Source organism: Dermacentor andersoni, chromosome 6 (genome assembly GCF_023375885.2).
Source record: "Dermacentor andersoni chromosome 6, qqDerAnde1_hic_scaffold, whole genome shotgun sequence".
In the NCBI taxonomy this organism is placed as follows: domain Eukaryota; kingdom Metazoa; phylum Arthropoda; class Arachnida; order Ixodida; family Ixodidae; genus Dermacentor; species Dermacentor andersoni.
Genome location: NC_092819.1, coordinates 101608986 through 101753164, shown reverse-complemented (window position 1 = coordinate 101753164; position 144179 = coordinate 101608986). Strand labels below are relative to the sequence as shown.

The 144179-nt window shown below is 46.0% G+C and overlaps 2 protein-coding genes and 1 long non-coding RNA gene across 4 annotated transcripts in view; 2 read left to right on the top strand and 1 right to left on the bottom strand.

The window, feature by feature from the left end:
• LOC126522655 (uncharacterized) overlaps nucleotides 1-3571 on the bottom strand; it is a 4147-nt gene extending 576 nt beyond the window's left edge. The window contains exons 1-2 of the mRNA XM_050171418.3: nucleotides 3498-3571; nucleotides 857-1091 (exon numbers count right to left, since the gene is read on the bottom strand). Of these exons, the coding sequence (XP_050027375.1) occupies nucleotides 857-1091; nucleotides 3498-3501 (239 nt within the window). The 5' untranslated portion in view covers nucleotides 3502-3571. The remainder of the gene's footprint in view (nucleotides 1-856; nucleotides 1092-3497) is intronic.
• Nucleotides 3572-59841: 56270 nt separating this feature from the next.
• Nucleotides 59842-94038, top strand: Tbc1d22 (TBC1 domain family member 22). Of its 2 annotated transcripts, none has more exons than XM_050171405.3 (12): nucleotides 59842-60051; nucleotides 61889-61936; nucleotides 64283-64416; nucleotides 68164-68337; nucleotides 69085-69285; nucleotides 73548-73618; nucleotides 73697-73825; nucleotides 75818-75883; nucleotides 81782-81902; nucleotides 90129-90311; nucleotides 91499-91722; nucleotides 92999-94038. In XM_050171405.3, the coding sequence occupies exons 1-12, from the start codon at nucleotides 59972-59974 to the stop codon at nucleotides 93131-93133; spliced, it is 1566 nt and encodes a 521-aa protein (XP_050027362.1). In that variant the 5' UTR covers nucleotides 59842-59971; the 3' UTR covers nucleotides 93134-94038. The 2 variants fall into 2 exon arrangements, with proteins under 2 accessions (XP_050027362.1, XP_050027364.1); XM_050171407.3 differs by lacking the exon at nucleotides 59842-60051 and adding an exon at nucleotides 60803-60930.
• Nucleotides 94039-96736: 2698 nt separating this feature from the next.
• Nucleotides 96737-114070, top strand: LOC126522656 (uncharacterized). The gene is made up of 3 exons (XR_011895247.1): nucleotides 96737-96775; nucleotides 97285-97335; nucleotides 113986-114070. It is a non-coding gene; the product is annotated as an uncharacterized lncRNA (long non-coding RNA).
• The last annotated feature ends 30109 nt before the right edge of the window (nucleotides 114071-144179 follow it).

The following is a 144179-nucleotide window of genomic DNA, read 5'->3' as shown; positions in this document are numbered from 1 at the left end:
GTTAAAAAAATTCACAGTGAGCTATGAGATGCACCGTAGTCAAGCGCTTCCGATTAATTTTGACCACCTCGTGTGCTTTAACGTGCACCTAAAGCTAAGCACATGAGCGTTTTCTTTTTTTTTTCACATCTGTCGAAATACAGCCTCAGGGGAGCGGCAAATGAACCCACGACCTCGTTATCAGCAGCAGAGGGCCATAGCCACGGAGGCAGCACGGCGGATACGACTTAAAGAAAAGTAACGAAAATTGAGTCAGCCGTCCTGAGGTTTTCTTGCTGGCACAGGACAGCATGCTGAGCCCAAGTATCCAGTGCCGATGCTATTTCACAACAAACGCAACATTTAGCCGTGCTTCGCACGCTACGAGCAAGACGATCTCAAAGAAAATTTATTGCGCATGTGTGTATAGGAAAGACAGTCCAATTTTCACTGTGTGATATTTCCATCGCGCTTTCTGCACAATTACTCAAGACGCTGAAATTTACTTCGGCAAAGGGCCCCCTTAACCCCCCCCCCCCCTCCTTCCCCCCTAAAGAATGTGGATACGCCACTGTACTTGTTACCGAAATACTGAACTCCTCTGTTCATTGCGTTCATTGCATAAGGAAAGTCTTCATTCTGGCAACCTTAACGCCTTGAGGAGTGCGACGATAGCGGCTTGTCGACAACGGCAACGACAATAATGCGGCACGACTTCGTTGACATGACGGTGGCCAATTCCAAAAACAGTGCACTGGGGATGTACGTAGGACAGATGTCCAACTAACCTGCCACAATGTCGCTGAAGAAAACGAGACATTATTGCCACAAAAAAAAAAAAAAAAAAAAGAAGAAGAAGAAGCGTGCCGGTTCATACTTGTCGCAGTTTTTGCAGTTGACGCGATTCATGGTGCGGAACTGCCCCAGCATCTTGCGGGAGGCGCAGCTTCCGCTGGGCGTCGCCAGCACTGGGCCCGCGCGCCTGGTGATGCAGTACGTGAAACGCGGCCACTGCATCTTACTACTGCGAGCTTCCACGGCCATCGCAAGCAGCAGCAACACGAGGGACGTCACAGCGAGCAGCAACGACGGCCTCAAAGGAAGACCTCGCACTGCATGAGTTAGGAAGAGCATCCTCAAAAAGACATCAAAGTAAACCTTAAAGTTATACTAAAATTAAATATGTGTTCTATTCGTAAAGTACGTTTTATGTAATCTGGAGTGATCAATAGTGGTTGAACGATGGAATGTATCTTCCTGGAGACGACGTTTGGAAAATGGCACTGGTCTTAGTAGTGACGCGGACAAGTCTCCTTGTCGAAACATTGGCTCCGCGCCAGCGTGAGACACTCCCTCCAAAATAACTTGTTCTCGGTCAAATTTGTCGACTCTCGCTCAAGTAATTGTAGCTCAATTAAAACAAACACAAGGAAAAGAAGACAACACACAAGAGCACCTGTGGTGTTCTGTTCCCTGTAGTTTGTGTTTTATTTTGTGCCCCACAACAACTTCACCTAGACAGTTTCTTGTTCAATCACTGTTGGTCACTTCAAGTCGTTACATTTCCGTGGGCTTTTGTTTTGTTTGGGATTTTGTAATCCATCACACCGAATCGTTGCAGTGCAGTGAAACATGTGGATCGTGTCAGACAACCAAAATGGAGAACCAGAGAACGCGATCTTTCCTTGTCCACCGCAGACAACGCAGAAGCGACGCCAACTGTGCGACGCCAAGTCAATAGAAGCTACACGAAATAATCAAACCTGCAAAATGGGTAAGCCGGCCTCCGTTCTTTGAAACGCGCCGCCACCTCTCCTTGCTAATTGACTGAGGCGAGCCTTATGGGTTCTAACGTCTCCAATCTGGACTATATAGAACCGAGACAAAAGTAGTTTGCCAACCGCAGCTTCTTGGGGTTGCTTTCAATAAATTCTTTGGTTTCAGCATTGAAATGCTCGGCAGTGCTGCTTGTGACGGCAGCGGCAGTGAGAGAGCAGTGGCAGTTGTCCTTGCTGCCGATGACACAGGCGGTCGCTTGCGACTACGTGAGACCATGTCGGCCGGAGCTTAATGCATGAGCCGGAACAGGCAATCTTGGAGCGCCAGTCTACACCATCGTCACACCAGAAGTCTCTCAAGGCACTATTAAGGTTCCTGTACATATTCCGGATAACATATTGGAGCTACTTTGTTACTCTCGATTATTTAGAGGCTAAGAAGCCAAAATTCACTGTCACTAAGGTTCCTAGATTTGAAATTCCCGCGATGACAATAACAGTGACTCCGGTCATCGTTTTCGAATAATCAAGGGGTAGCTCACATAAGGAAAGCTAAAGTTCTCGACGACTGCTATGTCGAGCATCGACTTGCCACTTAACAGCGCCGACGATGAGGCAAAGTGCTCCTCGTTAGTCCTAATGTCACGTAGAACAGACAGTTTTGTAAGAGACAGTAACTCTTTATAGCTATTACAACGGCTTAGTTTAAGCTGAGACAAATTAAATTATGGGCATTTACGCGATAAAACCACGACCTGATTATGAGGCACGCCGTAGTGAGGGGCTCCAGAATAATTTGGACCACAAGGGGTTCTTTAACGGGCACGTAAATCTAAGTACACGGGTGTTTGCGCATTTCGCCCCCCTTCGAAATGCGCCCACCGTGGCCGGGATTTTATCCCACGACCTCGTGCTTAGCAACCCAATTAATCTGAGACGCTTGTTGAGCATTTCGCCTGCGGCTGCAGTCAATACCAATTTTAGAGCAAGAACCTAAGACTATGTACCACCTTTGTAAATAATAAATGTTATTTTGATTGACTGATTTATTTATTTATTGCTTGATTGACTGAACCATAATCAAACTGTAGCCAGTTGATCTGGTATCACATGCTTTAAGCACGACGCCTCAGTATAGCGACCTAAGATGGCTGCGCTGTACACTGCTCCAGGTATGCGTGCTTGAAGCTGTATATTGTAACGCCAAGCTCGTCTTCCAACGTGCGAAATCAGGGATTGCCAGCAAGGATTAAAATGCGCTAGGTTAGGTTATCAAACTGGATTCAGACCCCCTTGTTCCTACAAGCCATAGATCCTCGATCAGTAGTGAGAACTCCTTGTCACCGAATTTGCGAACCTGTTTCATCTGACACTCCTCTGAAACTATATAGCTGATTGCCGCAGAATGAAGGGCCGCGACTCGGAGAGACTGAAACACGCATTGTCTTCAAAGTAAAGTATAAGTTAATTCAATAAATACTAGGCAGATGCAGTGTGCACATGCGGTGTCGCTCAGAACATCTGATCGATATCTGGATCGGATATCTGATAGCTCTGGATCAACCGAAGAACGTCACTTAGGAGCAGTGACATCGCCAGCGGAGCGGTGGCGTAGCTCACCCTTTGGCAAAATCAATTTTATACTCGCAGTTTTAATGCCGGCTAATTAATTAAGGCATCACCCTGTCTCAAGCTTCAACATGCATGCTAGAAATGAAAGCCTGTAAGTTGAAAACTCACGCATTTGGCCAGTTTAGGGAGACTGCACACGTTGTAGAATGATAACGTGAAAGCAGTCCTCCGTTTCTTTATTGCTACTTACAATGAGGGTAGGGCTAGGTTGGAGGGCTACCTTTTGAGCATTGTGGTGAGACTCGGACGACCCCGGCACGTGTACTATGAAGGCTCTATCGGTAACGGGCAAAACAATGGCGCTTGCTTGTCGTCTTATTTCTCTGACACTGCAGTGCTACGCCTGCAGATATTACAGCAATGCATTGTTACTCCACGTGAAACTAAGATGCCTTTGGCCACCTTTACCATGCAGGCGGTCATTTCTGCCGAGCAGGTGGAATCTTCAGGCTCCTTGTGCAATTATGCACACTATATTTTTTAACGTGTCTTGCATTTCCTTTTATTTTTGCATATGTCCCTCCTCTTTGTCGTATACTATTAAGCTTATTGAGGGCACTCCAAATAAATAAGAGAGACGCTCACGCTATGCGATTTCCCCATTGTTTCTCGACAACGTACTGCGGAGTATTTTGCCTCTGGGTGGGCTATACTCATTGGTAGCACGCTTCGCAAGTGGCTCCTGACCAAGACCGCTACCTTACCTTCTTTCTTCCTCTAACCAGGTTCATAATTGCAAAGCAGCTTTGTTTTGTTGAACGTGGTTGCACACATGCTGCCGTGTTTAGTAGCGCGCCGCTGATCGAACATAACCACTCAGACAACGAAACACTTGGGGCTTTTTCTCAAACCGGGCGCGCGTCCGGTTAACCTCCCTGCCTTTCCTCGCTTCTCTGACTCTCAGTCGAGTGATGGCAAAGTGCTGTTTCTGTGGTGTACCCTTTATTATTCTTTCTTTCCTGCAATAAGGGTCCGTAATACCAGTCCCGTCTATCTGGCTCTGCCAAGGCGTACATACATCCCAAGTTTAGTAAGATTTCCTTGTCACGCTTGTTTCTTTTCTGGCTAATATTGTATTGTTAGTTACTATTTTGTAACATTTCTGTCGCGCTCTTATCTTGTTCTAGCTAACAGTGTACAATCAGGAACACGTCTATGCTTTGTTTAAAAAAATTCGATATGCTGTTTCTGTATCATAACTAATCACTCCCCTTTGTAATGTCTGTTCACCCTTAAGGTAAAATAAACAAAACAAATAAAGTGGCACATGGCATGCCGCGTCAACATTCGCTGTTGCCAGACGCTGTACCTCGCAATTACTTTGATAGCACTGTTCATCTTCCGTCATCAGAAGAAAACTAACGTATTTATTGTGACGTTAGTAATGCCCTCTTCTTACTGTAAACAAATAAAGAGAGAAGAACGAGCAAGTTTAAAGAGGTCTTCGTTGCAAGTTAACTAAATTTCATGGGCTGGTCATAATTTTCGAGCTATTTGTTCTTCGAAATTTATACCGCAGCGCAGACTTGCCGTCAGATTGTTTCATAGTAATTCCGGTGCGTGACTATACTTAAGTATGACGCACCATTCTCCTGAATTTCTTACGTCTCTGCACCTGCTTGGAGAAAAAAATACGTTGACTCCTGACTGCGTTCTATTGGAGCCGAATAAGCTTTTCTGTGCTTTCTCGCGAACACGCCACCTGTTGTTGAACAAAGGAAATAAAAAAAAAGCACAATGCCTGTAACCTAAGCACAGCAAACAGTCACACCGGGCAGTCAATGCCAATTGACTTCGCGGTGTGCATTGTGATCTCGGTGCATGGTTTGCTTTGCGCGGGGAACAATGGTATTGAGCAATCGTGTATTCACCAAAAATGCAATAGGAGGAAGAAACATCCTCGATGAGATTACCGCAATGTATTGCGCAAAAATAATTTATTTGCCCACACATTTACTAAGAGAGAGAGAGAGAGAAAGAGAAAATTCATCTATTTTTAATGAGTTGAGTCGTCTTCCTCGTAGGGCGGAAGTACAGAGAACCCTTGACTCACGCCACTCCGCCTGCCCGCTGGATCAGCCTTCGTTGCACCTGCGAGTCTGAGCTGGCCAGCGCGTTCTCCCAAGGCGAAGGTGGGGGCGAACGAATAGGGGGGTAGCGCTGAGGGTGTGAACATTCCCAAGTACAGTGATATACGCTCCTGACAGAGGAGTTTGCCGGCGAGGGCCGCGCTATACGTCGCAGCAGAAGCCCAACTATGGAGCAGACGGAGAATAGGCGCCATGTATGACACACGCAGTTCGCGGCATTGAAACAGGTCGGGGCACAGCATGGCATTGGTGTGCTCTGTGGCATAATGAACCTTTCTGAATTTCGAAACACGTGAGCCGGCACTTACGCTTTCCGTTTCGCGTCGTGGGCCTTGTTTAGTCGGCGATCCTCAAATCACCGGCGACTGTGTTTGCGGTACTCGTGCGTTGATATTATTACTGGCATCGCCGGAAGTTCGCGTCATTATTTTGCCTGTCCGTAGAGAGAGAGAGAGAGCAAAAAGAGGAAAGACAGGGAGGTCAACCGGGCAGCCATTCGGTTTGCTACCCTACTCTGGGGGTAAGGGGAGGAGCAATAGAAAGAAGAAAATATGAAGGAAGTGATCACTGTGTGTGCAGTGAAGCGCCACACCAAATACAATTTCTATAGCTGGTGATCTGCATTGGTGACACCTGGGCCGACCAAAGGGCCAGTGGTCGTTGCTCGAATAGGAGGCTGCGGGTGGGCCACGAGGCTCACTCGAGACTTGCAAGCAATGGATTAAGGGTATCCAGCACTTGCACTGCACTTCGCACTGACGGAGTATGAAACTCGCTGAAAAGTACGCAATTTATGGAGGGAGAGAAGGGCATCACAACCACTTGCTGGTCTTCTTCGGACAATTTATCGGGAGTCGGCGCTGTGGACTCTACGGAGGTGCGCTGTATCCTTTGATGTGACTGTGGCTCCGACTGTGGCATCCTCTGAAACATCTGCTATGGCATCGGCCTTGGCTTTGACTGTGACTTCGGCTGTGGCTTTAGCTATGCCACTATGCCATCGGCTGTGGCCCCGGCAGTTGCCTCGGCTGTGGCTTTGGCTGTGGCGGTGGCTGTAGCTTTGGTAGCGCGGGCCAAGCTTCAGTATTGCTGTTGTTCGGCTCGACTCCACCAGGCCTTGGGGGCAGAGGAGGAGGAGTTGTGAGATGTGGCGCGCTCTTCATGGAAGCATCTGTGTTCTTTGAAGCCCGACGGCGTCAGGAGCCTCGCTTTCGAAGCGCCGCAACAGCTTCCCGACGAGACGAACAGTCTATCGCCATCTGCTTCAAGACCTCCCTTTCTTTCTTCATTTTGGGGCAGTTCTTTGAGGTAGCATCATGGGACCCGATCCAACTGGGGAATTTGAGAACCGTGGCTGCACGCGAGTCGGCAGCGTGGGGCACTGCGCAGCGCGTGCAAAATCTCGTGTTTTCGCACAGACCGCTCACGTGTCCCAGCCTCATGCAGTTGCGGCATTGGAGCGGGCTTCGGATAAATGGCCGCACGTGGTGTTTAAAGTGACTTGACGTGTGAGGGAAGAGATTCGCCCTTAAAAATTACTTTCACCCAGCGGGATGCGCCGACTCGAGACACGTGAGTTATGGCGAAGCCATCAACGGCTGTCTTCTCTAGAATAGGCAAGTCAGCGCTGGAGATGGAGACGTCCACATCGTAGATGACGCCAGTAGTCACTGTCACCTTCATTCCGTTAAGTTCCGTAAGTTTGCTTAAAGTGCTCAGCGCAGTCTCATGTACAACGTAAATAGCCGATGCATTTTAGCGGGAGAACACATTTAGCGGGAAACACCGATGCACAGGTAGTCCTCGGTGTTTCTTCGTTTCGTCTTGCGGCTCCTCACAAGCTGAAAGTTGTCATCGGAGCAGTCCTCACTGCTGAGCTAGTAGACGCTACTATCGACGCTGTCGGTGTCACGCTGGAAGCAGGTCCGCTTCCTAGACGCAGTCACCACTTAAGTCACCATCTCCAGCAGAGGCGCGAGGATCTCAACATGCATCCGTGCCATAAGCTACTGCGGCTCCCCTAAGACATACACAGAAATCAGGGAAAAATAGCTGAGCTAGGGAAATAGCGTTGTGGCTCGCAGTCGCTTCATCTTCGTCTATCTGCCTGACCGTAGAGGTTTGGTTAAGATGTCCTCGTCGCCAAGTTATGGTGAGAAAATTGCTGAGTAAATCGAGTTTAGCGTAAAATGCACGTTTTCTCTAGCTCGTAGCTCCGGGAAATCTGATGCCGCTCGATTCTCTCGGCCATGGTTCGTATATAGGCTTCTGCTCTCGCGCTGTCGGCCAGGACAGTCTCCTGTTACTTTAGCATCCGGTGAAGGTATGCGCCTGTGAGTTGCTCTTCACATGAAATAGCGGTGCCTGGCTAACCGGACCGATTAAATCACAGTTGCGACTCAAGACGAGTTAATTCCATTCATATTTCCCAGTTACCTTTGTTAACATGATGCCTCTGACCGGCTTGCGATAGCGGTGCAATGCATAATAATAATACGCCAGAAGGACAACAAAAATCTGGATTTATGCCTACCTTAACGTGCCCTTATATCTTAATTTTCCATATCGCTTCCTTCAAAGTGCGGCATCAGTAGCAGTGATCCATCAAAATTGACATCTCAGTGGCATGAATATAGTGGGCAGCTAATCACTTTGAGGACGCTAAAGTAAGCGAAAATTGAGAGCACTTAAGAGCGTCGAAGCAGTGCCACGAAAGAGCGAGCTACTCGAATACCGAGCAGAGTCGTGCACGCAGACTCTATGGAATTGCTACGTCAACTGCATATCATATTGACCGCAAATAAAGACGGGGCAGCGGGAGAGAACACATAAACAACACGGGCGGTGTTACCGCCCGTGTTGTTTATGTGTTGTTTATGATATGCAGTAAACACCAACTGGGCCAAGCTGAAGTTCATTTGCTATGTCAACACATACCTTCATACACGACGTGTCGATGTCCGAAGATGTCCGAAACTTCACACACACACGCACACGCGCACGCGCACACACACGCGCACACAAACACACACAAACACACGCACGCACGCACGCACGCACGCACGCACGCACGCACGCACGCACGCACGCACGCGTGTTTGCATAGACATATAAGTGAAGAGGACTAGCCAATGGCAAAGAGCACTAAGAACGAAAATATTTCTGAATTCGGCCCCTTATTTTTTTCATGAAATTTACAATTGTTTCGCTAATTTTAATAAACTGCTGTATTCTCAAGAACCACTAGAGGTTTTTTCTTCCTCTCTCTCTTCCCCTTTTCAGATGCGAGATATGTAAATTAAGTTGGTTCAGTAATTTTCTAACGAGGTCATGTGTACGTTTCTTGAGTCTTTGAATAAGAGAATCTGGGGGAAAATTCTCCTTTAGCTAAAGTCAAAGTAAAATACAAGTTTATTACAGGCGAAATTTCATTTTTACCAAAAACTAAGCGTAAACAAAAAGACTACGAAACAGTTTGACAGTGTGCATATACTGTCTCAGGGACGACAAATATAAATTAAGTCTTAACGCATATGGATATATGTTAAGAACAAACAGGCCAGGTTCTAGCGTATAAAAAATTGTCACCTGCTTTAGCAAACAACGTATATCGTAGAGTAGCAAACTAGACCGCGTGCTTTATTGCGAAAGAAGTTTGTTTCCTTTGACCTTTATTGTTGGTCCGTCCTTTAGCGTATATATATGAGCTGACTTTAAATTCCAGTGTGTTTCATGTGACCTTACTTTCGTGTTGTCTATCGACAACACGAAAGTAAGCATTTAGCTGCATTTAGGTTCCAGTCTGTTTTATTTGATTCTTCACTGCATCTGTTTCATATTGCCTCGTCATAATTTTTTCTTTTATCTTACCTTTCCCTTATTCAATGCCGGATTGTTCTTTCATTTTGAATGCGTATCTGTTGTATATGAAAATGAGTATTTTATCGCGTATAAAAAAGAAAGCAAAAACAAAATCTGACACACTCGTGAGCAGTTGTCTTACAAGAGGAATAATAACAAAAAGAGGAAGCAAACATTCGTGCGCTTAACTCACTCTTATACATAGAATATTGGAAAGGTTTGACTAAAGTTTGTTTGGTCAGCTTACATGATGATGAAGTAGTGTCAGACCAAGGAACCCGTACGGACACTGAAACGTCTCTGTGTTTTTCCGCCTTGACTTGGTCAGTGACCGCAACTTCTCCATCAAAGAATGATTGAGTACTTGAGAGAAAACCATACTTTTTCTCTTTCCCGCACCAAAAAAAAAGAGAGAGGAGGTGTTAGCTTCGCCGCAGGCACAGTATGCTGCAAAGCACGAAAGGTCGAGTTTGCGAATCCAGACAAGAGATACCAACAACGTGCTGCTGCGCGTGTAGCGAAACATGCTATATTGTTTGTTCTAACTTTCGTTCTAACATGTTTTCTAACATAACATAACCTTTGTTCTAACGCACGTTTAATACAACCCGATTAAGAGCGGGCAGTGTAGGAGCCTTTTCTCTTGTGTTGACGGAACCCCGTAGCTTTCACTGCACTGCATGGAGCTGGTAAGAGTACGCAGCAAGTAGGTGAGAGCGCAAGTGGAAAGGATAGCGAAGCTGAGCGGGAAACCGCGGCTGCCGCATGGTCGTCCATCAAATTCCTGTAACCTAACCACTTTCTTTTTTCCTTCATCGTCTGCCCCACCACTTGACCGGGGCGGGGCAGGCGGGTGTTTTCGCACGTCGTCTCATGTCGGCCCCACCTGTTAAACAGTGTCCCCTTACTCTCCGCCTCCTATCGCCCCAACCCCCCACCTCTTCCTCGGATAGGCCTCTGCACCGGAACAAACTTCGACCACGCAATAGTAACGATCACCAATGGATAAACAGGGGATTTGGACGGAGCTAACGGGTCGACGAGGGGACTTGACGAAGACAAATGCCTTATCCAAACGTTGGTTCCAGAGAGGAGGAGGAGGAGGAGGAGGAGGAGGAGGAGGAACTTTATTATTGTAGAAACCGTCGCGCGGTTTATTCCTGGGTGGTTCCCTCTGACAGGGCTCCACTGGCGATCGCAGCTCGTCGGGCCTGGTCGAGGGTCGCCAGTTGGCTTCCCAGGTCCAGTTCGGAGAGTCTCGTTCCAGAGACATTAGTTGTTTTACCACTGTTCATCGCTTCGAGCCTCCATCTCCCTGTGAACTTTTGTCTCGTTATGATGGTAATGAGTACGTTTGTTTGACGCTGAAGCTGGAGCATCAAATATTATCTGTAATCGATGGTTACAAACATTCAAAGTAAAGTTTGATTCCTCTTTCCTGGCGTCATGATTGTAAAGATGCGCAGGCTCTCAAATCATTAGCCGGCGATCAACGGCAACGGGCAGTTTCCCATAAGTTTTCGCGCTAAACAGCTAGCATATGTTATGCAAAACGAGGGCATGGTCGTAGTCAGCGATGGTTCACTCACCTTTCTCCGCAATGTGTTACATAGCAGCTGTAGTTAGATCGTGCTTTTGTGCCGTGTTTTTGTGTGTGTGGGCACCGGCGGGAAAATGTACGGAAGAGACGGTCTTCCTACTTAAATACAGCTCAACTTACACCCTAACACCCCATCTCGCGCCCTATTCTTTGATTGACCTACTTTCGAAACGTCCATCGAGCATATGTGCAAAGACAGCACACCATGGGAGCTCGATTTTATGGTATCTTCTGTACAGAACACGAACACTTTTCCTAGGATGATGCTAATGTCAAGATTACCCATGGACTGTCATGAATTACTTGAATCTGCCACATCGTGGAGAGAAAGTACGGAAGAATCAAATACTGTTCAAGTCTTACGTTTAGTCACTGAGCACAAATGCCACGTCTAAAAAAAAAGTTAGGAAGGAAATGCGGAACGACGTTTTCTTCGTCTTTGGATACACGAAAGCCATTGTCTAGGCTTTGGGAAATTCGTGCGGAGTACTCGTTTAACTCTCGTGCGAAGTCAGCTTTTTGAGGTTGTTGCCCTTCACCAGTGCCGAAATGTTTTGAAACTTGCGGAAAATTTTCGTGAGTTGGTGTCAGGTTTATCAACACTCCGCCCCGGAAATCGGACAGATATTTGTCGCCAACTTTTGATTATAGTCTTGACGGCTGTTTCGCGATATCGAAACTGGAAGCTGCGCTCGCTCCTTGATAATGCTCATCTGCATCTGAGTCGGCTTTCGCAAATGCTGTTACGCTATATAGAATTGTTCGTAATAGCAAATTCGAGCCAATTCTGATGCTGAACACGTTATAGCGGAGGCGGCAGATCAATGGTAAAGACCACTCGTGTGCTAAAATTTTTGTTAACTCTGCCCCCGACGGTATCTCTCAAGCCGCGTTGTCTTATCTTGGTGCAGGAGCTCGGCAGGTTCTACTGTCGCTTTACGATGCTACGTGAACCGCAGGTCTTATTCCTGAACATTGAAATTCAACCATTTGGTAGCTTTCTCTGAAAGCTGCAATAACGCTCTACGAGCTCTTATTCTACCGGTCAGTTGCCTTGGTGGGGTATACGTTGAAAATGCGCAGGAGTGGATGGTTCTGGACAGACTGGAGTGCTCGCTCAAAAAGAATGTCCGACATCCAGATATTATGGCTGGTTTTTGGCATAGACAAGAAGAAAACTGATGTCTGCGAGCTGCAAGGGATGGTAGTTTTACACATCAAGTATGTTACATATCGTAACATGCTTCACGAAGCTGAACTCGACGCCCTTGATGAATTGGATGTCTGCAGCCGTCTTTGTGCCGGAATTGTAAGCTACCTCTGCGGTCGTTCAATTTTAATGGCTGCAAGTCGTGATACCAGCCGTCATCACGTTGTTCATGGTATCCCACAAGGTAGGGTGCGCAGCCCTACAATATTCAATGCTACCGTAATCGGCGTCGCTTATGAGCTCCTGGATGCTATGCACATAAGAAATTACGCGGCCCACACCAATGCTTGGGCTGCCGTGACCTCGAGCCCGCAGCTGCGTGACAGATTACAAATTGAGATATCTTCTACGTCTGAGCACCTACGCCGTCAGGAACTACAATTTGAAATAACAAAGGATACTGACATCGCCTTCAGACTTACCAACTTACTTTAATGCGATTTTTACGGAATACGGCACGGGTTCCCGAGAGTTGTGGTTGACCATGTAAGTAAAATGGGATTGTATTGGCGCAGTGCCGATCCGGCTGTATTGCTACGAACCAGTTATTTCCATTGACCAAGAGAGCATCTATCATGTTTGAAAAGGTGACGATGACGACGATATGATAATGCGTAAGCTGTTCGCTCTGTGCAATGCTTCATGTATTGCACATGTAAATACACATGTATATACACTTGCATATAATCGTTCCCGTGTATTTTTCTGCCTAACAATATTTCCCCATCAACCATGGTTTGATCTCTTCAAAGCACATCGCAATGATAAAATCACGGTTAAGCTGCTATGCACAAGTTCTTTGGCTCGTTGGAAGCATAAAATGAAATCCCGCTTAACACTCCCTAAATCAACTTTTCCAGGCTATCTTCATCGGCTATTAAAGGCACGGCCTGCCAGTTTTTTCAAACATGAGCCACTCCCGTCTAAGAATACTGCAAAACAGGAACTACATTGAAAGAACTCAAGCACTGCGTACATCTACTTGGACGGCTCCATGACTTTGTCCGCCTCAATTGCAGCCGTGGTTATACAAAATATAATCATCAGTCACAGCTGTCGCATGGATCACAAACGACGTCTGCCGCTACAGAACTAGTCGCGATCCAAACCGTCATTCAATACATATATCTATTTCAAACATGGGCCATACATTTTGCGACTCAAGACCAGTTGCCTATACTTATGCGTGATAAGCAATAACTCTTCTTATTCTTTGGCTTCTGACGTGGCAGAGCTAAACTCTCTTGCGAGAGTAAAATGACATCGCATTCGGTACTTTTGAGCGTGAACACTGTGGACTTCATGGAAACAGATTTGCAGAGGAAGCAGCCAGAAACGTCTTAAAGATTGAACACTTACTACTTTGCTGTTCTCTACACCCTACGCCAGCTGTCTCGTTACAATCGGAGAGTCGCCATATTAGCCACCTTGACAGGCTTGACCCCATACAATCTCTTTTCAAAAGCTGAATAGCCTGCTGCGCAGTTGGAGGCATAAAATGGAATTGGTGTGCTGTCCACAGACAACAACTATGTGTGGCACTTGCGAAAAAATATGCGCATTTACTTCAGGTGCCCTCCGTGCGCATGCGTGAACTCACCGGGTCTTTCCTTTCTCTCTCATATTTCCAGTCCCCTGTGGAAGTACCTGGAAGTACCCGCCAGATCAGCAGAACAAGAGCACGTATGGCTCTTCTGGACTAAAATACTAAATTAAAATTAAATTGGGTATTAATGTCGAGAGAGAGAGAGAGAGAGAGAGAGAGAGAGAGAGAGAGAGAGATGAAGAGGAAAGGCAGGGAGGTTAACTAGATAGTAGTCTCCGGTTTGCTACCCTAAACTGTGGTTGGGAGATAGGGGTTAGAAAGAGGACAGAGAGGTAAACGCAAGAAGAGAGAGAGAGAGAGTAATATAGGAAAGCAAGGATGTTAAGCAGTCAATAGTCTGGTTGGCTACCCCACGCTGGTGGAAGGGAGAAGGGGAAGCGAGAGAAGGGAGAGAAAACGCACACACAGGGACACACACACAAATGGCGTTCCAGTTAGAGACGTTCAAGAAGGCCGGAGATCGCAAGAAGCGCAGTAGTTCTTGCACGGCCTCCTTCTGTGACGTTAGGTCCTGTCGATGGTGTAGAATTCCTTCTTCCGATAGTGGCCGGTCGTCCAGCTGGTTAGGTTCGTCGCGAAGGGATTTCCTCTGTGGTCTGCACTGCGGGCAGTCGCACAAAACATGGCCAATCGATTCTTCATGGCCACAGTAGCCACAGGTGGCGGTGTCGGCCATCTCTATGCGGAACGCGTAGGCTTTGGTAAAAGCAACGCCCAACCACAGTCGATACAAAAGCGTGTCGCCTCCACGGCGAAGCTTTGATGGTACTCGGAGGCTTAATGTGGGATCAAGGGAGTACAGTCGGGAATTCCTGAAATGTGGCTCATTCCATTGCGACGTGGTGCACTGGCAATCAAGCAGGCTGGGCTTCCGTTCTGCGTCAGTTCTAGAAAGTGGTATTGGTACGTGGTTGTCCACAGTATGGACTGAATAGGTTAATCGGCCCGTTCATTGCCGATAATCCCGCAGTGACTTGGAAGCCATTGGAAAGTTATTTCATGGCCCGCATCACTTATATTGCGCATCGTCTCTATAATCTCAAATACTAGCTGTTTGTGCGTTCCGCGTCGTAAAAGTGACAGTAGAGACTGCAGTGCCGCCTTTGAATCGCAGAAGGTCGTCCTTAACATCCATAGGAAGGAAAAAGTGGGAAAGGAAAGGCAAGGAGGTTAACCACTTTAGCTTAACCGGTTTGCTACCCTACACATGGGAGCGGGATGGGGGGATGAAAGATGGGGAAAGGAGAGAGAGAGTGAGCACATAGCACAGTACACACATCGTCCGTTAGAGTCCATCACTCTTGCGCGGTACGTGATATCACTGTCACAGCCGCTTGTCCAATACCATCCATAAGTACCATCCATAAATGTCACATCCATAACACCCATACACATCCATAAATAGCACAGTGAGCTATGAGGTACGCCGTAGTGGAGCGCTTCCGATTAATTTTGGCCTCATGCAGTTCTCTAACGTGCACCTAAAGCTAAGCCACATGAGCGCTTCTGCTTTTCACATCTATCGAAATACGGCCACCGGGAGTGGGAAACGAACCGGCGACCTCGCTCTTCGCTGGCACAGAACAGTATTCTGAGCCCAAGTATTCAGTGCCTCTGCTACTATACAACAGACACAACATATACTGGCGCTTGGCACATTTGGCGCTTTTTGCTAATACCAAAGGAAGGTTACTGCGCATGTGTGTACAGCAAAGGCAGTTCCATTTTCACTGGCTGGTATTTACTTCGCCTTCTGCACAGTACGTCGGGAGGCTGAAATTTACGATGGTAAAGAGCGTACTGCTGCTGTAACAACCCGACGCCAAAATTATCTACTTAGCCGACCCGCACATAGGAACCTCAGCAAAGTGAACGTGAATGGCGATCGTGGACGGCGGATTGCAACTTCAGCGCGCACACATTTGCGACGCTAAGCGATGCGAGAGCCTATATTTATAACGAAAGAAAAAGAACTGTGTGAAGCCAAGGAAAGCATAGGCGAGCTCATGTTTCTTTTTCTCTCTCTTTTTTTTTTAGATTTAAGTGTAGAAACAGTTATGAGGGAGAGTAATTGTGCCATGAGCTGCATAGCAAAATGGAGTTGAAAGTGAACGAAACATAAACTTGGTTGCGTTGCATGCCAAACCCACAACATTTGTATGACGCCTTCGTTGCGCGTGTATACTGTTTGCGCTACGGCGGCGGCTTCTCGTCCGTGGATTATCTTGCGTTTCTGTTGCACATGTATTGAACCTAGCCCTCGCATTGTTGTCTTCATGCTCTTGTTACCGAAATATCGAGCTCCCCTGCTCACCTGGTTATTCGCGCTTATTGCCTAAAAAAGCTCTCGTCTCAGGCAGCCTTGATGCCTTGAGGTTGGGTATGCATACATATAAAGTGGTTTATGGGTCTGTTGTCTGCTTTTTCACGTGCCACGTGATGCACGTCCGCCATCGTGGTCTGAAGTAATGCTGGCTGCCACACGCACGGCAAAGGTTAATACACGTATAAAAATACCCAAGAAAATGGGCAGACGGACAGACGCGTCTCCGTATACGCGCTGGTAGAGCGCCGAAGACTTCGTACGATTGTGGTTTCGGCCCCCATGGGTGCTAAATTGCCTTTTACTTCATATCGCTGTTCTTTTATTAGGCATACGAATCTTAACAAAATTGTAACCCTCATAAATAAACAACTGGACATTTCAGTTAACGTGCTGTTCATTTTCCCTGCATATTTTTAACCATCGTTGTCTGTCGGCTTCCGATAGTTCTCTCCCAATTGGAATACGAATGGGAGAACGAGAATTGCAGGAACAACCGGGCAAAACTCTATGCGCGTCTCTATTTCGTCGTTCCGTGCACTGGGAACGGTAAAGTGGAAAGGAGGAATCGGAGTCCCTTGCGAGCAGGCTCCATGTTTCGCGCGAATTCGTAGCAAGCAGGAGACGCGCGGGGGCGTCCGCATGCGTGGGACGCGCCAGCTCGTAGCAGCAGCGCGCTGCGCCGTTCCCTAGCATGATGAGAGGCTGTCACACCGTGCATTTTGTGTTCAGAAGGGCACCGAAAAGGGATTCAAGAATAATAAAAATTGCGCCGGTTCGTACTTGTCGCAATTCTTGCAGCTGACGCGCCTCGTGGTGTGGAACTGACCGTATACGTCTTGCAGTGGGCGGCGCAGCTTCCGCTGGGCATGCATATATATCACCGGACCAGCACGCTTTCTGACGCACTTTTATGAAGCGTGGCCGCTGCATCGAACCGCTGTGTCCTTCCACGCACGTCCCCAACGTCAGCGCCAAGAGTGCCGCCACCGCGAGCGGCAGCGATGAACACATATCTCGCACTGCACGAAGAGAAAATACATTCGCAGGGAGGCACAGAAGAAAAAAATAAAACGCCAGAAGGATGCTAAATAGACACACTAAATGGACACACTATAGATCATTGTATACAGTTGGCGTAGTCTTGCAAAACTGTAGTTTCGTTATTGCGCGTTGATAGACTGATTATTAAAAGAGTGAATGAGGGCCAAAGTTATATATACTGAATGACCGATACATCAGCGTCCCGTCGTGTTTGGGAGTATTTTCGCGTGTTTTGCCGTCGTTTGGCTTCAATAAATGGCTATTGAAAGTCAGTCTCTAGCTCTTTTGGAGTACGTTGCAATTGATCACTACCGATAAAAAAATTAGACGCCATCGAAATCTGTGACGTCATGGCGAGCTGGCGCAGGAATTTCAAGACGACGACGCCAGGTGTCTCCCGTTTTTGTGTCTTTTCTGGCTTACCAGGCTTTTTTTTTTTTCACACTATAAGAACGATTTTCTTGGTATTGTAAATGCTTAATTTACTAAAACAGGTCAAATAGCTTTAATTCTCTTTAGGGTCATTTAAAAGGGCTATCAGGGATAAATATTACTCAAGTATTATTGCGCAACGAAAAAGACACGGACGTAAGAGAAGAAGACACACCAAGCAAGAAGACACGTCCATGTCTTTTTTTGTCGCGCAGTAATACTTGAGTAATGGATTACCAACTTGCCCGGAATGCTGCTTTCATAAATATTAGGTTCAGGGACAAATATAAGCAAACGCGCTGTATCCGTATACAGTACAGCAGTGTACATGTGGGGGCGAATATTATTCTGCTGCGTGCAGCGGGGAACCTGTAAAATCTCGCATAATGGATTTCTCGCTCTCCCCTCCAACTTTGGAGGCCCCCCGCATTTTTCCACATTTTTTTCTTTTAGCGCTGTGTGGCGTAAGCGACGACGCTATACAGAGCACGCGAAGGCCCGTAAACGCCGGCAATGGGCGATCGTTTACGACCGTGAAATGCTCGCGCGTTCCCGGAAAGCAGGGAAACGGTGGTTAACGCGTCTCGCCCGCGTTTTCACAGCTCCTTTGTTAAACGCCAACCATGGAAGATTACACCGTAAGCGCGTCGCAGAAAGAAGAAAAGGAAAAAGAGAGCGATTGGTATAGGCTTTAAAAGGAATCAACATCAAAGGGCACTAAAGTTGCTATCAGCACCGCGCTCCAGCTGAGAACAACCCATGAGTCGAAGGTGAACGGAGAAAGAAAAAAGCTGCATTATTTATATCTCTCATATTATCTCTGTTCATATTATGTCCCTTTAAAAAAAGTTATTCTGGAATATGCTCATTGAAAGGCATCGTACTCTGTTTCAGGAAAAGGAGTTTTGAGACCCCACTGAGACGTATTAGCAAACTGCAAAATAATTTGTTCTTTAAGGAAAGCTACTGTTTAGGTTTGCTATGCATTCTTCTATACTTGCCGCAACGTAAGCAACGTGAAACAGAGATAGAATAGATACTGGAACACGGCGAACCACTAACTGGGTCGTGCGTCATGTAGCGCATGTCCGTGTTGCTCGTCCCGTATTCTCTGTTCACTTCGTGTGTCAGGCGCAAATATTTTTTTTTTTAACACAGCTTTCGTGATAAATTTATAGTATGTCATGATGCTACAGCGCGGTGTGTATTCCCTATACCAACAAAGGATTTTCCACTGTGCTTGCGGAAAACATCAAGTTTTCCGGAACAGTCAACTCGTCAAGCAGCATCACCAGCGGAAGTTTCCAGCCCTCCGAACACCGATGTTGGAAGGGAGAAAACTGCCAGATCTCTCTCCACAAAGGAATGGCCGCCACTTCCACGTACACGACCGCCAGAAGAGCCGCAGAAGAAGCCGCCCCCAGTACAGCAAGGTGCTGTATCCGAGGAGTCACGGAAAACAGATGAGCAAGTGATAGCACTTATTAGGCCTTTAATGAATGCCATTCGCGTGTTGCTAAGCAACATGCACACACCGTCTGCCAGAAGTGCGCTTCAAGTACTGGACGCTCTGAGTCCGGTGCTTGCAACCCTTGAGTAGATCATGGCTCCACAGCCACGGTCTTTTAGGGAAGAGGTCCGACAAGCAGCTATTTTTCAGTGGAATGCGCGCGGACTCAGAGCGCGCCTTTCGGATTTCCGTCGCTTCGTGTACGCCAATATGTTTCCCATTATCGTCATTTGCGAGTCGAGCTTATCGAACACAATCAGGCTTTCTGGATATGAATTATTTATGTCGTCAACTGTTTATGAAAACAGTAAGGTTTTGGTGTGTATTCGCCGTGACCTCACCTACACTCATCAGCCTGTACCACCTAATGACAATAATCAATATATATGCCTAAACGTAAGGAAAAAGAATTTGGCCTTTACTTTTGTCGGCGCCTACCTATCTCCGTCAAGTCGATTTGATTACAAAACACTGCAAGACATCCTTTCCTCAACCTCCAATCCCTGGGTCATCACTGGAGATTTCAACGCCCATCATACACTCTGGGGAACTTCAAAGGTCAACGCAAGAGGCAGAGCTCTGGTATCTTTCGCCTCCAGTAATGAACTTTGGCTGCTGAATGATGGAAGTCCTACCTTCTTACGTGGCTCCACCTACAGCAGCTGTCTTGACTTGGCTTTCGTCTCACGAAGCCTTGTCAGACGTGCAGGGTGGTTTGCGGACATAGAGACGCACGGAAGCGACCATATCCCCACGTACATCAAGATCAGAGGATTGTCCCCTTCCAAAATACGGGATACGATCCAAAGAGTGGACTGGCCTAAATTTCAGTCTATTATGGAAGAACACTGCGACGCCAATCCATCTTTCGACTTGGAAGAGGCAATCAAGAGCGCGGTGCAAGACACTATGCGCACTCTCACATGCTTTTCGAAACTGAACGAATTTGATGTGGAACTAGAACGACTTCGAGCAATCCGACGACGTGCTGAACGAAGATACCGACGTACGAAAACAATGGACGATTTACAGACCGCCAGGTGCACGCAAAAGAAGATACAGCGCCGGTTAGACAAGCTCGAATCGCAACGTTGGGCTGCCTTCTGTGAGTCGCTAGATCCGCGCAAGCCTTTATCGCAACTATGGAGAACGGTGCGCGGTCTCCGGACACTCCCCGTACAGCGATTCCCATTCAAGGCGCTTGCCCTCTCTCAAAAGAGATCGGAGATTGACGTGGCAGAGGATTTCTGCGCCAGATTATCCGGCCAACTCACAGCTACCAACATTCCATCGCCTTCGAGTAACTGTCCGCCACCACGTGATCACCGGATGGATCTACCATTCTCAATCCACGAACTTAAGGCAGCATTAGCTTTGTGTAGCCGCACATCAGCGCCAGGACCTGACGGAATTTCCTACCGAGCTCTGTGTCACCTGGGGGAGCGAGCGAGAGGAGTTCTCCTTGAGGTGTACAATGAATATTGGAGAGATGGCACACTACCAACAACCTGGAAGACAAGTCGCCTTGTTCCACTGCTGAAGCCTGGCAAGTCGCCGTTGGAACTCTCATCATATCGCCCGATCGCGTTGGCGAGCTGTGTGGGCAAAGTAATGGAGAGGATGGTCCTAGGACGCCTGGAGTGGTACTTGGAGTACCACAACACCTACCCAGATGCCATGGCGGGCTTCCGACGTGGTCGATCATCGATCGATAACGTCGTCGACCTGGTCACCTACATTCAACATGAGAAATGCCGTAAGCGTCTCTGCGCTTCCTTATTCCTCGACGTTAAAGGGGCGTATGACAACGTTACGCATGAAGCCATCCTCTCTGCTCTCGCAGAGGTAGGAGTGGGTGGTCGGATGTTTAAATGGATACGGAGTTATTTATCCATGCGATCATTTTTTGTAAGCACCGAAGAAGGCCATACTTGTCTACATTATAGCTACCGCGGCGTCCCCCAGGGCGGTGTACTTAGCCCTGTGTTATTTAATCTAACACTAATTGCTCTCCTTGAGCACGTGCCAACTACAATCAGGCTATCAATGTACGCGGATGACATGTGCATATGGACGTCTGCAGTAACACGCCTACAGTTGCGAGCGAGAATTCAGAGCCGCCACACAAACTGTTCTCTACCTTCGTAATCGAGGCCTGGAAATTTCCTCAGAGAAATGCGCACTAGTGCCATTTACGCGCAAACCCATGGCCAACTACAATGTAATGATAAATGGCCAAATAATACGACGGGTCCGATCGTACAAGTTCCTAGGTGTCATAATCGACAGGGACTTGTCATGGAGCCCACACGTATCATACATGAAAAAACGGTTGACAGGCATCTGTCACCTCTTCAAGTTTTTCGCTGGCAAGACCTGGGGAATGTCGCCAAGTGCGATGTTGCAACTGTACAGGGTGCTTTTCCTAGGATTTCTGCGATACAGCTTGCCAGCAATAAACAACACAGGTAAAACAAATCTACGCACAATACAAAGTCTTCAGGGTCAAGTGCTCCGGATCTGTCTAGGCCTGCCTCAGAGTGCTTCAACAGTGGCTACGATAGCAATCGCTGGAGATCACCTTGTCAGGACCGACATTGAAATTGAAGTACTCAGGACCCATATAAGGCATCTGACCAGGACTCCTCGTTACCACTTGGCCTCCCTAACAGCGGACAGACCACACACATCTTTCAGCCGGACGATAACCGCACATGATGAATCATTGCCAGCTTGTTTCACCCCGGCTGCGAGACCTTCGATTCCTCCATGGTGCCTCGCTCAGCCAAAAATCAACCTTACAATACCTGGCATCTCGAAAAAAGCTGATCTATCATCGCCAGCCCTTAGACAGCTCACGCTACTACATTTGTACGAGAATTACCGTGATTCTACGCATATTTACACTGGTGGATCTGTCCTTCCAAGTAGCTCCGCGGCGGCAATCGTCATACCAGCGAAAGCTACAACAATCAAATTTAAGACGACCCACGCGACAACATCGACGGCAGCAGAGCTCGCAGCGCTCTTTACTGCCCTTCATCACATTGGTGATGAACCACCACATAAATGGACAATATTCTGCGATTCGAAGGCGGCACTGCAGTCTCTACTGTCACCTTTACGACGCGGACCACACGAACAACTAATATTCCATATTACAGAGACGTTGCAACATATAAGTGAAGCAGGCCATGAGATAACCTTTCAGTGGCTTCCAAGTCACTGCGGGATTATCGGCAATGAACGGGCGGATCACGCTGCCCGCTCAGCCCATACTGAGGAACGCCACGTCCCAATTCCTCATTCTAGAACTGACGCAGCACGGAAGCTCCGCCTACTTGCTCGGCAGTGCACCGCGTCGCAATGGAATGAGCCACATTTAAGAAACACGCGACTGTACTCACTTGATCCAACACTACGCCATCACAGCTTCGCCGTAGAGACGCCACGCTTTTATATCGACTTTGGTTGGGCGTTGCCTTTACTAAAGCCTATGCATTCCGCATAGGGATGACCGACAGCCCAACCTGTGACCACTGCGGCCATGAAGAATCAATTGGCCATATTTTGTGTGCCTGCCCGCAGTACAGTACACAGAGGGCATGCCTTCGCCACGAACTTGACCAACTGGACGACCAAGCGCTATCCGAAAAAAGAATTCTACAACATCGAAAGGGCCTACCGTCACAGAAGAAGGCCGTGCAAGCGCTATTGCGCTTTTTGCGATCTACCGGCCTGTGTGAACGACTTTAACTGGAACGCCTTTTGTGTGTGTGTGCCTCCATGTGTGCGTGTTTTTTTTTTCCTTTTTTTTGCATTTTCCTCCCTGTCATCTTTCCAACCCCTATCCCCCATCCCCAGTGTAAGGTAGCAAACCGGAGACTCATATCTGGTTAACCTCCCTGCCTTTCCTCTTCATTCTCTCTCTCTCTCTCCACTGTGCTTGGAACAGTCATTAAACAGATGGTATAGTTGGCACTTGTCTGGATTTGGTTCTTTCTCTGTTTGTTGTTTACGCGGAGCCAAGTATAATATAATGCACAGCTAAGGATAAGCTACATTAAAAAAAAAAAGAAATACTCTTTCCTTGAGACTTGTTTGAGTTAATGAGCCTTGGATACATGGTAAGCCCGAAAAATATGCAAAAGTGGCAGCAGCTTACTGTAGTGTGACGAAGTTTGACAGTGTCTCCTTCGGTATAGCATTCGCGCATCGGTAAAGAAGGATGGCATTACCTTCTAAATAAACCAGACTCAACCGAATAAGAATTATGAACTTTCTTCTGTGGCAAAAAAAAGTGCCTAGATTCGAGAAAGTACTTTAAAATGTAGCGGTGCTGTGTTTTGGACGAAAATTAAAGAAAAGGAAATTTAAAATGATTTGGTCGCCTTGCATAGATAGTTGATCTTGAGGTGTGACGTCCAAAGGCAACACTGGGGCTATGTGACATGCCGCAGTAGAGGGCTTCGGATTAATTTTAGGCCTCCCCCGATGCTCTTTAACCTGTATCTAAATCTAAGCACAAACAGGTTTTCTTTTTCGTGTTTTTTTCTTTCTACTCTTGCGCACTCTGGCATTGTTGACACGTGTTTACAAATCTGTTTTGCTAATGCCTGTTGTAGGCTTTTACGAATCCTTCTTGGGCTGATTTTTGTTGTAATCGGTTACTTTCGGTGCTGTTCTGTTTCGAGCTTTACAGCTGTTAAGTCGTGCTGTTTCGTATCAAATATGACACTGTTCATCGATATTTTACTGCTTTCCCGCGCCGGTCGGCCGAGTCACTTATACACTGCGTTACTTCGAATAAAGAATCAATTGATAGTCATCGAATTCGCCTGTCTGTTTTTCACCCGCCTCGTCGTCTGCGCTGTTTCGCCCCCCACAGAGTTATGACAGGATAACCCACCCGTCAAAACAGATTTAGTTTTCGTTTTCTCCAGTCTCCGATTAAGTTAATCAAGGTTGTTTCGTTGCACCTACCACGAATTCCGGACGTTTTTGTTCAGTTTCGCCGCAGTACTACCACGCGGAGGTGCTTCGTCACTCAGCCACGTACTGCAAACTAGAAACTCCCGCAATGACAAAAACAGTCACGCAGATCACTGTTTCAACCAATCAGTGGCGCGGCGAAAAAAAGAAATTCTAGATTTATCCTTACATATGTGCGTCGGAAATGTAGTGTCAGCTGGTGCTTCTAATGATCTACTTCAACTTCATTCTGCTCAGCTGTCTAGTCACCTATCGGCCTTTCCTCAAACGAGTTTTCCATTATCTAGTTACAGAGTACCCGATACTTACTCAGTATATGATTGTCACCGCACATAAGCTTACCTCAATGCAGCTGCAGTTACAGCAAGCTTTTCATAAGTACGACCGGGCGACTCAGTGCACCCAACTTCATCTTCTGGCTGTGCCTCCCAAGACTACATGCGATTGTGTCACCGCCGATCGGATCGCTCGGTGGTCGCTGAACAAGTGGGCAGCTCGCTTCGCAGTCATCAAGGTTTTATAAGTCACGACTACGCTGGACATCGGGTCGCCGCTTCGCAACATCGATGAAGAGGTCAAACACTCCTCGCCGGTCCCAATGTGGAATGACCCCCTCGATGAGAGCAGACTCACTACCGCTTTATTGCTCCGACGATCACTCAGGCTCGCGTGGGCGTCCTTGATCAAAGGCAGTCGTCAAAGCCATTTGCAGAATGAGAAACGTCTGCAGCTTTGGGAAGCTCGTCTGTCAGTGAATGCTCCAAGCGAGTACTCTCGAGCCAGCAGCTTATGGCAGAAAGCAATAGCGCGCTTATGTGATGCACAGATCCAGCGCTCCAGGCAAGTGGTGGGTGCCGGCGGGGGGGAGGAGGGGGGCGCAATGCATTACCGTAGAGTATAGCTTGTCTGCAGACGTGGGAGTTCAGGTGCCGCTAGAAAGGCTTCAAAAGCACTATAGCTTACCATAGTAATCTGAACTCGAGCACCTCTGTTTCTAGAAGCTTACGACCATATGTAGAAGTAGTGGATGGTGCTTGTACCGCCACATGGGCTCCTCATAAGTCAACCGATCGCCGGATACTCGAGAGCAACGCTTCCCCCTGCAGCTTGAAGTATGCCTGCCACGCATTCTTCAAGTCTTGTGCCCTAGAGTAATAAGTAAGGATTGGAAGTGTCTGATTACGAAACTGCAGCGCTGGAGTTACCGAGTACCGTTATTCTACCGTAGTGACGTGATCGGTATTGTACAGCCCTCCACAAGGTAAAGTTGAGAAGGAACACGTATGAATAAAGTTTGTCTCTCTCTTCTCTCTTTCTTTCTCTCTCTCTCTCAAAGCAACATGGAGTCGAGGCAGATCTGTGATTACGGCCAGTAGACTATAATTGTCTTTGCATAGAGAGAGATCCAGAGAAAAGCTAAATCGGATAAGAAAGGCAGAGAGGTCGACTTGAGACATGTCCCTCTTGCTAGCTACAGTTATGCACTTTTCTTTCGGAAATAGGCTGTAAAACGAAAGCTCGGTTGGAATGGACGGGGGTGTCGCATGGAACCACGAGTTCTCTGAGTTCAAGCTAATGCAGGCAAATTATTAAAGGTCTAGTCCGGACTCCTGTTCCCACGCGGAGGTAAGAGACGAAGGCTCGTAAGGTGACATCTCACGCATTTTGCCAGCCTCCGGCGACTGCACAAGGTACAGGATGGTGTCGTGTAAGCCCGCACCCGTATACGATTCTAGTTGTTGTGCAATGTCGGGTGCCTGTGACGTCATGGGCTTGCGTATCATAAAGGCTCTATCGCTAACATACCAAACAATAGGGCGCGTTTTTTTTTTCCTGACGGTGTGCTGCTGAGTGCAGATACCGCTGTAAAATAGCTGCTAGTCCAGATGCTATCATATTTGGCTATCATGACCGTGTACGAGGTGATCGCTGCTGGGCACGTGTAATACTGGGACACCTTGCGGGAAGCCTCTTGCTCGGAGTAAGTTTGCCAGTGAGTGGCAAGCTTCACGCGAGGGGCATAAATTATTATTATTATTATTATTATTATTATTATTATTATTATTATTATTATTATTATTATTATTATTATTATTATTATTATTATTATTATTATTATTATTATTATTATTGGTGATGATAAAAAGCTTCACACGTGTGGCTGTAAGTTGCCTTACAGTAAGTTGTCGAGTGTCCAATATTGTGTTCCTGATTAACATTATATACTTTCCTCAATTGCACCTCTGCTCTGCTATGTACTGTTCTGTTAGATACCTCGAACATAATAAATATACATAAATCAAAAGGCGAATTAAACTTGGACCGTTTTTTTTTTATCCCTCGACAACTTACTGTGCAAGTTCTTGCCCCGGAATGAGTGTGGCGGCTCGTAGTACGCTGAGCGGCCCCCGGTACAATTCCGTGCTTTCCTTCTCGTAGCTTTGTAGAAAAACCTCACAACAGAACAGTTTTCTTCTGGTGGACAAGCTGGCAGCTGACGTATACTGCCATGTTCCCAAATGCGCCTCGACTGCATGGTCTATAGCACGCCTCCAACAGCGGGTCCTGGTGGCCTGACGGTGACGCCATCAGTGTGCTCCTGTCCTTCGCATCTCCAGTTGAAATGTGTATGCTGCCGGTCAAATGCACGTGACATTACGACTCCGAGTCTTACAATAAGTCTTATGTTGTTTAGAAGGCATTACTGATTAGTGACTACACGCTCATTTTATACTCCGCCGACTGGAGATCAGCACTGCTCCTTGTTGGAGGCAGAAACAGTATTAACAGTCAAGCTGCATGTTTGCAAACAAAGAGCCACGTTCTGCAGGCATAAAGAGAGACGATTACATTGACACTTCTGTTTACTTTTTTCGTAGCGTTGAACAAGGGTATTTCTTGCCGAGTAATTTTCTAGAACAGGGCCCACGACATTGCGGCGGAGCTTCATCTCCCGGTCCCATCGTGGGTGGCGCCACCGACTTGATCTTCGGGAGCCTTCGGTTTTAGCTCCCCAAGATCTCAGTCCCTCAGGACTCAAATAAAGTTCTTGTCATGTCATGTCATTCCCACGTGTATTCATTTACTTTCTTCCGAGAAAATTCACGTCAGTAGAATTTGCCCAATTCTTTTTTTTACTCCATGAAATCTTGCGGCTGCGCGCCACATCTTCGTGACGTCATCCTCGATGGCTGTTGTGGTTAGGTCCGCGCACGACGTGACGTCCCTAGACATCAACGATGGCTTCTCAGGCCTCTGTTTTCATTGCTTATGCACAGTGTGTCTGTAAAGCCATGGGGCACTTTTGACCGGTAACAGGAAAGCAACAAAACAGGATAGAAAGGCGAAATCTTCATCAAATAAAAGGAAAATTCTCCAAGTTTCCGTAGTATGATGTGCAAAGGTGTGAGAGCACAGAGGTGATGACGCAGCACCGAAAACTTCGCAGCAGCTGATCAGCCCACACCCACGTCAGTCACGATGTGGAGGGCACACAGAGGATAGTTCATTGTGTTCTGTGGCTTGCTAAAGTCGAATACGCCACCAAAGTGCAACGTGAATTTGGAGAGTTTTCCTTTCATTTGGTGAAGACTTCCCATTTCTATCTTGTTTCGTTTATTTCCTCTTCTGTGAAGTTTTTGCTAGCGCGAATGGTTTGCTCGGTGCAAACAGCAATGGATGTTTAGGGTTCATTAGTACTTGGTCACAACTTGTGCCAAAATTTTACGCGCCGCAATGAACATTAGTTCTGCTAAATGTTTCAACTTGCGAACAAGGTGTTCCATTTCACCTGGAACGAGTGATGACGGCCGTAGTATGTCAAACACCTTCGCCTCCGACATAATGTAGAATCGTTTGATGCACACACAATAGCGGGCCGCAGCCTCGCAGGCCATGCAGAAGTGTTGCACGGTACTTCTTAGAGGAAGAAGCGCTACGAAGCTTGAAAAGCGCTGTAAAAAAGCAGACACTTCTCGTGCACCACTTCTTTATGCTTACTACTAAATTGCTGCTCCAAATTTTTAAGAATTGCCTGTGGTAGATAGCTGAATTCTCACCCTCGAGCTAGCTAAGTTACTCCATGAGGCGGCCATTACTTCTACGAGAAATCGAAATGCCTCATTGGATGAATAATATAACTACACTAATTAACTTCTTAATTGACTTAGATAAGGGTTTAAACTGTGCTATCTGCCACAGGCAACCTTTAAAAATTTGGTGCAGCTAAGAAAAAAAAAATACACCTGGTTCAACATTTTCGTTCCGTCGCTGACTTTTCTTATTAAGCTCCTTTGTTACCCTCGAAGCTTCTGGCCCACATATTAATACCGGAAAGAATGCAATCATTGTACGCTTTTATTTTCAAGGATAGCAGTATAAGCTACCTGTCATATCTTGCTAATGTTTGCCGTACACCCACAGGTACTTGTGAGAAAAAGGCAAACGCGTGCGAGAAAGGATGTGGCTCCTGCTTCCAGCTGTCCTTCGTCCTCTTTCGTGCACTCCTACTTGCGAATATTATCCTTAGTCCGCAAAAAAAAAAAAATACAATCACTTCATTACGGCGGATAGGCTATGCCTCTTCTATATTCCGTTTCTTACTTCAGATGCACCGATGTGGAAGATAAAGTGACTGCCCGCACTACCCGCATATGCGAACGGAAGTATTGGGTCACAAGATAGGTAAGAACGTTATTTCTTTTTAATTTCAAATTAACATATTTCAGTCACATTATTAAAACCAGCAGTTAGACTAACAAGCTATTGCGTAGATGGTGCGTAATCATTTCGCATCGTCTTGTTTTCCTTTTCTGTGCTTTCCACCACTTCACAGCTGCTGACGGGCACGTATATAGGCGATGTAAGCGTTCCTGATGCCCAGGTAAAAGATGGCGTCTGCGGCACAAGCACATACGAAGAGCAATAGCCCTTTTGCTCGGTCTGTTTCATAGAATTCATTCGTGCAAAGCGCCTGTGGGCTCAATACAAGGCGCTGGAACGCCATTGAGCGCAGGCTTGGGAGTCGAGGAACGTCGCGTTGTTCATCCCAAGTAGCCGACCTATTATATGCTAACCACGCGGCCACGGCATGACCTCGACCCACCAAGCGTCTGCGCAACAATGAAACCATCCGGGACAATGCTTGCGTTAGCGTTAGTGAGCAACGCGACGCTATAGCGTTGCCGCATGCTTCAAAGCACTGCACAACCAAGCGAAACGTTATAACGCCAACGGCTGCGGCGCCCGCTAGGTGTAAAAGTTCACAAAGTGCAAGTAAACCAAATGTACGCAAATGTCAGTCTAACCCTATGGTGTACGATGCGCAGCAGAGGGGGGTCGCGCAAAGTACGGCTGGGTAAACATTTTTTGAAACGTTGAACCATTAAAACTAAAAAAAAGAAAGAAAAAATGCGACGGAACGCATCTACCCCGACATATTTCTATTTGCATGTCTAATTTAACCGACCACGAGACGCGTTTTTCTCGCATATTATTTATTAAGAAAGAGAAATTTAGTGCGTGTACATAAAGTATAGGACGATCAGCCAGTACATCTATATAGTTGCGCACTAGCAAGCAAGCAAAAAAATAAAAGAAACGTTGTGCAGCACAAATAATATAGCGAGCGCCTCCTCCCCTCAAAAGGTTTTGCCAATAAAAGCTAGACGACCATAACCATTTCAGCAACAGAAGGTACCAGTCCAGATGAACTATCACAAAACTCATTCAACTGCAGATTCATTTGACCGAAATGGGATACTGAAGGAGCAATCGGTTCGGCATTCCGGTCTAACGTGCGAATTTTTCATAAGGTGTGCGACACTAGAAGTACAATCGCGTCAAAAAGCACATACTCGCTTTTATTTGGCATTAGGGATATCGTAAAATGAGCATTGAGATCGAGGCTTTTCCTCAAAGCTTTCTGTAGAACGTCAAAGGTAAGATGGCATCCTCATAGCTAATAAAGCATTGTGCTATGGTTTCCAGAACGTTCCATATACACGGAAATTAACCGAAGGCACAAAAAATGCTGCTCAACAAATGTATAGTTACCTCCATCGAAAATTCCAGGTCTCGATGAAACCTTGAGCGAGTATCTCATCCTCCAAATCCTTACTTCGCCTCGACCACTAAACGCACAGAGCGGTATACAATTTGATTAGCGAACTTCTTGCGTAGCTTGCACATCGTTGCACGTTAAGTATGCAACAGAGCGCAGGGCCCGGGCCGTAAATTGAAAATCGCGCGCATTCGTGACCTACGCTGACATCAGAGCCAAGCGATCAAAAAAGAAATCTGTATAGTGGAGGCAAAGCGTTGCTTCGGCGATGCGCACTTTCTTTTATTATTTTTTTTTTCTTGTCTATGAAAAAAATCTTTAAAAATAACCATAATGACCTGTGTCGCTCAAGACGTATACGTTCGAACTGTTCCACGCAGGGAGTTCGGGAAGCCATCAGCGTTAGGTCGTCGCAGCTGAACTATCTCCCAAGTACGGAGCTGGCGTCGAAGTTTTGTGAAACGCGGCATCTGAGAAGAAAAAACAAAGTTGAATGCCTTCTGTTCCTTCGAGCGCAGCCTGGAATTGAGATTCGTTACCTGCAACACATAGTGTTCATAGCCAACACGGCGTTGTACTGCTTAACCGGCTGCAAGTAAAAAGTCTTTATACCCCTGTTACAGGGGCGACCTTAACCGCGGTTAACGTAAACGTGGTTATCGTTAAACGCTGTTAGCGCGGTTACACGGCAGGCGAAACTGCGGTTAGGCCGCTAACCGCGGTTGACCGCCAACCGAACTTCCCAGCCTCGGTTTAGTGTAACCGACGTTTCGGAAACGGGCAAAATGGCGGACGGTACTTCTCCCGAGTGCAGCGCTAACGCTTCCCAGATGTACTCCAAAAAGCGTTTCGTTTGGCCTGACGCGACAAATGAGGCACTGATACGCATTTGGGAAGATAATCTGGCCGCAGAATCAGTTGCGTATATATGCTCCTCTTCCGCAATAAACGCTGTGTTGAAAGTTAGCGCTTGTCCTGTCGAGTCTTTGTCGATCATCCTTCCCGCGCTATGCTTCTAGTCTAACTATGCATTACCAACCAGCCCAAGCCTATACTCTTCTGCGCTCAAGTAGTAGAAACGCGCGCCTCTACACAGAGGTGACGGCTACACACAAATTTCAAAATTTCTTTTTCTTGTCCAGTTTGATGGCGCTGTTTAAAATTATAGCTTCAGTATTTTTAACATGTACTTTTTTGCGATAATTTGTGCAATGTGAAATCGCAGTTTACATACATTAACACCTGAAAGCACTGCCTTTTCTTCCTTTTTTATTCTTTTTTTTTGTAAATGCAAGCGTATAGTTCCAAAGTGTATTCGCGCAAAGTTGTACTCCTTTAATTAGGTAACTAATTTTTGTTAGTTAAAACATTCATTTGTTCATTAAGATTTTTTGACCTTTCCGTTCAGTGGATTTAATTTTATTTTATATTTACCCATTTGTGACCCTTAATTCTGACTTTATATATAGTTGTATGCCCGCGAGGCATGCTCACAACTGAGAGCAGTAGTATCGAAAATAAATAACCTTCACTTGCAAAACGCAGTCTTACACGTTAAAACTCTCAAATATGACAATTGTTTTGCTGAAAAATAGCATCTTCATACCACTGTAATCAAATACCGAAGAATAATTATTCAAAATGAAGCCTGTACGCAAGAGATCACGTGACACGTCATCAGACCATTAACCGTGATCGGGATAGCCCGTGTAACTCTGGCGGACTACGGTTCGAGTTAACCACGGTTAAGTTTAACCGCGGTTAAGCTGCCCGTGTAACTAGGGCATTATTACTCGCTGCAGTATTAGCCCACGAGCTTTCGACACCGACCGTGCTCTGACTAAACACGAAATTCTTAGCTAAGGTGCTTAAAAAAAATTTACGCATAGTGAACATGACGTGAGCGATGTCCATGTAATTGCTGTCGCAATAGAAAGAAAAGAAAGCAAGTTGCTGAAGGCTGCAATTACCCATCAAAATGTCGCACCATGCGCCCATCGCCAGCTGCGTTATTTTATTTATTATTATTAATTTTTTTGTGCTTTCACTGCACGCATCGCGAAATCTGTACGTGGCGTGCTCTGCGTGGGGAACAATTGCGGCGATTCATCGTGAATTTACCAAGAATTCGCGTCGCCCGAGTAACGAACGACTGAAACTTCCCAGCGTGGGGCTTTTCACAGATTATATTATGCTTCGATTTTATATCTAGATTTCGAGGACGCTTTCTTTTTCGAAAATTGGGGCTCTTCGAATAACGAAATTATCGAATCGAACTATATATTAGATGAGTGCGGAATTTGACTCCTAATACATGCCCGTGCCTTCGAAAGAAGAAAAAGAGTGCTTCACGTAAGCGACGCAAATTCGGCCCGGCCCCGCAACAAGGCAAGGCTATATACTTCACGTAAATTGAAATAAACATGCCCGCTTGCCGCGCAAGGAGAAAATTTTTGCGTAGACGATTGCAAGGCATCGCGGAAAAATTATTAATTATGGGATTTCACGTGCCGAAACCACCGTGTCGTTATGAGGCGCGCCGTAGTGGGGTACTACGGATTAATTTGGTCCACCTGGGGTTCTTCAACGGGCACCCAACGCACGGCACAGACGGGTGTTTATGCATTTCACCCCCATCGACATGCTGCCGTCGCGGCCGGGATTTGATACCGCGCCGACTTCGGGCTTGCAGCGAAACGCCGTAGCCTTCTACTACACCACGGCGGGTCGTGCAAAAATGATTTGATGGTCCGTACATTAGCCGTACATTAGCATCCATTTTGTACATCTTAGTTGAAATCAAGAAAAAGAAATGGGCATGGGCACGACATGTAATGAGGAGGGAAGATAACCGATGGTCATTAAGGGTTACGGACCGGATTCCGAGGGAAGGGAAGCGTAGCAGGGGGGCGGCAGAAAGTTAGGTGGGCGGCAGAAAGTTAGGTGGGCGGATGAGATTAAGAAGTTTGCAGGGAAAACATGGCCACAATTAGTACATGACCGGGGTAGTTGGAGAAGTATGGGAGAGGCCTTTGCCTTGCAGTGGGCGTAACCAGGCTGATGAGATGATGATGATGATGATGATGACATTAGCCGAACAACCGGCATCTCTGTGCAGTAACGACGCTGTATAAGCCATAGTCCCCCAGAACAGCGGTTGCAGGAATCGACATGCATACTTCTGTTTTCTTGTTATTTGACATTGAAATTTGGGCTTGTTGGTAATCCCAATTTTATCTGTGGAATAGTATTTTCCGAATGTCCTGAAAGGACAAAAAAAATAGAATATTGCTGAAGTCTTCGAAGATGAGCGTCAAAGTAAGCGGTAAGTAAATCCAGGGTGGTCACAATTAATCCGGTGCTATTCACTGCGACGTGCCTCATGATTATATCGTTGTGTTGGTACGTAAAATCCCAGAATTTAAACGAAATTTGTTAGACCCGATACTACAGCCCAAACCATGACGACCGATAGTCTGATTATTCCTAGCCCCCTTTCTTTTTCTTTTTCACAAACGTAAAGAGAGAGAGAGAGAGAGATAAAAGAGATGAGAAAGGCAGGGTGGTTAACCGGTAGATATCCAGTTTGCTACCCTGCACTGGGGAAAGGGTAAGTGGAGACAGAAAGATCTTAAAAAAAGTGCACACACATGAAAAGAGTGGGAGAGGGGAAAGAAATAAAGATAGATAGAAAAACACACACGCACACAAAGGAACGCGGAAGTGTCACAGTGCTTCAAGCAGGTTGCTTGACCGGAGAAATAGCGCCTTCTTCTGGTGCGAATGTCGCCTGAGCCGGCACTCCGAGATCGTCTGCTCAGAGAGCGGCCGGTCATCGAGGCATGCCAACGCTGTCACGAGCGACCAGAATGACAGAGGATCTTGTGTCTCACAAACCTAAAATTACTGCTAATAGTCTCTGGCATTGCAGTTAAGTTTCAAGCAGGAAAACTGAGCTCACACGGCCATGTAATAAAGAATAAGTAAACGCGAGAACCATATAAACAACTAAAAAAATACTCGTGAACTTCCATTAGCGGTGCACTTAGTGACTTGTGTTCGATCGCAAAAACTGCAATATCTTCATTCTGTGTTTTCGACATTCGATTGGCTGGCCAAGCACATTTGAGAAAACTGCTTAATTGACAGAATGCGCTCATTTCACTTTATGTTATCATTTACTCACTGAACAAAAACTTAGTTATATTTTGGGTAAATGTGGGCACCAATATGATTGCCAATATTCCTGATTAAAACAAAATATTTCAGTCAGAAAGGGAACGTCGACTGTCTGACCTTGGTCGCAAGTGAAACTTATCCAAGAGGAGGACGGACAATATCCAATAATACATCAGGATCAAAGTGAAGGACGGAGCGACTGGCAGGGTTGGCGGGAAAGAAAACCCCACCGAAAATTTTCCGGGACCCGCTCAAAATTTTACTTAATGTACACCTCACACAGAGACTGTCCTCTTATTCTTTTGTTTTCTATAATCGCGCGTTGTTGTTTTTTTTTTTTTGATGCACTAACTTTTAAAAGTCATTCCTAAAATCGTGGAGACGACGGCGAACTGCAGCTTGAGCGGCTTTGTGCATGGTCTTTTCGAGCATGGCATTACTGTGATACCAAGGGGCAGCGGTGTGAATGACGTATCCGCAGCTGCTGACCTCCGAGATTTCCGTTGTGGAACCACGCACAAACGAGGTCATGAGCAGCTACCCGCAGGCTGCGCCGAAGATTTCGGAGGCCTTTGTTACGTTTAAAAAGTTCGGTATCGAGCTCTGCGGTAGACGATCATAACAGAGTGCTCATTTTAGTTATAATAATGTGAACCCAATGACTATTGCAGGATTGGAACGTACTAACGCACATGAATGCAATGTAAAGAAGAACCACAATATAAAGAACACCTCAGCGGAGAAGCAAATCAATTTAAAACGCTGTTAACTTACAAACACGGCAAAAGAAACAGCTACAGTGTTTCAAGTTTTTCACGTACACGTCCTAAAGAAGCTTCAACGCGAAAGGTTCATTCGGTTGAAGGGGAGCGCATCCCGTTTCAATAACACATCTTGGAATGATGATATGTGCTTGAAACACGCTATTGGACACGTGAGGGGGGTTAAATGGACTGGTTACGATGGTGCCTGTAGATGCTTCATTTGTTGGAATTCTAAAATGCTTCGAATCTCATTCGGTGGACCAAGTTTCAATTATCTGCTGGAGTGACGTATCTTTCAGCGTGAAGCTGAAACCAAACACGTAGAATGTAGGGACAGTCAAACAAAAAGAAAGAAAAAGCAGTTAATTGCGCATAAAAAGAACTTATGTTCAAGTAAATAGAAAAGTACACTTTATTAAACAACTACATCAGAAAATTGTATCATAATATTGTACAGAACGCTGTATCAAGTTCGCGGCCTTTACGTCAATGGCCTGCACCCGCTGTTGGAGGGCCTGTAATGGCAGTTCTCGCGAATCAAGTAGCGTTCTGCGCAGTCACCGCCCTTCCTCCCGAACTCTTCAGCCTCCTCGTTTCCAAGCCCGTTCGCGTGCTCGTCTCGCCGAAATTGTTTCCAACAGAGGCTGACGACTTCGGCGACTCTGCTGGACTCCTGCCCGTCACACTTGGCGGCCAGGTAGTTCGCCTTGCAGTGAAACAAGCTGCGTTGAATGAGAAAGGAAGAAGGGGTGCAGTTATCGACCTTCGCGACAATCGTCGAAGCAATATGTGATCGCTCGTGGAAAGTGCTTTAATCAAGCTATACAATAATTGACCCGACTTTTTCGGAGTAGGGCCATCGGCCATGTCAGGCTCGTTAGGTCGCTGAAGCTCAAGCAACGCTGGGCTCGGTCAGTTATTGGGAAAGACGCCATTTAGAACAAAACACCGGCGCTGATATAGGGGCGTCACTCCTGCTGCGGGATTGTTCGGTTGTTTTACAGTTACGATCTCGAGGGCAGGTGATGTTTTCTTAGCCCAACGCTTGGCGAACAATATCTTTATGCAATAGCGAAGGAAAAATTTCATTAGTGCACCTGACAATACAACGAAGCTACAAAAGAAATACAAAGAGTTTCTTACATAGAAAGCTTCGCAGCTACAGAAAAAATATGCCATTGTGAGCACGAATTCTAAATCTGCGAAGATTTCTTTCTCAGAAACGTCGTAGCTTTGTGATGCTGCCAGGTGGATCACAGTTTCTCCTTTCGCGCGCTTCTTGCAGTTTTCGGGCTTCCGCGGAACTGATTTGCCATATTCAGTGTCCCTGCCCTTCGAGTGGTCGATTAATTCGACCTCGCCCTGCGATGTGATAGCTTCCCGATTAGCACTAGCAGTCCGGGAAAGCGGTGGTCCCGGGTTCGATCCCCGTGTCAGGACGAATTGGTCTTCAACTGCGAAACATTCTTTCTGAGAAACCCATATGCGGATTTTCTTTGTGGCTTAGTGCTAGTGCTATACTGTCAGGTGGATGACAATGTTTCCTTTCGTTTAACATCCTCCACCTTGCTATTTCGTTCCGCAGAACTGATTAACCAAATATCGCATTACGTATATCACAGTTTTCTTATTTTGGTAAAGGTCTAGAACACGGGGAGCAGACTCTGTTCCTAAATCTTGATTACGCTCGTTTTCAAGTCAGTGTTTGACTTCGCTCAATAAACGAGAAAAAAGCGGCGCCGCATTAGAAAATAATACAAACGCGAGATGGCATCTATTGTAGGCTTTTCTAACTGCATTAAAGAAAATATAAGAAAAATCGAAATCTTTTACGCACATAATGGCGTCATCGGTGCGCCAATTCTTGCGCGACGAAACGGTGAAACAGAACTTGGGCCCAAGCTTTCGATTTCCTCTGTTCCTTCCGCCGGGCGAACGATGCCATAGAAACAACAGAAGGGCAGTGCTTCCCAAACAGCGCTAACTTGGCGAACACTTTCTGAGGTCCCCCGTTTGTATATACACACCGGTTTAATCGGCAACGACCACTCTGGCGAAGTTGGTGGATCGGGGCACAAAGAAGAAGAACCGCTGCCTTCCTATCCAGTTTTTCGAAGAGAGGACACAGCCAGACAACATCTCTGGGGCACTCATTCGCTGTCATTAGCTGAGTGGGAGACCTCGAAACTAACGCGCAACCGCGGGGCGCTCAGCGAACCCTTCGTTGCAGCCCCACCCACCGCAGTCGACGCGAAGCAACTCCCGTGTGTGTGATGTGGCTGCAGAGTCGCATTCGCGAAAAAAACGTACTCCGCCCTCATCGGTATGTTTGATAGCGCTGCGCGCGCTGTCTGTGGTTGCGACGGGACCATCGATCGTCATTTATGCCACCGTCCTCCATTAGAAGCGCAGAGATGATCGTTCTCCATTGCGTTAGCGCGATTAGACGCGTGGCCGGTCGTTGTCTGCACGGAAGATACTGGACCACGTCGGTTCACTCGCCGACGCGCATCGCGGCGAATGCACTATTGTGTGCTTCAAGGGCCGAGTGGCTTGCGTGAGCGCCTTTGATTGCGTGACGTTTTTTTATTGCGCTCGCATGTGTTCGCAAAGCAGTCCGTTTATCCCTATCTTCTCGGCACCCGGTGCGGAGTAACCAAACGGATGTTCTTCCGGTTGCTCTCATTTCCTGTTCTACGTCATTATGTCCTACTCGTCTCGGTGGCACAGTAGGAAATGGCGTTTCGTTGCTGTGCGAGGGGTCACAGGTTCCACTACCAGCCGCAGCTGCCGCATTCCGATTGCCGAATTCCTAGTACTAAAACTGTCGCGTACTGCACTTCGGCCGGACGGTTTGGAACACCAGCTGGTCATTATCTATCCGAAGTCATTCACTGCTATGCGTCTCTTATAGTTCCCGTCTTGATTTTTGACGTTACTCAATCAATATTTGCATCTATCTTTCTTTGTTCCGATCCAAAAACATTCAATGGTGGTCCAGGACACTCCCTCAGCGCAGTGTTTTTAAACTTTTGGCGGTGTTACGATATTTTTCTAATTCGAGCGAATGAGCAGTACAAACACAAGAGCAGACGTTGAAACTTTACTGATCAGTTTAAAGTGATAAGCAAATAAGTTTACAGTGATTAGTGAGATACACCAGGGTCACACGTTTCAGCTTCGCTGCATGGTTAACCATCTGTACGGAGTGCTTGGGCAGTGATCTTTTTTTTTCTAGCCAAATATCATCATCGCTTTGCTAACACGGATACCGGAGCTTCTTCTATCACTGTTGGATTATTGCCATTGCCCTTACTTCACTGCCTATATGTAATCACGCCGCGATTCTGTTTCTTTTAAAGTTCTTTGACGGCATTCTCACCTGCCCCGAACTACTCAGTTGTATCATGTTCCGTATTCCGCGCAAGATCACCAGAGAACATAGACCTTTCCATGTTCATGCCTGTCATCACCAACACTCAACCGTCCACAGAATAGTGAGTCTTTATAACTCTTATTTTGATGATCTCGATATTTTTCATAACTTGCGGGCATTGTTCTATTCCGATCTTTGCGTTGTTGTGTCGAGTTTCCCCACATTGTTTAACGGCGCTTCTCCTCCACAAAACCACGACTTGATTACAGGGCACGCCGTAGTGGGGGACTCCGGATTAATTTTGACCACCAGGGGTATTTAATGTCCCCCAGTGCACGCGACACGGGTGTATTTGCATTTCGCCCCCATTGAAATGCGGCTGCCGCGGACGGGATTCGATCACCCGATCTCGGGCTTAGCAGCGCGACACTATAGGCGCTAAGCCATCTCGGCGGGTGTACACTTTTCTTTTCAAAATTGCTTTTTTGTATCCATTTTTTTGTTTATATTCCCCTGTCGTTTTTACTGTCGCTGTTGTATTTTTTAATCTATGCAGACAGACAGACAGACAGACAGACAGACAGACAGACAGACAGACAGACAGACAGACAGACAGACAGACAGACAGACAGACAGACAGACAGACAGACAGACAGACAGACGGACGGACGGACGGACGGACGGACGGACGGACGGACGGACGGACGGACGGACGGACGGACAGACAGACAGACAGACAGACAGACAGACAGACAGACAGACAGACAGACAGACAGACAGACGGACGGACGGACGGACGGACGGACGGACGGACGGACGGACGGACGGACGGACGGACGGACGGACGGACGGACGGACGGACGGACGGACGGACAGACAGACAGACAGACAGACAGACAGACAGACAGACAGACAGACAGACAGACAGACAGACAGACAGACAGACGGACGGACGGACGGACGGACGGACGGACGGACGGACGGACGGACGGACGGACGGACGGACGGACGGACGGACGGACGGACAGACGGACAGACTTATCAATCGATCGATTATTAATTTCGAAAGTGGTGTTATAAATACGGGACAAGAAGCTGCTCCCACAGAATACGTTGTCATCGCTATCGTCTATTCTAATATTGATATGGCCGGCCAAAGTGCCGATCGCACTCCATGATGGATCACAGTGGAATAATTGTACTCAGTCGTACATGTCGCAGTTGCTGCAGTTGGCCGTGACCATGTCGGCGAACGTTTGGTACATCCTCCGGGCGCCGCATCTTCCGCTCGTCGTGACCAGCCACGTGTTGGCGTTCACGCTCACGCATCCCGTGAATTGCGCCCACTGGCTGCGAAAAGCGTGGTAGCCTCGCACGCACGCACCGTAGAGATGCAGCACTGTCGCCAGCGCGCTCAGCGCCGGATGGGTGGGAATTCCTGCGCACAAGAGAGCCCATCTAACGCCGATGTCAAAGCGCGCACAAATAAAAAGACGCTTCTGAAAAAGAAAAGAAAAGTCTAGGGCGATTTAACGGTAAGTGCGAAAGAAATGCGTCATCATTCCGTCGCACTTCTTTGAGGTCCCGGATCCATGGCTAAAACCGCGTTCACCACATTGAAAAGTCTTGGGGTTCAATCGACACACGTCCTGCCTCTTCGAGGAGCGAGGTGCAACTGAGGCTGGTCCGGAGCAGTCCGCCGTCAGTGACCGGCTTCCCAACCTTCACATACACACACTTTTTAACGCGAAGCTTTCATTGCCTTTTCCCTCGACTTTTCCACTGCTGCTGCTGCTGTCTTGCACGCCGCGTCGGGGGGTGGTTCAGAGCGTGTATATACATGGAAGGAGCGTGTCAGAGAGGAAAGGCGACGCGGCAAACTCGTTTGGACCTTTCCATCTTGTCGCATGTGCACAATGTCCTCTGGAGCTCCCTGGGCGTCGTCACATTAACCCCTTGACAGCTGTAATTATCCGTGACCCCTCGCAAAAGCATTGCAGCGCTTGCCCTTTTACTAACGTGCAGCTCCTAAGGAGAGGTAGTTAGAACGGTAGAGAGGGGGCAGGGAGAAGAGGCAGAGAATGGGTGGTGTTGGTAGAACAAGCTTGCCACTCGCAGTTCCCATGCAAGAGGAAAGAGGGGGACAGGGAAAAGGGGACCTGAGCAGATAAGGAAACGCTACTTCTATAGACACGACAGCGGTTGCGGGCAAACTGAAGGTACGGTACTGTACGTTTCTGCTATTTCTGAAAAATAAACATCGTGCGAATTTGCCCAGCGGACAACCGAGTCAGGGCGTGCCGACGTGAAGCCGCATTAAATTGCCATAGGGTCCAGCCGACACCACGGAAGCGGCCGCACGTCAAATGAACACTTATTTGACTGCCGCTGTTATAGCTATGAGGCTATAGCACCGCTCGACGTCGCGTGCTTGATCCCGACCGCGGCAGCCAGATTTCGACGGCCGCGAACTACAGGAAAGCTCGTGCACCTAGATTTAGGTGCAGGTGCCCGACAAAGAACACCAGGCTGTCAAAATTAATCGGGAGTCCGCCGCTACACGGCGTGCCTCCTAATCCGATTGTGGATAATTTCTTTTTGGCACCGTACACAGCATCACAATTCTGCCAGCACTTCTGCCGCGATGCGATGGTCCATGTGAGGCAATGACAATGCTCAACCCTCTCAATGAATGACCCTCATCCCTCAATACTCAACCCTCAATGAATGACGCACGTACAAGAACGCCTTAAGCAAACACGTCTCTCTGTGCGTTCTGTGGACGACGCAGACAAAGTGCAGTGGTGCACGCAAGGCAACGTTTAACGTCGACTCACCACTCTCGTGCTGGACTAAACGTTCAAGAACATTTGCCGTCAACATCACCGCTAGTTATCGTCAGTTAAAGGAAACAGCACAGAAAGCTTCGCTTACATCGATTCACACTGTGCGTGGGATCTTTGACAATCCTAATACTAACGCATTAATACTCGCACCTTCCATCCGCTTAAGTTTAAACAGGGGTAGGGAAAACATGTAAATGTCATTTAGCATTGTAAAATAAGACGAAATTCATGGCTTGGTATTAAATATGGCTAATTTCTCTGCTTTTCCCTTCCACGTTTGGGCAAATGCGAAACCGTTGCAAGCGGATCCTATACGCTGATTAAGTGTCTGTTCCGAGCGCTGTAAAACGCTGCAGGAAGACTTGGCCCCGTGACACATGTGGATAAGCTTCAGGCTCTGTAGCTTCCCCTCCGTTTACACAAAACATCGTCCATGGTACAAGCTTAGCATATAGTATACTTGTCTGTTATAAAGTTTTCGAGGCTTCTTATGTATATCCAGTGGTAGCTGCTTGACGGACACTTTACGAGGTTGTTAGGTTAGCTCTACGCAGATGGTCACGTGGCCCAACTACAGAGAGAGAGAGAGAGAGAGAGAGAGATAACTATTTAATGAATATTGTGAATTGGCAGCATGCCTCTAGCATGCTACTGCAGACGGACAAGATGAAATGAAATTATGTGCACAGTGCACGTCACCGATACACAACGTACACAACAACCCGCAAGATGCAAAGTAAAGTATCCTGTTGAGGCTAATGTCCCTAAGGAAGGTTAGAAGTTGGAAGTTAGCCTAAGCACTGAGCTACATAAAGAAATCAACATTAGAATAAAGTGCACCGAAAAAATATTCTAAAGATATATATTTTCATTCATTTGGAAGAAGTAGGTTGGCTATTACTAGATAAAATGATAGGCGAAATTTTGCCCGTTAATTTCACGCTTTCAGCACCGGTACGTAGGAGTAAACGTCACTTATTTTAGTACATTTCTTGTATTTAAGCCGTTTCGCCATAGGAATTAAGTGTTCTCAAAACTTGAGACCGAGTCCGTTCCTTTAAAAGTTATTATAATCATGTTTTAATTGGAGCTAATTTAACTGTAACGAAGCGGACGCTCTTAATATGTATGACGTCACGGCGACATGTTATAGAACTTCAGAGTAGCGTCGCGGCCAGTCTTTCGTTCTCGTGTCTTTTCTGACTTACGAAATCAGCGCTTACGTTCAGCTCGGCCATTTTGCTATCGCAGAAGCATAATTTACTAATACGGATTAACTTAGTTGTTTATTACAGCAGCTTTATATCTGCCTCTGCCTGAAGTGTCTCTTTGAGGGCTACGCATAACAACAGCATCTGACCCGATAAGAAGACCTCATGCCTATGTAACTTTACTTGCCATGCAAGCATGGGAGGGCAAAGACAGATAAATATAAAGTGTGCATGTTCATTGTGCTCATAATCCTCTGCCTTCGTCCTTGCGTATTTGAGTAGCAATTTAGGTTGCTCTATCTATATATGTAACCGGCGGAAAGGTTTATAAAATTGTATAAGAATAATGAAAGTTCGTCAGTGACAGTTATTTTTAGTTAACATATCTGATCATCAATCACACATGGTGAACCATTACGGACCGGTAAATTATACTTCATTCAAATACGTCCTCCCGCGCCCTTAAGTTAATAAATGGAAACGCTGAGCCTGCGTTTTTTAATATGGTTGGCCCTAAAAGCTTGGGATTATGCAAGCACCGCAAGCTGAAACTTGTTTTGGCGGGAACTGCCCAGCCGGCAGTCACCTCCGCACTGTAGACATGCACCATCTGCTACAGCCGGTCTCGGCGAGGCAATCGAAAGACAATCCGCGCTACCCAAGCAGAACGCTTGTAATAAAAAAAAAGCAGTACTTACTTGGCTGCTGTAGAAAAAGAAGCTAAATAATAAATTCGGCCAGCCAGTGTAGGTAAAGAAAATAAAGACGGTGGGACACGTAGATGCTACATGTCATAGATACCGTCTGAGGTTTTCTAACCCGTTGCCGTGTATAAGCATCTAGGAGGATACTGTACACAGACTTCAAGAAGAAATGGAAATAATATTTGAATACGAAGACGCTGTTACTAATGCGAACGTGAAGCTCTATCTCGCAATTCCTCTCGTCAGAGTGAGCGTAATATAGAACGAGAGAAATTAAGCTAGCAACAGATGTAACAAATCAAATTGAAAAAATGATTTCACCTATCTATACAAACAGAACGACGCATGAAATTCAACACGCAGAGAACTCAGATAGACAGATGAGACAGGTTGTCACATGGCGCCATCCAGCATCTTCAGCTGCTACTCAGAAAGAAAACAACCTCAACTGTTCTTTTGTTGACTTTGCCAGTGCGAAGCTAATAACGACCCATTTCAAAAGCGGGCGAGGAGCAATGTCCCCTTCGATTGTCAATTATCCGGTGAGCGGTCGCAGGTCGGCCACTTCCGAAAAATACTATATATATGTGCACAAGATTGTATTGCATATTGTCTGAAGCGTGGCCCGCCTCTCTCATAATTATTACATCAACACCATTATGACATCATTAAGTTTTCATGCAACCACACTAACTTCCTCTTGTATGCAATGCTTGTACGTTTTCATGGCTCATTTGACAAAAAATACCAATGCGTCCATATACTCTTAAATGGAGTCTTATGATCTCGAAAGGCAAAGGCAAAATAAGAAAGGTATTATGTAGTGCAGGATACAAACTTACGCATTCCGTCGTTCGTAACGCTTCAAGAACTTTCACGAACCACGGACAGCGTTATGGCAGAGCCGCGAGCAGTGAGTCATACATATGCAAACCGATGGCGACGTTCATCTTCTTGCTGAACAAGGGCGATTTGAACCCACGCTTGAGACTCCAGGCATTTTCCGGGTATTAGGTTTACCCCTTTATCATATGTCGCCTGTCTCTTTCAGTGCAGAATGCTTTTTCACCACTGCCGCGTGAGCACAGAATGTTCGACACCCGCTCGCGTATACCGAGCCGGAAGAGATAGACGGACGCCAAGCTTGCAAGACCCCGGCATTATCTTTACCAACAGAATGAAGTATAATGTGATGATAAGATGCAGCACGGAACGCAAGCACTGACATGCATGCTTAGCGAGGTAGAAGCCGCAGAGCAATTAGAACATCCCATTTTGTGAGCATCAACCTTCAAGACGTTATATTTTATACCGCTTCTGGATGAATGTACGGATGGACGGACGAACGCATGGATGAATGGCTTCACTCCAGCCAATAATTCACCCACGCAACCGTCTATCCATTCATTGATCCGTCCGCGCGTCCGTTCGTCCCTGTCTCCCTTCCTTCCCTCCTTTCCTCCCTTCATCCATCCATCACATGTTGTGGGAGTATCGTACCTCCTATACGCAGTGGCATATGCTAGCTCTTCGTCGCGTTGCCGCTATTGGGCAACCGGTCTTTGTTTACCGGCAAGACAATGGCCTCACCCGAACCTCAGCGTTCTGTCGACAATAGAGACCGCGAAATCGATTCTCGACCTTTTGGCTAAGATCATTCGCTGTAAAACCGACCTCTCCGTTCCCCGGCGCAGAAGACCCAAAATGTGTTTTTGTGGTTTCTTTCTTATTTCCTTTTTCATTATTCTCTGGTCTGTGTGATCGCCTATGACCATGTGACATTCTCATTATATGCGGATGTGTCACGCAAACACCCCGTTTTCACTTTCGTTTTTGTACTATAGAACATCTACTGTGCTACTACCCATCTTTTGAACATGAGAAACCTGACCTCTTCACAGCTCTAAACCAGTTAGATAGAAATCCGTTCACCTTGAACAAGATCTTCGGACCATGGCATCGCATATCGCAGCTACAAAAGGCCACAAAAGCGCTGCTGCGATATTTGAAAGCTACTGGATTGAGACACCGTCTATGATTCGGTCTGAGAGACCGATCGATATCCCCAGTGGACTTTCTCTTCTTTTAATCTTTCTCTCCCCTTTTCCTTTTCCCCAGTGTAGGGTAGCCGACCGGGCTCAGTCCTGGTTAACCTCCCTTCCTTTCATTTATCATTTGCTTTCTCGCTCTCGCTCTCGCTCTCGCTCTCTACTACCTATTGCCCCTTTCCTCTGTGTAAAATAGCCAGCCAGATTCTTCTTCCTTTTAACCTCCTTACCTTTTGCTTTTCATATTTTCTCTCTGTTCCTCTCTGTCTGTTTCTCTATCTGTTCCTCTATGGTATTCAAAAAGTACAATCTGTTAATCTAACTTATTGTTTCGATTCAGCGGTTCAGGAGTGGCACAATGTTTTGTGCAAAAGGCTCCGTATGTTGAAGTTGAAATTGTTTCTATTTTCAAACACATACATTTTTGAGGAGAAAAAAACAAGGGGCGAGGGGAGGGCGGGAGGCCGCAGAGCTGCGGCTAAAACTTATGACGTCAGACACGTCTAAACATTCTTGACCACACTTTTCCGTTCAGCGTTCTCCTTTCTTTTCTTCTTTTTAGTTAAAAACCACCGTTGCATGGGCACCTCGACACCGAGGGACATAAAGCAGTCTGTTGGTAACTATAAAAACCTGAATTGACCAGGCGACCAAAGATGCCAAGTGTGTTATCGAACTGTTCGAATCAAATAATGCAATCTAGCTACAAAGATTCCCTAAACCCGAAGCAGTAGTTGGCGCAATACCTCACTTTAGGGTATTTAGGATAAAAATGTAGACCAATGTATACGTGCAACGTGTATGCGCACGTATGCATGGTCTTACATTCATGCACGACTGTGTTTGCTTAACGGTTCTCCAGAAAATATAGGTGCTTCTGCCACATATTTTTGCCTGCAGCAGTGGTTCCCAGCTGCCGTGCTCACCGCCTGCTTTTTTTTATGTAGTTTCTTTGAACCTTTTATCGGCTGGGTCCTGCTCTCTGAGCTCCTAGTCCGCGCGGCCCTACGTTTTCCTTCCGGACCGGAATCACACCATCCTGTACGTTGCCGATCTTCTGATCCCCTGGCTATAAATTTCCTGTGCCGTTCCCCGCAATTCCTTACCGCCAGCCATTTCTCCTGTGCGTAAATACCTACACGGGGACAGCTTGAAAAAAAGAAAAGGGTAAAAGTGAAATCGTTCATTCCGGACAACTATGCGGACGCACGCAGCGGCAGTTTATAACCGGAGCTTTCATTCTCTTCTTTTATGGAGGCGAGAAATGGTGGAGGGAGTGGGGGAACGTTCAAATGTCAAAGCCTTATCTGAAGAGATAACTGGATGGAGACTTATTTGAATACAACGGGATTCAGGGGGCGCCTTGGGTGGAAATTGTAGCGACGTGAGTCGAGAACTAAACAATATGTTCCGAACGCGACGAAGTAGTATTTAGCTAACTTTGCCGCTTTTCCTCGAACTTAAATTTATTTTTCCCGCCCCCTTTCGTCGTGATGATTCAAAACGACAGTGGAGCCTTCGGTACGCAGCTTTAGCCGCGCCTCCTCTTTTGCCAATGCTTTCATCTATCAACTGCACGAAAATTTTTACTCTGCGTACCTTCGGATATTGTGTCCTCGTACGTTACTTTATTACCATCTTTTCATTTATATAGTGTATCTACTGTCGAATTCATAGAATGACTAATTGGGTAGACGTGCATTACGAATAGCCTCATCCGCCTTTCCATCCTTGGCGGTAACATATTTCTTTAAATTCTTTGATGAAGACGCCAGGTCGTGGCCCAAGACACTCAGATTTTAACAAAAAGTCGCTAAGCGATGATGATAACGATTCACTCTGAATTTTCTTTTTGATGATTTTATTGTTCCTAGACGTCTTTCTCATTATTTTTTTTCAAGCTTGAAATCAGCTCCCACGATGGCGTGTCATTGGTCGGAATGTGAAGAGAGACAACCACCTCCGATTTTCTAAAACAGCGTCAGATCTCATTAGAATGATTTACCCAGAGAAGCAGCATTGATGCGCCCAGATGGATCGCTAGTAAGCTCTTCGGCACATCTTTAGGAAAAGTGACAAACGGATAAAATGGGAAGAAAAGCCGTCAGGGCAATGAACTTAGCCAAAGCCTCGATCACTTGAGACATTTTACCGCGGCAATTAACTAGCTATTTACACGTCACTAAAGATCTCTAATATATCACTAAGACTGCAGAAAGACACTGTTGCCTACAATCAGACTATACGCTTACAAAGGTTTACCGAGCGTCTCGCTAATTTACCAGCACTCCTTGACATGGAGAGCATATAGAGCCCTGGGACTGGACACTCGAATAGACTGCGTTTGATGTGTTTTCTTGTTATGTCGCGTGAAGTTGGTGGCTTGCAGATGAACGGAAGTGGATATTGTGCTGACGGGAAATGCGCCCACGCACGGACCCCTTTCGTCACGCCCGCTTCAGCTGGTTTAGCCAATTGGTGTGCAGTTAAAATATATAGTCGATTCCCAGAGAGGCTTCCGGCATAACGCGTTGCAGAAACAGGGCAAACTATACACAATAACCTTTGTCGCAAAAGTTTCAGGACTGCCCTCGCAAAAAAAGTTATTCAACTTACAAACTAATGACCCTATAGGTCTTCTAATAATACTAGTGTTGTCAAAGTAGTTTTCTTGGCTGTCTGCACAGTGCTTCCACCATTTCTGGAGGTCATCGGAGCAAGCGGAAAAAGCTCCAGCCAGGATTCTACCATAGTCAAAACTCTTTGCCTAAATTGATGACATACCTTCATAACGCTTCCCTTTCGGCGGTAATTTCACACGGAGAAGCTAAAAGAAACCTCATGGCAACAGGTCAGACGAATAATGGGGATGTGGAAAAGCAGGAATATGGTGCTTGGTCAGATACTCCTGCACTTATGCAGCAAGCCTTGGGGCCTTGTGTTGTCGTGCAACAAAAACCGCTGTACAGATGACGACAAATCAGGACGGCACCATCAGATTGCTTGGCGCAAACGTTTTAGCACAGGAATGTAGAAGCTTTTATTTATGGCTTGTGATTCAAGCAGCTAGTCATGGTGCATCGAATATCTAGCATAAAAAAATGCCAGCAACGCTGTCCTTGTTTTTGATAGCTAATGTCGCTCCACTCTTTCAGAGAAAGTGAGTCATAACCTCGCCATTCGGCGCTTTGGTTATGGGTAGCACCAACTCTCATCTCCGGCAGTGATGCTTAACACAATGGTGGGATCACTTCAGGCCCTTCGCAAAAGTTGAGCAGCAATTGTCCGCATGGCTTCTCTGTTTGTCAGCCGTGTGTGGGACGGTTCTTGCATTCCGTTTTCGCTTAATTAAGTCGTTCAGTATATAAGATATTGGGCAGTAAAATTAGGCTGTGTTCAGCATTCAGCATTAATGCATCTTTAGTTTTTAAACATCACCTAGTAGGGGTCAGTTCTCGCGGTTTTGACGTCACGTGACAGACAAGCGAAGCGTAAGCATCCCGAAAAAAAATTTGACCTATAGATGTGCGCTAATAGCCAAAGAAGGCGTATAGAATCGTCAATAACATTTTGTTTCTTTAATGGGCCTAATCATGCACAATATGTGCGTGGACACGTCATATCAGTTTTCACTAATTTAGCACCGTCGCGTGACAGATGGGCGAATTGAGCGTGGCTCGAACATTTTTTACTAATCGTGGAGGGCTTATGGCAGCTGTGAAACAGAAACAGACTGGAATATCTTTGCGTTACGGCGTCCCTGGTGACCCGCATCCCGGATCAGTTTCCGATCTCCGGATATAATGCCGCACAGTAGCGCGGCAAATATCGTTAACTGCCTCACACGTTCTACATTTGCAGCAGCAATCACCGCCTCCCAACCCCTTCAAAATCTTTGCAACTTGTCCATCATTTAGGAGAAAAAGGCCATGATATATATTTTCAGTGGATACCAGGCCATTGCGGTATCATAGGAAATGATGAGGCAGACAAGGCAGCTCGGATGTCAAACCAAGAAGACCGCTGCGTCCCCATTCCTCTCTCAAGGACCGACGCCGCGAGACAACTTCGCAATCTAGCTCGGAAGATCTCCTTAGCAGAGTGGAATACCACACATGCAAGACGCACAAGACTGCACAGACTAAACCCGTCACTTCAACTCAGACCTCCGGCCGGTCTGCACCGATGCGAAGCGTCTCTTCTGTGTCGGTTGTGGCTTGGAGTTGCCTTCACGAATGCCTACTCAGCACTAATTAGAATGACTGATAGTCCTATGTGTGATGCTTGCGGATGCGAGGAAAACATTGACCACTTATTGTGCCATTGTCCTCAATTTCAAACACAACGACAATCTTTGTCCAACGCATTCAGGAAATTCGATGATCGTCCTCTGAGTGACCAGACATTACTAGAGCACCGTCCCCACCGATCATCGGCTCAGAAGGCAGTGAAGGCACTTTCGTGCTTTCTCAGAACGTCTGGTTTGTAAGAGCGGCTTCAACTCAAGTACTGTCCGTACACTTATCTACACTTTTCTCTCCTTTCTTTCTCTTCCCCTTCTCCCTTCCCCCAGCGTACGGTAGCCAACCAGACCCTTGACTGGTTAGCATCCCTGCCTTCCTATAGTCCTCTCTCTCTCTCTCTCTCTCTCTTGGTGCCATTCAAGGATACGAGTTCTCAATTGTGATTCACCATATATGCCTGCTATATCATGTTCCGTGTCTCAATTGGGCTTTTCCTTAGCCTAGCGCAAAACATAATGGTTATCTCTGCTCGGAATTTCTGTCTATCACGTCACTCGCAAAACGTCCAAATGTACCAACAAGTGAGTTGCCAAACACAGCTTTGCTGCCTTTTCATGTAAACTCACTATAGTGAGTTTACATGAAAAGCCTTCTAAGACTACGTCTACTCGGAGCACATACAAAACGACTCGATAACACCAATTTCTTGAGTTTTAATATCACACACACAATAAAAGAAAATAAATATAAGCCTTTGAACTTTTCTGACACATAGTATACGTCGATGCTGAATTCATCGCGAAAACAACTGCTGCGATCGCGGGATATGTCGTACAACCGCGTTTTCTGAGAGGACGTCGCAAACAAGTGCTATAGTAACCACTTTGCAGCTCACCTGAGGGCCTTACATACGTTACCACTATCCGCGTATTCAATATAAAGTTTAGCTGTCTTCTGATTGCTTTTCTGCTCCGAAATGGTCATCGAGGTAGGATTGTTCTTTCTTCATCGCTCTACAAATAGTTCTTTTCCCACTAACACCTGGAAGGACTTCTGCCATTAAAATATATGCCCACTTTCTGTCTTTCTTTGCCATCACACACGTGCCGCCTTCTGGAGTAAAATAAAATAAGAATCACGGCTCCAACACAATACGGCCCAAGAGGTGCGTTGTCTAGCGTTTTCAATACTATGTATCAGGCTTCTCCTTGAGAGGTCGCATTCACGCAAAGGGCTGTCTTGCATATTCAAAAACTGCGCACTGCAATTGCATATTCAAACATCTTAAAAAGAAAGAGTGAGATGGCCAAGCGGGGGGGGGGGGGGGGGGAGGGGAGGCCGGTGAAAGGGCTGCACATAAAGACGGAACCTACGTTACATTTTGTGGGTAATCGGGCACTTGGCGGAGCCCCACTCCGCCCCTAGTGAAATACGGAGCGTTCGAATTCACGTCGTTCTTCGCCGTCGACGCGTCCCCCTTCAGCTTAATTTGTAGCTTGCTTTGACTTCCTGGAACTCGTGAGTTCCCTATATATTTATGGCGCACAACACGTTTTCGAAGTGTTCTGTGTCTACGGAAGCTTGGCCTCGAAGATACTCGCATGCACGACGCAGTTCCTTGAGTTTGCCTTGAGAACGTGCCGATAACGCGCGTGAAAATTCACAGTGTGCGTTTTGAAAACGATAATTCAATGGCTCCAGGACGTCATACTGTCAGTTGTACACCTGGGCACCGAAACCTCTCTGTTAAAGCGAATTTCCTCAGGTCATCAACTGAAAAGATATGAATATACTTGAATAATGATGTTGCTTATGGGTGAATTGCCCCTTGAAACAGGGGAGTGGAGGGCGAGGAAATTTGTCGCCACACTACAGCATACAATTTAGGTTCGTACGCAACTTGAATGTCATAAAATATGCATTCATTTCCACCCCTTCCCGTCTATAACAAGCGCATGATTTCGCAATCCCGCCGCCATGTGCCAAATTTTATGCGAAGTCCCTCTGATTATTCTATACTTAAGCGACCAGTCTTTCCAAACGTACCTTGCTTATGCTTACTGCAGTGACGTGTACCCTCTCAATGATACCTTTACACCTTAGAACTTGATGACCGCATTGTTCTCCACTCCTGGATGTGTATTCTGGCATTCTAACAAGATGTGTCTGAATACGTCCATCGCACTGTCGTTTGGCTCGGCACTTTCCAATTCCCGAACGACATCCCTTGCATCTGCGTTCTGAGCATTGTAAGAATATGGCAGGGCTTTTTATGAAACATATCTGCTAAAATGCTTGCCTTTTCTAACGTTTCCATTAATATAACGTTCGCTCGTTACGGGACCATGATCATCTCACCACGGAAGAAGAGTGCGAGGAGGCGCCCAAGAGCCCCAACCTCGCCGCTCAGCTACGGGCCGTCCAGAGGGCCCTCGGCGCGGAGGTCAGGCCCGCAGCGGGCTTGACCAGCAATGTACAGCAAAGTACAGCAATGTCCCGCCCATAATAGCACTTCCTACCTCTTTAGTCAACGGATGGAAGGCAATACGTCGGTTTACCGGGCCCGCAGCGGCTCCTCCCTCGCAAGGGGGTTTCGGAGTCGCTCCATGGGACCTAAATAAAGTTCATTGCTTGCCTGCCTGCGGCAGACATTGTGTGACCGTTGTCTTGCACGCAAAATGCCTATCTGGTAGCGGGTACCCTCCGTGAGCGAAAGTTTAGGGTATACATTTAATTTTAGCCCTACCGCGCAGCGTAGAATTGCGTCAACGGCATTTCCAATGGTCGAACAATCGAACGTGGGTTGCGCCACTTGATATCAGCCTTTCATGCGCAGGTTGCACAGAAAAAAAGGAAATCGCGGCAACTTGCGGTATCCGGACTTCTCGCAAATGCATACATCGTGCATCCACGAATGCTCACGAGCGTGCGGAAGTGCATTGGGTGGCTTTCCACCTTTTCGACCCTGCACCGTGCACAGGCGGCCTATTGAACTAATTGAAGCTTATAAAGTCGATGCTATCGACTCATAATAAGAGGGAGACGCGATACCTTAAGGTTGTAATTTACACATATATACTGGGAAAAAGAATTTCATCTCACGAGGAAACTTGAGAAGTCCGAGGCACTGTAACTGTTACTATATATACACGTGTGAGCCAAGAAAGGTGCGTACGCATTATCCATAGGACGTCCTTTATACAAATTATCCGATATATACGAAATTAGACGTCCGAAGTGGATTTGCTATTCGTCTCCTTAGCGATGCATATATATTTGGATTTGATTCGGGTGTCCCACAGAAGAACTGTTTCCATTCGGGAAAAAGAACTGTTCAGAAGAACTCTTTCCATTATGCATCCACAGTTGCGCAACCTCCTGTTGTGGCTCGGACGCGCGCCAGCTATGGCGTGCGTGCGTCTGCGTAGAATAGTATCCCTGTATATAGCTCCTAGCTGCCTATGGGAACCATACGCAGGAACATTAGCTAAGCACTAGGTCGTCGGTTCAAGACCTGGCCGCGGCGGTCGCATTTCAGTTACGGCGGAATGTCAAAGCGCCTGTTCTTCGAGTGTACACTATAGAAAAACACACGTGTTCAAAATTAAAGGTCAACTGTAGCAGAATTTTGGAGCAGCGTAAGAAAGCCTTGTTTTGCATGGTGCATATACAGAGCAGCCTCCATGCGAAATATTACCCTTGAAATGCATGTGGATGCGCCACGAAAGGCCCACAATAGCAGGCATTTTCGAAGTTTTGAAGCGGTAGTAAAGAAAAGCAAAACGCTGCTATTACCGCTCGCCGAAAGTGACGCATAACTCAGAACACGCGGCTCGTCGGCATGGCCTCCGTGACTACAGGCGCCGCACGTGGCGGCCATGACAGCTCGTTGAACAATATCGGAGGCGATATGCTAGGACTAACGTGATACCCGTTAGCCACCAAGTGCATGGGTCGTCTGCTTAGGTGCTATTTAAGGGCTACTAATTTATATATATATATATATATATATATATATATATATATATATATATATATATATATATATATATATATATATATATATATATATATATATATATATATATATATATTACAACCACCAACACTGCCGCTTTGCAAATGCTGCTTCAGTAGCATATACTACATTGCATTTATTACCGATTCAGACAAAGTGACATCTTGCCGCACTTGGTCTTTAGTCTGGAGTGCTTCCCAATTACCTATTCGTGTCCCTTTATCGGCATTTACTGCAAGTGTTGGCCAAGAAAAAGAAACAGCCAGTACGGACAGGTCTTTACTGTGGTCAATTTGTCGCTACCGAGAGGTAGGTTGAATTAGCTCATCGCATACGTCTTCCATAAAAGTAGACGATAAAACGACTTGACCGTGTGGTTGCATGTGACTTTACCATTATAATGCGGGAGTTCTTTGGTATATATAATCAGGTTCTGTGCTACAGGCTTGCGCTAGCAACAGCAGGATTCATATATTGTTCGTCAGTTGAACACAATGGATAATACTTCTATTTTGTTTTGGAGAAAGGTGATGTACGTACTCATCTGTCCACATATGCATCGATCGCGCCGGATGTGGTAATGAGCGGAAAAAATAAATAAAGCAGACTAGTGCCAACTCGCAGAATCACAACCCAGTTTCCAGCGAAGCTGTTTCTCTCGAGCATTTGCAATACGAACTTCAGTTGCCAGAAATCAAATCACATACTTTAAAACGGTACCCTTTCATTATTGTCCCTTCTGAAACATTGCGCACATACAACTTTTTCGAGCACTTTAGTACAGACCTTGTATATAAGCGTCCCAGCTATCTTTAGCCATGCAGTTTAAAGAACAAAAAAAAAATGTATAAAAAACACGCTGAAAGATGACACCGTATATTTTATAATTGCATCTTGCACCGTGTTTTTTAATCTTTTATTTTTTGTTCGTTAACCTGCATGGCTAACGTTAGCTGGGACGCACGTCATATCTCCCGCAGCCAGTGGCGTAGCAACGGGGGGGGGGGTCATATACGTCTGAAGACACGCGAAAATTGTCGATATCCTCGCCTTCCTCGACTACACCCAGGGGGGGGGGGGGGGGGACGACAGAAGAGCTAAGGGCCCCGGGTGCCAGACGACCTAGCTACGCCACTGCCCGCAGCTCTTGCTTCCTCCACCCGCTGTTTTTCATACAACCTTTTGGATACTCCAACTACAGAGACACCGGTTTCGAAACGTGGCAGCCACGTTTGGTGCGTCACGCCTCAATTCCGCCTACTTCTGCCAGGGTGGGCCGCCGCCCCAGTCTCGGTGAACGCGACACGAACCATCGATCTCTTTCAGGGATGCTGCACTGCATCACCGCCGTGCTATGCGTAGAAAAGCTCAACGCTGAAACGGAGCCAATGGGCAAAATCGCTGAGCGAGCAAGTGGCGCCCTAACGCGGTATTTCGGTTCACCAGCGAGCTAGAATCCGAAGCAGCCCTTCTTTGTTGCGCGGTACGAACGAATGCAGCTCTTTACGAGGCCACTCGCAGTGATAAATTTCGAATGAGGTGGGGGGCGGGGGGGGATTCCGCTCGATCTTCAACTGCATGCTGAAGCTTGAGCGAGTTGATAAAGCAGTTTTACAAGGGACAGCTGACAAAAACAATACAGAGAAGGATAACATACAAGCCCACAAAAGCGCTGAACTTGCAACTGAGGGATTATTTGACTTGACACATTTGGATTTAGACGACCACACCAATTATTTTTATATATACATATCTTTTTTTTCACATGTGTTTTGCGTAAAGTAAGATATGACGTTCATTAGGGCTCTACACTAGGGCTGCGGTGCTGCTGTTTAATATATATGTGATTTAAGGAGGTGACCTGTCTTTCAAATAAAAAATATGTCGGTATGTTGACAACGCAGCTCTCGCGTTACTTTCAACATCATGCGAAGGAACCGGAGATTTGCAAAAAATATGTATGCATTTTGTTAGACTGGCTTAAATCACTTTAAAAAATGTTCATTAATGAGTCATATAAACTAATCTACTCTGTTTCCACAGCCCGCATAAAATAGTCCAACGCACCATGTTTATCATGAAAGCAACCGTTCATACTGTCCTTGTACATGCGTGAAGTTAGCTAGTACTAAATAATAAACACTTTTATCTTAATTTCAACGACACACTATCGTGGAATTAAGCGACACATCGGGGAAGTTGTAAGGAGGTCAATTACGTTTGAGTAAACATAGGCGTGCGCAGTGTGCAATAGAACTTGCCTCTCCCCCTCCTCCCGTCACCCCTCACACGCACGCATGCACCCTTTCTCCTCCTGCGTAGCGCCATTGCGTTTTAACACTCACTGAAACTCGACTCGACGGAAGTGCCGAAATTGTTGCCTCAATAGTTACGTTAAAAGGTGGACCCTTGCTGAGACCCGCATGCCCTTAAAAAAAAAAAAAAGAAAAAAAAAAAGCTTAAATACACATTTTTGTTTGACAGCGATGGAATGACAGGGCTGTGCAAGTCATGCACATACCTCGCTGCAGTGGAAGGTCTTACTGCGCAAATGAGAGCGCATGCGCATATTTTACAGCAGGAAGCTGGATCTGTATATCGGGCTCTCCGAGTGGGGATGCCGCAGAAGTATGAGGCTACCAAATTACATCTGGGGCCGAATTCACCGAGCGTTTCTTTCGTAAGTGACATTTGCCATTGGCCGGTCGCCTTCGCTAATAAGACGGTATGTGCACAACACAGCGCGCATATCCGCCTGACGCGCCCACTGTGCTCAGGCAAGTGTGGACCAGGACCCACGTAGATCAGCTCGAAATATTTGTGGCAATATGGCCTTTCTGGCGGTCGAATGACCAAGAAATAAGATACTTTTGTCACTTCCTGGTTTATGCAAATGAAATGCCCTCCATCTGAATGCCCGCCCATTTTCATCGTAAATTGAATCGCGTCCACAACAAAACTTTTGCACGTCTTCGCTGTGATGTGCACGAAAACATCGCTATATGAAATCGATGTGGCTATATCCTGCTCCAAGGAGGGCAGTATTAGCCAACGAAGCCGCTCCTGCGATATGGTTGTCCTTAGCTTCGGGCCCTATACTGTAAAACTATTCCAATATGTTTTTATTCCAATATCCTAACGTCAAATTTGCGTAACCACCGACGCAAGCATCAGGCGGTCACCCACAGGGTTGTCTCAGGGAGTCAGTGTTATAAGACATGAACTAACAATCTACGGTCTTGCATCCCAGTTTAAAATGAACACTTTTAGGCAGAATCCTACGGAATATTGCTGCCTATGTTGCGTATACAATACTCTATTCCAAGGTGATAATTTTTCTTGTATTAAGCAACATTTTATATGCTCAGAACTCGACGTTAGTGTTTGCTTGATGTACGTATCGGGTAAAGAACTAATTGCCGGATAGATTGAAGATTACTAATGAGAAAGTTCACCCTCTCCGTTACACAGAGGCGTTTGCTGTACCGCGAGTCTTTACTAATTTTGGGAAAAGACGTCCAAACTTTTCTGCTCCACATTATATGAATAAATTAAATTTGAACTGTACTTTCACTAGCTTCACTGAAGTAAAAAAGAAAAAAAAAAGACTTCCGTACAGACATTTTGACAAAGGCGGCACAGAGGCGGCACAGCGACGGGTCTTCGGTGATGATGTCGGCTAGAGAACGCTCATGGATGGGTGTAAGGGAGTGCTGGCTTGTACATGGCGGATGAGTAGGGTGGCTAGAATGAGCCCGCCTTGTTGGCTCACAAGATCGTGATGTCGATTGGTGATCGAGGATCCAACTTGCATCCCGATACGCATGGGTTTATCGAGATCGACAGTGATTCACGTATAGGGTCTGACCTGGAACGCAGAAGTCTGGCCGGTTTATTGGCTCTCAAGCGCAGACAGAAAGCGTACAACATCAGGACGTGTATCGAAGGTTCGCTGTAAAGTAGAAACACTAGCGGAGGACCTCCTTTGCAAATTGCTGCATTGAGGCGAAAAGCTTCGGTAAGTTAGATCTTATCCATCGTTGATCTGTCCTGTAGCTAACTTTGATGTTCACCGAGACAGATGGTATCGTTAAGAGTGCGTTACTGTTGAGCATGGTATTTTCAATGTCATCATCATCATCATCAGCCTATTTTTATGTCCACTGCAGGATGAAGGCTTCTCCCTGCGATCTCCAATTACCCCTGTCCTGCGCCAACTGCTTCCAGCTTGCGCCTGCAAATTCCCTAATTTCATCCGGTGACCGACATACATGGAAGTATCGGAAGTATACAGCATAGCGAGAGAGAGAGGGAGAGAGTGATTGTCGAGAGGAAGAGGTGGTAGCAAACACGACAGCTGTGGCCTTTTCTTGAAACATTTCTTTATGCCGCCTGACGCTGCACTTATAGACCATTTCACGGCTCCAGACCATGGTCGCCGGCAGGAGAACGCTTATCTGTTTGGCGTTATGCTTATGGCGTGCGTAGGTGAAGCCGCAAATGTATAATTTGTTGCGCCTAGCTCTTACGCTACCGTGGGAAAATAATCATTTTGAGTCGTCCAAGAAAACATTTCGCCGCAATAGACGCGCTCTAGTATTTATTACAGCACTATAATATTGTGGAAACCTAACTGATGTTGCTAAACAAATAAGTTGCAAGAAATAAATGTTTAGTAAATATAATAAACGAAACTTTTCGATGTCATCGATTTTGTGGCCACTTGAAGAAAGAACTATTACATATTGGTGCATATGTAACAAATTGAGCGCATAAAACAATTGACCATGGGAATGCATGTCGCTTCAGCCGCGTGTTTCCCATTCGATCAGCATGACTCTAGTGCAATCACCCCTAAAGTCCCTCAATTTTCCAAAAGTAACGCCATTAGACCTTTCCGCCACCCCGCTCTCCCCGACATTTCCTCCTCCACGCCTTCTGTCGCACAGACGCCCATGCACAGACGCCCATATCCCGTGCATTGGGGGCACGGTAAGGAAACCCAGCTGCTCAAAATTAATCCGAAGTCCCCCATTACGGCGTTCACGTCAAACCCAAGAATAATTTTTTTCGGTCTTGTGTGGCTGGAGTGCTCCAGTTGAAGCAACACTGCTTTCCTGCGAAAAAGTACAACGCAAAAGAATACAGACACATGTAGTATACAGATATAAAATTAGCACTTAAACAAATATGTTACTGGTGCTAATGAGGGGGGGGGGGGGGATAATTATATTCGGAACCTATGTCCAGTTGTCCCATCAAGGTCGTTCTTGCTATCGAATTCCAACCATTTGCACTGTAATAAATTAATAAAAAACAATCTTCATGTGCTGGTACGTAGTTCAAATTATCAATACTGTCGAAGTATAAAAACGTCGCTCATGGCCGCCACAACCCGTGCATAAGCTACACACATCTGTAAAAGGCGCGGAGCAGAAGCGGCCCTGTTGCTAGGCGATGCTGGTCCCAGACAGTTGGAATCTCTCACGCGCCGGCCGAACAAAAGTATCCTGCAGGTACGCAAATGAACCTACGAAACCACGAACACATATTTTCACGCAGTCAGTACCTCAAGTTGAGGTAATTACGCGCGTATTTGAGCACACAGTGTGCTTGCGTCGTGTTTCAGCTACACGAACTGTCAACCTGCGGGCGCTTTACGCCTTAAATAATGGTCCTTTTCTCTGTTTCTTGCGCAATTACTACACGACATTATTAACGCCAGTTACTGACTGACGAAGCAAAATCTCGCCTCAAAAACTGCTCCGCAGGGCTAGAACGAACTTTTCTGCGGATTTCCTCCGTTAGCGCGTTAGCCATCGTCTGCTACGGCAGGAACGACATAGGCGGCGTCACTGCCGAGGCCGCGCCGAGCGGGGGAGTGGAGCGGGGAAGAAGAGAAGTGGTTGACGCTACTTTTGGAGATTGAGGGGTTTTAATCACCCCGCTCGCAGAGCGCCCCAAGAGATTCACGCAAACGAGTTTCTGGATAGTAATAATGCTTTCGGTTTCGGTTTCAGCGTCCTTTATTCTCATACTACAAGTCAATGACGTTTAAAATAATGCTTCCATGTGGGGTGAGTACATCACCACAAAGATTTGCATCTTTTATCTCAGTAAGTCCAACAAAACATTCAACTGTTGATAGGTGGCCGATAATGTCCTGGTGCAGAGAAGGCTTTCAAAAGCAGCCGCCTTAACCCGATAATAAAACATAATGGTCCCACTAGGTTGAAAGAGATATTATTTTTTGTAATATATTTTTATTTTAAAATTGTTTTCTATATGTGACAATAGGGTACAAATGACAGTGACGGATATGACGCCACCGGAAAAGCAACGTTGTGGAAGACAACATGGCGACGCAATGAGCGAAAGTTGCGAGAAACATTATTATAGAGATGCTAGTTGTACCCGGTTTTATTACTTAAATCATGGAGATCCTTGACTTTCTTTTGAAATCATGATGCAAGGGTTCACGGAGAAGAATGCCAACGACAGGGCCGCATTTTGGAGAAAGAATGTGCGATCCGTTCCGGGAAGGTAAAACATATTCCAGTTTTTTGCCTTTGATTCCTTGCGATATATATGTAATTTGTATGTGTAGACTCTCGTAAGCCCTGTAGACCACACTCAGCGACAGCTACCATCCGCGAAGAATGCTTGCAGCGGGCGCAGGCTACGGCATTGCGACATGCCGGTGAGCGTCTTGGCAGTCATCGCCGTGACCTCGCCTACATGTTTACGATCTGGCAAAGTTTCCGTAAACACACCTAACAGCGGAATTATCCAAGAAATTGTTACGCCCCCGAAAATATTATGCAGAACGTAGCATGCGTCACCACGTGTGTTGATTCATCGTGTCTACGCATCCTTGCATCGGTTGGAAACGCGTCGTTATCGCCGTTTTTGGTCATGGTCGTTGCTACGGTGCTTTGCCGAGAGAACGCGTTTGCTGCGCGAAACGATATTGTATGCGCTATTCTCAACAGCTCTCGCTTCACCCCTTGTGAAATTCTGGATTTCCGACGGATCGCTTCACTCCACTGCCTTCGCATCACATGTTTCCGTGTTACCGGGGGAAAACAAATAAAATGAATAAAAGAACCACGCTACACATTCCCTGCCTGCAAGTGCATGTCGCAGACCTTCTTCTCGCTTTGTATGTGTAGTTCCCGAGTGTCATCCGCAGGCCTATTGTGGATTGGTTTTAGTAATCGCCCTACGCGCGGTGGGGTATCTCAGCAGCTGTTCGCGTTGTTTTGTGCATACGAAAGAGCTACGTAGGCGCGAAGCTGTGGTCGGAGCCGTTGCCCCTACATTCGTTCAGAGGACGTTTGTTTCGTCTGGCATTGTCCACTGTTTAGCCCTGTGAAATATACTTCCGTGCCTCGTTTAACCTGGGGCCTCCTCAACCAGTTCGTACGTACACTACTACTGGTCATTCTTTTTGTTCCATCTGACACGACGCATCTGGCGCGTGACATTCACCGCTACTCTGGGGCCCTCCGATGTAGGTTGTCGTGTAGAAGTGCGATGTTGAAGTCGTGCTACTTTGTCTTACATCTTTGTTGCTTGGTAGGGAATTGACAGGTCTGGCGATATGCCCTTCAGTGCTATGATTTTTTTTCCAAAGCGACACGCTTGATATATCCTGGTATAGCGGCTTTCATCAGGACTCTGCTCTCTTTGCTGTTCATTTATTTCCTTACTACGTGCACGCAAATGGCTGGTTCACGAAGTGTATTGCACTGAAAATTGATCTTAACGGTATCTTGAAAGTACATAATACAGGATATAAATATTGATCAAAATATATTGCAGTACTAGTTGGTTTGTTATAGGGGCAAGTAGCGCCAGAGAACCTGACGGACAAGAAAAGTAGGCAGGAGAGATCACACAAGGTGCCTTGTGATCGCCCCGTCTCCTTTCCTTGTCCATCGTGTTCTCTGGCATTTGCCACTATATAGATATACATGTATGAACACAAGTGCATGTAAATAACTATCATAAACTTACCTTCGAGCAATGTTGCTGGTTGAAAGCAGCCCAAAGCTTTGTTGATTCCATTGTTTGAGGATTGCTAGTTTCTGCTAAATCGCATAGTATAAAATGCTAGTGGCATCAGTATAAGTACGTAAAACCTCACTGTGAGAAAGAAGACTTAAATGTGAAAAAAATACTCGAACAATGTGACGTTCACTGTTGTAGGTTTCTTTTTTTTGTTTTTTGTTTTTGGCGATGCAATACGTTCCCTGCAGCTGTCCACATAAATGGAAACATTGTCTTGGCAGTACAATGCGCAGTAGCGAAAGGCTTCTAGAAAGCACGTTGAAAGTCCAGGCAGGTCTCATAGCCCTAATACGTTGCAATTTTCCAGCATCAAGCCTGTTTATGGAGCGTCCCATCCACCAAAAAAAGATAGCATGTGAGTGCACAGTACTTACTTTTTTTGCTCCTGTATAAGTTATTATTGAAACTTGTGGTTTATGTGTTGTATTTCTACTATCAGGTCAGAGTGAAATCTGGCAAAAAAGTAAAAAAAAGGTCGGCAAATGTTAAGCATAACATTTGAAAAGTGTGACCTAGTTCCCTTACATGCCATGTTGTTAAGTATGAGTACAGGACAGGGCTAATTGGAGATCGCAGGGAGAGGACTTTGTCCTGCAGTGGACGTAAAATAGGCTGATGATAGTGATGATTACTTGTTGAATGTACTGCGTACCGTCACAATATTTTAGAGCCCCTAAGCTGAAGGTCTGTGAAGGATTTGTGCCACTGCCTCACATATTCGCAAGTGTGCAAACGAATATGTGCTCCAGTGCTTTTTTCCAACTTTATTTTACTTCCAGTCTCTTAAAACCTTGTGGCGCACGATAAGGTCAATTTGTAACTCTCATCAAACGTTAACGCACTTTTGTCCAACTTTTTGCACATGCATAGCCGCATGTACAAAACAGAAAAAAAGCAACCTTCCAATTGGGAAAGGCCGACTGTAGCAAGATGCTATAGTCACATAAGTGCAGAGAACATGCAATTTCTAAATAATAAAGGAAATCTTCTAGCAGAGTGGTTACATCTCTAACCAGTGTTTCAGTTGTATTTCATCAGCGCCACCTTTTGGTGACAAATGTAACTATACTCCGTTTCATACATCATGTGTGATGCTGTGGAAGCTATGCAAGAAATATACAATCACCAAAATTTATCTGTCCGTCCGTTTTGTCTATGTGTTCCATCTATGCTTCGTTGCGCCCCAGGAGCCGTTTGCTCGTGCTAGCATGCACGTGAGTGGCTGCCGCGACGGGCTGTGAATAAAAAAACAAAGCAAATTGACCTAAAACAACGCATTAGCACTCATCTGAGTACGTAGCCTGTTCGTTTCTAAGGGAAAATTCTTTTTTTCATTCAGCAGTAAGGTTATGTAAAGAACATTTTTTCACAAATATAGCACAAGAAACACCGAACTATTTCTAAGTGTTAATGCAGCCACTGCAAAAAAGTATCTCTAGCCTCCACAGTGTTGCACCTAATGTATGAAACGGAGCATACTTTAGCTGTAGGATATTTCTTATTTGTAAAAAAAAAAAGTTTTCTAGTTAATTTCTTTGAAAACTGCATCTTACCATTTTTACTTCTTTTTAACTTTGGATTGTGCAATGTTGTGTGAGCATGTGTTTGTTGTTATGACTACATGATGCCAATATACAACTTACTATTGGTTTAAGTGGCACATCCGACTTTAGGTCCTCTTATTACCCTCGTTTATTATATATAGCTGTGGTGTTGGGCTGCTGAGCACGAGGTCGCGAGATCGAATACCGGCCACAGCAGCCGCATTTCGATGGCAAAATGCAAAAACACCCGTGGTACTTAGATTTAGGTGCACGTTAAAGAACCCCAGGTGGTCGAGATCTCAGGAATCCTCCGCTACAGCGTGCCTCATGATCAAAAAGTGGTTTTGGCATGTAAAACCCCATAATTTTTTTACTATATATATGTGTGTGTGAAAGAGAAGGAAGGTAACCGAGGACAACATAGGGGAAATTACTTGTACTTACTAATTGAATTAAACAAATGATGAGGGAAATGAAAGTGGGTGAAAAAACAACTGGCCTCAAATGGCATACGAACCCACATGTTCACATTACACGTGCGATGCTCTTTCCAACCGAGCTACGGCGGTGCCGTTTTCCCATCCACTTTCTGGAGTATTTATGTTTTACTACTAGAACTAACCCTAGGAGTGTTAGCTTGTGCCTCCACTCACAAATCTTGGTGACAGATGTGGAACATCCTTCCTGCTGCAGGCATCACGAGTATGTGATCTATTTAGGTGACAGCAACTGGTCAATGAACCCATACATGCTACCTGAATGCATCAGTGTTGCCAGATTCGGGACCCTCATAATGTAATGAACGAGAAGAAAGGCAACTGAGGGGCCCGATATTTATTATTCATAGCAGAAGAAGCCAACAAGGACACCGAGGACAACATAGGGGAAATTAGTTGTACTCTCTAATTGAATAAAGCAAATGATAAACAATGGAAATGAAAGCGGAGGAAAAAGCAACTGGCCGCAGGTGGGTTCCGAACCCAAGTCATCACATTACGTGTGCGACATTCTTTTCCCATGCACTTTCTGCGGTATTTATGTATTTAATATTAGAACTAACCCTGGGAGTGTGTGTGTGTGTAATTAAGGTTATTGGGACAGCTGCAGATTTTGCAGTGGGCCAACTTTTGTGTTTGGGCTGCTCTTCACGTTCACAGGCCATCCACCCCAAAAAAAGATGGTCACAGCAGTCGGCATCGACGAAACACATCATCTAGCTCATTCAAAGACTTCCAGGAGAGTACTGACGATGCCTGGGACATCGGCGATGACGAGTTTTGTGTTGTGTCAGGTGAGAATTCGCTTCGTTGTGGCTTTATCTTTAAATAATGCGTGAGCATTTCTATGCCTACCCAACTAGGAAACCTCTCCGTCCTTCCTTTTGTCCATCCGTCACATAAGACGATCGCTTTCAAAACGGGGCCCACAGCAGCGAGCGAATTGACGTTTGTGCTGCCTCTCACTTCAATGTGTTTAAGTGGCGAGAACATAGCACACACGAAGCTATCAGCACTCGGTGCACTCGGTGCAATCTGCGCCATCGTAGATCGCTTTCAAGATGGGGCCCGCGTGGCCGCGCCGTACACAGCCGCCGCGCGAGTGCGGTTGATCACAGCTCATAATGGTTCGGCGCTCATGGATGAGGCGCTAAAGAGTGATAATGGCTTATAATGATTGGAATGTCATCAGCGCATCTGGTGCTGCCACGTGCAGTAGCTTGCTTTCGTCGTCAATTCACCTTCTGCCCGCCGTCCGCAGCAGTTCGTGTCACCACAACGCTGTCGTTTATACTGGTCGTACCAACGTTACTAGACTAGCTTCAGTTGTAAAACTCCCCGCCCGCGTGCTTACAGCCGCTGTCGCCACTTCTGTGACAGCCGCCAGAGGGCAACGCTGTTCCATCGGGCTCCACTGCAGACGCCTCGTCACAGCCTTGAGCTCGTGCGGACGGGCAGTTTACGCGTGTTTCACGCTCGCTGGCGTTCTCCCTAGTCCGAATTAGTGATACCACGAGAAAGCGGTATCCACCTACAGCAATAAGATTTATCACGCCAGTTCGTTAATACTGAAAGAAGGGTAAACTGCACGAAAGGAAGAAACGCATACAGCGAAGCGCAGAAGCTGTGTTTCTAAATGTCGTGTATTTCTTCCTGTCGTCTTAACGTTTCGCGCAGTTTAGGCTCACGAGCCTGAATATCTGGCCAAAGTGCGGGATTATAGGATGATCTTCATTCCCACCGAAGCTTCTCTCCATGCCAAAGAAGCGCTACAATAAGAAAGATGACGTCGGTCTTTGTACACACAAAAAAAAAAAAGAGAGAAAGAAAGAAGTCGGATTTTTCGTTCCGTGACGATGCTTCATCAGCGAAGCTGAAACGTGCGGCCCCTGTGTTTATCACTGGGTTAATCCCGAGGGTTCATTAAAGTATTTCTCAGTTATGAGGTTACACACACAATCGGCTGCGACGGAGAGAACGACGTCTGACGGTATGCCCGCAGTCCGCAGTTGTCGCTTGCGTTCGATGTCTCGAGTTTGCTCGGCGGCGTGGTTAGCAGCCTTCGCCTGCGATTTGCCGCTTGTGATTCTTCGAAATTAAATCTTTCCGTTACGTAAGACCATGAGTGGCTCATATTCCCTTAAGCAATGGCTCATACCCCCGTAAACGCGGCCTCCCCATTACGACGACAGAAGTGAAGTGAAATTCTACGCTGGAAAGATGAACGGCCACGCAGCCAGCTGTGAAAGACGACGACGAACGCGGGAGCAGTGGCACGAGCGCGTGCCGTTGATTTCGCCGAGAGTTTCCGGTCGGTACGAGGAATCACTCTGTTTCACGCCGAGAGAAGCGTCGCATTGCTGAGAGCACAGAAAAGGTGGTGCGCCGAACTGTTGACATCGTTCCGATAGCGGCCTATGCAGCCAGGTATGCAGCACGTCAGCATCGTATGCTGATATTCTTAATAAACTCGGCGAAGGCTACAGTTCCACGGATGACATGCTTGCAGAAATTCGCTGTCAACAACGAAGTACAGAATACACCAACGTTGCACCGCGTGCTTTGTCCGGCCCGCTCGCGTAGCCGGCTAATGAGGAAGTGAAGCCGGGCGCGACTTCAGCGCCACGAAGGCGCGGGCGGGTGGCGGTTCCGCGCAACGGCGCCGAGTTTTAAAACTGAAGCTAGTCTAGTAACGTTGGGTCGTACCAAGTTTCATAACATTTATAATGACACGGGGCTGTGTAGAGATGAGCTAGTGGCACAATGCTTACGCATACTTGGACAATTCCCAGACGAGTTTCTGAGGAGCTTTTCTTTTTAAGAAGACACTAAGGATAACTGTTATGTTAACCTTGACTTATAAATTAAACTTCTTGCTTTGCTAGCAGGCTGTTCTTGTCTGGAAGGGAGGCTCTGTTTTGCAAGATAGAAAGTAAAGCGAGAATGAATAAAACAAACAAAATGGAGGAGCTGTGCAAAGTGAACCTTGAAACTTGTGCACAAGTTCCCCATGACATCGCAGATTTTGTCATCTTCTGTCTGATGCCGGCATCAAATTCAAAAAAGAAATGAATTAGATGGATTTGAAGTCTTGAAAGTTTTCTGTGTAATGAATACTGGCATCTGGTGGACAGTGCAAGAACCTTTGATTGTGGGTGAAGGATTGGAACTAATACTGTCATTACAGTACTACTTTGTGTGTTTTTTGAAACTCTTATGACATTGCATTAGTTGCCAGTGTGTACATTCTTAGTTCAAGCATTAGGGGCTTGTTGAACGAAAATAAATAAAAGGCAACCCCTGTGGTGCTCTGATAGGGTACTTTTTATTATTATTATTATTATTATTATTATTATTATTATTATTATTATTATTATTATTATTTAAGATGTCCTTGCAGGCCTCGTTTGAGGCATTGGGTAAGAGGGGCATTACAGAACGATTAAAAGAGTATATAGGGCATATAACAAAACATAATAGACATACATTGTTAATAGACAGTGGAAAAATGTATACCCATTTTATACAAGCATTAAAGCATTGTAAAAAAATAACAAGGTCGGTAATGTGCATATTAGAAAAACGACAAACGATACAGTTCTTTCAATAAGCAGTGTAAGAAGAAAATGTAGCCACTCCAGTGCAAATACTAAACAATACTTAAAGAAATACAAGGAATTAGAAAAATACGATAGAATTAGAATACTTCTATGGTATTCCTCCTTAACAGGTACAACAGCAAGTTGTTACAGATGTTCAGACGTGTACACAGCACAGAAAAATAGTAACTGATTACATTTACAATTTCTCCATTCAAAAATGTAATTGATTACAATAACCTGTTACTGTGCCATGAAATTGAATTAGTGTATAAACTTTATTACGGAGACCAAGCTGTTAATGCCCGAAATTGGGCGGCCATCATATTCCACGTAGGCATGACCCTGTGCTGATGGCCTAGGCCTGTTCACCAGCCGTAGCTGGTCCTCGGATCTTGGACTTCACGGCTTTAGAGATGCCACAACTCTGTGAACTTGTATATACGCATCTCCTCCTCCTCCTCCTCCTCCTCCTCCTCCTCCTCCTCCTCCTCCTCCTCCTCGTCATCATCATCATCATCCCTCTTCCCCAGTGTAGAGTAGCAGGCCAGAGCAAGTTATTGCTCAGGACAACCTCTCTGCTTTTCCGTAAATAAATCTCTCTCTCTCTCTCTTGTCAGTCTCCCACTGATCTTCTGTTTGTGCTTGGATGGGGATTGTCCAAGGGTTCTTTTTGCATTCCAAGACCATGTAGTAAAGGGTGTTCGGCAGAGCATGACCTTTAAAAAAACCCACGAGAGTATCGGAAATTCCAATGGGCTTCTGACAGCCTAGTAGAAAGGCCAAAAGCACACAGGACATCCTGATACAACCAAAAGCAACGCTGTGTTTTAACACCCGTTCCGAGGACTGTACAACGGCATTGTGTAGAACTGCACAATGACTATAGGACGTCAGTCGACGAGTTACCCTGCAGAAAAGTAATTTGTGTGTGTTTTGCAGACGTGAAGATAGTGTCCAAGGTGGTGCAGTCAACAGCAGAGTCAGTCATCACGAACCACAGCAGAGGCCGGAACTCTGTGGAGCTTGTAGACGAGCCACTAAGTTACGAAGTCTCCGACGGATGCTCTGCGGAAGCACGAGCAGCTGCTCTGCAGCGACTGGCAATACAGAAAGGTGAGCCGCTGTTCTATTCTTTTGCTGCAGTGGGTGTTGGCTCAGAATGATGGGCAGCGCTGAAATTAACCAGTATCAGCTTCAGAGAGAAAAAGCAATTAATTTTTATTGCTTTAGCATTCGATTGCAGATCTAGCTGCGTGCCAGCTAAGCAGGCTACTCCCAATCTACACTAGCTGCTTCAAGCACACTGCATAAGAAGGCCTAGCCCAGTTACGTCTACGAGTCTTCTGCCACCTGAGAAAAGGAGAGAGAGCTTGATTGATTGACAGAAGAGGAGAGCCTCCTGACTGCATTGTAACTGTCTGTCACGTGGCTAACGCCTGAAAATAGGCCAGCAGTGATGGAGAAGGCAGGACATTGCCAGTACGTATTGAGCAAGCTCCACACTGTGAACTGGGAAAATCGAGATGTACGTGCATGTCTCGTGCTTTTGTACAGATTACACAGTAATAAACGAGGGTTGAATGAGCTGCCACAGCTGTTTCTGCGACTCTAGTGCGAATTCATGTTGTAGTGTTAAAGGCTTTCATTAAGACTAACATTGAAGGACTTTCAATTGAACTAGATTTCTTTTATCGGTAATTTATTTTAGCACAGGTGGCCTGAATACGTGCAGAATGAAGTAAAAGGCTCCCAACTGTGCTACTCGTACAAAACCTTGGTGCAAAAACAATACATTTCTCTGCAGGGCCTGCCGATAATGACATGATAATGATAATGACAAGATTTGTTTGTGTGCTGCAGCATGTGCAGGCTCGCCCCTGGAGCCCTGCGTGGTGCCGCCATCACGGACAGGCTTTGGGCCGGGCATGGCAGTGCGCCACCTTTGTGGAGGGGCAGGGGCCAACGCATCACCTCACCACTCGGCCTCGCAGAACGCCCTCAACTCACAGGCGACCCTGGAGAAGTTCCAGAGCGTCCTGCAGTGCCCCAAGACCGACCTCGGTGAGTGGGCAACCATGTCTCGCACTGCGAAGGGTGTAGCAGTGTAGCCTTGCCACTTCTGCCTGTTGTTTAGTGGCACGGGGGCCGGGGTGTTCTAGAAAATTTAACAAGTTTAAATCTGGCTTGATTGCTGTTGGGTCGATGCATACTAAGGAATCACCCCCTTTCAGACACAGTGGGCTAGCTTTACCATAGAAGATGGCATGTTAATGTGCAGCTGTGTGCAGCGGCACAATAAATTGGAGGCTGTGTTTCGCATTTTCATTTGATTTCGTCTGCATATTTACTCTAAGGGCTCAGAGTCTCTGCGTTTCAAACAAAAGGGCGGGGCATGGGAGAATAATTTCTGGGTATCGTAACATAGCTAGTATCAACATAAAGCATGGAGGGCATGATATTACAAGATATTACAAGAGCTCGGCTACCCACCATCTGCAGAAGCACCAAGAAAATGCCAGTTACCACGGGACATACGAGATTTGATCTCCGTATCGCCGATACCAAGAAATGTACACCCTGAATATAACAAGGGTAGAAGGAAAGCAAGAGCTTCAACCATACTCAAACAGATCCAGACAGAGGGGCGTAGAGCCTGCGTTGTTGACGCGGCCGCATATTGGAAGGGGTGCTCCTTTTCTGCAGTAGTGGTGGATTCCAAACAGCCACTCACGAACTGTGCATCTGTACGAACCGGAGATCCGGCAACAGCCGAGCAGGTGGCCATTGCCTTGGCGATGCTTGATGACAGCAGCGACGTCATCTACAGTGACTTACGGTCGGCCATTAGGGCATTTCAGTGTGGAGTGATTTCAGAACAGGCTTTTGGGCTGCTTCGTAAGGCAGGTCCGGATAGAATCAAGTATCACTCGCTTACTTGGTTCCCAACCCACGTTGGGCACATGGCGGGTGTCCCCACGAACCTCAATGAGACGGCCCGCGCTGCCGCGCGCGCACTGACTGACTGCGCTGGCGCTGTAACGGCCGAAGAGAGAGTTATGCATGGTAGGGACGCGCCGGCCACTTATGATGAACTCCTTAAACACTTCTATCTCTCGCGGCGACAATACCCTCCTCCTCACCCCAAGCTCACTAGGCCTCAGGCACTGACATTCAGACTGCTGCAGACAGAAACCTATCCCAACCTGTTCACGTTACATGCGATATATCCGGAGATTTACACTGATGACGCGTGCCCTGCTTGCGGGGATAGATCAACACTTTCGCACATGCTCTGGGGATGTATCTCTATAGCAAGCCCTGACCTCAGCTCAGCTAGGTGGGAGGCGGCCCTCCGCAACCCACTCCTGGCTGAGCAACGTTGGGCTGTCCAGCAGGCCCACGATGCGGCTGGCAGGCTAGGCCTGTCGGTCCCGACGTGGGAGCGGCCCGCGACGTGCTAATACGCGTTCTGCAGGACTGTAAAATAAAAGTTACTCAATCAATCAATCAATGGAAATTAAGGAATGCAATGAAGCATCTAGGAGAACAGGAGCAGCAATGCAAAGTAATGATAATACAGATACTATTAGTACACTAATGCGAGGTAATAATACTGTAAAGATTCTGTAATTTAGTAACACGTTGTTAATTCAACCCTCATTATTCAGAAACTAAGATAATTCGAACTTACTCTTTGGTCTCGGCAAGCATATGGATTATTTAATGGCTTCAAGCACTGGTTAATTGAGACGTGTTTGGCAACACACAGGTTCATTCAGACGACCCTAGGAACACGCTGAGCACCGAAAATGTGTGACAAAATAGAGCAAAAGTGGCACTAGCGTCCAAGAATAACTAAGTGGCATTGTCTGCATCGCCATCGTCATCAACAGGAACCATACAGGAAGCCAGAACAACAGGAACATGGTGGAAAATATGAGGTGTATTAACTGCGTGGGGCCACCTTAGAGAGACTACCGTGGCAACTGTACCGCATAAAGATCATTTCCTGCTTCCTGTACCATTAAATAGAAGTGCGGCATCTCCGAGTTGGCTATAAAGAGCATACAGGTGACCGACAGTCATTGTGCGCATCATCACCTATTCTTCCCTGTGGTAGCTCTGTGCCCAGCTGCGGTTTAGAACCCGAGATGTTGGTAAAGAACAAGGCTGCTTTGGCTTATCTGTTGGAGATTCTTCTTTTCTTTTCACGTTTACTGACATTCTTATTTCATTTCTTCCCTCGTCATTGTGTGTTCATCGGATTGAATTCAGCAAAGTGAATAGCATAGTTCTTTTCAGAGCTGCAGTTTCGAAAAAAAAAAGGAGCTTTCTATTGGACGTTGAAAGATTCCTTACTTTTCTTTACCGCTTCTAGTGCCATACATACTGTGCAAAAATACGTGCAATCACGGGTTTGTTGGTGGCTACGGCAATGGCGTGCTTGCTTTTTCGCCGTTCTTCATGTGGCATCGCATGCACTACAAGTCCATTTGAAAACAGCTGCTCAATCATTGCTGTCAATATTCACGCAACCCAAGTGGGCATGAATGTGGCACGACATGTTGCTTCTATGCAAAAAGATGCAAATAGTTGGTGGTTACTACATGCCATTATCATGAGATCACTGTTCCCCACTGCTTCATTTACAGTGTTGCTGGTTATAGTTCACAATGGTGTTCTACCTTTCGAACTTTTTTTGAAGAGACTCAAGGGTAAGGTAGAAACAAATGCAGCGTAAAGAGACACTGGGCTGTACGGTAACTGTGCCTCTCCTACGCCTTTATATGTGAATTGCAAACTGTGCACAAATGCACCCCTGTGTCCATTACTGCGTGGTTTTTAAATCGCCCTATAACTCATTAGCCCCAAGCACTGCTGACCAGACAGACACTACTAGATTAGGCTGTGGCTGTCAGCTTGCAGAATCTTGACTCTTCCGCTCCCGCTGATGTGTTACAGACCAACTCTGTGAACACAAAGGAAATGTGATCAGAGTGGGCATCATGGGCCTGGGGAATCATGCAGTAATGCATCTTGAACATTGCTGCTGGATGTGTATGTGTTTTCTTTTTTTCCTAAAAAGACTGCTAAAGTGTGAAGGCAGGGCGTGGTGGGTTCATTAATTTCAAACAGCAATGCAAGATTACTTCAGTAGATAGGAAATTCTGGTAATGAAAAGTGGAGAAGGATTGAGGGGGAACGAGATTTGAAGGGGTTGAATTAGTTTTGGCAGCTCACAGAACCCAAAAATGCTCCCCGAGAACCAGCTATGTGAACCTTTGGACTAAAACAGATAGGCTATGAATTTAACATGGGGAAAAGGAAATCTGAAAAAAAGAAATTTAATAAGTGACTGATATAAGTCTTTACTGTACACCTCAGCTGCTCTTTAGGTAACTTTTGCATTAAAGGGGCCCTGAACCACCCCTCGGGCTTGGTGAAATAACGTAGTCCGGGGGTAGCATACGCTGCTGTGAACTTCTCAGCCAAGTTTTGCTGTCGTACACGGTGCATAGAGCTTGCAAGCGGATCACGAAGTCACTTTTCTCTCAAACACCGTCTTTTCAGCAGAAGGCCCTGTCCTCACTCTCTTCTAGACGCACTATTTTGTCATTCTCTTAGATGGCTGCTATTGGCCAATAGCTGACGTCGAACTGCGGTCGGTTACATGGCGTAGATACTGCGGCCACTGAGGGGTGCGGCCACAAGTCCACTGGCTAAGTGCACTGTGGCTCGCTGAGGACAACCATGTTTGGCTTATGTTTAGCGCGTCTTAGGCACCAAAGGCGGAAGTCGTGGCATCTACATTAACATCCAAAATGAAATTTTGACTGCGCGCCACGGTGATATTTAGAAGGCGGAGCGTTATGGGCACGCTCCCCTGCGCCATAGCCTTCACAGTGCAAGGTATTGAAGAAGGAATGGGAGCACAAAGGAGGCCGTGTTTGATAGCCAATAACTCCGCTCCTGCTGAATGCATTGAAGTACTTTTTGCAGCAAAGTATTTCTAAAATAGCCTATTTTCACTTAAAATGCCTTTCTCCACTTTAATAAAAAGTGTTTCATGGCCCCTTTAAGAAACTTTAATAGTAAATGCAATCAAGGGCTGGTTTGGTCAATTTCGTCTTTAGTAGCATGTTCAGCAAGCACGTACACGTTCCTGGCTTATAAAGTGCTACTATGCAAAACATGTCAGTTGTATTCTAGTGTGTCCTTATTCATCAATGTACTCTGTTTAGGAGCGCCTTGTTATTAGTGCTTGTTGATGGATGTGTTTTGGATTTATGTGTATTGTGTTATTGCTTTCTTACTGGCTTCAGATGCGCTACGTTCTTTAAGTTGGAAGGGTATTCCTGCCGAAGTGCGCCCCATCACGTGGAGGCTTTTGGCAGTACGTATCACCATATTACTCTTTTCTTTGCTTACATTTGCCCATGCAATAGCTGATGTCTACTTGTTATTTGTGCAGGGCTACTTGCCGGCCAACTCAGAGAGACGGGCAGCCGTTCTTGAAAGGAAACGGGAGGAGTACTTCAACTTTGTAAAGCAGTATTACGACACACGGAACGATGACATCCACCAAGAAACATACAGACAGGTCAGTGATGTTTTTTTCTGTAGATCATGTGATGCAGTAAATGCTCATTAGTTCGACCCTCAGTAATTATGAGAAACTCAAACCCTTTCGTCTAGTGTTGGTAGTGGTGCATGACTTTGTGCCAGCAAGCACGCAATAAAGCCACAGTATTTTTCTCTCTACTGGTTTGTTAGCTCAGGCATGCTTTGAAGCAGTGCAAACGGGTGGCACAAAAGTAGCACTAGCATCCACTACAAAAGAAATGGCAGGGTATGGCATCACTACAGTTGTTGGTCGGGAAGCGACGGAGAAAACTTTTCTTTCCTTCTCCCTCCTCCGATTGGACCTGCGTGCATGCAGGATTCGTGCTTGACGGCTTGGACAGCGGTTGCAGCAAACAATTGTTTCACAATTCTATCTCCCTGCAAAGCATGCACTGATGAACATTATGGAGACTTCCACTGACCCCTGCAGTTGCTTCGTGGCTGTGGCATTGGGCTGACGAGATCAAGGTTGGGAGTTCAATCCCAGCCACGGCGGTCACATTTTGATGGGGGCAAAAGCCCAGAATGCTCATGTACATAGATGCAGGCGCATGTTAAAAAACTCCAGGTGGTCGAAATGATCTGAAGTCAGCCATTATGGTGTGCCTTGTTATCGGATCATAGTTTGGTGCGTAAAAGCTCAGAATTTGATTGAGACTGCCACTGATGATGAGCAGAAACACTTCAACTGTGACACGCAGTGCTGACTCAGTAATGTTGCTGGGGATAAATATGTTGGCCGCGGGCTCACCAATTCAAGTGTGTGCTTAGTTCTAAACTTATTTGGATGAAGGTGAGCATGTCATGACATTTGTCCCTCTAGAGCAGTTAATATATGTTCATATATGTCACAGCTTGCAAGTGTAGTTTATTGTGCAAGTTTGAGGAAAATTGCAGCTTCCATGCAGATTTCATACAGAATACTAAGAGCAGTGGATTTTTTTCACTGAGAGAAATTATGCCAGTGCAGTGAGCATTCGTTAATTTCTTTTATTATTATTTAACAATTAGATTTCAAATAATCAGGATATATCTTCCAGTCCCATGAAATCTAAAGAAACGAGGTCTGCCATACTATCTTGAAACTGCTCATATTCCAACATAAATATTTATGTGAATTGTCTGCTCTATTGTGGCAACAAACGAAGCACTATCTCATTGAATAAGCACGAGTGTTTAAATTTGTATTAAAAATTTGTGAAAACATAGATGTCACACATTGATGTCCATAACTGTGCACTTTGCCTGTGTACGCTTGGCAGCTGTGATTTAAAATCCCTTGATCTCTGTGCGATATTTTTTTTAATCTGCGAGTGCTTTTTCTTTTTACTGGTTGCATTGTGAAGGCCATGTTGTGTGAGAAATTAACGTGAATGTTAATTTTATTGTGGTGCCAAGGCTAGAAAACAGATAGGCCCAAAAAATGAAAAGCAGTGATGAAATATTCGATGCAATAATTAATTAAGAAATAAGAAAGCTTGTTTTTGTAAAGGAAAAACTCTTTTCGTAGTACTAGAAGGCATTTTCCCCACTTTTTTTCTAGGGTCTTCCTCTTCCATTTAACATCTTGCTGTGTTTTTTCATGTGAAATGAAGTAAGGGACGTTAAAAAGATAGGACATTGTATGCTTTTTCACTGGCGAATATTATGTGCCCTTATTGAAGAACGGAGGGTAGTATTTGCTATGACATAGTTATTAGCGCAAACAAAACTAAAGGAAGAAAGTTGGGACAAGACGGAGTGCCCTGTCCTTTTTTCTGTTAGTCTTGTTTGCTCTAGTAACTATGTCACAACAAATGTATCAACACCAGCTAGCCCAACTTTCTGTGTTAATTACTCTGCGAGATTAGTAAATCTAACGAAAAAATTGTTGTGCAATTTTTATAGACAACCCTGCAATAAGAACTTGCCCTAGGTAGAAGCACATACTGAACTCTTTGACTGAGCCCCTTTTGCCCCACTCTTTCAGATACACATAGACATCCCTCGCATGAGTCCTCTGGTGCCATTATTTCAACAAGAGTCAGTTCAACAGGTGGGTCTTTTATAATTTGTATGCTGAAGTACCATTGCAATGTGATCGACTTCGATTGACCCGACATCAGTTAATTTGTCGGCGAATTTGCTTAATAAACAGTGATCAAAAGTCTCCAACTGGTGTCTGTGTACGGTTGCAGTCAGATCTCGATATAATAAGTTACGCGGGACTGCCGAAAATTGTTTGTTATTCAGAAAGATCGTTATACCAAAAGTCTTAAAATGAACCATTCCGCTTATCAACCCCTCAGTTCGTAAGTTGTCATCGTTTGAGTTATCCACAAAAACGTTTCTCTTGGCTCTCAGCCCGTGCTGTTGCTATTTTCCATAGATTCCGCTGCCACGCACCACTGAAGCACCGTGAGCGACGCACACAAGGCAGGCGATAAGAAAACCACTTACAAAAAGCAAGCTCCACGTCACTTCCAAAGCGCACTCTTTTTTTTTGTTCGTTTTCATGTTTCTTGCCATGGACACTAACTGTGTCATTCGAGGTGGACACCTGAACTATTTAAAGCACAGGCGCGCGTAGATGACACTGTCCGGAAAGTGCAAAGTGCGACTGTGTGGCCTGCCCGCGAGTACAGAGGTTACACTTCTCCGCTCGCGTAGCCAGTACGCGTTGTGGAAAGAAGTGCAAAAGAAAGAGGCGTGCGCAGGAGGAAGAGTGAAGGAAGGAAGAGACGCGCCTCCGTTGCTGGGCAACACTTGCCTGGGCAGAGCATGTGCTTGCAAAACGTGATGTGGCATCGCCTCCTCAATAGAAAAAAAAAAAAAAGATCTCCTGCATTTTTTTATTGAGCGCTGCCTCATGTTTTCCGAACCCGTGCGCCGTGTCATCTACCTCAGCGCCTTGTCTGCTAGCCTACTGTTTCAGCTGCTGTGAAAGATACATGTAAATCTAAGAATTTCTAGATTTCGCAATATTTGTTCGTAGTATTGAGGCATGGTTAACATGACATGAAAACTGAATAACGATTGCTATTCTGAACTTCGTAGTACTGAAATATTTTTGCATTGAAACCATAAGAAGTCATCTGGTTATTTCTGAAAAGTTTGTTCATCTGAAAAGTTCGTTAATGTGGCATTCATAGTAACGAGATTTCACTGTATAGCTCGATATAATGAAATCGGTAAAATCGGCCATTTGCTTTGTTATACTATTGAAACTTTGTTACATTGAAATTGAACCTTTTATGAGTAAGTACAGTCGCTTATTGATTTATCTTAAACGGAAGGGGTCTCAATATTTTCCAAGTTATCGAGCAGTCGAAAAAAACTTGAATGAGAAAGAAATTCATTTCGTTGAATTAGAGAGTCGGCAACGAAAGATTGAATTTCATGTCCACTCCGCCCTCGCGGCTGACGCTGTTGCCTGCAGTGGGATGACACTGTCATGAAAAGTGCTAGCAGCAGGGAATGAATGCTTCATACCTCTCGCTTCAACGCGTTTCTCAGACTCGAGATTATGCAACCCACACTACTAAACGTGCGTAAAGACCGCAGATAATGCCCTCCCATCTCGCCATGTTCACTCTTTGCACATGGGGCAGATTACGTCCAAGGCAGAGCGTGGACTGTTGACAGCCATGCGTAGCCACGGCTACACTAGAAAAGGAGACGCATGCCAACCTGCCCCTCACCTCACGCACGCTTGATTGGCATTACCACAAGTACACCCCCCCGCCTTTCTCCTTGCTCGCGCAGGTTGACGGTGCTTATCAAGCCACCATCCTTATTAGCTAACCCAAGCACCCAAAATAGGCAGTGTGCCAGCGAGATATTATCTTATCGCACTTAGACTTTATAGAAAACATGAGGCTGCTTTGCTTCAGCAATCAATCTTGGTTCTGCAGTGCGTGATTTGAGGGGTGCCTTTGCAAGCAGCCGCTTGTAATTCAACCATTTGACCATTTGCGTCGGTGGAAGTATCCATTTATTGGCTTGGTATTCCTTTGCTTGTTATTGAAGTTATAGTGTTATTGTTATGTTGAAGTTTGTTATACCGAGATCTTACTTTACTACTTTTCGGTAAATGAAAAAGTTATTTCAAACTTACCGTATTTATGCAATTGTAAGTCGACCTATGTTTTTTAATTTGAAAACCTGAAATGGGGGGGTCGACTGACAATCGAAACCAAAACATGACCCCGCCAAAAAAGCAAAACCAACGAGATATCAGGGGAGCTACAACGTAGTTACAATTTTATGTTTGCTCTATGGCCCTACCCGTAGTTTTCGCTATCCTGCACAGTCGTTCGCTTTTTGGAAGGGTTTTTCAACATTTTTTAGAGTTTTACAGTTCACACAACCCTCATAGGGGGTCTAATAGTTGATGGAAGTGCCGCTGTTCCATTCGTGGCAGCACCTCCAGAACGGTGGCGCTTGCAGGGAGTACCGATATTTGATTGAAGAGCAGCATGAAGAGCAACACTGCTCACGTGTTTCTCTTTCCATGTAGCTCTTAGTTTGATGCATTCGACTCGACTGCCGGCTACATGCTACTTTTATGCTTCCTCAGTTGTCATGAGTGTTCCAGGCCCACTAAACATTCGGCGCTAGTTCACAGCAGCGTTCAGGAGCGCTTCCATTCTTTACGCCGAAGAAACAAATCACTGCGCAGTGGGCTGCAAGTTCTATGTTTCTGAACGAATGGTGCACGAGTGGGGACTGCAGCGAAGCAAGATTTTCACCTGTGACGGCAAGTGAAGAATTTTTCACGGGCCGAAGTCGGGATGCTTTCTGGAGCTGTAGGCCAAGCTTGTGGCGTACGTCGCTGAAATGCGTGATCAGTCTCTGCCAATGAAGTGCGACATGGTCATAAAACAAGCCTGGATCTTCGCCTTTAAGAACCAGCTCCCCTGTGAGTACGAGTGGCTGGCGGCAGAAGACTGCGAACTTATGCCAATTGGACCTGTCAAAAGAGCCTCCCTGACAGCTGCGTGTGGTTGGGTGAATTCGGTGTGGGCTGCTGTTCCACAAGATGCCGTGGTGCGGTCGTTTGCCAAATGCGCAATTTCGCTGGACGACGATGCGCTGTGGGACCGTAGAAGCAGTGACGATGGCAGCACTAGTGAGGACGATCGCACTAGTGAGGACGATCGCACAAGTGAAGATGAGTTGTCCAGTGACCGTGCCAGCTACTAATAAATTTTCATTATGGAATGCGCCTTCGGGTATGCTATTTTTTTTTCTCTGTCACACGCGATATGGGGGGGTCAACTTACATTCGAGTCGACTTGCAGTCGTGTAAATACAGTAATGTTCCAAAGCTGGAATGTAGTTCCAAGCGGGAAACAGTTGCCAATGAAGGCATTACAATGTATACTGGTTGTGCTGAAAGTGTTAACAGAGATACTCCCTATTCAAGTGATGAGTGCCATTGACACTCTGAATAGAGCGACTGATGTGTGCACTGAGAAATAAAATGTGCAACTACTCTTGATTGCATTTTTTTCCCACTGTACTCTAAAGACCTTGCCTGGCATTCTAGAGGAGGAGCTGGAGGGGAGGTCAGACAGAAAATGAGCAACAACAATAAATATGACAGTTCCCAGGAAATGTCAGGCAACATGTGCTTTATAATCATAAACAGAGCTAGGCATAAATACAATTCGAGTTAAAAAATACAAGTACAGTGAGGGAAGTGGAAAAGGACTTGAGCAAAAAGAAAAAGTGATTAAACGGTCATATTGGTGAACGCCTTAACGAACACATAGCTTTGCAAGCGTTTTTCATGTGTAAGTGATAACTCACAAATTGCTACTGATTTCAAGCTGTTGACCGCATATCTACAAACCTGGCTGACTGTGCTAGGCTTAAGAGTGAATTGGATACTGGACTAAAAGGTGGGCAGAATAGCTCATTGAGTACAGAGGCGATGGTCACCATGCAGGGCAATGTTATAAGTGCTTCATGTCCCCTGTGTGCCGTCTCCATATTGGTGCAAAAGTGAAGATGATATGTAGTGTATTGTGGAGCAAGGGTATGGCCAGAAAGCGCCAAACAAGTGTCTGTAAAAAATCTGCCTGAGCAAGTAGGTTTTCCAGTGTTTAAAATTATCTCATAGTTTAAAAAATAATGTGTTCACATGTTCAGGGGATCATACTAAAGCACGGGAATTATTGATGCTCTAAAAACATTGGAGTGCCAGAAAAGAGGCATGCTGCCATGCCTCTCAGTGCACTATCCTTGCTTTGTAAGGCGTGGCGAGATCAATGACTGTGAAAAGAAATCGGCCAACTTAGTTTTTGATGTGGGGTACGAGCTAGCATGTCTTGTTGAAAAATATGCACTTTAAAAAGTGTATTTCTCACATCAATGCTAAAACCTTGTCAGCATGAAACATACGGCTGCGGGACAGGTCATATGCTGGATGTAGCGGTTTGTGTCTTTTATATAGTTCTGGTGAATACCATTCTTGCTTTGCATCCCTATGGTATCATTGTGCAATGCGATAGACGACGGGCAGGCACCTTCCACGTTTCTCGTGTGCAGGTTGTTCTGGCTTTATTATAAGATAAGGGTGTGTTTTATAGGTGTGTTCAGTGCACAGTTGCGCTCAATTGACTTGTTTGTATTGGTCATAACTATCTGTAACCAAAAACAGAAGTTGTGGTTTTGTTTAGGAAAAGGAGTTTATTGAGCTGTCTTAAGCATGACTGTAACAACTATCACAATATACTTGGAAGTAATTTCAAGTTAATTAGAAGCTTAGTACCTTGTATATCTTGGATGGTATTGTTTACCTCAAATATAACTTAATTTACATGTCTCAAAGAGGTTGAATTGATGGACATTACCTAACAATTTCCTTTGTGTTTTTGAGGATACCTTGAATCAAGCCTGTGGATAGCATGAGATGCTGTAAGAAATTCTTTAAACTGGTTTGTGAGCATCTTCATTCATTTGTTTTCTATCTAATAAACACAGCAGATGAGTCATGTATGAATGCTCTCTATGTTGATTCCAATGAGTTTGCCGCAGTAGAATATCGGATGGTTGCAAAACAAAGTGTCTGCTACTTCACAGACTAGATGCGGTGCTAGTTTCGTTTGAAGATATAATGGAGTGCGTGCTTGGTTTCTACATGGTTTCAAGGTTTGTACCAAGCTAAGGAAAAGAAGCCATGGTCGCTAACAATCAGGTAATAAGAAAACATAATGAAAAGAGGGTATGGCATGCTGCTATAAGATTTAGCTCTGTAAAGTCTAACTCAAGGCTTGCAAGGTAGTGTTGCCGATATTCTTACGTGCAAGCTGGGGGTGATTCAGCAACCAGGTTTGTGAATCTGCATGAACTACATTTGAACGTAAGAAACTAAGAACACGACCCGCTGTAGTGAATACCTTTGCCATGGCTTTTGCCGTTGCCAAGCATGATGTCTCATATTCAAGACCATGACTTGGCTTCCACATTACTGTAGAAGTGGAATGCAGACTACTGGGATTTTGGTGTGCATTTTTAGTTTTAGTAAAAATCCTAAGTGGTCAAGATAAATTTAGAGTGCTTCACTATTGATTCCGTCATAGCTAAGGTGGGACCTTTGAACAATGAAATGAGTTAATCAGTACATCAGTTGTTTCAATTGACTCATTTTTTAACTTTTCTATTGTTTAGTGCAGAAAGTTTAGAAAAACGAAACGGACAGAAGACGAGACAACCACGAATGCTTCTGTCGATCTATCTCGTATCCTGTCCGTTTTTTTCTAGTTCTTGCACTAAACACTAAAAAAGATGTTGTACTAACGATGCTAAAACTCAGCGCTTCCAAAGGTCATTCTTTAACTTTATTTTCTCGATTTTGTTATTATTTGTCATTGGGCATAGATTATATTTTTTTCCATGCGAGAACTCCTTGACAAAGCAGGTCTTCCCACCACTTTTCCTCTGCCAGATATTTGAGAGGATCTTGTACATATGGGCCATTCGACATCCAGCCAGTGGCTACGTCCAAGGCATGAACGACCTTGTCACCCCCTTTTTCGTGGTCTTTCTTCAAGAACATGTGCCTAAAGGTAAGTTAAATCATTGAAACCTTTCCTTAATTCATAAATTAAAAAGTTCACAAGATGTCAAGTATTGGGTTAGTTGCTTCGAAAATAAAAAAACAGCAAATCATGCAACATCACCTTCAACCTGATATGAAGTATTGTGTGAGCTATGAGGTGCCATAGCTCTTGACATAGCCACATAACTTGTAGCAGCAGGGAATGAATACAGTAAACTCGTCATAATAAAGTCGCTTTGAATGCAAAGGCACTTCATCTTATAAAGCACCATACTGTTTGCTCTCTTGTCTGTGTCTCTAGTAGTGATGTTCATATGATCTTCATAGTTGGAAGAAGGAAAATTCAACTATGTAGATTGTAACTCGCAACCATGGACTTGGATTTAGAAAATCGTCTCTTTCTGCTTGCTTGGCACGTGTGTAAACATGGCTTGTTTATGTACGTGCGACGCTGCTCTATTCACTACCCTTCTGTTTGGGTGGCCTATTTAAGCTTGTATTTCTCAAGTTGTGGTGATAGTAGATGGTGTTATATCGCTCTCCTTGCAAATGCCAGTTTTCTTCTTGCCGCTGTAGGTTATGGCAATAGGAAATTTTCCTTATTATGAGGCTCATGGTAATACGGTTTCGCAGTATGGCTAATTGATGCAAACACATTTTTTAGCATGTAGTGCATCAAATTACAGTAGAACCCGACTAAAATATTTCTCAGGAACTGAAAAAAAAAAACACAAAAAAAAACAAGGGAAACGTAACGGTGAGGAAGGCCGCAAATTGTCTCAGTAACATCACAAACAGCTCTGTGTGACTGCCTGAACAGTTATTAGATGTCTCAGAGCTCATACTGCGACCAATGGACATGCATACATGATATAATTAAGGCAACCTACTGGGTGTTCTGTGAAAGTAGCTCCTTTCCAGTCTTAATATGCTTCGCTGCAATATTTTGCCTATGCTTCACCGCATAACAAGGCTGTATTGCAGCGAAGCTGGCATTAGGAAATTGGCTATTATGCAGTACACATTAGACCCTTGCTGTCCCCAAAATAAATGTAGCCTTGCGCTTGTCAGATTTGGCCCAGTGTGTGTGCTTCCTGGTAGGTTTTAACTGAAGCGCACTTTGGGTGCTTCGCCAACCTTTCTATGCATGTTTTCTCCCGACATGTATGTTGTCTTGGCAACTTCGGGGCAGCTTCAACGTATGGGTCACTAGATGCAATGTATTGGTTGCTAGATGCGACGTATTAGTCGTATACATTTATCGTCCTCATAGCAACATGTGAGAGTGAATTTGTCTCTGTACCGCTAAATTTACATGACTGGCACATTAAAACGCTATGTAACATGTGGAAACATTACAGAATGTTGACATATTCAACAGGAACATAATATACATTGGGGTATATGGGATTTACGACGAGACCACAAATATGCAACTGTGAGGAACATATCAGCGGGATTACACTGTATATGCTTCATGCTCCACGCTCTCCCCACAGTGTGCATGCTACACAACATAGAACAGCACGACACGAACACCACGAGGGAGCAATGGGAGGCACTGTTGTCCAGCTTGGCCCTCAACAACCAGCTCAAGCTGGCCCACAGAGCTGAGAAAATAGAAAGAGCCAGCGAAGCCCTGGACTAGGGGCCCCAACCATTAGCGATTATTCTGATTATTCTTTCAGTGTTTTATCTATCCTATCCTATGCTATCCCCACACTATCCCGTTGCTTCTCTTCTGGCAACTGCATGGTGCATGCAAAGATAGCCTTACAGATGGCTAATCAAGCTGGAGGCATTTTGCATGGCAGACAAGGAAGCATCATGTGGGAGCCTAACATAGTTTGTACTAGCACGGCAAACTGCCAGAGTGGCAGAAAGCATGGGAAAATGGCTTGTAACAAGCATGTGACACCCCCTCAGGTATAATCTTCGTTGGCCCGCCAGGCTCGGTGGCTTGCCATGCTTGGTGGCCTGCCATGCTCGGTAGGCAGCATTGGGCACCGCACCCAATAAACACCGATGAGCACAGCTGCTCGGCGGTCAGTCATCGTTCATCACCACCACGCTGTGGAGCGTCTATCTAATGGAGCGTGCCTCGAGCCCTCCCTTGTTCACGAACCCGGGCGGATCGTGACACTGGCGACGAGTACTCACGGATTGTCCCACGCCGCCGTGAGCGGCAAAACACCACCCCCCGTTGCTGCCGTCATGCCGCTGTACGGAAGGCTCGAGCCGTTCGAGGGGGATGGGTCCGCCTGGCCAATTTACGAGGAACAAGTCCACGTGTTCTTCCGGGTAAACGATACACCTGAGGCCAAACAGCGGGACATTTTCCTAACCAGCTGCGGGACCCGCGTCTTCAGTCTCCTGCTCGACCTTCTCAAGTCAGCCATGCCGCATGTTAAGACGCTGGGTGAACTGCTCGCCATACTGGGCTCTCATTTCAACCCAGTACTGTCCACACTAATGGAGCATTTCCGCTTCAACAACCGGAGCCACCGGGAAGGAGAGACCCTCTGGCAGTTCGTTGATGCGCTATGAGGGTTAGTGAGTGCCTGCGCCTTTGGGGACCAACTGGACTTGGTGCTCCGGGACTGTTCTGTCTGCGGCATCAACAACACCGCCATGCAGACGCGACTTCCGGAGCTTCCCGACCCCTTGCTTGACGACGGCGTAAAGACAGCGCTGGCGATGGAAGCTGCCGCCAAGGACGCCGGCGAGATTGCCCGTGCGACTGGCTCGCTGTCGGCGGAAGGGGCGGTCGACAAGTTGGTGACAAAGGGCAGTACCTGTGGTTATTGTGGTGGTGCCCATTCCTCCTCAGAGTGCCAGTTCTCTCAAGCGCAATGGTTCACGTGCGGGAAAACTGGGCACCTGGCACGTGTATGCCGAAAGGGGAGGACGAACAGCAAACAGCAGCAGCAGCCTGGTTCAAGCCCAGGTACCACACAAGCCCGCGGCCAGGGTAGCCATTGCAAGGGTAGGGGCGTGTGGCAGCAGGCTCAAGTTCTTCCGCAGCCAGGCTCCACGTTGTGGCTGAGGACATGCCGATTTTCGACATGTGGCACACAGGCCTTGTACCGTCGTCTGTGCCGCCGTACATGCTGACCGTCGAAATCTGCGGGCACCCCATTTGCATGGAGTTGAACACAGGGGCTAGTGTGTCAGTAATGGCTGGGAAACTCTTCAAGCATACTTTCCCCGGCGTGTCCATTGAGGCTTCGGGCATGATGCTGTGCAGCTACTCTGGGCAGCTCTCCCAGGTCCAGGGTCAGGCACAGGTCAGCGTTCACCTCGGCGACAGGGAGGCAACCCTTCCCCTTTACTTAACCAAGGGGTCGTCGCCGACGCTGCTGGGCCGAAACTGGATTCATGCACTGGGCGTTCGTCTGCCAGAGTACCAGGAAGCCAGCCTGCATGTGGTGAAAGATGTTCCCAGCCTCCTGAACGAGTTCAAGTCCCTGTTCCAGCCAGGGGTGGGCACATTCGCCCGCACGACAGCTGGCATCTATGTATCTGAGGGAGCCCGGCCACTTTTTTTCAAGCCTCGGCCACTGCTGTTCGCCCTGAAGGACGGGGTCACCCAGGAGCTGCAACGGTTACAGCGAGAGGGCATCCTGGTGGAAGTCAAGACATCTGAATGGGCCGCTCCCATCGTACCAGTTCTCAAGTGAGACGGCAGTGTCAGGATCTGTGGGGATTTCAAGGTTACCTTTAACCCCGTCGCTACCGTCGAGAAGTACCCGTTGCCCTGTATTGAAGATCTCTAATCAGCATTTTCCGGTGGACAGAAGTTCACCAAGCTCGACCTCAGGGATGCTTACCAGCAGCTGGTGCTCCAGGATGCCTCCCAGAAGTGTGTCACAATATCGACAACTATGGGGCTCTACACCCGCTCACCGTTTGGCGTGGCCTCAGCCCCAGCCACATTTCAGAGGGAGGTGGACAACCTCTTCAGGGGCATAAGGCACGTGGCGGTGTACTTGGATGACATCCTAGTTACTGGCAGCGACGACAGGGACCACCTGCAGAACCTGCACAACGTCCTGGCACGGCTGCAGGGCGCCGGTCTCAAGTTCAAGCTGGGAAAGTGCATTTTCCTGGCCCCCAGTGTTGAACTTGGGACATGTCATTTCCCATGCTGGCCTAGCCCCTGCTCCCTGCAAAGTTGATGCTGTGCTCAAGGCCCCTAAGCCTCAGAATAAAAATAAACTTCAGAGATACTTCGACCTCATCAACTTCTACAGGAGTTTCCTGCTGGACCTGTCGGAGCATGTACTGCCGCTCCATCTTCTGCTTCGAGCTAGTCAGCAATGGGTCTGGAAGAAGGAGCAGGACCGAGCCTTCCAGCGCAGCAAGGAGCTAATCACCAAAGTTCCAGTGCTGGTACACTTCGATCATGCCAAGCCTGTCGTCCTGACTGTAGATGCATCGCCGTATGGCGGGGGAACCGTCCCGGCGCACCGGGACAAGGATGGCCAGGAACGCGCTGTGTCGTTTGCTTCTCGTTGGCTTCATGCTGCAGAGTAATGCTACAGCCAGCTGGACAAGGAAGGCTTGGCCCTCATGTTCGGTGTCGAATGCTTCCACCAGTATCTGTGGGGCCGGAAGTCCGAGGCGATCACGGACCACAAGCCGCTGTTGGGGCTGCTGGGACCTGACAAAGCAATTCCCGTGCAGGCATCACCTCGAGTGGTATGCTGGGCCTTGAGGCTCGGAGGCGGCAAGCGTTGCCAGTGGTGTGGCGCCCATTGGGCCAGTGTCAAGCCAGTCACCACTCACAAGGCCGACCACTGTGGACCCTCCGGATGGAGCGACGCTGTCTCAGGCAGCACCCAGCGTTGCCACACCCGGCCCGTCAACACTAGTGCCCAGGCGGAGTGTTCGACGGCGGAGGCCACCGGATCGTTACTCGCCTGGGTAGCAGGCACCGTCGTTCTGGCTAGGGCAGAGGCAGAGCCTCGCACTTTGAACTTGGACGTTTGTTGTTGACAAACAAACTGGGGGTAAGGGGGTGTTACAAGCATGTGGTGCACCCCTCAGGCATAATCGTTGGCCCGCCAGGCTCATAGGCCTGCCATGCTCGGTAGGCAACATTTGCCACTGCACCCAATAAAGACCGACTAGCACAGCTGCTCGGTGGTCAGTCATCGTTCTTCACCACCACGCTGCAGAGCGTCTGTCTAACGGAGGGTACCTCGAGCCCTCCCTTGTTCACAAACCCGGGCGGATCGTGACATGGATTTGAGGTTATACAACATCCATTTATCATTGCATAAGCAGTACATCCAGCTCTGGCATTGTGCATTTGTGCAACCATCAAGACCCTCAGTTATCTTTGCATGATAATTACAGCCAGACTAGACCTTGTGAAGTTGTCACAGCTTCACAGCACTGTTTACTTTGCCAAAAAGAAATAATTTTCTGTGCACTGTGACGAGCTAGTTGAAGATGTCAGCTTGCCCTTTTTACCAAGCAGATTGCCACGCAATTGCACTTCGAATACTGCACTGCGGTCCACAATGAATTTTGAATGAAGCAATTTCATTAGGGCAAGGGTTTCCTGTACTTGTTACGAACTCTTACATATACACTGAAAGGCACCCAGAGTGCATGCATACATGCTCATGTACTTCTAACTGGTGAACACTTATTTTACAGGATATATTTTACCCTCTTCAATTGCGCTCATGGTATAACCTTGGGCTGCTGTAGTTCCCCAGAAATCATTATCATCATGTGGTCATGTAAGCAACTGAATAAACTATACGGACAATATTGAAGGATGCCACCTCTCCTACTATCAAACATGCTATATTTTTTTATGGATATTGCTGTCACCAATGTGCACCTTGGGCAAGACTGCTTCTTCATTATTATTACTGTCACGGTAAAACCTCGTTGGTACATTCCTGTTCTGTTTTCCTGGCTCTTATGCTCTGAAGCACTGGTCCATCTAGTTTCCTCAGATTTGTGCATAATTAGCTTCTTGTTTTTCTTTATGGTTATGTTGCAAAACTGCAATGGTGCACCACCAAAGCAGCAGTGTTCGTCGGCAGGGCCAACGTTTACCGCCACATGCAAGTCTTGAAAACAGTCACTTCAGAAAGCCTGCCATGCAGTGCAGGAAGATCACTGTGTTGAGGTTGTTGCTAGTAGCCGATCTTATAGGCTCATGAATTTCAAAGCCATGAGGTGGTGGACGAAGGCACAAGAAGCTGCCCTACACCTGCAGTCATGGCTTCTGTCCGGTCATCTTTGATACCTTGTGCAGTTACTTTGATTTACAGGTCTTCAAGGAATTTGGAAGAGGGGGAGTTTAGCGCTTGAATGTAGGCTGTTATCAGATTCGCCACATTGAAAGAAGGTTTATTTAGTAGGACTTCTCGTTCAACTTCAGTTGAGGCTCTGTGTGTGAGTAGCTCAACGGAGCGGGGCTTGCTTGATCGATGTAAGCGTGACATTGTCATGTTAATGGTAGTCGGACTTGTGAAGAAAGGCTCGGCGTCGATGTTGAGCGCTTCCGAGATGTGTGATGATGCGAGGCATGTGTGGATGATTCAGTGGATGTAGTGATGAAAATTGGCGGAAGCAGCAGGGGCTGTTGACTTAGCTGGACTTGAGTGTTCTGGCATTGAGTGGCGTGAGCTGAGGATGCATCCTTTTGGGCAAATGTCAAGATATTGTCTTTGGGACATGCGAGCTGAGAAAGTGCCGTTCCACTTTGAGTGGGATTGCAAGGCAAGGGCGGCACGGGAAGGACACTGGCATAGCGAGGAAGTGCCGTGGACGTGACAGCTGGCGGACTGGTGGGATCTCACTTGGAACAGGCACCGGTAGGCGCCTTGCCAGCCGCAAAGGCACAGCTGGCAGCTGCATCACCTTCAGGGCTTTGACCGGGGTTACCACGCAATTTGGGCTAAATTCTCACCAATGCAATAGTGCACGCTGGTGGTCGCTGAGAAGCAGTGGGCTCACCGAGTGCAGATTTGACTAAGCTGACATTGGGGTGAAAGTTCACTTGTCATTGTAGAAAGAACAAGACAAGGAAGGTGATGTCGTTTCATCTCCCCATTGTGGCTCCTGTGGTGTTGGTGCAGCCAAATATTTGCAATCTGTGAAGCAGCTCTCATCAGGTGCTGATGGCGAAGAGGGCGACGTATGTAGAGTGGCTCCTTTGAAAGCATAAGCTGTTGAAGGAGACTAGTGTGTTGCACAGTCAATGGAGAAATAATATGCTGAAGTGTTAGGAAAAGGCTTTCTTGAGGGCATCCTACATGTCTTTGAGCAGTGGTGATAGGTCAAGCTGAGAACACATCAGCGAAAATCTCTCTCTTGAAAAGAGCTGCGACAACACGCCATTGACGTACAGCTCTGCGTCCACGTGTGTTAACCCTACCATAGGGCTGTGCAGATGGTAGGGCCACGGTTGCACACTCCAAGGGTTGTCCAGCTTCAGCGGGTACCACTGTCCTTCCGCCTGGTCCATAGCTATAGGTGGGTCTCGGTGGCAGGCTGTGCTGATCCAGTCCTTGCTGGAGCCTTGGTTTGAACATCTGCAGTCATCAGTTATGTGGCAGCTGAGATGTGATGAGCGGCCACATTTATTCAGAAAGGCAGCCTAGTCTTGGATGCAGGTGCATTGACAATCGCTGAGGGATCGACGAATTTAGCTGGGAGCGCTTTGTCTTCTTCGCCACCATTTAACGATGGCTACCACAAGCAGTAGTGCTACTGCAAGCATAGTTGAACGTTATGTTTTCACATTTTTGTTACATTTTTGTGGCGTCATTCTCACTATGTTCTAGTACCCTTCATATATTCTGGTATCAGTGAATGTGCTGCTACAATGCCAGGGAGTGCACACCCCTTGCAGCTGGTTCAGAAAATGGCCAGTGGGATTATTTTCGGGTTACCATTGTAGGAATGGCGTGCTAGGACTAGTTCTCTGACATCTTTTGTTTTTTTGAAACTGATTTGCCAGCCATGTTGTGCTCATGCGCCTACCACAAACCACCTTTCTTTTTTCTTTATCCTATTATGCTCATTGAGCTGTACAAGTTCTTCACCTCTCAGGGTAGGATGCCTTAAAAATGCACGCAAATGGTGTTCTATATTACTATTACTTCGACTGTCAAATGTGCACACCTTCAGGTGGAGTGTGTTCATGATATTATGACAACAGTGTCATCCTCTTACTTTCTTTTTGCATTTGGTGTTGGTGCAGAGGCAGAAGTGGAAACATTCATGGTGGACCGCCTGGAGCAGTCGGTGCTGCAGGACATTGAGGCAGACAGCTTCTGGTGTATGAGCAAGCTGCTAGACGGCATCCAGGACAACTACACCTTTGCCCAGCCAGGCATACAGAGCAAAGTGAACACCCTCAAGGAGCTCATCCAGCGCATAGACAGTGAGGGAAAATTAGTACACTTCTGGAAAGATTAAGAAAAGTTTACATGAGCATAAGATCTGGCCGTAACGTTAACAACACTCTTGCAAACATTTCGGAACCTTTGGCATGGAGAGGTTAACTCCCGTATTCTTGAATGTTTCTCCACCAAACACTCTGCCTTGACTCAAGAAAGTAGATGGTAGCCACACCCCTTGGCAGAAGTGGTCACTGCACTTCATAGACTCCACAGCAATTTTGAGAAGCATAATATCTTCATTCGAGGAGTGGGACTGTACTCAATTTAGTGAAGTGGAGGAAGAGCATTGAGTCGGAAGATTGTTGGAGAATACAAGGGTAATACTCACTGATGAAGAAAGCTGTCTTTGAAGGCACAGCTTGCCCAAGCTGCAGCTTTGTGCTTTTATTTACTTTTTTTTTCTTCACCATCAAAAGGCTTATTTTTCTACTGTTCGACAACATTAAACCAAGTCATAAGCCAGTGCTCTGTGTGTCAGCTACTCTTCATCGCATTCTGTGTGCTATTACCGTTCGTTACAAAGCATTTATAATGTAATGCTTTGAAAGCGATATGTCGATGCACAGTATGCAATTGTCAGGTGAGACCAGGGTTCATATCATGCAAGGACTTTTTAAATTCTCCGCTCTTCATTAGCCCTTCTTCATTGGCTGGCATGGCACCATGCCTTTGCTATTGTCACTGTTGACCATTCACTGCTACAGGTGACATTCATTTACACGAAATGTGCACTAAAAAGTAAAAATGCCATAGGGCATCTTGCAAGCCGATCTTAAATTTTTTTAACTTGGTGATTGGGGCAATGGAAGCAGGAAGGTGGTTCCGTTCGGTGACATTTCCTGACACAAAAAAGTGTCGAGACAAATTAGTGTGACAGGCTTGCAAGCATTTTTTGTAACCACAGTCACTTTGCATAATGTGTAGGTAGAAGAGTGTCTATTTTTCTAAAATGATGAATCTTACAACCAGGACTCAGACGTGAAGATTTGGCGCATAGTGAGTTTTCAGGTAGATTCAAGGTTCTTTTCATAGAAGTTACGCTAGGTTGATGAGAATAATTTGACAGGGTGCAACGAGTGGCCTGTTCCTGTTTTGCATTTTACCGAAGTGCCGAGGGCGAAACTGTGCCTCATCTATTGCCTCCCCTCTTGATTTCTGCCTGTTGCAGCACCACTGCATGACCACCTCTCCAAGCACTGTGTGGAATTTCTACAGTTCACCTTTCGGTGGATGAACAACCTGCTGATGCGTGAGCTGCCGTTGCACTGCACCATTCGCCTGTGGGACACGTACCTGGCCGAGCCCGAGGGCTTCTCCACTTTCCACCTCTACGTGTGTGCTGCGTTCCTGCGCTACTGGTCCCAGGCACTGTTGCGTGAGAGGGACTTTCAGGTGCGTGCATGTGTGTGACTGACGATGATTGACCAGCCCACAGGGACATGACATGACAAGAACTTTATTTGAGTCCTGAGGGACTGTGATCTTGGGAAGCTAAAACCGAAGGCTCCTGAAGATCAAGTCGGTGGCGCCGCCCACGATGGGACCGGGAGATGAAGTTCCACCGCAATGTCGTGGGCCCTCTGGACAGCCTGGAGTTGAATGTGGAGATTGCTGCTCTTGAGGGATTCCTGCCATTGTTCTTTCGTGATGGGTGGAGAGGCGTTAAGGGCTGGGCACAGCCAGAGCATGTGTTCAATAGAGCATGAGTCATGACCACATTTGGGGCACGACTGTGAGTGGTCAAGATCTATCCTGTTAAGGGACCGAGGAGTGTGATAGGAACGGGTTTGCAGAAGTCTGGGTGTGCTAGCCTGAGGTTTGTTCAATTTAGGGTGAGGGGGTGGAAATGTCCTCCTGCCCAGTCGATAAGGGGATAATGGGACTTAATATCCCTGGGACTGCGACATTAAGTATGGAAAAGAGTTATTTGCCGCTATGGCTCAGTGGTAATGGCACTGCGCTACTGAGCATAAGAGCGAGGTTAAATTCGAGGCTGATGTGGCCGCGTACCAATGGGGATGGAATGCAAAGAAGCTTGTGTACACGTTAAATCATCAGCCAAAATCAAACCGGGGCACCCGCAACTATGGCGTCCCATATAGCCCACTGCACATGTTCAAAACATGAAACACCACAATTCATTTATCATAAATACGTCAGTTTAGACAGGGAGATTATTTCTTCGGAGCACTTGTTTCTCTTATTTTATAGAAAGGAATGGACAAAATGTGTGCTGAGTTTCCATTTTGAAATTTCATGCCCCCGTCGATGGCATCATTATATTAGTGGAACTCTGTGGATGTCTCGTCATTTTTGTGTATTTTGTATATTCAGGTGATCTTTTTTGTTGGTAAAGATAGACAGCACCATATTCTAAAGAAGCCAAGGATGAAGCGTAGCAAGTTTTTGGTAACTTTTACTGCACCACAATGGCCTATACACAAAAAGGTACTACTAGATCTATGGCGTCGCACTGATGTACTAGCGACATTTGGGTGTTGGTGCAAAAAAAAAGTTAGGCTTTTCACAATATTAATGCACATAGGGTTTTGAAAGAGCACTTTACCCGTCCAAATTGATCATTAATGCTCCTTTAAGATCTTTGAAGTCCAATAGCAAGCTTTCTTTATCAATCATTGGTTAACACTGTCATGCTCTTGCATTGCAGGGCCTTATGCTTCTCCTTCAAAACTTGCCAACGTACGACTGGGGCAACGAAGAGATCACCCTTCTCGTGGCAGAGGCATACCGGCTAAAGTACACCTTTGCCGACGCTCCTAATCACCTGCAAGCCCGAAAGTGATGTCAACAAAACGACACTGCTTGTGTACATGTGTGAATGTGTGCATCCACGTGCCTCACGTCCTGCCATTCATCCGAGGACAGCAGACACTTGAGACCGATTAAAAGGGAGGGCCAATAAACGATGACAGCGTCGCGCCGACACTCACGACTGGAGAAGGAGGGCTACAAAAAAGAAAGGCATTGTGTGTGCTCCTTTACAAGTCGGCCGGGGAGAAAGGGCGGTGGAAAATGAGAAAGCTTGCAGGCCACTGACCAGTGCTGCCTCATGGTGCAACTGTACATCTGTAGGATCTCATCAGATGCGGGATGGACTGGTCTCTCAGCAATCCCCCACGCAGGGCACAGCAAGGCAGTTTGGGCGACAGTAATACGCATTGACGCGCAGTTTGATCCAGTGAGCGTTCAGGCTTGGGTAAAGGCGCACGCTCGCTGCCAAGCTACTGAGGTGGTTTTGCTGGCAGGGCTTTGTTAGCTAGCTAGCTGTCTTGTTCTTTACCACTTTTTCAAGGTCCCTCTTTGGAAAGGCTGGCTGTGCAACTCTTCTTGGAAGATGCTGGCCCTGCCTTGTCACCCGCCTTCCTGCAAATTTTTTAACTGTATATTTTTGTACATTACACATAAAGCCTCTTTATGAGATTCCCATTAAAGCACAGTGGAGAGTGGATGTCTGGGGTTGCTCAAGGGAATGTGAAGTGCCTGCTGGATTAATCTCTGTGGTCCCGGTGTTAGCACGTGGGGAAGCTTGCTCCGCGGGCTTCTCTGGGTTGTAATCTCTGGATGAGTGATGAACTCTTGGTTGTCCCTGTGCAATGTGACCTTTAGTGTGTTGCCATGACACACAGGCATCTCTTTTTTTTTTTTTTTATTAGAAGTGTGAGATTAAAAGTATGTTTGAAGGGCGGATTTCCAAGAGTGTTCATTTAACAGCAGTAGCTGCGTGACAAGTTTTCGGTTCTGCTCAGAAGTGACAAGGCCTCAACGGGCAGTGAGTATGTTTAGCAATTAGAAGAATGTTTGTTGTACTGCACAGGCACTTGTACCCTGGAAGTCTTGATCCTGACAAAGAAGCTCGGAACAGCATATCATGAAAGCATGCATAGCAGTGTCTGCCTGGAGAGGCTGCTGCTCCATTCTTTGTAGTGGTGCCTATAGGAGAAGTAGCTTTCACAGTGTATAAGACACACGCAAATTAGACTATGAAGGGCCACCAAAGCAGAACATCTGTACTAACAGCTGTGCAGTTTGATTCTGATGACTTGTTACGATTACATTGTATTGCTGACTTCACACAATATGTGTATATTAATGTATTGTCCTCTGTAGTGCAGTCGTATTGGTTGCTTCAGAGACAGATACGTACATGTTCACTTCTGTTGAAGTTGCCATTGGGTCCCATTGCCGTGGAGGTGCCCGCTCGTGCCTCATTAATTGCTTTTACTACGAACATACTATAGTTACACTATTTAACAGGAAGCCCAGCTAATACCTAGTAGAACCCAGTTAGGGATGGCAGTATTGGGTTGAACTAGTTCTGCTTGTTAAAGAGTGTTTGCAATTAACACTCAAATATTAAGGCTAGTGGAAAGAATAAAGGCCTAACTTCTAAAATAGCACGGGACATATGCGGAATGCACCATTAACTGCAATGCATTCAGTGTCAGCTCATGGTAAAGATGCCCTGGGGCCCAGCTCTGCTTCACTTGGCCTTGTGCTCATGCACTGCAGTTGAATCTTTTGTGCCCAAGCAACCACAATGGCTGGATGAGGTTATACTGTGAGCACAAATGACCTTGACAGGTCGCTGATGTTTTACACTTAAAGGAATCCAAGTGTCAGGTCAGGGTGAACTTGAGTCCTTTTTACCACTAGGTAGCATGGTGGCAACAGCTAGGCGTCGAGCCCACACCCTCTTGCCCGAGTGCATTCCGATTAATAGAAGAGAGCTGTGGACCTTCGTTTTGTTTTGCATATTAGAATGTTGCAACTGCTCATAAAAGGAATATGGTTGCGCCCCTTCCACCTAGTCTTTGAACACTTCCTTGTTTATGCCAGGTTACTTTGTGTCAGTTTGAGTCGCTTTGATTGTTAAATAAAGTACAGCCTGTGCAGAAACGTATGCAACAGCTGATTACATTTGGGGAGCCACCTGAATCCTTAAGAAGCATTCAGATCGTGCTCACTTCACAAATCTAAAATCTGCCCCCCCCCCCCCCCCCCGCCCCCTCTCCAAAAGAAGAAAAAAGCTCTGTGTTGGATGGGTCACAGTGAAAGTCGGCTCGCAGCTGGTGTGTAATGCCCATTTAGTTTATACAATCTAACACTTGCAGTTCAGCCTCGCTGGATGAGCTAGTGCCAGTGATTCCTGAAGGAGTGGGGTAAGAAAATGACCAGTGAAAGGAAATTAAAATATTTAAATAACGAAACTTTTACCATGTTGATCAGGGCAACTTTATGCTGCAATGCTAATGTTTCTACCTCGGTATATGGGAATGCATCGCACGAACTGACACACAAGGTATGCAGGACATGGATGCTTAATCATGGCGTTTAGATTTAAAATAGTTTAAATAAGGAAAAATAAACTGCAGATGCTAGCACTGCTTTTAATCTTCAGACCATCAGGGATACACAAATCTCCCATTTTAAAAGATAGACTGTACGCTAGCTTGGCGTGCCTGTAGTGGCGTGTCCGTGCCTCGCCCCTTTTTCGAGCTATCTCTGGTGGTCGGGGTCCGCGCAACATAGCTTGCAGTGCAGAGCTTCGGACCACGACATTACAAATAAGCAACATGCATTTCTGGAATGGCAAAGTGGCGCTTCTGATTACTTTGTGGCTCGTGCGCACCTACAAGCATGTAATGCGGTTTGTTCGCACTTCAATGGTGCAATGATTCGTCTTATTCGAAAGACATGGCAAGTGGCGGCCTTCTCGAAAGGGTGGTATCCGTCAACGGCATCAGTGGCATTCAGCAGCCGGACTTCTGTTAAAATGCGGCCGTAATTATTGTCACAATGCTATATCTACTGGTGCAAGCAAGAACAAAAGAAAAAAAACAACCAAGAAGTTATGAAAATTAATCGTCATAAAAGGAAAACCAAACCAAACTATACAAAGGCAGGAGGTTAGTGGAAGCGCTAAAGACTATTCTACTTCAAGGAGGCGCTACACTCGACGCTCCAGCAGCACGATGGAGGCGTTTACCGGTTTATCTTTCCCCGCTTTCCCCTCATTAGGATGCAGAGGCGGTGTTTTGGGTGTTTATCCTGCGTTGTCAGCGGTGAGCTTTCACTGTTAACGAGGGAATAATCAATCAGTGAAGTCCGGTACTATTCAGTTTCCCATCCTCGAACTGATACCAAAAAACGTGTTGCCGTGCCGTGACACCTGCTGACGCAGCTGCTGGGGGAAGCACACGCCGCGTTGAGTCGGCGTGGCCCTTGATTCTAGCGGAGACACAACGTAATCGAGCGGAGCGGTACAGCTGCCCTGCCCACCGATGGCACATGACTGACCAGATCGGCTTATTTGCTGCTTCGTGAGTGATGTGACGGGGCAGCTATGGACTTGAGGTCAAGCGAATACCGGCCACTCTTTGGCGGGCCCGTCGACAGGCCGCTGTTCGACGACAACAACACGCGGGTAAAGTGTGCTGGATCTCTTCTCTCTGCGGCTGGATCGTTGCGGCTGTGCTAGGCGCCGTGTTTCAAATGTGTCTTTCGTAGTAGCGCTGCCATATACGTCCCTGAAAAGTTTCCTCGTTGGCGTTTGCATTCACCGAGCTTTTGATTGTGGAGTGCGCGCGCCCGGTGTCGCATTTTGTGGAAATGGCTAACTGCAAGAAAACGAGAGTGCACGCTCACGGACAAACGTGGCGTTAAGCATTTGATTGTGTTCTGCTGTTGGCACATGTGTTTCGTTGATCGTGATCTCAATATAGCGTAGTGGTTGTCGCTTTCTTTCTTTGCTATCAGTGTGCCGCTTGAGCGTTGCATCGAGGCATTTCTTTGCCGACGAGCAGCAAGGGACGTTTCCTGCCAGGAATTTGTGATTTGTGATGAGTGCCAGTGGTTTCGCGTTTGCTTTTATAACTTTTATAACCGAGAACGTTTAAGCGATAACTATTGCCGTCGTCCCATTTCTCGTTGCAGGAACGAATCCTGCATCTGCTTATAGGAGCTGTGACTGTAGTTTTCGTTTTGGTGAGTAAGTTCTACGTCTGAGATATTTTCCCCTGTGTATGTGTTCTAATGAGCTTGAATAAAACAAATTCGTTTTTCATTTTTTCCTTAGTTCACTGTTGTAGTTGCTGTAGCAGAGTATGCTCGAAATTGCGCTAAACAAAAGCTTGCTCAATTACCCATACTGTGCTGTCTAAAATTCATTTCTCTCGATTGGGGCACCAAATACCTTCTAGTGTCAGTAGGTGCAACACACATTGTTCAGTATTCAGCAAAGCTACAAACTGTCAATATTGCATAGCACTCCACCTTAATTGCATGCTATGTAGCATGAAAGATGAAATACTGGTAGTGAATTAACTTTGCTCATAAGTTCCATTACACTTTTTAGAATCATGCAAGTTACACCCGTCTCACACAGGCGTTTGGAAGGCCTTCCAAACCTTCCAGTCATAGAGCAACGGAAGTGAGAACAGCGTGAACATGCCCTGTCTTTGACAGTGTGCATGTAGTCACGATTAGAAAGAAAAAAATCAACCCAAAATGCTCTAAGAAGTAGTATATATGAGTGTTATTAATCATTTAGTAAAGTATTTTTGCCAATTGAATTTTGTGTGCTTTTAAGTGGATTTAATATTGTTAAGCTTTTGGAAGGACACGAAAATAAAAATAAGCATCTTCAGCGCCACTTAATTTTTGTGAGAAGCGCCTGAGCCACAGAACAGCCTTTCAAAAGTTATATGTAGCAGTGCCACCACTCCTTTGGGTTGATAGAGTTGTGGCATTTCGAAGGCCGTTGACTGGCATGCCTTCCAAGTGGGCCCATGTGACACGGGTATAAGTCCACATATGATTGAAAGGCTTTACGTGGTTATTCAGTTGAGCACAGAAAATCAACAGTAACTTCGCATATGCATGGACATTCACCGTTTGTGCAGTTCTGCATGTTTTAATAATTTCACGGGAGCATCATTCCACATGACGATCGGTTTCATGTCGTGGAGTACCCCTGTGAAAGTAGCATGGGTAAGCACATGCATGCATAGCATCCTCTTGTGTGAGTGCCGTCAGCTAGGCTATTCCATTCAGCTCGACAAAGTTCCTGCAACATAGTTTGTAATGTCAGTGGGCGTCCGCGTGATATTGATGAAAACCTTGTGAGCTGTGCATATTAAGCTGAATGAGAAGGTTACATTATATGACGGTGGAATACAATGCCATTTGTAGTTAACTACAAACCAAAATATGTATGAGCATGTTGTATGTTAAGAAAAATAAATTGCATTTCTGTTAAATCTGCACTTGATAACATAGAACCTCACTTCGGCAAGGCTTTTAAAGCCTACGAGCGCCTTACTACAAGCTAAGGTAAATCATAGGCTACAGACAAAATGGGACGTGCATCTTATTTCACCGCTACAGTTGACATGTGGTGCCCCAGTTCTGTTCCCGCAAATTCTGCGCTTTCTGCTGTACCTTGTCGTAGATGACGGAGGCATGGTATTAAGATGCATCTACCACGGCATGCTGACCCCTGTACAAAATTTGAGTGTGAGTGTGCTGGTAGTTTACCCGGAAAAGTCGTGTATACATAACTTGCACTCCTATTTACACAATGTTCAGTACTGTCACAGTGCAGGTGTGTAGGCTAGTGACCTCTTGTGTAAGGTGCAACCACTGCAGCTTAAGTGCAAGTTGCCTGTCAGAAAGTGAAGTGCTTCTGTCTTGTCACAAAAGGAAATTCACTCATGTCTTGTGCCCTTATCATGACCTGCTGCAGTCACAACAGACTTGCCGTGGTAACTGGTGGCTCGCCACTGCGCATTGTTATTGCACTTTTGAGCTCGAGGTGGTGAATTTGATCCTGGCCACAGTGGCAGCATTTCAATGAGGGTGAAATGCAAAAACATTAGTGTACTTACATTTAGGTGCAAGTTAAAGAACCCCAGCTGTCAAAACTAATCCGTAGTTTCCACTACGGCGCGCCTCATAATCGTATTCTTGTTTTGGCACGTAAAAGCCCAGAACCCATTCTGTGCTTGGTAATGGTCCACACTGTACATGTAACATGTATGGAAAAACATGAAACCATGTTAGAATTTGCTGCTGAAAAAAAAAGAGAGAGAGTTAATACACGAAGGCCTTTTGAGTACACATTTCAGTAGTCGGGGGGGGGGGGGGGTAAGAACAGTGCCTGCTGCTTGCAAGTTTTGTTTCAAACATGTGTGGCAAGACTGGTAACGTGGCGTGGCACGACTGAATTTCATGCAAGGACTAATCAGGTAGTCTTGTCCAAAAGCCCTGTTTTGTGTAATGAGTCAAGAAACACACAACATAAATCCTCACCTATGGCAATGTGCATGTGTCCAAAAAGGAGTAACGGAAGAAAAAAAGTAATGAATGTGTGCAGGAAATGACCACAGCTATGCAGTTAATTGTTTAACTGACCAGCTGCGGTAGCTTAGTGGCTGTAGCATTGCGCTGCTGAGCTAGAAGTCACAGGTTTGATTATGGCTGCGGCGGCTGCATTTCAGTGAGGGTGAAATGCCAAAATGCTTGTGTGCTTAGATTTAGTTATACATTAAAGAGTGTTCAAAATAATCTGAAATTTCCTACAATAGCGTACCTCATAGATCATGGTGTAGAGACGAGGCTCAGCGCACATTAATATTGTCTGGGCAAAAGCTAGTCTGCTTTATTGCTGCTGCTGCTGTAGAGACTTAGTCTTTCTGGGCCCAAGGGCATCACTGCAGTGGTTTTGACACATTAAATCCCGGTTAGTTAAACTAGCATGGGACATGGAGTGTTTTAGCTTTATGAATTACGCTGCTATATCAGGAACAGCTTGTGTAAAGTATTCTAGCTATGGCTAATTTTACCGCAAGTCAAAGAAGTTTGCGCAACTTACAGTAAATTGTTGCGCAGTTAGTTGTCAAGGAGCAAAGGTTAATAGCTTTGCACAGGTGTCCCTCCTTTGTTGCTTGGAAACTTGCTGTGCATAACCGTATCATTCTGTTGGTGAGCATAAGGTTACGAATTTGATTCCCAGAAGCAACGGCCGCATTCCTGTAGAAGCAGAATGCAAAAACACTCATGTTCTTAGATTTAGGCACACCTTAAAGGAGTGCCGGCACATATTTTCAAAGTTGCACGAACTGTACCCCATGTTACTTCGCGCGAAACCTAGAAGAATGGTACTCATCAAGTATGAAGGTCGTGAAACACTTGTAAGGTATTTTAAATCAGTACTCAAGTTGGTCTCGAAGTGCCACACCCAGAGTCGTCGACATTATTGTGACCTCATTAAACAGAGCAAATTTTGGTGATGTCGTGTAGTAACAAGGCAAGATTATGGCTTTGCTCACAAAAAAAAAAAAAAAAGAGGAATGGCAAGAATGTTGTGCGTGTTTCATCAGGCTGCACTTGTGTGTGGCAGCTACCGCGATCATAGGAATGAAGCAGAAACCATTGTACCATGATGTCATGACAGATAATCTTCCTGGGTAGCCAAAACCAAACTGATTCATAGAAACCAATGTTAAAGTAAATTAATTAGGGTGCTCTTAAAATTGCCAGCAATCTTTTCTAAGGTTTACAATGTTTGGATCTTGTTGTAGATGTCGTACTCCTAGAATCCCATGTGTTCAAACCCTCCCTACAATGTACCTCATAGCCCTAAGGTTGCATTGGGACAATAAACCCCATGAATGAATGAATCAATCAACCAACTTACTCTGGTAGCAACTTGCTGTCACTTGTGTACATGTACTAACAATGCATAAAGTCTACCATAGTTTCAGAATGGTTTGTGCAATCTGCCCCATGTGTTTAAGCAAATACAAGAACAGGGTTTTTTCATTAACACAATATGCTCAGCAGCAAGCATCACAAACGTGTGGTTGTCACTAACAGGGTCATTGTTTGACTGTACTTCACTAATTAACTCTTTCAATAACTTTCTACTCATGGTGCAGTTCAGCTTAGAGAACTACTGTACGCAGTGAAACCTTGATATAACTAAATCGCTAAAATCGGCAATTTGCTTCGTTATACAGAAATTTCGTAGTATTGAAATTTGACCTTTTATGCAAATAAGTATAGTCGCCGATCGATTTTTTTCTCACAATCGATCGGGCAGCAGAATCTTGAGAATTATCGGGCAATCGAAAAAAGCAAAGTTGAATGAGAAAACAATTCATTTTGAGAAATTTGGGAGTCGGCGACGAATGATACGGTTTGATGCCACGTCGACGATATCTTCAACTCGGTGGTACTAATTAAGCGAAGCCAGCCACGATTTCGCGTGCACTGTGCCCCTGCGGCTGATAGAGTCGCTCGCACTGCAACTACGCTATCGGGAAAAGCGCCGGCAGCCGGGAGCGAATGCTTCGTCTGTCTCTCACTACAACAGGTCACCAAAACTCGAGATTATGCCATCTCCAATACCGAAGGCGCCGGAAGAGGGGTTACATGATGCCACGCCGTTTCGGCATGCCCACTCTTTTCACACGCGGCAGATTACCTCTAAAGAAGTGTGCGCGGCTGTGTATGTGCTCAGCCACGGCCAAGACGCGCCCCAGAAATCGAGACGTGCGCTTGAGACTTGAGCATCTTTGGGGCATTCAAAGTGGCTGAGAACCAGTCTATATTGCTAAGCTTTACAGCAGTCATTGGTTCTTGATAGACCTTTTTCATAATTGTAAAACTAGCTTTCCAGTAAGGCAATTTGCCCAGCTAATGCCAATAGTCATTTTTTGCTATTCACACATAGATGCAGTTTTCTCCCCTTATGACATAAAGAAATGTAGGTGCGGCTCTCATGATGAAACCGTGCACACGAAACACTCCAGCATGTGCAGCTACCACTTTGTCCTCATTTGAACTGTGATCAGTGCTGCCATTAGTTGGGAAAATAAGCAATGCAGGGAAACATGCTTGCAAATTTGGGAAAGGGTTTATTGCATAAGGTATCCATCTTTTCATTTCAGATAACATTTATTCTTGCGTTCTTTTACTCTGTCCGCCCACCATGTGGAAGGCACATCTATTATGCACTTTGCATCCTTTGCCTTTGTTTTGCCCATGCTATGCTGGTAAGTCATTCATTTTTAAAATGTATGCTTATGTAGTGAAGTGGCAGTACAAACATCGATATAGTCACGTTGCATTGGGAGCAAATTTTTTTTTCTTTATATTCAACATTCGGTTTATGAATTGGCATCAACAGTTGGGGCTGTGCAACAGTCATGCACCCTTTGCCAGGCTAAGCCAATCTCTTGCCCGAAATGAGTGCTGTATGCTTTTCATTGGTGGCACCAGTGACCAAAGCACACACTTTTTTCTTGTAATGACTTAGGCATACAGAGGAACACATTTAACATTAGTTTTGTAGACATATTGGCTTTTTGCTGCTCTCATGCGTAGTGCCTTCACTATTAAAAAAATCTACACTCTTTGGGGCTTATCTTGTGACACAACAATAATCGTCATCTGTCTTGCTCGAATTTCCCTTCTTTAACGCTGCGAGCCCGGTACTTCCAATTCACGAATGGCATGGCGTTATCAGCACAACACAGCATTCTCCACAGGAAAGTAATGAGCGCTGAGTTCTCAAGAAAGGAAACGCAAGCAAGGCAGGTGACGATTATTGTTGTGGTACAGGATAATCCTCAAAGGGTGCAAACATTTTTAAGAGTGTTGAGCCTTGTGCAAACAAAAATATGTTTTGCTGTAATCGATAATATCGGGGATAACTTTATCAGTTGCATTATAGCAGTAGAAGATTCATCAAAATACAGCATGGGGAACCAAATTTAATTTTACATTGCTATATGCAATATTGTTATATTTGTGATGTCAGTCTGACCAAAACAGTGATAGAATCATTACTCACAACGGTGGCTGAGTGGTCGGGGTATTCCATTGGACATGATGGTAAAGTACGATCGGTGCGGGTAGATGAGAACACAGGTGTGATTGGGACGAGACATAGTGCTAACAACTGCAACTTTATTACATTTATTATCGTGTTACCATTTATTACTGTGCTAGATCCAATCTCGTTCTTCTTTGGTCCCTGACCACTTGAGCTGCTTATACTTGGAGTGTCCCGCCAACTAGCCCGGTAAAATGTTGCATGCTAGAGCTCTTGTTTGGGCTGGTTGGTGCACTCTTGAACACACAACAGGGCAGCACCTAAAAACAAGGATGCAAGAAAGGTACTGTGTGCGCCTGTCCTGTGCATGTACCATTCTTTGTCCTTGTTTTTTTCATGCTGCCCTGTTATGTGTTACATGCTGGGGTTAATTTTGAGCCAGCACCTAAAAGGATGAGTGTTAGAGCAAAATAGGATAAAAGCCACATACTGTCATGCAAACCTCTTCCAACATTATTTTTGTACAAGTCACACTCCAAAATTACCTACAAAGTAGATGATTGGAATACAGTTGTGCCCTCTTACAGTGCGCTGATTTGTGGCACAAAAAGTGTTTGCTATTGAAAAACTTAGAAACTATAGAAAGGAAGGTTTGTGGTTTTTCCGGCCGTATGAATTGCAGTAAACATATGCTTATTAATAAATTAACAAGTGTGATGTCACTCGAACACAGGCAAGCATGAAGGAACAGATTTTGCTTGATGACCTTGAACACTCGCTGTCACAATGCTGGCATGATGAAGAGTGCAAATAGAGGGGAGTGAACACTTCCACTACCTTTTGCTTCAATGCATCCGAGAAACCTGAGATTGCATGACCTCCAGCGCTAGGCACGTGAAAAGACAGTGCATATGCAGCCACCAGCTGTCTTGGTTTGCCCATCATTTGCACCTGCCAGCGATTACCTTCAAGAGTGGGCACGGGCGATGTATGAGCTCAGCTGCGCAGACAGCCATGTGCTGCCAGAGCTGTAGGGGATGCGCTCTCTATCACGTGACCTCTGACGTTGGGCGCGCATCAAGCCACTGCCCTTCTCGGCTTGTCCTGGCACGCTTTGCCCCGTACCCATAGCATATAGCTCTCGGGGCACATAGGATCTTATCGCACTTAATGAAACGTGACACTAACAGCGGCGAAAATTTGCCTCGAGTGTCCACGTAATTGCAATCCCAATAAAAGCAATTTTGATGTAGTCATAAAGTTGCAGGTTTGGCATTTAACACGTGAAGATAACGAACATTGTGATATTATGTCAGAAGCATGGTGAAGTTGACTTAAATAGCTTGTGCTCAACGGGGCCACTCGTACTGCTTCCCAGGCCATCCGTGTTCTCTCTTTGTGTAACCAAGCACCATGTACATGTTTTGGCACATTGTACTAGTTTCCTTTTTCTGCGTGAACTTTGTCCGAGTACCTTCAACAATTTCACAGTTCTGTTATTGCTTCTATGAATTCGAGGCTGCCTTTGACAGCCAGGTTTGGACTGATGCACAGTCCTTCACCAAGCAGTTAGTGCTAGTAAAATGTGCAGCTTGTGTGGTCAGTGACCTTTAACATTGAAATTGTCTCAGAAGGCAGTGTGGGATGCTTGCGAGTCTTTGTAATGGATAGTTATGACAGTGCGGCACCAATGGTTATTTATGTTCATTGTACCTGAACTGGTATGGTGACCAGGTCGTCGTAAATGGGTGGCGCACCATAGGCCTCTTGCATAAATTGAGTGAGGAAAAGCTGTTCATATTGAATTTTTACTTAAATTAAGTGGACCCAACTGTACTTCACAATTTCGATATTAAGACATGGGTGAATAAAACACAGTAGCTATAAGCATAAAGATTGCTTTCTTTGGAAAAGATGATGGTCTGGAAACGAAAGCTACAGCTGGCAGGGCCAATGGGGCTGGTGCCTGTTTTTTAATGTGTTAGTTTGAACCAAAGTGACATTTATGAATCAGATGTTTCCAATCCAAGTCAGTGCCTTTGAAATATGAGGGCTTCTGCAAGTGCGTGGGGAGAATGCATTCAGAATTAATGTGGGTTTTAGAGAGCGACCTGGAACAGCTGCAAACATGTAGAACCTGCTAGGTGGAATGTGCTAAATTTAAGGATAGAAAAGTTGGACTGTTTTCGGTGGTTCCTCAGAGAGCCATCAGAAGGGAGCTTTGCATGGAGCAGAAATATAAAAACTTTATTTACATTTTTATATTACTACACACTAATCAACGTCTACTACAGTAAAAGCACGTTAATTCACAACTCGTTAATTTGAAATTTCAGATAATTTGAAGTAGCCACCACAGTCCATCCAGAAATGTATTGAAAGCAATATGTAACACATCCCGGTAATTCACCCTGAAATCCGCACTGCCACTGATAATTCGAACTCCGCACCATCCTGGATGGGGAGAGTGCTAGTGCGAGGGAGCACGTTGGCAATGCGAGGGAGCACATCGTGCGTGAGCCGCACAGCTTTGCTTTTTCCATTGGCGGCCCTTTGTTCAAGCCTTACTGGAGAGAGACGCATTTGTGCCTGGCTAGACGTGGCCAACGCCTCTGTTGCATTTAACTTCTCTCCCGTGAGGTTCCGTAGCTCAAGGGCAATAAAATCGTCGCCGTGTGCCGCACGCAGTATGTGCGAGCGAAAGTGTGCGAGGTGGGCGCCATATCTTGAAAGCGATCTGTGATGTTTGCAGAGTGCGCATAGTGCCCGTAGCTTCGTACGCGATGTGCTTTCTACGTTTAGTTTGCATTGAAGCGAGAGCTGTACAAAGGTCGATTCGCTCACTGCTACTGCCGCGATTCTGCACTCCAGCGTTTTTCAGCGAGTTTCCACGGTCGTCGAGTGAGATGTGTTCATGTTTACCTTACGCACGTGACACTGTACTTGTCAATTTAGTTAGTAAGCGAGTGTTTACAAATTTATATGGCCGGTAAAACTGCTATCCTTGCTTCATATAGCTATCTACTAATTTGCTATCGCAGTGATGCTTCGCTTTTCGGGCGAAACTGCAACATCTTTTTTTTCTTTCGCGTCAGTGGGCACGACGAACGCACATATTGAGCAAGAGCTATCTCAACGTCGGGCACATCGGACCACATTGGTCACGTACAGTTACGTTGGCTGCGCCAATGCTTCGTAGTACAGCCGTTGTTGTTCACGCCAACATGACGTAGTGTGTGTGCGTGTGTGCTCATGCCACGTCGTACTATATATTCGCCTTAACCGAGCGATTTGTTCTCTGAATTTCATTAGTTTGAATTTTGTATAATTCGAATTTTTGTAGCATCCCCTCGGAATTCGAATGAACAAGCTTTTACTGTAGTTCAGTGACACTAAGCTGCCACTTAATCAGCTGCAAACAGGCTCTGATTCCAGCTAGTAATTAACTTCTGTATTATAAACTTAGACGTAGTGCTAAAATTTGAAGTCGGTGCCCAAATTGCATTAACAAGGAGACAGCACATTTTGCCAAACGGTATGCATGAATCAAGCCATTCTGAGCTGTACGTTGATTCTTCATATCAAGTTTATTGCATCTGTCTAACTCACAATACATACCACCAAGCTTTCAGTACAATAGGGACTATAAATTCAGCACCAAACACTTTATGGCTTCCATGCAACTGAGTAGCTTAGCTTCTTGAAGTTCTAAAGAATGTGTTGCTCTGCTAGTTGGTTAGCGCTATATAGTTGCTGCACCAGCTGCTCGCAACCAACCTGTGAGCAATGCCTGTTCTGTGTCTCTTTATTTTGTTGTCATGCAAAAGATACTGTTGTTTAAATCTCTTAAGTTCTGCTTGTTTTGCTCCCCTCATAGCTGAGAAATTCTTAACAGAAAAGCAAGATTGTCATTTATGCCACCACGATCAAATCTCTGAAGGCAAGCACAATGGCATAACTGAGCAGACTCTGATCTTGATGATGCTTGATGAGAAGTCAGCGCAGCACCTGTAGGTGGGAAGTCTCCAAAGTAGCCATTGAAGAAAAGTTACTTCTGCAACAGTTTGTTTACTCGGTGTCATGGCTTAGTAAATGCGGTGTTCTACTGCCTAGCAAGGTTATTTGTTTCCTAGCCAGCACAGCTGTATCCTGACGTGGGCATATAATGTGAATATGCTTGTGTACATTGATTTAGGAGCCTGGTAAAGGTACTCAGTGGTTAAAACTCTTATCGAGTCTTCTTCCACTATGGCGTTCCTTATAGCCCAATGTGCACCTTGGCCATGTAAAATTTCATAAATAATGACATTTTCAATTAGTTTTTTCACTTTTTGATGAACTAGCAGTTTAGGCTCAATAGAACCAACAAGAGTGCAGTCGATAGCCATGCTTCTTGCTGTGCATGATGTGTGGACAGCCCACACTAAGGTTGCTGTGTACTCTTATCAACGAAAGGGCATGACTGAAGCTGAAAGCATACCAACGATATGCTGCAGGGCTACCAAGAGGCTGCCATTTCATTTCTCTTTGCTCTATCTTATGCACATAATTCTAATACACCGAAACCTTGATTTAACAAGCCTTGATGCTACGAAATTTGTTATTTTGATGAAGTGATTGAGATTTCCCTGACATTTATTTATAGAGCGTAATACACTGAAAACCTCCAGGTAATGAAATGGTGCACAAGGCAGTGCTGAAGATTTCTTTTCTTTTTTGTATATGTTCATTTGTCACTGCTTTGACAACTGCTGGAAGTGGAGTATGGCGTCACAGAACTGCATAGCTAATTTGTACACCAATTTGCCTCTTTCTCTTATGTAGCATTAGTGCAGTGTGCTTCATATTGCCGTGAAGTCAGACTTCACTAAATTTATGTATAAGTGGGACTGCTATTATTTATTTATATATATAATATTACGAGGACAGCTTGACCATCCCTCCGAACGTCTTGTTTCCTCTTCACTTCGTCCTCTTCGTTATTCCTGGCTTTTGTACTTCCTCTTCGCAATATCTGAAATTTTCGGTGCATATTGTATATGGGTAAGTAGAGCAGTCGTGACATGGACGTGGTAGTGCCTGCAAACGATGTTGCAACATGTGCGTGATAGGCTACACACAGGTAATGGACATGTAATACAGTAGTGCAGGCATTCTCTGTCAATGATTTTGCCCTAGAGATTACACAGCCATGTGGTAATTTACTTGAGGCATGTTTAGAAGTACTGTAGCCCTGCAAGATGCTATACTTACTGTTGCTGACGTCGAAGAAGTGGAACACAGTATGTTGAAATGAACGGTAGTTGCTTGTCACCTGCCTCAGTTACTTCTGGCGTTCCGTAACCAATAAAAAAATATGGTCCCCTCGGCCACAAACTGCAGAGGATGTATTACAATGTAAAAATCGTGGTTTATTACTCCATAATTTGTCCAAAGCTGTGAGTCGCTGCCGTTGCTTGGGACCCTTACACTTCAAAAGCCATGAGGGTTCCAAACCCCTGCCGTACCTGAGAAAATAGCTGATGCGGCCAATGGAGCTGGCAATTGCAGGATGGTCAGATTCACCATTCCTCCCTCTATTAATTTGCTGGAGAACAAGGTGTGTGTTTGTGTTTAGATAGTGTAAATACTGCTGCTTTTGTTGTTACTGGTGCCATTATTTTGTTATGAACCTTTGCTTCAAAGATTGCTTAGCACGCAACATTATGTTTGTGTCGGATTGCAAAAAAACTTTTTGCCGAGTCGGAGGTGAAATGTAGTGCCCTGTTGGTGTTTGTTTGGTTTTGGTTACGATTGGAGGACTGAGTTTCAGAGCTGAATACACTGTGTTGGTCCATGCAACTCATGATGTTATCTTAGCTATAGATCTCCCGCTTGAATTTGGCGCTACACTTGACTGTGGGACTGGAGAGCTTCTACTAAGGAACAGGTTACCAATCACCATAACTGAAGATTTTTAGACCCACGAAACCAATGTTTTCGCTATCTCAATATGTGACAGCCATGTTCCCATGTGTTCTTCACGCATCTGGATAGAATCCTGCAGTGGCCTTGTAGAGCCAGGCAGGTGCGCTTTCTTGTGGACAGTCAACTGTTTTATGGAGTCTGTTGCTTTGCCTTAAATGAGAATATTTGAGGAGCAAGCCACAATTGATGTACGAATGATTTCAACATCTTCAGACATAAACGACCATTGCCCAATCATTCAGCTGACTTGCGACGTGTGGTAAACAACTTGTCATCTTTTGAGCAAGATGTGCTCTAAGAAGTATTGGCCTGCCACACGTCAGTCTTTGATCTTGTTCAAAATGAGCATGCTTGGATGTTGCCGGAATTCCACATGCACCACTGCATCAACACAGGGCAAGTGTCTCTGGTAGATCAGAAATTCTGTCGCGTATCTCCCATGGAAAGAACAGTGATCGCTGAACAGGTCGATGGCATGCTGCAGGCAGGTGTTATTAAGGAGTCTTGCAGTCCCTGGGCAGCTCCTGTTATACCAGTGAAAAAAGAAGGAACTCCTGGAGATTTCGTGTCGACTGCAAAGAAAAATGTGTATTCCCTACCACGCATTGACGATGCTGTTGACTGCCTTTACTCCGCCTCATACGCATTGTTGGTTGACCTCCGGTCCAGGTACTGGCAGATAGTGATGCACCCGTCTGGCAGAGAAAAGATCGCTTTTGTTACAACTGAAAGACTCTGAGTTTAACGTCATGCTGTTTGGCTTATGCTATGCCCCAGCAACCTTTGAGCAATTTATAGACTCCATTCTCTACGATCTCAAATGAGAGACTGGCCTCGTTTTAAACTCTAAAAAGTGCCATTTCTGAAGCCCTTGTGCTAGGTTATTTCGTCGACAAGGATGGTATACAATCAGACCCCCCCCCCAAATATTCTGCTGTTAAGCAGCTGAAGACAGTGAAACGCCTTTGAAGTTTCTCGAGTCTTTGTTACTATTTGCACAGGTTTATTAAAGACTTAGCCGAGCTTGCTTAACCTTTGACAGACCTGCTTTGCAAGGACACTCCCTACATATGACTGCTTAGTGCGAGACTGCTTTTGATGAGCTGAAGCTTTTGCTAACCTTTGGGCTGCTTCTGCGCCATTTCAATCTAGAGGTGTTCACGGAACCGCACACTGATGCAACTGGCATGGGCATTGGTGCTGTGCTCGTCCAGTTTCACGACGGATGCCAACCTATCACTGCATACGCAAACCATACTCTAGTGGAAGCAGAGAGCAATTACACATTCATAGAAGTGGAATGTCCTGCTGTTGTTTTCGCCATCCACAAGTTCCGACTTGTATGGCTGCCATTTCAAGATTCTTACCTACCATCATTCTTTGTGCTAGCTTTAGACTGCTTGACTCAGCTTGCTGATTGCCAACCCCGGTAGGCAGAGTCAGAGTCCCAAGTCCAAGTCCATTGTTGTTGGAGTCCAATGCTGTCCAAGTGTGACTGCTACAGCTGAGCGGTGCCTGTACTGGTCCCTTTGCTTAATGTTCTGCCTGGGCGCCTCTCACCAATATTGCTCCAGGTTTATACTGCATTCAATTATCCTCTGTCACAGAGTCCCTGGTGTTGGGATAAATGATTGCGGTTGGCAGTTCGCCACCAATGTTGTGGAAGAGTTTATACTCTTTTGCAGATCTCAATATTGCCATTCCACGCCTTATCGCCTGCAACCCAAAGGTCTAACCGAGTGCACCAATTGTACTCTCATCAACATTTTTTCAATGTGTGTCTCAGCAGATCATAAGAACCGGGATGCCATGTTACCTTTCATCACATATGCCTTCAACACTGGCATACATGAAGTCGCAGGATATGTGCCTTCCTTTCATTTCTGCCCTCATTGTCTTCAAAGTTTTTAGAGTTTTCTCAACACCATACTTCCTTTGTCACCTTGCTAAGGTGCTTCTGCTGCACAGATGTTGTCATGCTAAAGAAGCACATCAACTTGCTCGACTTGGAATTCTTTTGTTGCATGCTCATGCTAAGGCTCGCTACGAGGCACAGCATCTGCCAGTCAAATTTGCCAGAGGGGACTTTGTATGGCTATGGACACCACTTCAGAAAAGGGGACCTTGTGAAAAGATTCTTTCCAAGTACTCCGGTCTGTTTGTCATTCTCCAGTGCTTGAATAACATGGCCTATGCCATTGCTAAGGTGACAGCTCATAACCACCGTTCACATAAAATGCAACTTGTGCACGTCGAACGATTGGAACCCTACCATCAGCATACTTTCTGACTCACTTCGTGAGTTTCATCTGCCCTGGAACAAAATGTAGCACCATGTCGAAGGAGCATAGAAGAGGAAGGAGCGGTGCAAGGTTTTGTTGATTGGCTGTTTCAGACAATCTGTGATGGCAGGTTCCTTGACTGCGAGTAGTTAAGCTGAGGCAGAGCCTTAGTTCAGGAAAAGATGAGTCATTTTAGTCCCAAAATCAAACTGAATATATTACCACAGAAAAAAAACAAAAAACAAGAGAATATGAAATAGCACACAGAAAGTGCAGAAAAAGAAAAGTATAGTTTGCCATGTTAGTCCATGCGGGAAATATAAATCATCCTCTGTCGAAAACAAGAAAAAGAACTCGGTCATTGGGAATCTTATACTTGGGTGGCGGTGCGTTGACAGCAACAGCACCTGCATTGGTGACGGTGGCGGTATGGCGAGCAGTGGCAGGCGAGGGATGCGGGCGCATGGTAGAGCCAAACTCGGACAGCGGAGTCCCGAGTTCCAAGTCGAAGTATATGGCTGTCAGAGTCCAAAGCTGTCTGAGTGCAGTCGCTATGCCTGAGTGGCACCCCTTTGCTTGTAGTTCTGCCCGGGCGCCTCTCACTAGCATCGCTCCAGGCCTCTGGTCGCCCCCAGGCCACCTCTTCTCTCTGCACGGGGACTCAAGATACGGAGTCGGAGCAGAAACCCCAACAGCAGCAGGTGCGTTAGGAATAGCCGAGCCTTACACTTGGCACATCTCTCCAGGGACAGCCTGAGTCATTCTGGTTCTGTTGAGGCTCTTGGGTTCGGGCATGAAACCCGACGAAATCGACTTCAACACCAGTGATCTTCGAGCCCCCTCGTCTCCGAGCGATCTTTTCTCTCAGCATTCGAGTCTCTTGCTCGTTCCTCATACCTCTGGTTTCGTGCCGACCACTGATTGGGTGGCATTCTTTCTCCTTCGTCCAACAGCTCATGCCACGGCCTGCCAACATCTTGTTCGTTGGCCACTCGACGGTGCTTGGAGCTGCCATTGTTACACAGTGTTTCGTCGCCGCATTTCCAACTGTCCCAACCTTACGCCCCTACCTCAACGCCCTCCACTCACTCATTACACCGTCCCAGGTCTTCTCTACCCTTTCCACTCTTTTCACTCTAAAGGGATCTGAAAGGCAAATACTAAGTCGATGTGAATTATTTGAATGCCATTCCAGAAACCTCGCAACGCTTGTTTCACGCTAAGAAAAGAGTTAGTTTACGAGAAAATTGCATCTGAAGGGTTCAAATGCCTTTTTCAATGTCTAAATCTCCCGCCACCCAACCATGGGAGTGGTGACATTGCATATGCCATCACCAGCCTTTGCTGCCATTATTGAGTAAAACGGCATCCAACATACTGCGGTACTGAGCCAAGACAGAGCGGTGGATTTGCAGCTACAGCTGCTTTTTGATCAGGTGGCGTAGAGCAGTCGGGTATCCCGCGACATCACATGGAAGTTGAATTCTCTGTTAATTGCAGTTTGTGCGAGTTTTGCGAGGCAGCAAAACCAGCGCAGCACTACGTGTTAATGTAACTAAGGAAACGCGAAAGCATGGGTGGCGCGGAGTCGAGCGAAAATGAAACATTTCGACCGCCCGCGTCAATGTCAAGGGTAATTTCAATGAGTTATTTTTTCTAAAAAATGAAATATAATGGGACAAGTAACATTTTATTTCCCCCTATAATACGATACAAGGATGTTTTTTGCAGCAAATGGTTGAGTACTAGTGACAGAATTTAACTGAGGAGTGCTTTCGTCATCGGGCAAGTACTTAAATGTCTCGGGGGAGTCTCTAACCATCTCGTGCATTTACCTCAATTTCTCTATTATTAAGGCTCTGTTCGCCATAATATTGATGCGTTAGAGATTCTCGAGCGCTAACCTATCTCTTTAGCTCAACTTAATATTTGCCTTTAGTGTCCCTTTAATTAAATCTATTACATTCATAACAATATCATACAGACAGAAAACATTCAGAGGCAAGGAGTTTGCTTCATATTTAATAATTACAAGCAAACTGATTCCCTTTCCACTCTGATGTCAGCCAATCAGATGAAATCGATTAATCCCTTCAAGAAAGATGTGCAGCAGCCTGATCAACTTTTTTGCTCGCTTTAGTCAATAATAAATTAGGAATTGTGCCTTTACATTGTAAAAGCACTTTATTCAGACATGAAACATGCCATAAGCACACTGCTTGTTGACACCTTGTTTTGCCAGTAGATTTAAGTATTATTTCCTACAAACAGTTAGACTAGGACAAATTACCTGACTATGTCATAGCCGCCAAAGATTTTTCAAAAGCACTACAAAAGTTCTTATACTGTTATTGTGGCTATACTATAGTCAAATGAAAGTGTTTGTACAGTATTTATCACCTTGTCTTTTCTGTGTTTGTAAAAATTTAATTTGAAGTTCTTTTGTTTTACCCTTCATGCTTTTCACTTTGTAACGTCTGCATTATTCTGTAAGTAAATAAAATTTATTGAGGCATCCATTTATTATGACTTTTTGTTTGTTTTCAGATCCACTGGTACAGAGAAGGAGGAGTTGATCCGAAGTTTCGATACCTCATTTATGCTAATACTATGATTATACACCTGTTCTGCATATCTGCCATCACTTACTTTGTTAATGGTTGTTAGAGGGTGTTTTAGATTGCACTTGGAGCAGGCAGTTTACTGCATTGCATATCTTTGAGGAGCTGCTGAAGACCAGTTTCCCTCACAGTTTTGAAAAAGAAGGTTGGGGTGGAGTTGTGTCCAAGTGTTACATTCAACGTTGTATTTAATTCATTAGCTGAAATGCCATAGGTGTATGTTTACTGCAGGCAAATATTAAGCTTCTCTTCATTAGCAGGTGATATGACATGCACCACTTGTTGTTATAGCTGATTTTCTGTTGCATATATACTTTGTTAATGTAACGTGGTGCCTGTACACATTGGAGGCGCCATGCGTGAAACTAATGTTGCACTGTTGTTTATTTTACAAGCATGATCAGGAAACCGTCACTTATTTCCTGTCTCTGGCTTTCTGAAGCATGAGGAACCTCTTTTATTGATGGATGCCTGCTGTTTTTCAATTTTCCAGATGTCTCTATCACAGTAACTGTTGCAGTACATAACTGCAATCTATACAAGTGGTGCTTTCTATATGTGTTTGCTATGCAGCATGAATGACCTGTCTACACAACAGAAGTTACTTGAATGTGCCTTTTATCTGACAGTGTGATTAGCAATGAGCTGTCATTTTTTTTTTGTCTATTCAAGCGGTGGTCTCAAGGAAGTCAGCATTTTCTTTACTTTTTTTTTTTGTGCAGCTTTTGCATTATGGGCATTCCTAGGTTTTGCCTCGTGAGGCATCACATTCCAGGCATCTTGATATGATGCTGCTCACTTTTATCCTCACTGTCATTGCACAGTAGCATTGTGCTAGTATTGGTGGAAGTAAGAAGTGTCGCTACTTCCTGCTGTTCTTTTTGGTGGCTTCGCCTCACTGTCATGCGAGCAAGAGATTGTTTTGAAATTTTGATTTGTTCGTAGGGAATGTATGTTTTAATGAGGGAAATTAAAGATATACAGGCGCTACCTTATTTGGAGTGTTTGAGTAGTGTGTCATATAGTGCTGTACATGATTGAAGGAGAGAAGAGGAAGCAAGTTTTAATGCGTTCATAATTGTCCTCATTGTTGTTGTATTTGTCCATTTTCATATGACAGCCTCTTGCATAGCCAATTACACATAAGATGTTAGAAGAGCTAAATTGCTGCAAATGCACACATAATTTAAAAAGAACAGTGTCACTTATTGTCACTGAACTAGTGAAGTAGAATGTATGCTTTGGGCATGGATAAAAATATGTCAGTGTGCCAGATCAGTTCATGTGAGCGCATGATAGCTGGTGTAATGCACTTAAGTCATGCAATGCACTGTGTAGTAGTAAAAAATCTAATACCATTGTTCTTTAATCTTAGTGCACTCTCTATTTGTACCTACACGCTTTACAGCTGGTTTTTAAGAAGCTGCGTGACTGTGATCACAGATGTACCTGCCTGGCTGGCTAGTTGCTCTGTGGGTAGTACTTATTCACTGATGTGCCTTTGCACTTAGACCTTCCCAAGAAGATGTGACTTATAGCAATAACAAAAACTCTGCAACTTAATTTGTAGACAGACCAGGAAACTCATGATGTAATTGTTGCTTGGGAAGCAGGGGGAAACAAATGAAAACAAAAAACGAAATTGGACTTGAAGATGACAGAGTGAACAAATTCGAAATTGAGCTGGGGATTTCTTGTGCTTTGCGCATATCCCAAGGCTTTAACTCAGTTTTTCTACAAAGGTGCCTGCCACCATTCAGCTCGGAACACTCCTTGTGTGTGGCTGAATAGCACTCATGGCTGTACAATCCTTTTATATACCGTCCCTTCTGCCGTGATTACTTTTACCTGTGTGTGTTTGTGCACATGTTCGCAGAGTTGACACTCCGCTGAAGCGACTCCCCCACGCCAAGGGAGTGGAACCTTACGTAATCCCATCGAGGTCACTTCCTTTCCCGAATATGGTGGGCTGGAAAGTGTCCTGAGCTACTGATCTCTTTTTTTTTTTATTCTTTAGTGGTTCACTGATAAACTTGCGGAATCTACTGATTTTTGGAGTATTCAAGCAAAACGATAGCGAAATGTACTACTTTTTCAATAGGCAACTGCTAAAGCGGGATCAACTTTTACTGCACACGAACAGTAAGCAATGTGTGCTTCTCTCTTTTTCTGCTTTATAGCACTGAACACTTCAATTAGCAAATGTCGTCTGAGGCATCTTCAAAACTAGTCTGAAGGTTGGAACAAGGCTTCTTCAGCCTTTCAGTGTTCACTGACGTACCGGTACGTTCTCTCGTATCTCTACACTTGGACGTGCGCGGCAACACGAAGTTGGCGAGTTCCGAGGTAGTTTCGACATCTGTTGTATGTTTCTAGAATCCGATTTTATTCTCTCTCTGGGTTTGCTCAGCCTGGGTTTTATCTAGCGCGCTGCGGAACATGCGTCTTCCTGGCCGTGGTTGTGCCGCGTGGAGCACGCGGTTGTTAGGGTCGACTACCGGTATGCCTCCCGGACTTAGTATACACCACTATGACGGCGATTCACCCTTCAGATATTCGCGCCGTAGCGCAAGGCCACTACTCTTAAAGAACTCCCGCGTGTTTCTGCCATCTGTCGTGCTTTTATGTTTTTTTTTTTTCTGTGTTCGCTACGGTGCGCCTCCTTTCCAGTGACGGGGGAGCTCCTTTTGTCGGCGTGCTTTATCCAGGATAGCTCTGCCCTCTGTTGTATCTCATCTGTTGCTCTCTTTGTTTTGTCTCGTCGAGTACAAACGGAAGCGCTTTTTACTTGAGTGCGACCGTGTGATCGCCTTGAAACGGCTGCTTGCGCAGGGCCTTCAGCTGTTGATTACAGCGGCGGCTCGTCCGACTCCGAATACGAGCCGCGCTCGGATTCGCAAGATGACAGCATGTCATCCGATGACGACCGCGTGATAGGCCTCCTGCGGTGCGTAGGCAGCGCTGCGAAAAAACCGCCTGTTAGCGCTACCATCAAAGCATATTGTGGCCTTCAACCGTCTTATCGGCACACCTTCGAGCTTTTAGTTGATCGCCGTCTTCAATTTATCGTTGAACGCTAAAGAGGGGGCGGGGCACGGTAATACGTGCGTGTCGGCTTTCGTACGTACCGAGCGCATCGGTACAACTGGCAATGGTCAGTATAAAAATTCACCCACAATTGCGATACTCCCTAATGCGAAATTTGAGCGCAGCTCTATACGTGATATTGCGATATATTGGCGGGCGCGGACAATCTGTCTCGTGCGGCACGTTGCAAACAGCGTAGCGTTGCAAACCAGCTCTCAAGCACAACGATAGGGGCGAGCTGTGTCGGGCCGAAAATATGATCTGCGGGTCAAGCGCGTCGGTTTTTATACATGACTCGTTGAATGTTCCAGTTAAATCGCATGGCTTCCAGAAAGTACTACACAATTCGCGTCGCGCATACGATCAGATCACAAATACTATGGCGCCATCTCGTAGCCTTGTCTGGCACTCTGCTCACTCTGCTTTCCTCCTCGCACTCTCGCCATACTCTCCTCCACTTTCCTCCTCGCGCTCCCTTCCTTCATCTCCCACTGCGCCCCGCGTTCGCTTTCATCTTTAGCTGTGCTCGTTCGCTCGGTTATGCCTAGGCACGCCAACGTTCGACGCAGGAACGGGCGTCTAAAGAGCTGCGCTCTGATATACAGCAACCGCCGGCGAGAAACAGGAAGTCGGTCATGCACAATGCATTGTGAATGATTGGCATGACGCACATGTTAGTATAGTTGCAAGCCAAAACTAGCAGCACGTTAAACTCCTAAAACGTACATGTACGACGCTGCAACGTAATTATGTTTCGGTTATCGCAGGACGGATGCGGTCGCTCTGGGAGGTACGCATGCATGCACTCATCCGTAGCTGATGGGTCCGAAGATTGTATGAAACACACCTGTACGTGGCAGCTAACAGTGATTGCGGATTCAACGTAACGCTGATGTGAGTTAGTCACCATTCTGAAATCGCGTATAACTCTCGGCTTAATTGCGACTGCCCTCCTTCCCTTGTCCTTTTTTATTTCTTTTTGGTGTTGGCGTCCAAAAATCGCTTCGATCCTTGCGATCGGTGTAACCAAGTAACTTGTTGATCCCGCCACAGGCCTTGCGACGAGTGCGATTTCGATTTCCGTCGCATGCGATCAAAGTTTAAGTCGGTGGAAAGATGGTCGGCACATACGCGAAAAGCTCGCAAGGCTCTTTTTTTCTTTTTTACGTTTGCAAACGAAGTTATGGCTGCAGATTATTTCGTCAGCTGTCGCGGCGCTTCGTCTATACCCGTCGCGAAGTGCACGTATGCTATAGTTATATGCTATACGGTACTAAAGTCCTATCACTAAAGTTTCTCATACCGTGTCTTACATTCTTTACAAAGTTATTCCTCAGAATTCTGAGAATGACAACCCACAAACAAGTGGTGTGAAACATAACACCGACAGCGCATGTCTTTTACGTTAGACCTTCTGAGACTGAAATAATAAAAGTGCAAACAATAACAGAAGATCGGCCCATGCAAGAGGCTGCGTTTCTACCGCAAAGCTCGCCTTCGTGCATAGCGCTCACCGCCAGCGTTCTCCGGTAAACATAACGGTTACATAAGCTGCAGTTGCCGGGAAACGTGAGAAACAGTCGGCGATCTGAATGCTATCGCATTACATTCAAAGGCGAAGCTTAAGCGTCCAAAATTTTTTCAAGCAGGAGTCAACACTTTTTTTTTAATGAGCTGTGGCAGCACTGTCTGCAGTACACATCACATGTATGCCGTTCACGCGCTTTTGTGTCGTTCCCTCCCCTTCACAGCTTCATAACCGGCGAACGAGTTTGTAAGGCAGTCCGAGGGGGTCTATTGTGGACATTGTCAAATTCCGCCATGTCAAATTTGCTAATGACTGTATCTTCAGCCAATCAGAGAGGCCCCCGTCCGCCTCTGATTAACCCAGAATGCCGCCATTACCGAATTTGACAAGATGACGGAATTTGTCAATATCCACAGTAGCCGCCTGAATAGTTAGAACACTGGCGATGCAATCGCTCAGCTGTACCATGGGTAGACCATCAGCACGGCTGTGTCACGGGAATGATGCTTACTAGATGGATTTGTCTCTTCATCACTTGTGACTCGAAAGGTTCAGATGGATTTGGCTTTTCATGCTTGCAGCTTCGAAGGTTATTGTGACGTTATTACGCCGTTTTCACCCACTTATAATTTGGAGATTGCTGCATAGTAGCCTCCTATGGTGGTTGCATTTATAAATGTCGAAAATGACAATTCGCAAAGAACGAGAAGAAAGGGGGAACCGAGGGGCCCGATTTTCATTAATCATATCATAAGAAGTCAACAAACAAATACACCAAGAACAACACAAGGGAAATTATTTATACTTACTAATGGAAATAAAGAAATTATAAATTAATGGGTACTGAAAATGGATGAAAAAGCAACTTGCCGCAGGTGGGGAACGAGCCCATGTCTTCGCATTACGCGTGCGATGCTCTGCCAATTGAACTACCGCGATGCCGTGTTCCCATCCACTTTCTGGGGTATTTATGTGTTACTACTAGAACTAACCCTGGGAGTGTTAGCCAGCGCCACCACTCGCAAACCTTGGCGGCGGATGTGGAACATCCTTTCTGCCGCAGGCGTCACGAGTACGTGATCGTCTTAGGGTGAAGGCAACTGGTCAATAAGCCTACACGTGCTACCTGAAGGCATCACTGTTGCCGGATTCGAGACCTTCGTTATGCAATGAACGAGAAGAATGGGGGGCTAACCGAGGGGCCTGAGGGGCCTGCTCCTGACATGAACGCGCCGAAGGAAACACAATGAGTGTCTTGGGCACGTTCGCGCGAGGCGTCATCTAGACCAAGTCAAGCGTGCATGGCTTCAGATTAAGTCACATTTCTCAACACTGGGGTAAGAACCAAGGAGGTTTAAAGAAAGGTAAGAGCAACCACGCAACGCAACCCTCCCAGGCCATTGGTATGTTTCGCCAGACACGGGCGTCGCGGGGCAGGCGCAGCGCGCGGTAACATGCGTCGGATTTGACGGGTGAACTTGAAAAGGCTCGGGCATAGCGAACGATTGATGCCGGCCGGATATAGTGAAACGTTTTCAAACTAGATTGAGGTAGATTTCGGGCAGTTGCAAAACGGATCGTTAGGGCTTATGAACGGCGTGGAACTCCCGTATACAGCCTCGCTGATTTTGGTGTACGAGTTGCTCGGATTAGCGTACGTCTGCGAAGGTGTTTTTGTTCAACGACACCGCTTTGGCATTGTCGACTGTGAAACTCTGCGCGCCAAATCCGCTGCGAGGGTTGCCTTGCGGATGGTACACGCGGTTCGCGTTTGAAGACAACGTCTTCCTTGGTGAGTTACCAACACTTTTCTGTCTCGGGCATGTTTGCTTGTAGCCTCAGGTTGCAGCGTTTTTTCGTGGGCCGATCCCGAATATATATGTGAGGAAACTGATGATGAAGGTGAGCCATATAACTTATTCTGATAGCCGCGCCATGATCATGGTGGTTATGATGTCGACGACGATGATTGTAATGATAACTGGTGACAAAATGTTGGAAGGTTGTTTTAACCTCTAGTTGACGTCGATCAAACGTCGCGCCAGAGTGGTTCTCACAATAAATTATGCGGTTCGTGCACCCCATTCGCACCCCCAGCTCGCCCAGGAAGACATTGTCTTTCACCGACTTCAACTGGAAGTTGAGTCGCCTTTCAACATTTCTTGTTACGACTTACCAGTGTCTCGACGACGCTGGCTACGCGTACTGACCTGGAGCGCCGATCACAAACGTCATTTTCCTTTTTTTTTTATTCAATACTGCCAGCCGCCATTTGGTAGCCAAGGTAGGAGTGGAACAAGCATACATCGCTCTACAACGCGATGCAACAAAGCGAGCGCACACACAATAAAAAAACGAACACGGGAACAAGAACAAATATTTTGCGTTTCTCAAAAAAAAAAAAATGCAAAATGTAAGAGCATGAACAAACACACTGCGTCTATAACAGAGACACGACAGCAGATAAGAAGGAATCTTGGTTTGTCAAGCTGACCACGTCACGCGGAAGCCCGTTCCATTCTGATATTGTTTTTGGAAAGAAAGAAAACTGGTAAGCTTTAGTTCGGCATCGTGGCACTACTATTGTGGAGTTGTGTTTGCCGCGTGTTGGGCGAGAAGTGTTATATTCCATGGAAAAATCAAAATTAATGTTTGTTAAATTATTAATAATACCATGCAGCAGTTTTAAACGGTGTAACTTGCGGCGGGATTGAAGTGTCTGGAGTTCAGATTGCCTTAGTAGATAGTGACAGACACATGTCTACCATATGCGTTGTAGATGAATCTTAGTGCTTTCTTTTGAACACCTTTGATGCGATTTATATCTACTTGGGTGTGCGGATCCCAAAGAACGTCTGCATATTGCAGCAATGGGCGTACTAATGCAGTGTAGGCTGTTAATTTTGTTTTAGTTGTGCAGTGCTTTAGGCCGTTTCTTAACAGCCAAAGCCTGTTGGATGCCTCTGAAACCAAATGCCCGATATGCGAGCTCCAGCTTAAGTTATTGCTAAATACAACCCCCAGGTATTTGTATTCATTTACATGAGAAATGGCTGTGCCGTTAATCTTGTATGTGTAAGTATGAACATGCTTCTTGCGTGTAATTGTCATTTGTGCACACTTTGAGACATTTAAAGACATTTCCCAGGACAGACACCACTTCGAAACCTCTGACAGGTAATCGTTTAGTATACTATGATCCTCAGCATTTTGAATGGGTAGGTATACAAAAAAAATGACTAAAAGAAATGCAAACGGTCTGTTTCCGAAGTGAGAGAGACGGTACTTATGGGAATTCGGAGAGGTCAGCCTGAAAGACATGCTTCTTTGTGCCGCACTGAGGGAATGGCAAAATGTGAGAGATAGGGACGGGAGAGACAGATGATGGTAGGCGGTAAAGATGATGACAAAAAATGAAATGCATTTTGTCGCACACACACGCAGTATCAATGCTTCTGGCTAATGGAGAGTTGCCAGCACTGCTGCTTTCGGCACATGTGTGCTTGAACCAGCAAGTATAGCTGCTGCAAGGCTCTGTAATCGTTTGCCTTAGCGGCGTCTTAATTTTCGGAGTTCAACTCTGAGCCCTCCTTTCTCTATTGTCGCTCGCAATGAAGTTCGAAGCTGTAGTTGCTGAAATTTAATTAAGGTTGCGTTTCTGTGTTCAGTCTGGTGGTGCTTGCACGAGTCTGATCTTTCGGAAGACAATACTCTTCGTTTATTCCCTGCTCTCATAGAGTGACACTATACTGATGACACAGATTTCATATTCGAAGGCGAATTCTTCTATTACACGACGCGAAAGCCTCCTCCCACGACGCATCGAAGCTGGCTGCCTCAGTGGGGGCAGAATTGTTCTCTGTCATTTTCTCCCATATAGTCAGATCTTTTTTCTTTTCTCAGAACGATGAAGAGTACATTAGACCACAAAGACGTAAAACGTCTCTCTTCCTTACGTGGCGGTTTCGAGAGGGCAGCCTGCCGTCCAGCAAGACTAAGTAGAAGTTAATCGTGGGCACGAAACAAATTTGTACGCAATGAATTACATGTCGTGGTTGCGGACATGCCACCGGTTGTTAATCGCAATAATGGATCAACTACCGCTACCCCGTGATAATGAGCTTTCTTTTCTTTCCTTCTTTTTTTTGTTTTTTTTACGACGGCTGTATTTGATCTACACGCATTTAAGTTCGCACGGAGATTTAGCGTTTCACCCATTCTCGATAAATGTGACCTCGGTGGCATTCGTGGTTCTTCGATCCAGGGCAGCAGGCTAAATTGTGCGCCGCTTCAAAGACCCACTCATAATGCTCCATGCAGAGCGCTTGCATAGTGTAATTTATTGCCAAGTCCGTAGGTAACTCACCCTCTTTGAACTCTGCCTACACAACGCCCATTACATGGGCCTTGCTGTCACCAAACATGAAGAAACTGCCTCGTTCAGCGAGCGGTCAGAAGGCGAACCTCATAAAAAAAAAAGAAGAGAAAAAGAAGAAATAAAAGAAAATCCGAGAGAACGAGGGCTCAGTATAATTATTTGTAATGCTCCTAATTAAGCCAGAAACATTAAAATTTCGTGTGACATTGCACTGAAGCTGCCCCGCATTTATGCTAATTTTTTAAAGCTTTGTGTAACGCAGGGTTCTCGGGATATTGGGAAACGCAGCTGGTAACGGCAGCGTGACACTTTCGAGCAGTTGCTAACTGAATTCTTTTACAAAAGCTGCATTTGATTCACCTCGCACAAACATTTGCGATAGCGTTGCCCCTAAGTTCGCTCAATATTGTCTTGGTAGCACTTGTAGTTACGTCAAGGCGGCGTGGGGCTAATTTTGTGCCACTCGTAATTAAAAAACGCTCATAATACTTCGGAGTACTTACATACGTAGTTTATTGCATACACGGATTTCACCCAGACACTTTCAAGTTTGCCTACGCATAACGCATAACCTACCCCTTACTTCCGGAAAATGCAAACAAAGTGCATTCTCCGACTATACTGACGACACCGGAGAAAGTAAGTGTGAACCTCATATGACGCATGGAAATAGGGGGACAAAACGAGTAAATATTTTTAGCGCTTCTGTCTTCAACGAATTGGAAGTTGGTATCTTGTGTAGTTGTTTTAGGAGTCTGGGAAACATTGGAAATAACGGCAGTATATGACACCGTTGGACGCCTGCATAAGTAACCTTCTACAAGGTGTGTAATTAACATCCACAAAGTAAGGGTCTATAGTTCGTCACTCGCAACATGCTTGAAACATAAACACCGTGCCTTGCATAGTTAACTGAGGTGACCGAGGAAAAGCAACCACATGCTTTGCATAACGCATAGAAATGGGCAGAAAGCAAGTATTCGGTAATTATTTTCAAAGCACGTAGTTAAGTTACTCACTTCAGACTTTCGGTGGACGTCACCCATAAAGTGTCCCCTATTTCCTGAAAAAATATGAAGCATGTGTAGTTTTTGGTCCTCCCAGGAAAGCGGAGAAACTTTTTTGGCATTTCATATAACGCCTCTAAACGGACCGAGAACGAGGGTTTTGCAATCGTCATTTAACCTCTATTTGACGCAAGCCTCTAAATACTGGCCTACATATCTAACATACTTCAGTTATTCTCAAAATGTAAATTTTGTGAGTGATCTAGTTCTTTCAGACAACTTCGAAAAATCGCATAAAACGTTTTTTAGCGCGCTTCTAGTCGCACTAACAACTTCGCTCCGAAATTCTCGTGCTTGCATGCGCCGTGGAGTGTGCTGCCGCGTCGATTACGTGCTTTGTTCAAACGGAATCGTCATTTTTTTCGAGAATTCCGTAAAACGAAAGCGGTGGAGACGAACAGCTTTCACAGGTTGTTAAACTGCGTGTCCCAGTCGGTTAAGCAGCTGCGGCGGATGCAGCGGAAGCGACGATTGTCCTTCTGGCATGACGGTACCCCTCTGCGGCCTTCATCGTGCTGCTCGGTGTACGACACGCGTTTATGCGTCATGTTGGCAGCAACGAAGAAGAAATTGCACAAAACGATTGGAGGGGGGGGGGGGGGGAGGGGTCGCTGCGGTAAAGGACATGAAGACCTAAAGACCTTGATATAGGTTCGCGTCGAGTTGGCAGCAAGCGGGATTGAGAATAGCAGTGAGTCTTGCGACGATGATCAGGAGGAGGAGGAGGAATAAACTTTATTTGTGCACAGCAGATTTGAGACCTAGGCCTCTACCTAAATGACGGCCTCGAGCCCTTGGGCCCTGGCGGCATCTTCGGCCTGCTGGATTGCCTTGAGTTGGTCTTCCTGTGCACAGCTGAGCAACGCGGTCTCCCACTGCTCTCTGGTCTTAATTATTTTATTCTGTATGGGTGTACGAGGACAAGCCCAAACCATATGTTGTAGGTCCGCCCTTTCTTCACAGAATCTACATCTATCCGTGTAAAGGTCCGGGTAGTAGCGGTGGTAGGCCACCGGGTTCGGATATGTATCTGTTTGTAAGAGGCGCCATGCCGTCGCTTGCCGTCTATTTAACGAGGAGTGTGCCGGGGGGAAATGGGCCCTTCCCAATTTATAGTGTTTGGTGATCTCGTGAAAGCTGGTCATCCGGTCTCCCTCCGTTCCCAGTATTTGTTGCGTGTCACCTGCTCGGCCTGTCAGTTCTCGAGCCAGGTTGTGCGCTATTTCGTTCCCGGGAAGGGTGGAGTGTGCGGGTGCCCATATAATGTGAATGTCGCGATCTTCACGAAAGTTGTTTAAAATTCTCAGTGCTTCCGGCGAGATTCTTCCTTTTGCATAGTTCTTGACGGCTGTCTTGCAGTCGCTTACTACGATGTTAGCTTCCGTGGAGGCTATTGCCAGTGCTAAGGCAGCTTCCTCCGCCACCTCTGCCTTCCATGGGCAGAGGTGGCGTCACAGTATCGTCACAGTATCGAACCATTAGACGAAAGATCGAAGCTGAAATTCGCTGCAGTGTAGGGCGTCGCGCAGCGCTCAATATACGATCATAAGCCATTCAAGCACGTCGGTGTGGCAGGATACAAGCAACGTTTATCAAGGATCGGTATGAGGAAAATACTGTGCGCAGGGAGATGAAAGAAAAGGACGAAGCGCTCGGATCTAGGAGGAGACGTCCGGAAAGCAGGTTAGAGGAATTTCTAAGACCGTGTGACGTTATTCGTTACAATATATCACGCTGCAGTCTCAGGAACAAAGGAAAGCGCAATTATTGTGAACAGTAGTACAAAATGCCGATTAAAAGTAATAAACATTTTTTTTTTACTGTCACAGTAAAGTAATGCAAAAACGTCCATAATACAGCGCCATCAGTTCGGCCTCTTGTAACTACTCATTACAGGTCACACCGGTTGTACAATCCGTTCAATTTCATGCGCATCCACGGATAGACTAACTCATTGAACTACTCCGCTCTTCCAAGAGGTTTTGCAACGATCTTACTAACGCCATCGCTTATTAGAGTGACCAAGAAAATTTTTGGCGTCTTCTAATAACGCATTTTTCAAACCTACATAACCTAACGTGTTATTCTTTTTTGCCTTTCCCGTTATTAATGTGATACTGTCCCTTAAATACGGTTTAGTTATAGCCAAATATTGTCCCGTTCGCTTTGTAATTCGATTGATTATATTTTAGTTTGTGAAAGTTCCTTGTTCATTGACCTCTCGCGTTCAAAAGCATTCCGTTTGTCCATTATACAATTTTAACACCACATTACTGTATGGTAGCGAATTTCTTACTCTGTATGTTTTGTATATGTATCCACATATGTATTCTAATTATTGCATATTATAACCTTTGAGTGTACTTTCCCCCCTTACACAATGCCTCTAGGGGACTGTAAGGTATCTTTAAACAAACAAACAAACAAACAAACAAACAAACAAACAAACAAACAAACAAACAAACAAACAAACAAACAAACAAACAAACAAACAAACAAACAAACAAACAAAAACAAACGAACAAACAAATAAATAAATAAATAAATAAATAAATAACTCCAAGAAATACATGACTTTAATACTGCGGTATAAAAGTTACATAAACAGGGATAGGAGGAGGAGAGGAGGAGGAGGAAATAAAGAGAGAATACAGGGATGGTAACCAGAAGTGCGTCTGGTTGGCTACCCTACCCCGGGGGACGGGAAATAGGGAATAGAAAGATAAGATAGATAGAGGGAGAGGAGGGGGAAGGAAGCCTCGGTGAGCTCGCGCACGCACGCGGAGGGCCTGAGCGAGTCAAAGGCGTCCACACAGGCAAGTCGGCCTCTACAAAGACAAAAGTGCTTTCATAGCTTTGTGGGCCGACGAATGATGGGGACGGTCTTCAAGTAGCGCCTGCACAGACAACGGCCGATCGTCCAGTCGCCGCAATGCGATAGATAATGTTGGTCTTTCCGACTGAAATCGATGACAATGGCACAATAAATGTTCGATGTTCTCTTCCACGCCGCAAACGTCGCATGCAGCACTGCCGGTCATTGCAATCGGAGTAGTGTACGCCTTCGTGAAAACCACTCCCAACCACAGCCAGTATAGATGCGATGCCTCACGTCGGTGAAGCCAGGGGGGAGGTCGGAGTTGTAGCGAAGGGTTCATTTCGTACAACCTGGTATGCCTTATATATGGAGTGTTCCACTATTTTAAAGAGAACTTGCGTGCCAGGTGACGAAGCTGCCTTGCAGCGTCTGTCCTGGAAAGAGGAATGGGAATAAACAGGGATAAAGTACCACAGAGAGGTTGGCCTACGCTTCTATAAATGGACCTATCTTTGTGCACGTATCGAAATGTAGATGAGCATTTCTGAGGCAGTTTGCTACTACATCTGTCGGCCCCTTGCTTGATTGTGACTATAATATAGTTTCTTATTTATATACGTATAACGCAGGATTCTCGACAAAATACTCATGATTAAGTCAAAATTGTCGTATTCATAAAGAGAAGGATGGTAACAATAGTGGTGTTTTCTTAGACATCAATGAGCTGCTCCAGCTTTCCTTGTCTCTAATAGCGTTACTCTTTTATGCGGAGCTATAAGTCGCAGCTTAATGATGACATCTAATATACGAGACCTGGGAGACGCCAAAGCGCAATGGTAGAAATACTACAAAAGAGGATGCATGTGCCTTTCCGAAAGCTGTACGGCTTGGTAAAAAGTTTGCGCGCGTAAGTGCGGAGCATTATTTTTAATCATATATCCTCGCCGGCGCGTTATGCTTGATTTTAAGCTAGGTAATTATTCGAATTTCTTTCCAGCGCTTTTAAGAAAGAAGTGCAGGGAGCAGGATTGGAGGACCACTGTAAAATGTTACGTCCTTAGAACGCGATCATGCACAAACCCCCTCTCGGTTTGCGCGCGCTTTCTTTTTTCTCGTAAAGACGCCTTCTGTATTCCATGTGTTTGGAGCACATCTGGTACCGAGTAACTTGGGCCAGGTTTGTCTTCGTATGTGCGTGGACACGCATGCAGTAATCTTATTCTCCTTTTTTTTTGTACGAGTGTGCCATTCTTCTGGCCTCGCGTCGTTTCTGCTTCCCGATGTACTGTCGCTTTTATCTCTCCTGTCATATGCTTTGCTTCAGACAGCATTTATCCTTAACGTGCTTTAGATCGCCCACTCTACTACCTTCGATGTTTTCCTCATTTACACTTTGCATGCTACACTGATTAGTGCCTATTTCGTCGATGTGAGGCGAGGTGACGCAACTGCTTCACGTAGGATCCACTATCTCCCATAGGCCTCCACAATCTCCCTGTGGAGGCCTATGAATTTGCAAAATTAGAGGAGAGGTGCGTGAGCAAGCCATCAGTGTCGCTATCTGAAAAGGAGATATGATTCCTCGGTTTATCGTTGTAAACCATTGCAGTATATGTTTTTCACCACGCCTAGCACACGTGTACGGTTCATTGACATGCACCACTGAATGTTCTTTTTTTGCTGTCACGTTTGTTTCCGCTCGTACTGTATACATTTATCGATGCGTGCGAAAATAAAATCTATAGTTGAAAGTAGCGCTGTCTCCTTGTATCTGTTTTCTTTCTACGTCCTCCTTCAGTCGCGCTTACACACTCTAGCAGGGATTCAAACCACCTAGCCCGCCAATATGTTTTAACCAAGTCCGTTCATCGCTTATACAGCAACGATCTTGTTCGTGCAGGTCACCATGTGCACTCCTTCTCTCCTTAATAGCTTTTCGTGCAAGTGTAGTTGATAAAACTGGAAATTTCTGCTTCCAATTTTGAAAGTCGTCACCCTATATACGGCGGCAGGGTATTGTAGGTTTATGCACTACTGTCAACATCCTGCCGACGGGATGAGCGGTCCATATAAGTGCCATATGCGTCAGACCCCGTGACCTCCAGCGTCCGGAAATTGCTGAGTAAAGGTGCTTGCTGGAGTGAGCGTAAGCGTAATGTGCGTCTGAAAGTCTGTTGGTGGTAAGGTTTTTATGAAATGAATTAATAAAACCAAAATTTCGTAACGGATCGCTTGTGGCCTAACTGACTGGTTATAATGATTCGATGCTGGTAAAAAGAAGTGGTGGCTGAATATTTCAGATTTCTAAAAAGAAAATAGTCGAGGGCTCGAGTATTCGATTCGTATTTAATTTAGCATATTGGCTCATGGGCGCGAAAGCTGGCCATACATAGAACGACACGAGCTAATCTGGAATACTTAAACATACGTAATACTCATACAGTAATCTATCTATCTATCTATCTATCTATCTATCTATCTATCTATCTATCTATCTATCTATCTATCTATCTATCTATCTATCTATCTATCTATCTATCTATCTATCTATCTATCTATCTATCTATCTATCTATCTATCTATCTATCTATCTATCTATCTATCTATCTATCTATCTATCTATCTATCTATCTATCTATCTATCTATCTATCTATCTATCTATCTATCTATCTATCTATCTATCTATCTATCTATCTATCCGTATGTATGTATGTATGTATGTATGTATGTATGTATGTATGTATGTATGTATGTATGTATGTATGTATGTATGTATGTATGTATGTATGTATGTATGTATGTATGTATGTATGTATGTATGTATGTATGTATGTTCTTTAAGCTGCTGCTGGTACTGCTCTATTTCCATTTGCTCTATCGCTTAGCGAGCAGATACGTCCACGCTTGATTTAGGTAGCTTGAATTAATATATTCGTTGGTGTGGTCGTTACCGGAGATAGCAAAATTACCTGGGAGCCACTGAAACGTGATGTTGTGTCCTTTAACGATCATGTGCTGGTGCGTTTCTCGCACCTCCGGCACGAGTTGTTCACAGCACCCGCGTCGAATAGCTGACGAAACACGCGGTAGGGCTGCTCACAAGCTATGCCGAAATGCAAACACCAAATTAGAAGGATGATGCACAATGTCAGATATCTACGCAGCGACGTCTCGAGCACGAAGACGATGTATGATATGCTTGTTGAAGAAAGAATGGTGGTGAAAAGATTCGGCACATATGCAGCTACATTTAAAGATTCTCTGTCTTTTGCGATTGCTTGTGCTCGCTTTTCTTTTCTTTATCGCGTCTCTTACCCCTCCTCCCCCCTTCCCTCAACCCTCACCCGCACTGAGGCCACAGTGACATCTGTTTGAATAAGGCGAATGAATGAATGAATGAATAAATGAATAAATGAATAAATAAATAAATAAATAAATAAATAAAACGTCTTTCTGTTGAATAAGTAGGCCATTCGCATGAATGATTCAAATATAGGGCGAGTTCGTGGTTTGCCGTAATGCAAAAAAAAAAAAAAAACCGCCACCGTCGCAGGGCCCAGGAAAGAGAATGAGACACACAGAGCTGTCTTCTTTTTTATCATACGTGCGTGCATGCTCGATGTCGAAAAATAAATAAATAAAAGCACTTGTCATTCCCAAAACATTGCCTCGTGGTCGCGGGTGAAATTACGACCATTGTTCACCCCTGTTCAACAAGCTCATTTCCTTCGAAGATGAGGCTACGGAAGGCTGGCTAACACAGCCATTACCTGTGGACACACGCAGTGCTGTGTGTGTCCCATTCTATTTTCTGTGTCTTGTGTCGAAAGCGCTGTTTTTCTTTTAAACATTATGGAAATATTTTTGGTTCGGCGAAGTTCTGATGAATGAAACGATTTATTAACGGAGTCCCATTGATTTCGCTAAAGTGGTTCATAGCTTCACCTGGCATTGAAACTTACCTTTCTGGTATTTGACATGCGTAATCTACCGTCATAGCTTAACTTACAAAAAATATCTTAATTACCTTTACTAATAAAGCACTTCATGCCACTTCTGATCCAGCTGACTACGTGATGCAGCCATAGCGATCCAGCCATAGCCATGATCCAGCCATAAAAACCTCTTTATTACCTTTACTAATAAAGCACTTCATGCTGCCCATGATCCAGGTGACAACATGATGCAGCCATAGCCATGATCCAACCATGAAAAACTTCTTTCTTACCTTTACTAATAAAGCACTTCATGCCGCCCATGATGCAGATGGCAATGTGATGCAGCCACAGAGAGCCAGCCATAGACGTGATCCAGCCATGAAAAACCTCTTTATTACCTTTACTAATAAAGCACTCCATGCCGCCCATGATCCAGGTGACAACATGATGCAGCCATAGCCATGACCCATCCATGAAAAACTTCTTTATTACCTCTACTAATAAAGCACTTCATGCCGCCCATGATGCAGATGGCAATGTGATGCAGCCACAGAGAGCCAGCCATAGGCGTGATCCAGCCATGAAAAACCTCTTTATTACCTTTACTGATAAAGCACTCCATGCCGCCCATGATCCAGGTGACAACATGATGCAGCCATAGCCATGACCCATCCATGAAAAACTTCTTTATTACCTCTACTAATAAAGCACTTCATGCCGCCCATGATCCAAGGGACAACGGGATGCAGCCATAGCGATCCAGCCATAGCCGTGATCCAGCCATGAAAAACCTCTTTATTGCCTTTAATAAACAAAGCACTTCATGCCGCCCAAGATCCCGGTGACAACGTGATGCAGCCATACCGAAAGGATGCTCTTGGAGATTTCGAAATAATTTTAAGGCTGTTTCGCAAGCAGGCAGCTATAGCGTATTTTGAAATGTGCTGTCGAAAATTTTATGACCCGTAATTACGGATTTGCGCCGAAAAGGAGCACCGTGCTTTTTTTATGGTGGAGAAATTGAGTCGGAAAGGTTTAGAGCGCTTGTAAAATGTTTAACAGCGAAATGCCAGCTCTCTCTCTCTCTCTCACACACACACACACACACACACACACACACACACACACACACACACACACACACACACACACACACACACACACACACACACACACACACACACACACACACACACACACACACACACACGCACACACGCACACGCACACGCACACGCACACGCACACGCACACACACACACACACACGCACACACACACACACACACAAACACACACACACACACACACACACACACACACGCGCGTCATGTGGCACCAACTCGAAACAAACTTGCGACAGATTTAAAATAAAGAACATAAAGGAAAGCACTTTGTTTCCAACTCATATATAGTGCCCCCCCCCCCCCCTCCCCCCAAGACGTGGGATCGAGGGGGGTTGCTCTTAAGCTTTTTTCATCCAGTTTCATTGCCACAAATTTATCATTTTTCTTTACTTCAATTAGTAAGTACAAGTAATTTGCCCTATGTTTTCCTTGGTGTCTTTGTTTGTTGGCTTCTCATGATATGATTATTAAAAATTGGCTCCATCGGTTAACCCCATTTGTTCTCGTTCCTAAATACCTTGATTACACAATGCCTCTATGAGTGCTGGTATCTCTACTGAATCAAATGCCTTTTCATAATCTATGAAAGCCATATAGAGAGGTTGATTGAACTCCGCAGATTTATCAATTACCTGATTGGTGACACGGATGTGATCCATTGTAGAGTATTCATTCCTGAAGCCAGCCTGTTCGCTTGGTTAATTGAAGTCTGAAGTCACTGCTGAAGTCACACTGTTGAAGTCAAGTGTTTCCCTGATTCTATTGGAAATTATCTTGATGAATGTTTTATACAATACTGAAAGCAAGTTAATGGGTCTATAATTATTCAATTCTTTAACGTTTCCCTCCTTGTGGATTAGTATAATGTTTGCGTTCTTCCAGCTCTCTGGTACACTTGAAGTCGTGAGGTATTGCGTGCAAAGGGCCGCAAGCTTTTCAAGCATGATATATCCTGCATATCTGATTAAATCGAGTGCTATTTCATAGTCGAATACTAGCGCGTAAAAAAACAAAAAACAAGGGACGAACGTAAAGAGACATACATGGTGCCGTGCAAGTCTCGTGACGTTCGTGTCTTGTTTTTTCCTCGCTGGCATTTGACGATCATGAATGTGATACCCACGACCTCGCCAAAGGAAGTAAGCGCACAAACAACGCAGGTACAATGTCAGACAGTTATTAGCCAAGTGTTCTAAGCGTGGCATTGGCCCATTAGTGCAACCAGGATTTGGTCGGTGGGGGGATGAAGACCTTGCACGAAATCATGATTCCATGTGATAAGCCAACAAAACAGGACACAAAGGACAGCATAGGGGGAATTATCTCAATTTACTAATTAATCAAAAGAAATGATAAATAAATGAAAATGAAAGTGGATGAAAAAAAAAAACTAAAAGAAAACCCAGCTGGCCGCAGGTGGCATACGAACAAATGTCTTCGGTCTTCGTATATTACGCATGTGATGCATTTGCCAGTTGAGCTACCGCGGTGATTTTTTTTCTTTACTGCATGGAATTATGAGTAGTGTCAAACCAATATTGTTACATTGCATTTGAACATACATGAGAAACAAATCCGCAAAATCCATTTAGGTACGGGATCAAAGGTAGCAACCACACTACGCACTTGAGCAGTATCTTCTCGAAAGATAGACCTTGCCGAGCGAGCGAGCCAGAGAGAAAGAGAGAGAGAGAGAGAACTTTACTTGCCACTGCAGGGTTGGAAGTTAGGGCAGGTAGGCCTAGTGTGGCTCCCAGGTGGGGGCGACGTCTTGGGCCCACGAGACGAGTGCGAGTTGCGTTTCCTTGTCTGCGTTTCCTTGTCAGCAGCTGGTTCCAACCCTGCTCGGAGGGAGCTGGCAGCAATGATTGTGGGGGAGGGTTACCCTCGCATCCCCAGAGATGTGTGCCCGAGTGGCGAACGCTAATAAAGCCTAGAACAAATAAAGCCTAGAATGACTGAGAATGGAATTGGTCTGCAGTCTGCGAAGCATGGTGGCTCGCCATGTCTGTCGATCGTTCGGCTTCTCCATAATGAATGAAGGGATAATAACATCTTCGAGGTTGTTCTTGGCTGACGAGACGAAGTGCAGCGCGAAGAGCTGCAAGTTCCGCAGCCATCGGTGTCGTTGGGTGACATGTCTTGAAACTGATGGTGGTGGCTTTCGCTGGGAAGACCACGGCTCCAGAGGAACGCTGGAGAGTTGCCGATCCATCAGTACCCCGCACCTCCACCAGAATGTTGCGTGTGGAAAGATACAGACAGAAGACGCTATATACAGGCTATTTACACTGGAGCCAGGCAGCCAGGCCGACACTCGCTCGCGCCAAGCGCACCGACCAACTTCGTCGTCGTTCTCGCGGCGGCTCGTTTCTTGAGCATCGCTTGATCATATCGTAATAATATGTACGTGTTCGGCGTACCTTTCGTGCAAAAGGAGCAGATTTAGTTGTTTAAGAGCAGGTGATGACAGCTCAGATTTTTTCCTGATTCCTGGTACGGTTAGGTGCACTGCGGGTCGAGCCAAACACCATGGAGGATTCGATGGCTTAGTTGCGGGGGTGAAGCCTGATGGAAGGCAGGTGTAATACTCCGAAATCGTAGTACAAAATGATGTCTGCGGCCTTTCTGACGTTAGTGTTGCAAGATGGTGGTAACAGGCACGGGCAATGTGCCTAATGTGCACTCTCAACACTTCTACCGCAATGTGTGTTTGTATAGGTTGGTCCCGGGCAATCGCAATAGTTGCTGCTGTCGATGTGCATTTTGGCAAACCAAGACAAACCCTGAGAGCCCGAGCTTGAATAGCCTGTAGAGCACGAAGATTTGTCTGGCAGGTGTTGGTCAGTACGGGCAAACTGTATCTCAAGAAGCCCAGAAAAAGAGCCCTGTACAATTCCAACATTGGATGCACTGACATTCCCCAAGTCTTTCCTCCCAGAAACTTGAAAAGTTGGGAGATTGCTGTCAGACGCTGTTTCAAGTAGGTCACGTGCGGGCTCCATGAGAGATCTCTATCAATGATTATGCCAATAAATTTGTGTCTTCTCATAAGTGTCGTCAGAGGCATCTGCTGAACTATGTTTTCATCACATCACATCACATCAGCACCCCGCAAGGTTCAGTTATCTCTCCCATGCTCTTTAACTTAGTCATGATTGGCTTTGCCAAGCAACTACAGCAAGTCGACAATATCAACCATACCATCAACGCCGACGACATTACCATCTGGTCGTACCGAGGCAGTGATGGTCAAGTGGAATCAGCCCTCCAAACGGCGATTGACACAGTTGAAGCCTATCTCCAAGGGACCGGACTGCGCTGTTCGCCGGCTAAATCGGAGCTTTTGCTATACAAGCCCATTCAGCGGGGTCGCCCTCCCAAACACCAATCTGATCACCCACCCTGTGACGCCATCACCCTACGCCTTCAAGATGGCAGTCCTATCCCACACGTCCCTAGTATCCGGGTTCTCGGTCTCACCATCTCTACCAACGGCTCTAACGCCTTGGCTCTCAACAAGATCTGTGCCCAATCTCAAAACACCCTACGACTTCTTAAACGTATATCTAACCGACGAGGGGGACTCAAAGAGGAAAGCCTTCTCCGACTCGTTCAATCCTTTGTCATATGCCACATTACCTACGTTGCTGTGTACCTCAACTGGTACCGGGCTGAGCAAAACAAGCTCGACACCCTCATACGGGGGGTCTACAAGCAAGCACTTGGTCTCCCGCACTGTACCAGCACTGAACTCTTCAACCAACTGGGAGTTCACAACAACCTTTCCGAACTCATTGAAGCCCAACAACGCTCTCAGCTTGAACGGCTCACCCTTACTGAAACGGGGCGCTTTATTCTGTCCACGCTTGGCTTCACCTACCATCAGCAACAGGGCCCCAAACAACCGATCCCGACCGACATCCGTAGCTGGATCTACATAGACCCTATCCCTAAAAACATGCACCCTGAATATAACAGGGCCCGGCGCCAAGCTCGGGCCGGAGCTATCATAAAAGCCCTTGCCCACGTACCTGGCGTCACATTTGTTGATGCAGCCCAATACTCCCATGGCACAAGATTTGTGGCCGTCGCCACACGCGATGGAGTCCTACACCACGCCTGTAGCGTCACTACCCCCACTGCCGAGACGGCTGAAGAAGTGGCCATCGCCCTGGCCACTTTAGATCCCACCTGTCACACCATAGTGTGTGACTCTCGCTCAGCCGTAACTAACTTCAGCAAAGGCCGTATTTCTCCCCAAGCTCTTCGCATCCTCTGCCAGGCACCACACTCTAAAGACAGCATAATCTCCCTAACATGGATCCCGGCCCATGCGGGCCCTGTCCACCCACACCTCCCCAATCTCAACGAGGTCACCCACTCCATTGCGCGAGGCCTAGTCAACCGCGCCGGAGTCACTGGAGATGAGTTGGACACCAGGGACAATCTGTCAACTTATAACGATCTCGTTAAGGCCTTTTACCTCAGTCGCCGAACCTTCCCCCCGCCTCACCCAAAGTTCAGCCGGGCGCAGGCTACCACCCTGCGTCTACTACAAACAAACACGTACCCTTCACCCGCCCGCCTCCACCTTATATTTCCAGACGTCTACGCTACCCCCAACTGCCGGTGCTGTGGAATTCACCCGGCTACGCTTCCGCATATGCTATGGGAGTGCCCAGCACAGTACACACAGACTAACACCACGACTCTCTCGTCGAGGTTGCATGAGGCTCTGCGGAGCTCCGCCCTCGACAACCAAACCTGGGCGACCCAGCACGCCCGCGAGGCGGCGGCGAGGCAAGCCCTCGACGTCCCTTCGTGGGAGGCTTAGGCCCGGTCATCATAAAGTGCTGGTTCTACAATAAAAGTTTATTCCTCCTCCTCCTTCTCATAAGAAATTATCTGGACACTTATTGAGATGGAGTAGGGTGTCATTGGTTTGCGAGTGAACGCCATCAGTGCACATTTGTCTGACGAGAGTTTAAGACCTTGGTTGCGGAAGTATATAGCTGTTAGAGTAGCAGCTTTTTGAAGTCTTGCACGTATCTGAGGACGTGTCACGCCTGAGGTCCATATACATATGTCGTCGGTGTACATTGATATCTTGATCGCTGCTGGCAGATGATCAACGAGACCACTGAATGTGAGGTTGAATAGGGTAGGGCTTAGTACACCGCCTTGAGGAACACCTCGGTACGTGTAGTGTCGTGCGGTTTTACCATCACCGGTACAGACAAAGAACGATCTCATAAAAAATAATGAGAAATCCATTGGAAAACTCGACCACCTAGGCCAACCATCTCAAGAGCATCGACGATAGCCTCGTGAGATACGTTATCGTATGCCCCCTTGACATCCAAGAACAAAGCTGCAGATGATCTTTTGCGTGACTTTTGAAGCTGGACGTACGTAGCGAGATCAACAACACTGTCTACTGAAGAGCGATCTCGACGAAAACCAGCCATGCAATTCGGTAACATGTTGTAGTGTTCCAGGTACCACTCCAAGCGGGCAAGGATCATCTTTTCCATTATCTTTCCCACACAGCTGGCCAGCGCTATTGGGCGGTATGAGGTGAGTTCAAGTGGGGACTTGCCTTGCTTCAGGAGAGGGACCAAGCGGCTTATCTTCCATTCTTCGGGAACCATGCCATCCTGCCAAGATAAGTTGTAGAGATGTAACAGTTCTCTCCGTGCGCCATCACTCAGGTTGTTCAAGGCGCGGTAGGATATTCCATCTGGTCCCGCGGATGAGGAACGCCTGCATAGAGCAAGAGCCGCTTCTAGTTCCTCCATTATGAAGGGAAGATCCATGCGGCCGTCACGTGAAACAGGGATGCGACTGGGGGCTGGAAAGCCTGGACCGGTTGACTGGCCAGCGATCCTTGCATAAAAGTCTTCTGCAACATCACCCTCTAGCCGCCCCTGGAAGAGCGCCAGCGCTTTGAATGGGAAGCGTTGTTCAGGGAGGGAACGTAGACCACGTATGGTTCTCCAGATGTGGGAAAGTGGCTTTCGGGGGTCTAGTGACTGGCAAAACCTTGTCCAACGTCGAGATGCCAATCTATCCATGCGACGTTGAAGTTTCTTTTGTAGTCGTCTGGCTGTCCTAAGGTCTTCGATGGATTTTGTACACCGATAACGCCGCTCCGCACGACGACGGAGTGCACGAAGTTGCTCCAACTCTATATCCACTTCCGTGTGCTTCGACGAAATCGTGACCGTGCGCGCGGCGTGTAGCAGTGCAGACTTGATTGCTTCCTCTAATCCAGAGGACAAGCCCTCTCGACAAGCATCTTCCATGGTGGAAGTAAAATTGGTCCATTCAATTAATCGAATGGTGTTCCGTGGGATGGGCCTGGACATCCCTTTGATGACAACGTACGTGGGAATATGATCACTCCCGTGTGTCTCGATATCCGAAAACCATTTAACATATCTTGTGAAAGTGCTGGAGACGAAAGCTAGGTCAAGACAGCTGCCATAATTCACGCCTCGTATAAACGTTGGGCTGCCGTCATTCAGGAGTGAAAGGCCGTGGTTGCAGGCGAAGTTTGCAAGTCTTTTCCCTCTTGCATTTGTCCTTGCGCTTCCCCATGCTATATGGTGCGCATTAATATCTCCGATGATGACATATGGAGCAGGGCACACAGACAAGATGTTCGTTAATCGTTTGGGACCAAAATACTTGAAGGCGATATATAAACGCCTACAAGTGTAAACATGAGTTTGCCCTTTTTAATTGTTAGGCAAACGTATCGATTCTTATCATGAGGCGGGATCGGCTGGCGAACATAGCTCAGTTCTCGACGAATAAAAACGATGACTTTGCTGCATGCATCAGTTGTTTCGGATATAACAGCTTCGTATCCCGATAATCTGACTGGTTTTGACACATTAGGCTCACATATGACAATGATTGGGAACAAACTAGTATATACATACTGACGAAAGTCTGAAAGGCGTGATTTTAGTCCTCTTGCGTTTCGCTGTATGATTGACGCTGCCTTGACTTCTTCTCGAAACGATGGGCGATGGTTGGCCATGTCTCTATTCGAGGGACTCAAGCACTGGGCTTAAGGCGTCCAGTACTTTCAGTGCACTTAGAGCAGACGTAGTTACAAGGTTCGACAGAATCACTCGAATGGCATCTATGAGGGGACGCAGCATTGAAAGGACTTGACGATCTGCTTTGGGCGTGTCATCAGCGGCAGGAGTTGGCTCCCGAGCGGGCTTGATAATCTGTAGTTCTTTGGGAGATTGCTGGCTCGGAAGCGCAGGCCATTCTTCTTGAGACAAATTTCATTCAGGCGACTTTCTTGTGCTGTTCAGCCCCTTTTTGACCTGATTGGAGAATGTGGTAGCTAAAATGGAAGCGGCCCTCTCCTTTCGCGGCTCTGCCTTTTCTGAGGAGGTTCGGTGACGCCGACGCCGACGCCGGATCGTTGCTGCAGCCTCCCTGTGTGTTGAATTGTCTCGAACCATTTGCTTGAGAACAGCGACCTCTTTCTTGATGCGAGGGCAGTCCCTAGACGAGGCAGCATGGGAACCATTACAGTTGCCGCACTTTAGGACAGTAGCCCGGCACATCTCCTCCGCGTGAGGTTCAGCACAACGGGGACACAGTATCGAGTTTGGGCAGACACCCTTGACACGCCCAAGCCTAAAGCACTGATGGCATTGAAGAGGCTTTTGTACGAAGAGCCGAACAGGGTGTCGGAAGTGACCGACTTTGACGTGTGTTGGTAAGCAATCTCCTTTGAAAATAAGTTTGACGCAGCGCGATGTTCCAAGGCGGTTCACACGCGTGATGACAACACCCTCACTTGCTGGTTTGACGAGGATGGGCAAGTCCGCGTTGGGAATGGCGACATGGATGACATAAATGACACCTGCTGTGGATGCATCATCCATCGGGATATATGAACGCACTTTGATGCGCCCAATGGGATGACTTTACTGAAGTGTTTACGATGGTAAAACGATAGCGTGACTATGACGACATGACGCCAATGGTATGATGACCAGTGTGCGACAACAATGGCGTGACAAGTACGGCATGACGAGAGTCAGATGTCAATATCAGAATAAGGACGATGGAACGAGCACGACGCCATCACGACGACGATGTCACAGTGAGTGCATGACGACAACACAATGACGACGATAGCAGGGCAACGGTATGAGGAAAATGGCATGACGACAAGTGCATGACGGCAATGCTGTGATGACGGACAACACGAGTGTCGGATGACGAAGCTAGAGTGATGACGACGGTACGACAACGGATACATGATACCAACTGTGTGACAACGACGCAATGACGATGATGGTGTGACAGTGGCGGCGTAAACCCGATTGAAAGTCGACAGCACAGTTGGGATATGTTGACTAAGAAGGATTGACGTCGACTGAACGGCGAAGGTGGTATGACGATGATGGCATGGCTACAATGGCATGACGCTACTGAAGTGATGAGGATGGTAAAGCAACAGCTTGATAACGGCGGCATGACGACGACTGTGTGAGGACGATAGTGACGACGACGACACGACGAGAGTCGGAGGGCGAAGTTAGAATGACGACAATGAAAGGAACGCGACGGCATCACGACAGCGGTATGACAACAAATCTGTGGCAATGACTGTATGACGACGATAGCATGACAACGGTATGAGGACAAAGGGATGACGGCGAGTGTATGATGCCAATGGGGTGAAGACGATGGAACAGTCAAGGCGGCATCACGACAGCGGTGTGACAACGAATGCATGACAAGTATGGCGACGACCGCTCGACGACGGTATGGTGACAATCGAATAACAAAGCTGGAATGACGACTATGCAACGACCACGACGGCATCACGACCACGAGCGCAAAACTAGTGGCTCAAGCTGTCAGACAACTTGGGTCACTGTGTCTTCTAGATAGATAGATAGATAGATAGATAGATAGATAGATAGATAGATAGATAGATAGATAGATAGATAGATAGATAGATAGAAAGATAAATGAACAAAACAACTGAAGTAGGCAAAGAATGCCAATCGCAATAATAATCTGAGACGTATTAATAAATTACTCTTGTGCAAAACCAGAAATATCCCTGTTACCGCAATAGCGGCAGGCTTGGTAGGAGGCTTGGTAAAGCTAGAAAAGGTGCAAAAAATGAAAGACCGGTGGCTACGCCGTTTATAATTTCCAGCACCAGATCGTCGTGACGTCATGGATATTGACAGCGCCTGCTTGAGCATAGGTAAATTCTTATTGCACAGCATTCTGATCTAAAATGCCAAAGATTAAACCTGGCAAGCTTCAAGAACTTCTATTGAGCCACCATAAAGGCGTTTTGCTTCCAATCTCGAGCTAAGCTAATCTCTTGAGCGTTAAATTATGGGGCTTTACGTGCCAAAACTACGATCTGATTAGGAGGCATGCCGTAGTGAGGGACTCCGGAAATTTAGTCCACCTGAGGTTCTTTAAAGTGCACCTATATCTAAGTACACGGGTGTTTTCACATTTCACCCCCATCGACATGCAGCCATCGTGGCCCGATTCGATCCCGCGTTCTCGTGCTTAGAAGCCCAGCCATCTCTTGAGGGTTCGACGGTCCCGCTTCTTCCATGAAATTTTTGTCTAAATGATATCTTCCAGCTTTCTGGTTAAACTACTGCTCCCCTCTTCAATGCTCGAGCGCTCATCGGCTTTCGAAGCATATTGTCGCGTAACCGAAAGCGCGATGACAGCAACGGCATGACAATGGGATAACGATTATGAAGTGATGAAGTTAGTAGAACGATGGCAACGTGACGACGAAAACATGAAGACAATGAGATGACGACGGCGCGATGGTTATGGTGGGACGACGCCGGTGTGACGAGAATCTGATGGCGAAGCTGGAAGGACGACGATGGAACAATCACGATGGCATTACGACGACGTTATGACAACGATGGCATGACGATGACTGCATAACGACGACGCAATGACCACGATGACATGACAACGCCAGCATAATCGCGATTGAACGACGACATCATGATTGAGATGGAATGGCGCAAAAGGTATGACGTCGATGGAACGACGAAGATGCTATGACGACGACGGTGTGAGAGCGATGGGGTGTCGACGAGTGTATGATGACAGTGGCTTGACAACGGCGGCTAGACAACGACGGTAGTACGGCGATGGCGAGACGAAGACGACGTGACGACGACTATTGACGAAAAGCGGATGACGACGGTGGTGTGATGATGATGGTGTGATGACGATGGAGGGGTGAAGATGCCGTGACGATGATGGCGAAATCGCCAGTGACAGAACATAACCTGCGGTACATAGCAATATAAACTGTAGACTGCGCAACCTCCGGGATCAGGCACCATTACGAAAGGCGCCGACGGCGCTGTATACTGAGCAAAGATCTGAGAAAAGGCAACACTTTAGACTACTAAAGAAGAAACTTCTCCGAAGAGCCCATGATGTGCCTTTCCTTCATCCCTCCGCTCTTAGAACTAGTTCAGCAACAATAAACACGCCACGGACCACGCAAATGAACAGCCAAAATCGCCAATTGTGTGATTGAAGATAGCTCTGGGCGCAGGCACGTTTGAAACGTTCTTTACAAAGTACCTGTCATAGTGGATAAAATACAACTGAAATCCAGCGTTAGTAACCACTTCTTCGTATTCTGGAATCTCAGTAGACTTTCCTTTTTGCACTTGAAGCGTGTACCTGTCGGCGACCTCGGTGGGGGAGGTTCTACGCATACATCTCCAAGAGGTGCGCTAATTTCACTCCAACGTATAGCCGTGTCCACGGCCCGCAAAGGTAGCCAGCTACCAGAGAGTGAATGCTGATAGAAGATACGATGGGTGGGTCGACCCACAACAATATAAATGGTACCACAGAAACGTCGCCTACTATCAATATAGGAGTTTCGCACAGAGACCGACGTCCTCGGATTATTTTGAATGCACCTCAGTAGCTTTACTACAATCGCATTCATTAACCCCCTAACTCTCCCCTCCCTCACCCAACCATCCCCATACTCTAACCAGGCCATGGGCCCTACAATGCAAAACTATTCCAATATGTTTTTATTCCAATCTCCTGACGTCAAACTTGCGTAACCGCCGATGCAAGCATTGGGCGGTCACCCGCAGGGTTGTCTCAACAGACCAATCAAACGCTCTCCTCATTCATTGGAGGGCTAAAAGTGAGTGGCAAAAAGTTGCGGCAAAAAGTGAGTGGATGATTAAAACCTCTACTTGTAAAAAAAAAAAGGGATATCGGCGCTATAACGTAAAATTATTCCAAACTTTTGTATTCCAATTCTGCACTCAGTCCTCCGCGATTGGTCAAAAACTCTTTTCTAATGCAGCCGACACCTGCGAAAAGTCACTCAGCATGTACTCGCTCACAAAAAAGTCACTCACAGTCATGTGCGACCTTCGTTGCTGCCTCCCGTAAACTCCTTCCTCTCTCCACCCCCCTCCCCTTTGTTTCTGTGCATCAGTAAGTACGGGAACACTACACAAGTGCCTCGAACATGTGTTTCCCATCCGCCGCATTATTGTACTGGCGATGGTAGGCCTGAGGTTCACTGTATACGTGGATCGCTATAAAAACGTATACATTGTTTCGACTTTTGATCGCTTACGCACTCGTCGGTCAACGACAGCATCATTTCTGACGTTCTTCAGCGTCACTTCTGACCCGATGCCCCCTAAGCAGCCCTGTTTTATATTCAAAGGGCGAGGGAACTCCCTCATGACATTTCAAATGGTTTTTTGAACCGATATGCTAGTGCAGTGCCATTGTATTTGCACAAGATTTATGAAGCGCCCTTAGAAACATTAGAAATTACAGAAGACTGGCGTCGTGCAAAAATTATTCCCATACACTAGTCGGGCTCTAAACTCGAACCTAACAACTGTCGGCCCGTCTCATTGACAACTACGTCTTGTAGATTATTCGAACATATAATCTTTAACACTATTATAGCTCACCTGGAAACTGACAATCTCCTTTTCGGTCAACAGCATGGCTTCGGATCAGGTCTCTCAACCACAACACAACTAGCGGAGATAACCCATGACTTCTTTGATGCAATTAACAAAGGGGGTCAGATTGACGCAGTCTTCCTTGACTTCTCGAAAGCTTTCGACT

Coding starts and splice junctions, on each gene's coding strand:
- Tbc1d22 (XM_050171405.3), top strand. CDS start 59,972: ATGATGCAAGGGTTCACGGAGAAGAATGCCAACGACAGGGCCGCATTT. Junction 64,417..68,163: donor CGAGTTTTGTGTTGTGTCAG/GTGAGAATTCGC, acceptor TGTGTTTTGCAG/ACGTGAAGATAGTGTCCAAG. Junction 75,884..81,781: donor AACAAGAGTCAGTTCAACAG/GTGGGTCTTTTA, acceptor TTCCTCTGCCAG/ATATTTGAGAGGATCTTGTA.